We start from the raw sequence: 140,822 nt of genomic DNA on the forward strand, positions 1-140,822 counted from the left end.
TGGCTCAGGAGAGCAGCTGGAGCTGTGTCTGCCCACAGGAAGCGCCTCAGGTCAGTACGTGCGCCCACGTGTGTTTAATATTTAATAAGCTTTTTCTGTTCTTTTTAGTACTGGGAACAGAACCAGGGGCATTCCACCTCTGATCTACATCCCAGCCCTATTTTTATTTTGAAACAAGGTCTCACTAGGTTGATGAAAGTCTCATTCTTACTGACACTGTCCTCGAACCTGTGACCCTCCTGTCTCAGCCTCCAGAGTACTGGGATTACAAGTGTGTGCCACCATGTTCAGCTCTAGAAGTCTTTTGGTTAAGTTGTTTTTTCCCTAAGTATAGGATCATGTTATCTGCAGATAGAGATCATTTCAGTTTTCTCTTCCTATTTATATTCCTTTGACTATCTTCTCTTCTCACTCTGGCTAGTTTCAGATACTACATTGAAGAAGAGTGGCGTAGGGGCATCCTTATCCCTTCCCAGTTATAAGGGAATGCTTGCAGCGCCCCCTTCCATTTGCTGTTGGCTTTGGGTTTATTGCTTATTGCCTTATGACTTTGAGGTGCATTCCTTCCATTCCTGTTTAGCTATTGTATTAAAGACCCACCGGGAGCCGGGCGTGGTGGTGCCCGTTTGTAATCCCAGCACTTGGGAGGCTGAGACAGGAGAATCGCGGTTTGCAGACAGCCTCGCTACTTAGTTAGGCCCTCTGCAACTTAGTGAGACCCTGTTTCAAAATAAAGAATACAAAATAGGGTTGGGGAGTAGTAGCTCGGAGGTCAAATGCCCCTGGGTTCCATCCCCAGACCCACGCGCACAAAAAAGACTCAAAAAGACTCAGCGGCTGTCGGTGGGGCTGATGGGGTGGTGGGAGACCTCTGCAGGCTAGCCCGAGCCCCACTCCGCAGCCTTGGGTCACCAGGCTGCCTACATGTCTTTCCAGAAATTAAGTCCAGTCAAATTGAAATCCTAATGCCTCTTTGTTCCCTTCCATTCTGATAAGCATCTTAACTCTCCTCTTTAATTAACTTCACTTTCCACTCCCCATGTTTGATGATTTGTTGAGCGCCTGGACTCTGAGCTGGATGTTCAGGAGACAGAATGTCAGCCCGGCGGCAGACCTGAGGAGCAACAGTGACCGAGCAGAGGGTAGTGCCGCGCTGGGTACCAGCAAGCAGGGCGAGCAGGCTCCCAGGACGGAGCTGCCCTCGGAGGCCAGCAGCAGAGCCCAGCCAGGCGCCCTGCTACCCAGTAGCCACAGCTGGACTTCTTCTTTCTCTTTCTAAAAATGCTCTTTGGCAGCTTTCGCTTTTTGTGTAGGCAAGTCCCGAGCTAATATTTATCCTGCACAAAGTATCTTAAAAATTCTGGAGTGCCAAGCATTTGCAGAGAACTTCATTAATCTTTGAAAGAGAGTATTGTTACAGTGATAAACTGAGGCACTGTCTACAATAGCCAGATTGTGTTTGAACGTGCAGCCTTTGATTCAGCAGTTAGTTCTTGTTAACAGACGGGATTGTTTTGGCCGTTCTTGTACAGGCTTATTTATCCATGTGGGTTTTGTTTGTTGGGGCAGGCTTTGGGCGTGTGTTGGGTGGGGGGATCTGGCACACCCAGCACGCTTTGTGGTGCTTCCAGGTGTTGGTGTTTTATGAGCCTCGGGCTTTTCAGGAACTTGGACTTGGTACTGGGAGCCCTCCACCTTCACTTTATTTATATATTTTGTGGTGTTGGGGATTGAACCTACGGGCATTCTACCTCCACGCTACACCCCTAGCCCTGTTTCATTTTTGATTTGGAAACAGGGTCTCACTAAGTTGCTGAGGGTCATGCTGGGTTGCTGAGGCTGGCTTGAAACCTGTAATCCTCCTGTCTCAGCCTCCCAAGTACTGGGATCACAGGTGCACAGCACCTCGCCCGGCTGAACTGTCACTTTCAAGCTGGTGGTTCCTGCTGCTGAGGGAAGACTGGCCCTCCTGGTCCAAGACCACATGTGTGAGCAGTGCAGGAAGGTGGGAGAGGTGGCACTGTCTCTCCATCGTTCAGTACCAGGTCTCAAGAAAGATTTTTTTGTGTTGTTTGTAGTACTGGGGATTAAACCCAGGGGTACTCCAGCACTGAGATGTATCCCAGCCCCCCTTTTTTCCCGTGCTACTGGAGGTTGAACCTAGGTCCATTCTACTTCTGATGTACACCCCAGCCTTATTTTTCTAATTTACATATATATATATTTATATATATATAAACATATATATTATATATATGTATATTGTGTGTATGTGTGTAAATGATACTGGGGGTGGAACCCAGAGGCTTTCTACCTCCGGGCTATACTCCCAGACCTGTGTTTTCCATTTTATTTGGAAACAGGGTCTCACTAAGTTGCTGAGAGCCTCACTAAGTAGCTGAGGCTGGCTTCGAACCTGTGCGATCCTCCTGTTTGTTTCAGCCTCCCAAGCGCTGGGATTACAAGCATGCCCCACCATGCCCGGATAAATTTTTATTTTGAAACAGGGTCTCACTAAGTTGTGGAGGGCCTTCCTAGGTTGCTGAGGCTGACCGCAAACCTGCCTTTCTCAGCATATCGAGTGCTGGGCTTACAGACGTGTGCTACGACACCCATTTTCCCCAGCCCTTTTTATGCTTTTTCCAAGAAGAGTCATAAAGTTGCCTAGTTTGGCCTTGAACTTGGGATCCTCTAGCCTTAGCCTCCTGAGTCACTGGGATTAAAGGCATGTGCCAGGCTATAGATTTATTTCTTAAAAAAGAAAAGAAAGCCGGACGTGGTGGCGCATGCTTGTAATCCCCACGCTTGGGAGGTGGAGACAAGAGGATCACGCAGGTTCGAAGCCAGCCTTGCTGGCTTAAGAGACCCTGTTTCCAAATAAAAGTATAAAATAGGTTTGGGAGTGTAGCTCGGAGACCTATTTTATATTTTATTTGGAAACAGGGTCTCACTAAGTTGCTGAGAGCCTCACTAAGTAGCTGAGGCTGGCTTTGAACCTGTGCGATCCTCCTGTCTCAGCCTCCCAAGGGCAGGGATTACAAGCGTGCGCCACCACGCCCGGCTTATTCTTTATTTTGAAACAGAGTCTCACTGAGTTGCAAAGGGCCTCACTAAGTAGCTGAGGCTATCTGAGAACCACGATCCTGTCTCAGCATCCTGAATGCTGGGATCACAAATGTGCGCACCACGCCCAGCTTTAATTTTTGTTTTTGAAACAAGGTCTTGCTAGGTTGCAGAGAGTCTCACTATTTGGCAAGGCTGTCTTCAAACCTGTGATCCTCCTGTCTCAGCCTCCTTAGTACTGGAATTACGGGCTGTCACCACCACACTACTAGTAGGGCTAGGGAAGTCCTCCGTGGTGTTCCTTGGTAGTCCTCTGTGAGTCTACACCCATGAAATGGGCTGGCCGGAATCACAGCTCACAGGAGGCTGTTCAGTGCCCCAGCCCACGCACCTAGGTTGCTGCTGGTGTCCTGAGTCTCTGCTGGACCATCTAGCTAGCCAAGGGGCACGTGTGACCTTGAGCTGGGCCTCGGTGCCATATCCACTGGGTCTAGGGGGCTGTCTGGGATGGGCAACTAGAAAATCTGCTTTAAGATAACTTACCAATTTTATTTTATTTTTTTCAACACTGGGATGAAACCCAGGGACATTCTACCTCCGAGCTATAACCCCAGCCCTATTTTTTATTATTTATTTTGAAACAGGGTCTCACTAAGTTGTACAGGGCCTAAGTAGCTGAGGCTGGCCACGAGTCTGTGGTATTCCTGTCTCAGCGTCTCAAGTACTCGAATTACAAGCCTGCGCCACCACACCTGGCTACCAATTTGCTTTTAATAAAAATTTCTGTCATAAAGAAGCCAAGTGCAGTGGGGCAGGCTTGTAATTCCAGGGTTTAGAAGGCTGAGACAGGAGGATCGCAGTTAGCTGCCAGCCTCAGCTACTTATCGAGGGTCTCTTTAACTTAGTAGAACCCTGTTCAAAATTAGGAATAAAAAATCAGGGTGGTGGTGAGCTCAGAGGTAAAATGCCCTGGGTTCAATCCACAGCACCACCAAAAAAAAAAAAAAAAAAAAAGTAGTAGCTGCAGAAAGAACGAACATTCCTGCAATCCTAGTACTTGGGAGGGTGAGACTGGAAGATCACAGGTTCTAGGCCAGTCTCAGCAACTTAGCAAGGCCCTTTACAACATGGTAAGGCCTGTTTCAAAATAAAAATAAGTAGACTCAGCCGGGCGTGGTGGCGCACGCTTATAATCCCCCTCCTTGGGAGGCTGAGACAGGAGGATCGCACAGGTTCAAAGCCAGCCTCAGCTACTTAGTGAGGCTCTCAGCAACTTAGTGAGACCCTGTTTCTAAATAAAATATAAAAATAGGTCTGGGAGTAAAGTGCGGTGGTAGAAAGCCCCTGTGTTCCACCTCCAGTGCCACACACAAAAAAAGAACAACAACAACTCCACCAGAACCATGTGGAAATAACACCTTTTGCTCCGCACTCACACGCACTTAAAACACGCGGCAGGATGGGTGAAGTCAGTGTCGGGGCCAACGAGGCCAGGTTCAGAGCCTGCTGTGAGGCAAGGCCACTACGGAGGCCTCTGAGACAGGGATTGGCGCCAGCCAAGGGGTTAGGCTAGTGCTGGGGCCAGCAAGGTCGGGATTGGAGCCTGCCGTGAGGCAAGACCAGTGCTGGCTGCGAGGCTGGGATTGGACTCTGCTGAGGGGTAAGGCCGGTGCCAGGGCCAGTGAGGCCAGGATCGGAGCCTGTCGTGAGGCTAGGCCGGTGCTGGGGCCTCTGAGGCCGGGAGAGGAGCCAGTCGAGGGGTTAGTTCTGTGCAGGGACAGCGAGGCCAGGATCGGGGCCTCCCATGAGGCAAGGCCGGTGCTGGAGCCAGCGAGGTCAGGATCAGAGTCCTCCGGGTGGCCAGGCCACTACTGGGGCCATCAAGAGTGGGATCAGAACTTGCAATGCGGCATGCACAGATAAATAGCACAGAAGATAAAATCCAGATGCTTCCCCTAATTAGCAAGAACTAGGAGGAAAGGGGTAACAGGAGGAGGTCAAGTAGTAGAAAGGGCCCTATTGAGAAGCAATTAAGGTGACCAATCAGAGGGGAGGGGATGGGGGAGGATGGAATCTCTTTAAAACTCATGAGGTGCGGAAACAGTTATATCAAAGATAATCACCAATTAAGCATGGGATCGAGGGGGGGAGGGAATGGGATGGGAATTGGATGAGGGCATATTGGATGATATGTGCTTGTATATCCTCTCAAGTCTTGTATTCCAAAGTGATGTATGATTAAAAAAAATAATAAATATATATATAAAATTAAAAAAAAACCCACAAGAAAACCTTATGGTATTCTATTGTTTCCTTATCACTCTGCCAACAACTATTACCTCACTATTTAGCTGGTAAAATGCAATTATTTACTGAGAAGATTTTGAAAAATAGTATACATCTCTTTTTAGTTGTAAACAATGGAGTCTTTGAAAATGTAATTATGGCAGAAAGACACTTTATACTAAGTAAATAATGTATATTTTTGTTAAAAAAAAAAAAACGTGCGGCAGGACTGTGTGTGCCCTGACCTACAGCCTGCATCCTACACTTGGCCTCAAGCACCACTCCCTGTTAATAACTCATCCCGTGCCTGGGCGCAGGGTGTAGGCCTGGAATCCCAGTACTTAGGTCTTTGAGCCATGAGGATCACAGGTTTGCAGCTAGCCTCAGCAGCTTAGTGAGATATGCTTTCAAAATAAAAAATCAAACAGGACCAGGGAGTAGTAGCCCAGAGGTGAGATGCCCCGGTCCCATCCCCAGCCTGATTCTGGTTGTGGATATGCCACTCTCCCCAGCTTCCTCAGACTCTCAGGTTCTCCTCTTGCTTACTGAGGGTGAACCTGGGAGGCCTCACTGAGCCACGGCCCATGGCAGATGGGCAGCTGCGGTTGGCCCTGGCCCTGGTGATGTCCAGGGCGTCTAGCAGTGCTTGGTTGAGGAGCTGGGTCCCCCGAGCACCAGGCTGCAGCTCCTTGTCACCCACGCGGGCCACTCCCCCCGCCCTGCCCGAGGTGCCTCCCGGGGAGGGGAAGGTGGCGCCGGGCTCTACAGGCCCGCGGGGAGGCCGGCGCTGGCTGCGGAGGGTCACCTTCGGAGCTCACTCTGGGCAGCAGCACGGTGCCTTGTAAGCAGCACAGGCTCACCGGCACTGCGGTTTCAGGTGAAGTCCCTCCTGGGGCAGGAAGGCCAGTGTGGTTTTTGTTGTTTGTTTCTTTGGTGTAGAAAGGAACAAATGTTACCCCAGGCTAGAGCCATAGGTAAATTTTCCCCCTTCACCCAAACTTGCATTTTTTTAAAAAGTAGTTTTGACTTCACTGTTGTCAGGGACCGTGGTACCTCTGTCCACTGACTCGCCCCCACGGTTGTCTGCCATCAACATAAGAGAGAATTCCAGAAAGGAACAGTTCCTAAGTTTCAGGTTGTGTGGCTGCCTGCTGCCCCTACCTGCCGCCGCACCTGAGTCACCCCGCCCTCCTGGCCGTGGTCGTGGCCGCCTGCCTCAGCATCCGTGGAGCCTGTGATCAGGGGACCTGCATCTCAGGCCCCAGGCGTGTGTGCGAGGAGCAACGCCCAGTCCAGATGCCCAGAGAGAAGTCGTGAGGCTGCCTCTGGGTGAAAGGCCACAAGTAACCAGCCATTTAACGAGGAAAAACCCACGTACTGAGAGTTGTTAGACTGCAGTGAGAACGGACCTTTCATCCATTGCATCGTGAAGGGGAAATCACCTCGAATGCAGAAGTCCTGGCAGGCAGCAGTGCTCCTTGAGGGCACAGCCATGCTGGAAAGGCGCCCGGGGACTCAGGACCCATCCCCCTTTAAAAGCCTTGGTGTGCCGTGGGGCCAGTGGCTCCACGTTGTTGGACAGCCAGCCGCGCCTACCTGCCCTTCCTCAGCCCTGCACCCGTCCCGCTTTGCCCTCGCGTGCAAAGTTGCCTGGATGTGCTGTGTGGTTCGACTTTACGTGTGAGCTGTCAGAGCCCCTCCTGCCTGGCAGCCTCCTGGGGTCTTTATTATGCCCTCGGCTTTGAGGAATTTTCATCTCCAGCCCATTTGGTCGCTCCGGTAGCTCTCGGCAGCCTGCCCCTGCCCCTGCAGTCTGCGTGCCGCGTGGCGGTGAGCAGCTGCTGCCTGCCTCCCCCGGGCCTCTGCTCCTGGGGAAGCGGCGAGTGAGTCAGAACACTCCCTGGCCTTCAGCTCGGCCAACGCGGCCCGCCTGGCACCTTGGAGCTGTGCTCTGACTTGGTCCTCCCGTGCCAGCCGAGGCGCCAGGAGCTGCGCAGTTGAAGAGCTTGCTGTTTCCATGGCAGCCAAAGCTTCCTTCTGACTCTAGTGGCTCAAACTAGCAAATCAGTGCTAGGGCCGTTTAGAAAGGAGGAGAGAAAAACCCCGAGCTCGCACCTTTTAATTAAAAAAAAGAAAGCTCCCGCTCAGCTGGTTGTGCCGACCAGGGGCATATAAGAAGCAGAGGTAAGGGGCCGAGCCTTTTCCCTGGGGTTGTCTGTTCTCGCCTCCATGATTCCCTAGTGCTGGTGCTGTCTTGTGTCCTTGATGTGTGGGTATCGGTTTGTTTTGGTAGAACCTGAAGAGGATTCTGTTTAAAAAGGTGTTTCATTGCAGATCCCAGTCCCTCGTCCCCTCATTTTATTGAGTGCATAGGTTTTTTTTGTGGGTCTGGGGGTGGAACCCAGGGGCATTCGACCTCCAAGCTACACCCTCTGACCTATTTTTTATTCTTTATTTTGAAGCCGGGTCTCACTGAGTTGCAGAGGGCCTCACTTAGTAGACGAGGTTGTCTGCGAACCGCGATCCTCTGGGTCTCAGCCTCCCAAATGCTGGGATTAAAAGGGTGCGCCACCACGCCTGGCTTGAGTGCATAGTTTTTTGATGTTGTCTTAGGAGTCTCAGTTTGCTGCCCAGGCTGGTCTGTAACTGTGGGCTTGAGAGATCCTCCCAGTTGGCCTGGGACTCCAGGGTGTCGCTACTTCTGGCTGGCCCGAGACTCGAGAAAGTGAAGCACTAAGAACTTTGATTTGGCCTCGCATTAATTGCTTGCTGTCCTGTGAGCCGTCTGTGGAGCGTGCTCATCTCACTGGACATACACCACTGTGGGCGTGGTGGCGCACACTTGTAATCCCCGCGCTTGGGAGGCTGAGACGGGAGGATCGTGCAGGTTCAAAGCCAGCCTCAGCTACTGGACATACACCACTGGGTTTACTCTTGATCTGGGGGCTGGGACCAGGTTGTCTGCAACATCTACTGAGAAAGGGCTGGAGAGGCAGCAGGAGGGCCCTCGGCAGCTGTGGGCCGGCCCTAGGTGGCCCGTGGGTGGCTCGCGCAGAGCCTGCAGGGGAGGGGTGGCAGGATGGACGGGCCAGGGGTGGTGTGATCTGACTTGAGGATCGCCCTGGTGATGGTGTTGAGGACAGACCCTGAGCGTTAGGGAAGGCTCAGGCCGTCAGACCTGCTGTGGTGGAGGGGTGGTGATGGTGCAGGAGGCCAGAGGCAGATGAGCAAGTGAGCTGATGGCCAAAGCTTGTTCTGTTTAACCAAGGTGCCGGGACTGCCTGATGGCGCCACAGCCTCACGGCCACCACCCTGATGGCAATAAGGGAGACTGTGTCTCTGCCTTCATATGACTCAGACCAGGGAGACCCACGAAGAGCTGGGTTCTTTGAGCTCGGTGTGTGTACGTGCACGCGCATGAGAGGACTATTGGGGCGCTGCGGACACACACGCACAGCCCGTCCTGTGGCGGAGGCCCGGCTGCTTGGGGCTCCTGCCTATTGCTTCTTTAAGCTGTGCCTACAGCTGCTCCCTCTCCACCCGTGGCCTCCAGGTGCTGCCCCGCACGCCACTTGCACACCATTTTGCAGAGAGACACTGTTTCCCGTTGTCTGAGCCCATCTGGGCCTGTCTGCTCCACAAGCCCGAGGGGCTCCTGGTAGCACCCTGCAGCTCTGGTGGCAACCCTGATGTTTTCCTTTGCAGATGGGAAAGTGGCTTTCAGAAAGGCTTCCAGAAATGGGTGCGCCAGTGACAGAACACAGGGTGTGATTAGTTAATAGCTTTGATTGTCTGCATAGCAGGCTGCCTCAGACTGACTCCTGGGGTTTGGTCCAGAGTCTTGGCCAAGAGTCCTTGCGGGAAGTCACAGTGCCGGTCCACCGCTCAGTGTGCTGGGCTCCGAGGGGCTGGGGTGTCCGTGGATCAGTGACCTCAGGACAGCACCGCACCATGTTGTTGGGACCTCCTTCCCCTGTTTTCAGGTGGTGGAGCCATTTGGCACCACTGGTCAGATCTTGCAGTGGGTGGGAGACACCATGGTGTAGACAGCTGTCAGGCAGGTGGAGCCCGGGTGCAGCCACAGACCTTGACTCCTTGCTTCCCAAGAGCTGCTGCGCTCCTGCCATGGATCACCGAGGACCACAGTTGCTGAGAGGGCATGGGGCCGTGGGGCTCTTTCTAGAGGACCGAGTCGCTCTCTTGTTTGTCTTGAAACTTATTAATTTGGGGAGTTACTGAGGATTGAACCCAGGGGCATTCCACCGCTGAACTGCACACTAGCCCTTTTACTATTCTGAAACAGGTCTCAGTGAGCGAGGGTGCCTGGGTCTCGCAGGTACTGGGATTGCAGGCGTGTGCCCACCGTGCCCGCCTTGTCGCGAAGTTTTACTTCCATTGCAGCAGGCCCATTTCTGAGCATAAAGTAAAACGCAGCTCTGCTACTCAGTGGAGTGGATGCGCCGCCCTGTGCTTCCTGCCCACAGAAGGAATGGGTCTGCTTCCAGCTCTGTGACTGTCTTCTCCTCACTAAAAGGAGGAATTTCTGGAAAATTTTTTTAATGAAGTAACAGCAGCTTAGCCCAGCCATCTGCATTCAGGGCCGTGACGTTTAAAAGCCCTCTGGTGCCTGCCCTGGGTGGTGATGGCACCCAGGGGTGATCCACGTGATTGCTCCTTGCCGTGGGGTCAGCAGGGTAATTGCTGTTTGGGACCAGCCTCCCTCCGAGAGCCGTGGAGACCACCTAGGAGGGCACAAGGCCCCCGAAGTCTTGAGACCTGGGCCAAGTCCTTGTCCCGCAGTGGGCGCCGGGTTTCCAGCCCTCGCTGAGTGGCAGTCTGGCCTCACCTGGCCCGGGCAGGTGGCGGGGCGCGGGCAGGAGCCCCCGGGCACTATCCGGTACTGAAGGGGCTGGGCCAGACAGGCACTTGTGGTCAGCGAGGAGAGGCGCGCTGGAGGTCTGGGCTGGGCCATTTCTCTATTGCCGGGGTACTAATTTACTGGGAAGCGCTCATGAGGCTGAGTGTACAGGGCAACGTTTTGGCCCACTGCTGCTGGGCCCCTTTCCCGATTCCCTCGATTCAGTCTTTTTGTGTTTGTGTGGTACTGGGGATGGAACCCAGGGGCATTCTACCTCTGAGCTACACCCCTACCCTGTTTTTTATTCTTTATTTTGAAACAAGGCCTCACTGAATCAAAAAGGGCCTCACTAAGGAAGATCCTCCTGAATGCTGGGATCTTAATGCTAGGAGTATTTCACCCACACAGACACACACACACAAACACTCAGACGGGCAAGCAGGCAGACTCAGGGCACCAGGACCCGCACACAAGGGATCTGGCCCTCGACCTCTCCAGTACACTCCCGTGGCCGCCCAGGGCGCCCGCTCAGGCTGCAGGGCTGACCCAGCTGGCCTGACCGGGTCTGGGGTAAACCTGGACCTGTGGTGCAGAGAGGCCCTTTCTGTCCTAGCAGCAGCGGCTAATCTGCACTTAGGTTAATTTAGGTGTGCCTTGGACTAGAGGCCCGTTGCACCGTCCTGGGACACTGGCCCTGGGTTTCTGCAGGTGAGACACCTAACTCCCGGGGTGAGTAAGCCCGGGTACATCATCACATCACATCATCACAGATGTGAGCCAGTCCTGCGGAAAGCTTTCCCAGGTATGTGGCACCAAGTGACTGCCCCTAGTCCTTCTTGTCTTGGGTTTTGTTATTTATTTAAATATAAGGACAGAACACTGATGTTTTTAAGCAAAATTTTCATAAACTTTTCAGAGTAGTTTGAGACTTTTGTAGCAAGATTCAGAGGAAGATGCAGAAAGTTTCTGTGGGTATCCCCTCAAATGCACACAGCCCCTCACCCAGAGGGGTGCACGGCCCTCTGCTGGCACCTTGGCATCACCAGGGCCCACGGCACGGCTCGCTCAGCACTGTGCACGTGTGGCTTTGGACATAGATGTGCCGCGACACGTGCCCGCCCTGAAGGTCCCTGTGCTCTGCCTCCTCCAGAAAGGTGCGGGCTGACTTCCCTTTCCCTTAGCAGTGTGTGTTTAAGGGGCCGGCGTGTCTTTCCTCGGTGGGTAGTGCCTGAGGACTGTCCCACTGTCTGGATGGACCACAGTTCACAGTTCAATTGCTGAGGCATCCTGCCTGCCTCTAGGTTTGGGCAATTCCGAGGGGTTGCTGCGCATCTGAGTGCAGGCTTTTGTGTTGGCTTTTGTTACAGCTTTCAGCTCCTTTGGGTAAGTTGCAAGGACCGCATTTCTAGATTGCATGTTTCACTTGTTTTAAAAAGCCAGTCACGCTGGGCGTGGTGGCGCACGCTTGTAATCCCCACATTTGGGAGGCGGAGACAGGAGGATTGCGCAGGTTTGAAGCCAGCTGTGCTGGCGTAAGAGACCCTGTTTCAAAAATATACTAAAAAAAAATAGGTCTGGGAGAGCCTGGAGGTAGAAGGGCTTCCAGGAACCCCGGTACCACACACACACAAAAATAAATAAATTAAATAAATAGCCATTCACACTGTGTTGTAAAGTAAGTGGCTGCGCCACTGGCCGTCCCATCAGCCAGGTGTGAGCTGCTGTCCCTCCTCGTCCCCGCACACCCAGTGCTGCCCGCCCGGTTTGGCCACCCTGGGAGCTGTGTAGTGGCCCCTTGCCTTCTGGCTTACGTTCGCTGATTACGAGTGACAGGGGGCATCTTTTGATGTGCTTCTTTACACATATCTCTGTCTCTTATGAGATGCCTGATAAGGGCGTCAACCTAGCTTTATTTTATTATTATTATTTTTGTGTGTGTGTGGGTCTGAGGATGGAACCCAGGGGGCATTCTACCTTTGAGCTACACCCCCTGCCCTATTTTTTATTCCTTATTCCTAAGTTGCAGAGGGCCTCACTAAGTAGCTGAGGCTGTCCACGAACCATGATCCTCCATTCTCAGCCTCCCGAGTGCTGGGATTATAAGTGTGCACCACCAGGCCTGGCTTCAGCCTAGTTTTAAATCAAATCACTTTTATTTATTTTTTAAGATTTAAAGAAGTTTATTCGAAAGATAGAAATACAGAAAATAGAAATACAGCTCCATACCAGCCTGGCACGGAGGGGTGACTCGAGTGACTACACCCGTCAAATCACTTTTAAATGAGTTTGAAGAGCGTTGCATATCTTAGGTAATACTCCTAGATCAAATAGTCTTTCTCAACCATTTTCTTCAGGTGTATGGCTTGTTCTCTATTCTCTTGATAGGCCGTTGATTTGCTGTTGAAAACCAGCAGGATTTGTAAAATGCTTTTCAGAAAGTAACCTTATAAGCATCATTTCCCCGTGCCGCCCTCCATGCTCACCAGGGCACTGTGAAGCTGCTTGATCCGGCCTTAGCTCTTTACGCTAAGCTGATCTTCTGTTTTACGTGCCGCCGCCTCTTGCCTGACTTGGCTGGTTCCTGTGTGGTCCGTCACCGACAGTCATCCTGAGAGAAGCACCACAGGGCCCTGGGAGGACTGACTGCATTCACGCATGATAAGCAGGGTCAGCAGCCGGGCGGGGGGGGGGGGGGCACGCCTTACAATCCCAGTACTTGGGAGGCTGAGACAGGGGGATCCGGTTTGCGGCCAGCCTCAGTACTTAGTGAGGCCTTCCGAAACTTAGTGAGACCTGTTTCAAAATAAAGAATAAAAAGTAGTCCTGGGAGTGTAGCTCAGAGGTAGAAGAGTGCCCGAGTTCAATTCCCAGTACCCCCCTACCCGTGCGCGCGCACACACACACACACACACACACAGGTCGTCTCCCAGGCACAATGGCGCGCGCCTGTAATTCCAGTACTTGGGAGGCTGGGAGGATTACAAATTCAAGGCTGGCCGGCCTCAACAACAGGGTCATCTGAGGTCCCGACTAATGATGCTTCCATCTAACGATCTCTTGACTCTGAGGGCGTGAAAGGGTAGGCATGTGGTGGGACCGTACTTGGAAGTTGGTGTGTTGCTCTTTCCAAATTGGCGACGTGGTGGGTGCTATTCTGACACTGAGCGGGGCAGCCTGTGGTCACTGGGAAATGGCAGCCAGGACATGCCGCAGGGCGGGTAAGTTTGACGGGTTCGCAGCCCCATCAAATGCAAGTCGGGGCACGTGTGTCAGCAGTGGTCTCTGAAGGTGTGCGCCCTGGATCCCCATGTTTAGATGTGAGGAACCACTGCGGCACCAGAGCAGGGAGCCAGCCACCTGAGAGCGCGTGCCCCACTGTCAGCGTGCTCCTGTGCACACGCAGCGCGTGTTCTGGCTGTGGGAGCAGTGGGCCTGCGAGGTCGCAGCGGTACGTGTCCTGTCAGGTGTGGGATACCAGATGTCATGTTACTGTCGAATATTGTGACGACTGTGTCCACCTCGAACTTTAGCCAGGCTTGGTGCTGTCCAGGAGCCGTCTGGCTACGTGTTTGGTGAGATGCAGCTGACAGCCAGCGTCTCCACCCAGCACACTGTGGGAAGTCACGTGTTTGGCGCCAGCCACCCTTAAATTAGAAACAGGACAATAGAGGAAGTTGTTGATCGGAGCACCGGCGGCTCACTTGTCTGAGTGCATCTGCAGCTCGGAGCACAGTTGCTGTCGCCGCACGCAGGAGGATCACCGGAAGAAGTTCCCTGGAAAGTGCCTCTTCTGCACTGGGAAGCCTGTCTTAGAGGCGCCTCTTGACCAGGGCTCCAGAAGAGGCCACAGCTTTCCCGCAAACTTCCCGGCCTCCAACACCTGGCCAGCCCTCGGGAAGGCAGAGCAGCCAGCGGCGGCTGGGCTGTAATGCCATGCCCTCGCTCCCGCTTCAGTCTCCCTGCTTCAGCCTGGCCGTCTTCTGTGTCCTTTGCAGGGAGCATCTCTGTGTTTTCAGAGGCCATTGGTAGCACTCCTTGACGGACCGCTTATGTAAAGCGACGGCCTGGCTGAGGACAGTGTGCATGCACCAAGTGGCGATTCCATGCTCCAGGCCCTTTTCTTGGCATCTGAGTCCTGTGGGCAGTAGGCCTGGTTTCATGGCATCTAAGTCCTGTGGGCAGTAGGCCTGGTTTCATGGTATCTGAGTTCTCTCCCAGTTATGCCGACCCAGCAGCACTTGGCCTGCAGTCACAGGAGCACTGGCCGGCCGGCCTGCTCCTCCCTTCACTGCCTGGCCTTTCCTTCCCGTGGGGCCTAGAGACAGAGCAGGCAAGGAGGCCACCACACTGGACTTGCTCGGGGCCCGGGGCAGGCGCGTGTGTTGAATTCAGGTCCAGAAGGATGCGGCCAGGCGGTGTCCTCCGTGCTGCCCCTGGGGAAATGGGAGACGTGGCCCTGTGAGCTTTGGAAGGGTAGACCCCAGCAAGTTAAGTGAGGACACTCCGTGTTTTGGGAATCAGAAGGTTTGTCGTTAAGCCAGGCGTGGTGATGCACACTTGTAACCCCAGTGCTTAGAGGCTGAGACAGGAGGATCGCAGGTTCAAAGCCAGCCTGAGCAATTTTAACAAGACGCTCAGCAATCTAGTGAGACCCTATATCCAAATAAATCAGACTTGCCTGGGGGTGTGACTTGGAGGCGATGGGCCTCTGGCTTCAATCCCCAGAACCAAAAAGATTTGTTAATGTGGTTTTCTTCTTGCCTATTCTCAGATAAGATTATAAAATTAAAGTATAAACGTCAGTTGCCTTGCTAGTCTGGGGAGGGACACGGGGATCCAGAGTTAGTAAGCATGCTTTCTGGTCTTGTGTGTCTTGTGTGTCTAACCTAACTAATGTAAGGGAGAAGGGCTGTGCACGGCGTCACTGCCACGGAACCACATCAGGATGTGAAACTAACGCGCAAATAAATGTACAACGGTAGAGAAGGACAAGGAAGTCTCGCTCACGGTGGTGCGATAGGAGTAAACTTAAGAAATGTGTAAAACCCGTAGGTGACTCTGAGTTTCCTGAAAAGTTCGGGGGGACTCGTGGAGGATGGAAGAGGGGGTACAGGACGCGGAGGCGCCGGCTCTCCCCCAGCCGATCTGTGAAGTTGCTGGAATCCCAGTAAAAACGACAACACGTCTTTTCCCCTGAGCTAGCCAAGCCACTCTTAAAGTTGATACACCCATAAAGCTCTGGGAAGTAAACATGGAGGCGCAATTAGGAAAGTGCTGGGAAGAGCAGTGGGCGGCGCCGCCTCTGGGAGAAGGAAGCGGGCTGGGCGCAGGGCTGGGCGTCTTCCCGTCCCGCTCAGAGCCACGGCAGGCAGACCTGGTGCACCCCAGGGCTTAGTGTGTGATAAGAGCAGCTCGTGCTGGGAGCGGGTTCAGGAAAATCACATCGAGACCCCTCCGTGGCTGTTGGGACAAGACTAAAGTGGGTCCTTCCCTCACACCGTCCCCAGGAACACAGAAGTCTGAGCTGTGTAGCTTTCTGCCAGGAGCTAATGGCTGCCTGGGACCTGGTATGTAGCCTAAGTGTGCGCCCCACCTAGCCTTGGCGGAGCACACTTGATGCTCTTCTCCGATGCAGCAGAATCCGCAGGTGTGCGCCACGTGCTGTGGTCCGGGCACCACGTCTGGCCACGTCCTCACTCTCTGGTTCTCATCCGCTTCAGCCCACTCTCCTTTGGGGATGGCAGCACCTCAGCCAGGTCCCGGAGGCGGGCCTCCCTCTCTCCCTCTGCAGCGCCACCCGGTAGATCTTTAAGTACCCATGTTTAGTGCTTCAAGAAGTTGTCTGATCCTTTTTCCTTTTCAAGTAAGGTGCCCGAGCTTTATGTTATTTTGTGGGGCCTTCCCAGGACTGAGCCGGTGCGCCTTCACAGCCGGCGTAATCGCGGCTGCACTTGTCTAGGAAGTTCGTTGCCCCCCAGCATGGTTGGTTTTGTTCCAGTAGTTAACTGAGCCTTATTTAAGACCCACTGGGGAAGTTGACTGGTCACCTGTGCTGCAGTGCGAGGGCGGCAAGGCCCTGGAGGTGGGTGTGGGAGGCTTTGTGCTTGTGAACTGCTCCTTCAAAGGTGCAGGCGGGCCGTCCTTGGTCAGCGCAGATGCAAGGCCGCGTGAGGCCTGTTCACTGAGAGTTCACTGCGTGGCGTGTTTGAGCCGGAGTGGGTGAGCCCAGAGGCCGAGTGAGGTGGGGGCGGGGCGGGGTGATCGGGGTGGGAGTGGGAACCTGCAGGTGCACTGAGGCCCCCACAGACGCTGCATGGTCCCAGGGGGCACCCGAGCCCTGGCAGGCCGCCCTTTCTCAGAAGACCACGTGGGGCCGCGTGGGTGTCCGAGCACCACTGTCCCACCCCGTCGACTGGCCGACAGTTCTGTGAGATGTGCCGTGGGAGGGCCGGCCAGCGTTGTGCCAGTTCTCGGCCTCGGGCCCCAGGGACTGTGGTGCAGTGGCTGCTCTCTTCTGGCAGGCGTCCTCCTGCTCCCTGGTACTTTGCCTGTGCGCCTGAGTTCTGGGAACTTAGGGCTTTCCCAGAGTAAAATGCAGCTACCTGGAGCCGTCCCGCAGCCTGGTGCAGCCGGAAGAGGCCGCATGTGCAGCGGGAGCAGGGTGCTGGGTGCCAGGGTTATGACCACTTAGTTCTCCCTCCCCAGCAGACCCTAGGAAGGGCCACCCCTGGGAGAGGTGGTGTTGGCCAGGGAGGTGTGACTGTCAGAGGTCAGCCTTTCAGCCAGCATGGGACCAGATCACACCAGTCCCAGTCTTGCTTGAACCCCGAGACAACTCACAGGGACAGCAAGTGAAGCCATCTGGGCGCTGGAAGGCCAGCAGCTCCTCTCCACCCCACTCCTGAAATCACAGTGTAGGGACACCCTTCCCTGGTGAGATCCCCGGCCCCCGCCGGCCCTCATCCTGGTCAGAGGTGAGCAGACAGACTGTGACCAGGTGGCCGGATCCAGCTTGGAGACCTGAATTTGTTGGGACTGCCCAGCAGGCTGAGAATGGTTTTTGCTTTTTTAAAATAACAACAACAAAAACCAAAAAACCCAGGTGTGGTGGCGCATACTTAGTAATCCCAGCATTTGGGAGGCTGAGACAGGAGGATTGCGGTTTGCAGACAGCCTCAGCAACTACTTACTGACGCCCTTTGCAACTCAGTGAGACCCTGTTTCAAAATAAAATATAGAGCTGGGAGTATAGCTTAGAGGTAGAATTGCCCCTGGGTTCCATCCACAGTACTGCAAAAAAAAAATGTGGACTGTATGTGGCCCATTATTATTATTATTTGTGTGTGTGTACTGGGTATTATTTTGCCTTCTATCTCTGGGCAACACTCACAGACTTATTTTATATTTTATTTGGAAACAGGGTCTCACTAAGTTGCTGAGAAGCCTCACTAAGTAGCTGAGGCTGGCTTCAAACCTGTGCGATCCTCCTGTCTCAGCCTCCCCAGTGCGGGGATTACAAGCGTGCGCCACCACGCCCGGCCCTAAGATATTTTTCACCTAGCCAACATCTGCTCTAGTTAATGGGTTCAAATTCTAATAATTGATAGTTGAAGCACTTGTGAAGAAATTGTTTTCCTCTTTAATCCCCTTAGAGCAGGCTTTCTCTGCCCTGGGGCTGCTGCAGTTGGCTGGGTGTTCTCAGCCATGGGCCGCCTGGGAGGATCTGGTGCATGTCTGCCCGGTGGCACCCTTCCTCCGGGGTGACAGCGGGAATCTACCCCAGATGAGAGCCACTGCCTTAGAACAGTTCACGCTGTCATCACAGAGCTCTGTGCCTGGCTCTCAGATGTCCCTGAAGTGACTGTGGCAGGCCAATGACCACGTGGAGCCTGTGGGGGCCGTCCCAGCAGTGGGGCAGGCCAGTTGGGCAGGTGACAGCCTCAGCGTTTGAGATTAAGCCTTCAGGACTCCCCGGGGGCCGCCCTGCTTTCTGCCCAGAGCCCACTGCGGGCGTGCTTCCTCCTGAGAGCCAGCCTCTGACCGAGTGGACGGAGGCAGCTCCACCCTTGACTCTGTTCAGTGTAAGGCTCGCAGGGTGACACCGGAGCAACTTAGGGCAGGCTGATTCAGAAAAGGTAGAGATGGTCAAGAATAGCAGAACGTTGGTGCCAGAGCCGGGGTGGAGCGTCCGCCTCTGTTTACTCTGCACCTGCTGGAAGGAGTTCCACGGGGAAGTCTTGGAAAAGAAGATTGTAGGCGGGCAGCAGTTTGGAACCCGCTTTAATTGGGAGGTTTTTGTGGCGGAGGACAGTTGGTGTATTTGAGTGAGTTTTTAGATGAGGGCTGCAGCGTGGAATCTTGGTCCGTTCTGGGAAACGTAGCACAAGTGCACTGCTAGGCCTGCTCCGACTTCTGATTCCTGAGGAATTCACTAGGATTCAGGTTTCAGCCGCACTGAGGAAGAGAAAGGTGGAGGCCAAGTGCCCTATGGGGTCTCCAGGAAGAGCGCGGCCCTGCCTACAGTGCGGGCGGGAGGGTCCAAGAGAAAGGGGGGAAGGGCTGATTAAGGTTTGTCTTCAGTTAAGCGATATTACTAGAGATATTTCTATCATAAGCAGCTGAAATCTTTGTAAGGTTATCAGTCCACAAAGCCTCCTTACTGTAAAGTGTGAGCACTGTTGTCTGTGATTCCAGGGGCCCTGGATCTGGAGGCCCACCCACCTCAGGCGCAGTGTCGCAAGCCTGGCCTCCCTGTGGGGACAGCTGCCCCTCCCTGGAGTCCCCGGGGCCGTGTGTAGGCGCTTATTTCTGTCAGTTGATGCTGGCCCTCCAGGTACAGGCCATGTCACAAGCCGGTCACGGGCCAGGGTGGAGGAGACTTTGGGACTGGAGTTTGCAGTTGGCTCTGAACCCGTAGCAGGTGCGGGCAGAGTTTGGTGCGTATGTCCATCCTCCTTCCAGAGGGCCTGTGACTCGGGGAGCACACTTCCCAGAGTGTGCTTCCCAGCCTCTCCCAGCGCAGCTGGCTGGAGCATCCGGCCCAGTGTAGACTGAGCTCCCCCTGGGCGGCAGGGTCCGGGCCTTGCTTTGCCCAGTTACCCACTCTCCATCTTTCTGCCACCTTTCCGGGCGGTGTCGAAAGAGACTGCTAGTCCTACTACTTGAGAACCTGGGACAGAAGGATCACAGGTGCAAGGGCAGCCTCAGCAACTTCGCAAGACCCTGTTTCAAAACAAAAAGGGCTGGGGGTGTGGCTCAGAGGTAGAAGGTCCCTGGGTTCAATCCTTAGTACCAAAAATCAAAAAAATAAAGAGAATCTTTGGGCCTCTTCAGCACCGTTCCCAGCCTCCACCGTACACCCTCTCCATCATAATGGCGGCGGGCGCTGAAGGACCCCGCAGCGCCTTCGCACAGGAATGCTTAAGTACCGCAGGACGTGGGGTGATGGCATCATTGTCCAGGAGCGGGCACTCTGGCCTCGTCCCTGTTTGCCTGCCTTCTCCGACCCCGCGGCCTCTGCCCCCACCTTGTCCCCCACAGGGCACATGGCCCCGCAGTCGGCCGGCTTTGCACAGCGGCCCCAAAGCGGTGGGGCTGAGAGCAGCTGAGGAGGGTCTCTGGCGCAGCCGGGCCCGGGATGTGCGTCCTGTGGGGCCAGTGGCCTGCGCCGAGGCCGCCCTGACCCCGCCGCCGTCCTTCCTCTCTTGCAGGCCCCAGTCACTCGATGGGGATTCACCGAGCATCTCCTCCGTGTCTCGCCTTCCCACGGCCCTGCAGCAGGAGGAGTGTCGGCAGTGCCTCTGCGGAAATGATGATGAAACTGGTATTAACTGAGTGGCACTTATGGATTTTTAACTCTAACTTGCAGTGAGCAGCAAGCCCTATGTCTACAGTCCACCAGACAGCCTGTGTGGCCGCGTGTCCCATGCGGTCGTGAGAGCTGAGACACCTGCTTGTACAAAGAGGAATACAAGTGCTACTTGCCTGAGGATCACAGCTGAAGCAGAATAAGACGACGTCTTCATTTATCATTAAAGAGATGATAGTATTATTTATATAGATAGAATAAATAAATATATATATTTTTTGGTGGGAATGAAAATGGCTCCGCAGAATGCCGACTCAGGGTCTCTGCAAGTTCAGGAGTTACCTGTGCCGCTGCCGGGCCCACAGAAAGCTGGAGGCCCGGAGGCCGAGCCCCGCGAGGAGACGGCCAGCGAGGGCTCCATCGACAGGATCCCCACACGGCTGTGGGTGATGCACGGCGCCATCATGTTCGGCAGGGAGTTCTGCTACGCCATGGAGACGGCGCTGGTCACGCCCATCCTGCTGCAGATCGGTGAGTGAGGCCAGCCTCGTGGGCAGCCCTGGGGGTCCTCGCCCCGCCTCCGCCTGCTCCAGCTTCTCTCTCCCGGGTGGGACCCTGCTGACCCTGAGCCGCAGGCATGGGCAGAGTGGCAGGTCAGTGTTAGGGCCTGCGGGGCCCCTCCCCACCCGAGGACCTGCAGCCCTGGCCGCTCCTTGCAGGCTCTACTCCGGCTGCCTGTGTCCCCACACCCTCGACCTCGGGGCTGAGTGACAGCGATTCCAACCTCCTGCAGTCAGGCTGCTCGGGGTGTCCGCCCGGGCTGTGATTGGCCCTGCGTCGCTTTCATGAGAGACCAGACTCCCCGACTTGGTGGGACCCTGCTTCAAAATAAAACATGAACTAGGGTGGCAGTGTTGCTCAGAGGTAGAGCACCCCTGGGTTCAGTCCCCCCCAAAAAAAAGAGAGAGCGAACGTACAGGCAGGTGCGAGGGTCTGAGCAGACCACTGTGCAGCCTTGGGAGGGCCCTTTTGGAGAGGGCTTGGCTCTGAGCCACACAGCCCCGTCGGGGTGCCCTCCTGCAAGGTTCCCATGTAACCTTTCCCTTGGGAAGCAGTCCAGTCTCCCCCTCCGGTTTATTGTTTCCTTCTTGGCTCAGGAAGTATGCTCAAGGGAAAGGGAAAATCAGATAACAGAGAAGAAGGGCGTCTTCGCCGCGTCTCTGGGTTTGCCTCATGAACAAGCTGGGCGAGCGTGGGACCCACCTGCCCCTTAGCTGCATTCTGGACAGGAACCGGCAGGCCGTGCCTGCAGGTCGGCTCCTGGGGCAGGTTGATTGACTCTGCTGCGGGCGTCTAGACGGGGGTAGGACGACCAGGGCTAGACCTGCCCACTCTGTGGGAAGAGTGTGCCCTGTAAAAGCCGCCCTGCAGTAGCCCCGCGGGTCCAGACTGCCCCCGGCACCAGCCGCGTCCCCTCTGCCAGGTTTTGTGAGGCTTGGTTGGAGGAGGCTTGGTGGGAGCAGGAGCTGGCAGGTCAACCCCAAATCTCTCCCACGCTCTGCACGGCACCACCATCTCCTGGAAACGCACAGAGATGCCGAGCCTCAGGCCAGGCTTGAGAACTCCACGTTCCTGCCGTGTTCCAGTGGGAACCCGTCTCATTGTGATGAGTGTGTGGTGCTTGTGCGGAGGCCTGCGAGGCTGCCATGGTGGTGGAATCTTGCCGGCGCCTCTGGCCTGCAGGGCTGGCATGCTACTTTAACAGTGGCTTCTGCAGCGCGGATGCGCTGGACGCCTCTCCAGGAGCTCCACGTCCACATGGTGCTTGAGAAAGCGTCACCTTGCCCACAGGCACCGCTGGCCCAGAGCTGCTGCAGTTAGCACGCCCTTGGCTTTTCTCTTTGGAAAATGAGGTCCAGGGGTAGAGTGCATGCTCAGGATGTATGAGTACTGAGGTTCCATCCCTAGCAACACACACGCACACAACACACACACACACACACACACACACACACACACACACACGCCTTTCAACCAAGTGCACTTACCTATAGTGCCAGCACTCAGGAGGCGGAGGCAGGAGGATTGCTAGAGCCCAGGAGTTTGAGGCCAGCCTGAGCAACACAATGAGACCCCTTCTCAAAGAGAAAAGCTCCAGGCCTGGCAGGTAGCTCCCCACACAGCTCCCTTGGCCAGGAGTACCCCTGAGGGCGACTCCGTGGCTTTGAGGCGGGGAGGCACGGGATCTGAGCAGCCTAGCCCAGGGGTGCCCGGCATTCACTCCAGCAGGACCTGCTCCTTGGGCTTCTTAGCTGGCAGCGCCTCAGCTCTGGCTGGAGGAGCAGGGAGCCTGTCAGGAGAGCGCCTGGTGGTGGCTTTCCCAGGTGCTCTTGGCGGCCCCTGGCCTGTAGCGTAGCGTGATTGCTGGCCTAACTTCCTGTCTGGTGTGGGGAGGGTGCCAGGGACTCTTTTGGCTAAATGAGAAGACAGGCTGGGCTGGGGCAGGGTGAATGGCCATAGCTGGACAGTCCTTGAGAACATCTTCTCAGTGAAAAAAGCCAGCCAACTAAGTGCAGATGACCCCACGGTCCCCATGCAAGGCTGCCAGAGGAGTCGGGGTCCACAGATAGGATGCGGCGTGGGCTGAGCTGAGGCCTCCTGGGGCCAGGGAGGAGGAAGGGGCTGTGCAGGTGGACAGCGGTGATGCTCGTAGGACGTGAAGCACTTAGTGCCTCCAGTCTTACACTTTAAAATGGTCCATTTCATGCCGGGCGTGGTGGCGCACGCTTGTAATCCCTGCGCTTGGGAGGCGGAGACAGGAGGATTGCACAGGTTCAAAACCAGCTGCGCTGGCTTAAGAGACCCTGTTTCCAAATTTAAAAAAATATAAAAAATAGGTCTGGGAGTGTAGCCCAAGGGTAGAAGGGCTTCCAGGAACCCCAGTACCACCAAAAATAAAATGGTCCATTTTATGCTATTTTATCATAGTAAGAAAATGGGGAAACTTGATGCCTCTAACAGCACTTTAGCTAGACATTGGATCTCCCTCTGACAGGAGACTTTGGAGGGACCTGAGGACGCAGGTCTGCCTGCCTGGGAGCCCCTGGTAAACCACGGCCTCCAGACTGCGTCCAGACCCACCAGAAGGACCTCTGTGTGTGGGTGGCACAGGGCTCAGAAATTTCTTACGCAAAGATACTTTGTTTGGGTCGGGAAATTTGAATTTCCTCGCGTTTAGGTCATTGTGTTTTACAGACAATGACTCGTAGTTGCAGACGCCTTTCCCAAGGAGTTAATACACTCATCTAGCACCTGCCCGCTCACGCTGGGCACTGCGCCCGGCTCTCGGGGACCTGCCACCACAGCCTGTGGCTCACTCGACCCCGGCGCGTTGCTGGACAGTTGGGGTTTGGAGAGGGAGGGCACAAGGGTGCCTTGGCCCGTGGCTGGGGGTACCTTGAGTGAGCGCCTCAGGAGCAGTGCTGAGGGGCCGCCACAGGCTGGGGGCCCTGCCTGTTCTGGGGTGAAGGTGTGGTCTTTAGCCTGGGCCTCCTGGTCTGGAGAGTTTAGGAGGGCTTCCCCTGCTCTGTAAAGGAGAGCCTGGATATAGCAGGTGCAGGATGCACTCTTTCTCAAAGGAATTCTGTTCTAAATGTTTAATATCTAAAAAATTATATAAAAAAGCTAGAGTCGTGGAGAGAACTAGGCTTTATGTAGTAATTTTTTAAACAAATGCTGTCTTTACTCTTAAAGCCAGCAGTAGTCCAGCATGGTGGGGCACGCCTGCAATCTCAGTACTTGGGAGGCTGAGACGGAATCAAAAGTTTGAGATCAGCCTCAGAAACTTAGACTCTCAGCAACCTAACATGACGAAATAAAAAGGGCTGGGGGTGCAGCTTGGAGGCAGAATGCCCCTGGGTTCAATCCCCAGCACAGAAAGAAAGAAAGAAAGAAAGAAAGAAAGAAAGAAAGAAAGGAAGGAAGAAAGAAAGGAAGAAAGAACAGACAGACATGGTGGCGGTGCACACCTGTAATACTGGTACTTGGTAGGCTAAGTCAGGAAGATTGCGGGTTCAAGACCAGCCTCAGCAACTCAGCGAGACTGTCAGCAACCTAGTGAGACCTTGTTTCAAAACACAAATAATAAAAGGGCTGGAGTTAAGCTCAGAGGTAGAATGCCTCTGAGGCTCATTCCTCTATCTCACACACACACACACACACACACGATAGGCCAGGGTTGTAGCTGCATGGTAAACACTTGCACACTTGCCTAGCTGGCCTGGTTTGAGCCCCAGCACCACAAAACAGACACATGTGGATAGTATCTATTTAAAAAGGATTGGTCTTTGATGCAGAATGGGCTGTTTGCTCTCTTTTTTTCCTTAAAATTATTTTTTATATCTTTTGCAGAGCTGGGGCTCAAACCCAGGGCATTGCATACAGACTCTTTAACATGAAGCCACACCCCAACTGTCCTCCTGGCAGGGTGGTGAACACCTGTAATCCCAGTACTTGGGAGGCTGAGACAGGAGGATCTGGGTTCGCAGCCAGCTCAGCTACTTAGTGAGGCTCTCCACAACTTAGTGAGATCCAGAGAGAGAGAGAGAGAGAGAGAGAGAGAGAGAGAGAGAGAGAGAGAGAGAGAGAGAGACATGAGTTTATTTCATAGCTTGTAAACTATTTTGTTTGATTGTTTTGTGGTACTGGGATGGAACCTAGGGGCTTTCTAACCTTGGGCTACACTCCCAGACCTGTTTTATATTTTATTCGGCAACGTCTCACTGAGTTGCTGAGGCTTCCTTTAACCCTGCAGTCCTCCTATCTCAGCCTCCCAACTAACTGGGATCACAAGCTCGTGCCACCACGCCCAGCTTGTAAACCATTTTGGAAAGATCACAGAAAAGAAACGTGAGGAGCTTGGACCTGCAGCATTGGGGTCACTCCCAGAAGTCCTTGACGCCCACAGGTGTCTGTGCAGGCGTGGCAGGGTGGAGACCCTCCGGGAATTGGGGGCTGGAGGAGAGGGACACCAGGCACCTCCCTGGACGCCGGCCAGCGTTTACAGCCCAGGGCTCTTGTCTCCTGGGGCTGGAGGGAAAGCAGGTACCAACTGCGGGCTCGGGAGAGGTTACAAGGCTCTGCGTTTCGGTCGCTCAGTAGTAGTGAAGCCCGTTCTTTCTTTCTTTTTTTTTTTTTGGTGGTACTGGGATTCCTGGAAGCCCTTCTACCTCTGGGCTATACTCCCAGACCTATTTTTACATTTTTATTTGGAAACAGGGTCTCCTAAGCCAGCGCGCACGGCTGGCTTTGAACCTGCACGATCCTCCTGTCTCTGCCTCCCAAGCGCGGGGATTACAAGCGTGCGCCACCACGCCCAGCGTAGCCCGTTCTTTCTCACCTTAGCTACCTCCTCGCCGTGTGTGCGCCCGCACTTTCTGTCCTTTGAACAGAGGACTAAGGAGGCACGCACCTCTTCAGAGGGCAGTGGTCCAAGGCAGAACCCTGGGCTTGAGCCCTGGGCCTCCCCCTCCCCACCAGACCCGCACCGCACTGTGCTGGGTGGCATCCTCGGCCTCATGGTGCCTCCCGTCCTCAGCCTGTGTCGCTGAGGTGACAGCTGTGCGGTGACAGCTGAGCGGGAGCTGGCCCTGGCTGGGAAGTGCTCTGAGCAGAGGCTCACCTCGGCCGCCTGCGTTCCCACCACCTGCATCTCCAGGCCGGGCGCTTGACCTTCACCCTCACTGAGATGAGGCAGCAGCCACCAGCGGGCCTGGAGTTGGTTTCATTTTGCAGATTGCACTGTGAGAGCCTATTGGAGCAGCCAGGGAGGCGCCAGACATGCCGTCCCTGGGAGGGAGGCACCCTGCCCGGAGCCACACGCACAGCAGGGCAGCCAGGCCAGGGCCGGAGCTAGAGCCCGGGCGGTGTGCTCTGGAGGAGGCCTGTCGCCCTCCAGCCTGGTTCTTACACCACCCGGGCAGCGCCAAGGCTGCTGAGGGGTAGGCGGTATGTGGCTCTGTCCCTGCGGTGGGGCCCGGTCCCAGCCTGGGCTGCTGCCCTGGATACTTCCCAGCCTGGTAGCCAGCTCGGGGTAGCGAGGCGGGCCCCTCCTGGCCTGCTGTGTTCTGTGACCTTGAGGTCCAGGCGGCCTGGCCACTCGGCCTGCTTAGCAGCCTGTGCCTCCCCGCAGTGTCCGCCTGACCAGAAGCCTCGAGGTGCCCGGGGCCTGCCCCGGTGGCCCTCCTTGGCCCAGCTGGCCCTGCTCACTCCCCACGCAGTGACCAGGCCCTTTGTCTTGCCCACCATTCCCAGTCCTTGACTGTCTTAAGCCCTTTGTCTGTGGGGACCCTCAGCCCTGGACACGTAAAAGGAAAGGCTAGCCTTCAGGAAGACCTGGAAGTATGTAGATATTATAGACAGAACAGCGAGAAAACTTGGCCCAGATTTTAAGTAGAAGTACGAGTGACCCCGCCCCCGGGCCAATTCCTTTGGTCTTCTGGGCTCCTGGGAGGAAGACACCACTCCCTGGAGCCTCTGAGGCAGGGGGATCTTGCGCGTCGCGCCCACTCAGAAGCCAGCCTGGCAGCCAGCCAGGTGCCACCCGCACTCACTCCCCGCCCCGGGCTGGCACCTCCCCTGCGCGGGTTGTACTCTTGACGCCATTCCTCCCTCTAGATGCCTGTCCTGGCCCTCGCCAGACACCCGATTCCTGCTCCCCATTTGCGTTTGGCCAAGGACTCCTTCCTGCTCTCTCGTGAGCCCTGGGTCCTTCATCTCTGTCCCCAGCACCGGGTGTGACAGAGGAAGTACCTGAGGGCTGTCTCACGCCCGGGCAGCGTAGTGGGCCTGCGTGTCAGGCCGTGGGGCTGCTGGGTCCTTTGGGGTGTGGGCGCCTGCCTACTTTTAGCACCCATGCCCGGATCCCCAACTGGGACGGGCCTGGCTCCTCCTTGTGCTCCTGGTTGGGAAAACGTGGTTGCGTGTATGACTGTGTCCTGTCACGTGGCTGCAGAAAGTGGGTGTCAGTACCACGCTCTGAGCATACACGAGGCTCTCGGGTGGCTGCAGTTATGGGGAAGGTACGCGGCGCTGGGGGCCGTGCGCAGGCCTGCGCTGTGCTCCTGGCGGCTCCTCGGTGTTGGCTGGGAGCCTTCCTTCGCTCAGCGTGGACTGGGCCCTGCTGTCTGGAAGCTGTGCCGACAGTGCGAGGCAGAGATGAACAAGATGAGGGATGGCACTTGGTGCTGGGGCAGCGCACCTGGGCCCTGGTGCACCGACACGTGGGTGGCTGAGTCCATGTTCCAGGACGGAGGTGGGCAGGACCGTGCAGGCCTTGGGCTGGGGTGGGCCTCAGTCCTGGATTGGCGTTTTGGCAGGTGGGGACAGTAGAGACGTGTCATGTGTAGGTTTCTAGCCCGGTGGCCGTGAATAGTGGTTCCAGGCTCTGGGGGAGACGAGGGAGGAAGTGAGGGGTCGGTTAGAAGCTAGCCATGCTCAAATAAAACTCAGGATGTGTGGCTCTTCTAAGGGCACAGAGGAGGCTCCTGGCAGCAGGGACGGCAGTGTGCACTGGGCCAGGTGGCATTGGGAGCCATGGCATTCGGCACCCTATGGGCCGCGGCAGGGGTATTGGGTGAGCAACAATTGCTGGGTGGCCCTCCCGGCACGAGTGGGCAGAGGATGGGGTCTTGTCTGACCGAAGGGGTCTCAGAGGTCTAGAATTAGAACATCAGTTTGAGAGATGAGTTTTACACGTGCCGAGTTTGAAGAACTCTGCCTCCTTTGCCCAGGCCGGGTCTCAGCATCCTTACTGCCTGGTGGCCCTTGGCCGGGAATGTGTGTGTCCGCGAGAGGCACAGAGGCGGTGGCCAGCGCTGACCGTGAGCTTGGGCGGCGGCACATGCTGCACATTTTAGCTCTCTGGAGTCCCAAACCAAGAGCCGTGTAACTGCTCACACAAATACAAAGCGCGTATTTTATTTACTGATGGCTACAGTGCTGTGGATTGAGCCCACATGCCAGGCAAGAGCTTTGCCACTGTGCCACACGCCCAGCCCCAAAACCTATCTTAAAGAGCTGTGAAGAGCCTGGTGTGGTGGCGCACGCTTGTAATCCCTGCGCTTGGGAGGCTGACACAGGAGGGTCGCACTGGTTCGAAGCCAGCCTCAGCTACTTAATGAGGCTCTCAGAAACTTAGTGAGACCCTGTTTCCAAATTAAGTATGAAAATGGGTCTGGGAGTAGAAAAAGCCCCTGGAAAAAAAAGAGCTGTGCAGATGGGCATGTTAGTAGCACAGAGCGGCCATGTCCAGCTCTCCCCCGAGGCCTGGCTGGATCCCTGGGAAGTGGCTTGGTGGGCCACAGGGCGGGCCAGAGGTGACCCGCAGGACAGCAGTGGCAGCCCGCCTCCTCTCCTCCCTGCAGGGATGCACTGGTCCCCGTGGAGCTGAGGAAAGCTACCTGAGCGGCCCCCGCTTCACCTCTCTGCCTGGCTCTCCTGCAGCTCTGATGACTCCAGAACATTCCTTGAGCCCCATCCCCCTCAGAGGAGGTGCCCTTCCCTGTGCAGACCCTGCCAGAGAGCTCCCTGAGCCGGGCCCTGGCGCGGCTGCTGACAAATTCCTCAGAGGTCACTCAAGGATGTGGAGCGTTTCTCACGAAGAACGCGTTCTCACGAGTTTAATGTTATCGTGAATTTTTGTCCAGGAATACAAACGTATCAGGACACAGCAGGCTTTGTGTATTGAAAGAAAGAATGTGAGTTCCTATTCCCATCCCAGGTCTTTTGTTAAACGTGTACAGTCCACTTTCCCAGCCGCCTGCCTCCTCAGAGCACCAGCTTATCAAAACGGCCCTGTGAATAGAGACGCACAGGGACATGAGCGTCGCCGTGACCTCACACAGCCGCGGACGCAGTGACACCGCGAGCGTTTCCTGTGAGCGGGGAGCCTTCCGGGTCTCACCATTGTTGTCCAACTTCTGCCTGGAAAAAACAAAAATTATTTACTAGGGACCGGGTTGTGTTTGTGTAGCACTCTGCTGGGAATCGCCTGCGTGCTCCGTCCCAGGGCGTCCGGCAGCCTGGGCCACGCTGGGCGGTGGGGGGGCGCCCCACCCTCGGGGCTGCTCCCAGGCCTGTGGGAAGTGTTCGTTTCCTTGCCAACATACTGAAACAAAGAGCCGCCGCCCGCCACAGCTGGCGGCCTCTGTGGCCTCCGTCCCGTTGCTCCGGCCCGTAGCCCAGCAGCAGGTAACTGTGGAGTCCACGGCCCCGCTGGCACCTCTGCAGCCTGGGATGAACTCAGGCCGAGTGGGAGGGGCACAGCCACCTGTGCTGCCCGGCTGCCCCTACCCTGACCTTGGAGGCACCCGGCCACAGCAGGTGCTAGTGACCCTTTGTGGGGAAGAATGTGGATGGGCTCTGACGGCTGGATCGGCATCGCCAGTGTCGGTGGGCTGTTGGAGAAGTGGGGTCACCTCCAGGTGGAGGCTGCACATGGTCAGGGTGCAGCGCCCGGAGCCAGGCCACGTGCTTGATGGCAGTGTGGTCCGTGCCTGAGAGGGCCGCTGGGGAGGTGAAGGGCTGCCGGCAGCCAGGCTTGTTTGCATTTGCTGAGGGGGTTGTTTGTGTTGTGGGTGTCACACGCGCTAGGCAAGCTCTCTACCGCTGAGCTACATCCCCAGCCATCTATATTTTTATTTTAATTTGAGATGGGATCTTGCTGACTTGCCCAGGCAGGCCTCAAACTTTTGATGCTCCTGCCTCAGCCTCCTTAGCTCTGGATTATGACGCATAACAGTGCACCGGCCAGCCTGGTCACAAGCAGCGCACAAGAAGTCTTGTTTACCGGCAGGGCCCCTGGAGCTCACGCCTCAGCGGTCTGGACCCTGGGCACGCCCGGGTGCTCTCACAGCAGCGGAGCGGAGTGAGAGGTGCCTAGGGCCTGTCACCCAGAGTTTCCATGTGCTGTCCAGGGTGGGCTGGTGCCAAGGGCAGGGCAGAGTGGACAGACTCCAGGCGATATGTCCAACTCATGCCTTAGAGTTATAACAGCAGGCACAAGAAGCCTCAGAGCCTCAGCCTCTGCAGCTAGGCTTCCCGGTGCCCTGGGCAGGGGTCGGGAGCTGCATGGGCAGGCAAAGCACCAAGCAGAACGTGGACCTCTGCCGAGCGGGGCCGAGGCCCACGGCTGCCACCCAGGAGTGCAGCAGGTCTCCTTCCTGCACACGCACCAGCCGTGCCCGGGTTGGCTCTGACCACTTCTGCCCGGAGGGCATGTGCTGGTGACAAGGTGGCACCCTGGGGGCCTGTGTCCACCTGTGCCTTACCTTGGAGAGCTGATTGGAGGGAACAGCTGCCTCAGAGGGGTCGGCCGGCACAGGGCACACTGCGGGGCCCGCGGTCCAGAGCCCCGAGGACTTAGAACTAGCCAGGGCTGGGTGGCGGGCGGCCTGGAGGCAGTACCAAAGGCAGGGCAGGTCAGGGGTGTTGGTGATGGCGGTGGAGCGGCTGGAAAGCGGAGACTGGACAGATGGGCTGGACTGGCATGCCCAGGCTGTGGGGAGGGATGTGGTGAGCTGCTACCGCCGCTGAGGAGCCGCGGCCCACCCTCGGTGGCCACATGGTGTGGACTGCTGTGCCCAGGCTGGAGCAGTGCAGGCATGCCAGGGACAGGTGTGGGGCCTCTGGACACCAGGCCTGGCCCTCCCGGAGTTCAGATAGTGGCAGCAGCAGGGGGAGAACCAACAAGGTGCTCCAGGGGACCCCGCACCTCGAAGGCCCTCTCCAAGACTGGACCCATGCAGAGAAGTGGGCGTTGATTGAGCAGGGCAGCCGTGTGGTCTCCATATACCTGTTTTCCCAAGCTCCCGGCCTCACTGATAGCTTAGCTCTTTAGATGAGTGTTTCTGAGAACCAGGATAGCTGCCGTGCGCATCACCAGGCGGCCAGGGGTGGCCCGTGCTTCCCCTTTGCGGGCGCCTCCCTCACGAGCCCTGGCCCAGCGGAACTCACTCAGCAAACCTCCCATTTCCTGCAACTCAGTAGGTTCTGCTGGCTTCAGACAGGAACAGCCTTCCTGGAGTTGTGCGCGGCTCAAAGGTCAAAGCAGACACCTCACCCGGCCAGGGCTCCCCTGTTGTAAGGGCGTGGCAGCAGCCGTCCTGAAGGTGCGCCCTCCTCCTGCGCAAGCCATTTCCTCCTCCCACTCAGGCTTGTTTTTCTTGCCAGCTCATCAAGAGCTTTCCTTTCTCAGCGCCCTCGGCAGCATAGAGTGCTAGCCAGGCAGTGGCCTGCCGGGACACCTGCGTTCTAAGTAGCCATGTGTTGACTTAACACATGGAGGTGTGCCAGCTCAGGTCTGGCTGAAGTTAGAGTCGCCATGTGGCCAGACTCTCAGGACCACTGTGCAGACTTAGGACGGGCCTGGCCACCCCTCCAGTCGCCACTCCTCCCCGGCCCGGCTCCTGGCTCCTGACAGCAGCCCTCCGTGAGCCTCGGCATCGCGTGCTAGGTTGGTCACCGCTGTCGTGTTCAGCTGTGGCTTGCTCGATCCTGCCGTCTGTGGTGCTGCGGCCTGTGACTGGGCCATGATCCTGAGTGCGCAGTGCTGTCAGTGGCACCTAGGCTTGGGTAATAGCGAGGCACGTGCAGAGTGAGGACTCTGCAGACACACCGGCCTGGGTTAAACACCACAGCCACCACGGTCCACCCGCGCCACTGTGGGCGGGTTGCCTGACCTCCCTGGGCAGTCAGGAAAGGGTAGAAACATGAGCTGGCTGCAGTACCTGGGCTCTTGCTGGACACACAAACTACTTCCCCCATAGCGGCTGCTCAGGATACCCCCCGCCAGGCCAGCTGAACACCCGAACGCCTGCCGGGACATCCTTCTGATACTTTCAACCGGCGAGGCCCAGAAGCTGTGGCACTGCTCCCTCTGTGGACAGGCGGGTGTCAGAGATGGTGGCCTGGCCTTGGTACCCGCAAGCACCTCCAGCGGCCCTCGCCACCAGCAGCGGGGCCCGGCCCAGGCGCGCGCTGCGCGTGCTTGCAGACACTGTCCTCCACTCCAAGGCCAGGTGCCAACTCTGGCCTGGTGGTTTCCATCAGGGCTGGGTTGATCTCGCACCGCCCAGCATCCCAGGACAAACCTCTACACTGGGGAGGCACACGTGTGTAATGGCTGGTGTCCCGCAGGCCTCCCGGAGCAGTACTACAGCCTCACCTGGTTCCTGAGCCCCGTGCTCGGCCTCATCTTCACGCCGCTCATCGGCTCTGCGAGCGACCGCTGCACCCTGAGCTGGGGCCGCCGGCGGCCCTTCATCCTGGCGCTGTGCGTGGGCGTCCTCTTTGGCGTGGCGCTCTTCCTCAATGGCTCCGCCATAGGTGAGTGTTGGCTGGCCGTGCACACGGGACCCCGCGGGACCCCGCGGGCCCACCATGCCGCATGGGAAAGCAGGAGGGGCCTGCCGCAGGGGAGCGCTTCCTGCTGGGCATTTTTAACAGGTATCTGACACCACGTCCTGTTTCCAGCGTCATTTCAGAAATTATCTTTTCTCTTTTTTTCTCATTTTCTTAAACTTGATACTGAAATTGTCCAGAACCTAGACTGTATTTATTTTTCTGTTTCACATGCTCATGTGTTGTTTTGCCTTTTTCTGTCGTCTTGTTTTTGATTAAAGCAACTATGCGTGGGAAAAGTTTTGCTTTGCGGGCACCCATCAAGACCAGGAGCAGCAGGACTTACTCGCTGGCCCCGGTGTTGCTTAGCGCCGAGGAGGGGCTTGCCCAGGCTGCGGGTGCAGGTCGGGGAGGAGGCCCTGAGCACTTGTGCAGGAGAGCTGTGGCTTCACACGGGCCTGGCTGGGTGGGGTGGCCCGAGCACCACCTCCCAGGGGCCCCGTGTACGGAGGGCCTGCCCAGGGGTCATGGGTCTGTTCCCCTCACACCTGCTGCTGGCCGGCCCATCAGCACCCCTCAGGGAGCAGCTTTCCCAGGCCCCACACCCAGTTGGCCTGGAAGCTTAGGCCCAGGTCTGAGGCCACGGGGTGCTCACAGGCAGCAGCCCCTTCCCCTGTGCCTCCTGAGGTCGAGCTTGTCCAGAATCGGCCAGCACAGTGCTCTGGCCGCCCAGGGCCCAGGCCTCACCCCGGGCTGGAGCTGGATCCCTGTGGAGAGTGAGTTGAGCCTCTCATGGTGTGTGGCAGATCTTGGGTTCAGGGCAGACCCCCAAGGGGACAGGCAGGACTTGGTGTGGGCGGGCAGCACCTCTAGTCCCCCGCCTGGGACCGCCGGGTCACCGGCCACCTGCGCCTTTCTCAGAGACTGCCAGAGGCGGGAGCGAGCAGGCCTGCTTGGTCTGCGGCCGTCCTGCCCCTCGGCCGTGGCACACAGTGCCACAGACGCATGGGCGCTAACCCTCACAGCCGCCCTGAAGGAGGGAGGAGGGCTCTTCACGGAAGCGGAGGCAGCCTCCCTTTCTGTGTCCCTTGGCTGATGCCGACTGGCACTCCCGGCTCATGGCCCCTCGGCAAGGAGCCTCGGGAGGTCCAGCAAGAGGTGAAAGAAGGCATCCACAGCCCACAGAACGTGAAGGAAAAGCCCCTCCTCCTTCCAAGCATCTGTGCTGAGGAGGTCGGGCGTCCAGCCTGGCTGGCACCGGCGACTGACCCCTGCCCCCTGCTCTCTGTGCAGGTCTGGCCCTTGGCGACGTCCCCGGCCGGCAGCCCATCGGCATCATCCTCACGGTCCTGGGCGTGGTGGTCCTGGACTTCAGCGCCGATGCCACCGAAGGGCCCATCCGCGCGTACCTGCTGGACGTTGTGGACAGTGAGGAGCAGGACATGGCCCTCAACATCCATGCCTTCTCTGCTGGTAAACTGCCCGCGCCTGGTCAGGGTGTGGGAAGGAGGAGCCTGTGCTCCCAAGTCCTGTGCGGTTGCTGTGCACACAGCTGCATCGCTAGCGGGCCGAGGCAGGGGCCAGGGGCTCAGGAGGCAGCTGAGGCCCGCTCTAAGCCTGGCAGGCTGAGGGGTCGAGGGAGGGGAGTCAGGCCAGACACGACCCATACAGCCGCTGCCTGGAGCCAGGCGGTTCCTATGGTCCGAGGGAGTGGCGTCCGCCTGGAGTGGGCCACGGGCGGCTCATGCCTGATCTCAGGATTGCTTTCTTTCGCTGGAGTTGTAGGAATGCCAGAGGGCTCAGGCCCAGGCCCCTGGGTTCCTTGTTTCTCCCCAGCGTCTTGGTCTGCACCCCAGCTGGCACCCAGGGTGAAGCCTCCCTCTGGGGCTGGGCTGGGCTGGGCGGCTGCCCCTGGCCCACACGGCTGCGTAGCTCACCCGCCGCTTCTCCCTCGCCCAGGCCTCGGCGGCGCCATCGGCTATGTGCTGGGCGGGCTGGACTGGACGCAGACCTTCCTGGGCAGCTGGTTCCGGACGCAGAACCAGGTGCTCTTCTTCTTTGCTGCCGTTATCTTCACGGTGTCCGTGGCCCTGCACGTGTTCAGCATCGAGGAGGAGCAGTACAGCCCGCAGCACGACCGCAGCACCGAGGCGGCCGCCCTGCCCGGCGCCAAGCCCGGCGGCGCCCTGGCCCTCGGCGGGGGCGCCCCGGACCACAGCCCCCTCTTCCCAGACGAGGTGCAGTCGGAGCACGAGCTCGCCCTGGACTACCTGGGCGCGGACATGGTGCGCAGCAAGAGCGACTCCGTGCTGCACGCGCCCGACTCTGCGCTGGACATGGAGCCGGAGCTGCTGTTCCTGCACGGCATCGAGCCCTCCATCTTCCACGACTCCTCCTACCCCAGCACGCCCCGTAGCACCAGCCAGGAGCTCCTGAAGGCCAGGCTGCCCCCCCTGCCCGCGCTGCTCAGGGACTCCGCCCAGGAGGACGACACCTTGCTCGAGAATCACTTGAACGAAGCTAAGGTCCCCAACGGAAGCGGCTCACCCCCGAGAGACGGCTTCAGCAGCCACACCAGGGTGGACATGAAGCCCTCGGCCGCGTCCAGCTCCATAAGGCGGCGCAGGCACATGTTCCGCCGGCAGGCTTCCAGCACCTTCTCCTACTACGGCAAGATCGGCTCCCACTGCTACCGCTACCGGCGGGCCAACGCCGTGGTGCTCATCAAGCCGTCCCGCAGCATGAGCGACCTGTACGACCTGCAGCAGCGGCAGCGGCAGCGCTGCCGGCACCGGAACCAGAGCGGGGCCACCACGTCCAGCGGGGACACAGAGAGCGAGGAGGGCGAGGGCGAGACCACCGTGCGCCTGCTGTGGCTGTCCATGCTGAAGATGCCCAAGGAGCTGCGGCGCCTCTGCCTCTGCCACCTGCTCACCTGGTTCTCCGTCATCGCCGAGGCCGTCTTCTACACCGACTTCATGGGCCAGGTCATCTTCAAAGGGAACCCCAAGGTGAGCGCCCTGCAGGCCAGAGAGCTGGCTCCTCTCAACAGCAGCAGTGGGCCCCTGGCGAGCAGCCCAAGCGCCAGGCCCCTCCACGGGCGGAATCACTGGAGCCTGAGCGGGTCTTGCTCTAGGCCTGCCCTGCGCTGAGCTGGCCCCGGCCCACACTGAGTCTCGGCCTGGCTCTGGTGCCCATGGCTTGAGAGGGGCTCGCCACGGCCTCTTCCTCCTCTTTTCCAGGGTGGGTGGGTCCGACCCATCCGGCGTGTGTGTGCTGGAGGCCTTAGCGGGGCAGAGTCAGGTGTGGGCAGGGAGAGACCTGACCTGAACTGGGGTCAGCTCGGCCTGCGTGGCCATGTGCCGCCTACAGTCGCAGTGTGGCATGACCTCCTAACCCAGCCTCTCCCCGGAGCAGGACCACTCCAACTCCACCGCCTGGCACGCCTACAACGCCGGCGTGAAGATGGGCTGCTGGGGCCTGGTCATCTATGCTGCTACTGGTGCTATTTGCTCAGGTAAGGGTGCCTGAGTGCGCAGCAGTCAGATACGGTCCCTACTCCTGCCCAGAGGGGGACCTGAGAGTGCTGGGCTGGGCTGGGCCGGGGCGCGGGCCCAGGAGCTCTTCAGGGGCGGGCCCAGCGCTGTCCTGGCCCTGCTTTACCTGAGGGTGCCAGAAGAATGCCCACCTTGCTTCTGGGACTGCATGTGGTCACGGGGAGGAGGCCAGCCAGGTGCCGTACAGCAGCTGCCACTGCTCTTGGGGGCTTCTCCAGTGTGGGGCCTCCCAGAAGCGCGATACGAGCTGCTGAGGTCAGGACAGGCGAGGCGCTCTGAGGGGTGTTCAGGATGGCAGCGGCCGCAGGGCGGTTGCTGAGGCAGATCTGCTGGGGCCGCCCTGGGGTCAGGCCCAAGGGGTGCCAGAGCCCCCGGACGTCTGGTTGCTCCCGCCACAGTGGGTTCCAGAGGGCCATGTGCGTTATGTCTGCATGCCCGCCTCCAACTGAGGGAGGCAATGTCGGGGTGAGAGGGGAGGGCAGGGCCCCTGGGAGCAAGCAGCTGGTGACTGTCCCCATGGCCTCCCCACAGCCCTGCTGCAGAAGTACCTGGACAGCTACGACCTGAGCATCAGGGTGGTCTACGTGCTGGGCACGTTGGGCTTCTCAGTGGGCACGGCCGTGATGGCCATGTTCCCCAACGTCTATGTGGCCATGGTCACCATCAGCACCATGGGCATCGTCTCCATGAGCATCTCCTACTGCCCCTACGCCCTGCTGGGACACTACCACGACATGAAGGAGGTGCGTCACGTGGCAGCTGCGCCCTGGCCCTGGCTGCTCATCGGCCCCGCTCCCCCTCCACACGAGCTGACTCCCTCCGCCTGGTGGTCATGCCAAACACGGGCGCTCCCTCCCTGTCCATCCCAGTGAGGTTGACGGCTGCCACCTGCCCTGGTCAGCCCCGGCCACAGGGTGCTCCAGCCCTTCAGAGATAGGGAAGAGGGCGCTCAGCGGCTGGGCTGGGCGGGAGGCTGCCCTGCCCACGTCCCCGCCCGGGGGTGAGAGCACCCTGACCAGCATGGTGCCCTGGACCGAGGCTGCTTTCCCCGCTGGTCGCTGTTGTTACACGGGACACACCCCAGCACAGCTTCATGCACGAGACGAGAGGCTTGGCATTTAGATCTTCAGTGTGTAGCGCTGTTGCACGCCTTTGGTGGACCCAGATCAGAAGCACCTCTACGCAGGTGTAGACGGGGCCCCCGAGTCACACCAGCCCTTTGGTTTCTCCTTCCTAACCCTGATCCATGTTTCCCTTCTGCCTCCCGTGTGTCCCAGCAGGGTGGATTTACTAGTAGCCCAAGTACAGTGGTAATAGCATTCCTTTTTAAATGAGCTTTTTAATTGAAGTGTAGCGTGACCACTGAATTGTAGAGAGTTGTTTAGTGGCTTCTGGAAGGGAGAACACAATTCTAGAACCAACCCAGCCTGAGAAAGGCTATTCCCGGAGCCCAGAAGCCCTCGGCACCCCCGTCTCCCTAAAGGTGACCTCACCATGCGGTACTGGGCTTCCCGTGTCATCCTGTGCCACTCGCGCCTGGCAGGCAGTCCTGCCTGTCCTTGCAGCTCCTCTGCACCCACAGGCTTCGACCCCGCGAGCTGCCCCCGTGGTGTCGCGGGTCTTTGCACTTCACTTGACCTGCCTAGAGTGACCCTGTGTGTGGCTCGAGGTAGCACCTAAGACCATCGCACCCTGCCCACGTGCCATCCCTGCCCTGTACTGTGTGCACGCGACCAGCTTGTGCTCCTGATTCCTGGGTCTCCCCAGGCCTGGGCAGGTGCTCCTGGTCTCGCGTAGAGTCGTTCTGAAGTGGGTGCTCACACCAGCAAGTCTGCCCCTAGCTCTGCTCTTCCAGATCGTCTTGGCGTTGCCAGCCGTGTTCTCATCTCTGTGAGATTCTGCCTCTGGGCTGCTGTTGAGGGAGTTGGTAACTAGTGCTGAGCGCTCCGTAGAGCCTCTCCGCCCTTGGCTGCAGCCGCGGCGCCTGTGCACACCGAGGCGCCTGTGCACACCGAGCTCGGCTCTTTTTATTCAGCTCTCCTCCTCGCAGTACTAGACCTCCAACCTGGCATCCGGGAGAGGCTGTCGGCGGGTTTCATCTTTTTAACTCCAGTGGGCAGCAATTAGCTGGGTTTTGTGGGAGATGGTCCATCTCATCTGAACCTTCCAGATTGTTACATTAAATTGTGCTTATTTCCTTATGCTTTAATAGACCCTGCAGTGATAGTGACCCTTTTCGTTCTGAACACGAATTTGCTGATGTGTTGTTTCAGAAAGCGTTCGGAACACTCAGTCCCGTCGTGAGCTTGGGCCACGTTGCCGCAGTTGCTGCTCCTGACTGACTCTTAACGAGCTGTTTTCTAGTGTCTTATTTTGATCTTCAACCTAATATTTGCATTAATTTGCTACTAATTTTCCTCTCTACATACCTTTAGCTGCACTCTGAAGGTTTTAATATGTTACGTTTCTTTCCAATCACTTCAGAGATTTTTCTGACTTTTCTTGATGACTTGCTTTGATCCATGAATGACTCACAAATACATTGGTGGATTTCCGACATTGGAGGGACTTCCCAGTGGTAGTGCTGACTTCCGGTGGGCCGGAGCGCATATTCCTGCATGGTTCAGCCCTGAGGTAGTCGGGACCCTTACAGCGCCGTGTGGAGCGCGTGCGTGCCAGTCTCTCTGCACTTGGAGGTGTCTTCTGCACTGGGCCCCTTTGCGCCTGTCAGGTCAGGTGCTACTTGCTTAACTCTCCGGTTCTCCCGCTGTTTTCTGGCTGTGTGTTTTATGAAGCGTTGGCTCGGGCTCCCCGCCCCTGCTGGATGCCACCCGCTGAGGGAGTCGCCAGGTCAGGCCACGGAGCTCAGGTCCTCACAGGGTTGGCAGAGTTGCTTCCGTCTCCTCCCCTCCCGGGAGCAGGAACCTCTGCGGCTCCTGCCTGCATGCGGCAGGAGCTGGGGCCCCTGCTGGGAAGCTTGGGGAGGCAGGCCCTGCTCCTGCTGCCGAGCCGAATGCCCGCCGTGAAGTGGCGGCCACGCTGACGCCCTCCCTGCCTCCTCTTCTCTCGTAGTACGTCCACCACAGCCCCGGAAACTCCAAGCGTGGATTCGGCATCGACTGCGCCATCCTCTCCTGCCAGGTCTACATCTCCCAGATCCTGGTGGCGTCCGCCCTGGGGAGCGTGGTGGATGCCGTGGGGAAGGTGAACGTCATCCCCATGGTGGCCTCCGTGGGCTCTTTCCTGGGCTTTCTGACGGCCACGTTCCTGGTGATCTATCCTGAGGTGTCGGAGGAATCCAAGGAAGAGCAGAAAGGACTGTCCGCCCAGCCTGCCGGGGCAGGCGAAGGCGGCGGGGGCGGCAGCGAGAAGCCCACCGTCCTGAAGCTGTCCCGGAAGGAGAGCCCGCAGGGGACGGTGGAGGTCGAGTCCATGGTCTGAGCACCCGGTCGAATGCGTGCGTGCCGGGGGAGGGTGCGCTGCCGTGGGCCGGGCCTGCGGCTGCTCCCAGAGCAGTGCGAGCCAGAGTCCTTCACAAACAGCTACAGTTCAGTAGTTGTAGGGTAGGTGGGAGCTATTAGGCAAAAATATCACACTAATTACTTTTTCTGCAATTAAAAGAATCATTTGAAATCTTTTTTTTAACTGAAAAATCTTTTAATTTCAACTCTTTTATTCGGCAGGTATATTATTCTGCATGTTTTAAAATTGCAAAACATTTACAGTTTAATCATTAAGCAAGTCAGAAAAAAGTTTGCATTTCTAAAATTATCACTGAAAATGCAGAAACTCTGACGCCCTTGGCATATCCTGTCGGAACACGGCAGGTCCCAGCAGCACCGCTGCAGACTGGAGCACTCGGCCCGGCGTCCCGCGCGGCACCTGCCGTCGGGCCGTTGCCCTCTGTGGGTGCTGCAGCTGTTGGGGAGTATTTTTCTTTATGATTATTTTAGAAAAGTTTTCCTTTTTCACAACTGTGGTTTTCTCAGAACAGCGTCTCTTCCTAGTGTGTGACAGCTCGTGCCCGCGGTGACCCTGTGCCACCGGCCACGCGCGGGCCGGGCAGGAGGCTGCCGTGTACAGGGGTGGCCTCTGGATACCTGCCCAAGTGTGGGACGGGGACTCGGGTTGGCACTGCGTGTGCACCTGTGTGATGCCCCCAGCCGGGAGGCAGGCCTTGACTTCACCACACCTTTATCCACCTCGACACCATGTGCTGGACACTGAACGCCACGCTGGGGAGGGCGCTGGCTGTAGCCTGCTGCCAGACTACCTCGAGTGTGTGTGGGCAGCGGCCGGAGCAGGCCCCTCCGCCCCCGGACTCCGCACTGCCCCCGCCGCTCCCCCGCCCCCGCTGATGTGGAAGCCGCGCGGCGCAGGGAGGAGCAAGTGCCCGGCCAGGAGGCCTTGACCCCAGGCCAGCGCGCTATTCCTGGATTCAGCAAATAAGTAAAACTCAGGCTTTGGGGAAGAACAACCGTCAGATGCTGCAGCTGTTTGGAAATGTTTTTCAAACCACAGTCTCTTTGTTAAAAACGAAGCAGTTCCTGCTCTTTTTTGAAACGGTCGGTCTAAGCTCACGTCGTCAGGAGAGCGGGAGGCCCATGTGTTACAGAGATGAAGTCAGACCTGGTAATACTTCTGCCTCAAGTTGTTTTTTTTTTTTTAAATAAAGTACTTTAAAATGCATGAAAATCATGCTGCAATATGATGACTTTAAAGCATATACATACATATATACGTATATATTTCAAGATGAAAATAAGCAGTTTTTAATAAATACTTGAATTTTCTGTGTACTTAAGGAATGCTGTGTTCAGTGTCCTCGGCGGGCCTCTGGCCGGGCCTTGTCTCCTGCTTCTGGTTGCACGTTGGCTTGTATTTTGTCCAGGGAGTAGGCGTGTGCTCAGGAAGGGCAGCAGGGGTGCGTCCAGCCAGCCCGCGTCCTCCCTCAGAAGCCCAGGCTTGTGGAGCTCTGGTTCAGCCCTGTGCCCAGACCACTGGAACTGCCTGCCCATGAGCGCCACCTGCTGGGCACTCTGTTCCAGCTGGGGTCTGGAGGCTCCGACATGGTGGCTTCTCCTCTTCCTTCCTGAGCCGTCTCCCTCAGGTGTCAAGGCCGACCAGAATGTGTGACGTGACTCAGGAGGAGAGGGGCTCGGGATCACGCCCCACGTGAAATGTGCTGTTGACCAGGCCTCGGAGTGATGGCCGGCCGGGGAGCGGCCGCCACGTGTGCCTGGCAGGTGGCCATGCACTACAGTGTCTGGTGAAGCTCCGCACCCTTGATGTGTGCAGCCAGAGTCGGCCTGAGGGCCAGTGGTGGTCAGTTTCTGGGCTGCCCTCCTGGGAGGCAGATGAGGACCCTGGAGCCCCGAGCTCTAGGCTTGGGCACAGAGGACCCAGGAGCCAGCTCCTTCTCGCCCTCCCTGGGGCTGAGGTTATCCCAAGGCAGGCCACCTCCGTCTCCTTACATCTTAGGAGAGGCCAGGAGGCAGGATGTGCATGTTCCAAACTCTGAGCCTCTGTGTGTAGCCACCCTGCATCCTGGGCCGGGAGGTGCTGGGAGTGCAGCAGGGTGTGGGTCCAGGCCCTGGGCAAGGACTCGCCTGGTCCCCTGTGCACATCCCCGTGTCTCCTCCACTCGTCGTGAGCTGCAGGAAGGGCAGGGGCTGCACTGGCTGCCCCAGCCAGCCTCCAATGGCTCCCTGGGCAGAGTCCTCGCACTCTGGCAGCCGGCCTGGCATGCGGGTCTGAGCTGCACGCTCTCCGCTGCGCTGTCTGCTGCCCTCGGACGCCCGACTCAGAGCCCTGCGTCCAGCTGTGCCCTTGGGGAATGCAGGACAGCTGAGCCCCTCCCATGGCCGGTGACCTCCAGCAGTGTTGTAGGTGGTCTGAAAGGCTCTGCAGGGCAGGTGGGTCAGTGACTGCTCAGGAGCTGAGCAGGCCCCCGTGCTGACAGGCAGGGTGGTCAGGCTTGTACTGGGGGCAGCCCTGGGCTCTGGCGTCTCCCCCTGTGGGACCTCCTGTGGTGGTTCCTTCTGCCAGAGCAGCAGCAGGGAGACCCAGCCCGCCTCAGCAAGGCGGCTCCAAAGCGCGCCCCAGCTCTTCCGCCTCTCCCTGACCTGACCGAACCACGCCATCAAGACCACGAGCGTGCAGGTTAAGTTGCCATGGGGCCTGCTCCAACAGATGCTGCCAAAGACACCGCCCTGCCCGCTTCCCGCCACCCAGAGGGGCCTGCGTCCGAGCTCCTGGGGACCGCAGCTGCCTGGGACGTCACCTGGAAGAGTCCAGTCAGTTCCGGGCTGCACGCCCTCCACTCGCAGCGTGGGGAACCCAGCCTCAGTAGCTCAGGGTGCCTCCTGTCAGGAGCCTCCGCCTCAGGCACCCCGCCACCCTTGGGCCTTGGGGGAGCTGAGTGCCTGGGCGTGGACTGAGACCAGCCGTCTCAGGTGTAACCAATGCCAGGGGAACCCCCAGGCCCCTCGGAACCCGACTCTTCAGTGCCACTGTGAACTGGCCACAGGGCAACTCTATCAGCTTACTAAGTTGGAACGCTGGAAATGACAGCTCTTGCTGATTTTGGCAGTGACCTAAGCGTGTGTTGAACACGTGGCGTTCTGTTTTATGAGGAAAGGGAATCGTAAGGGTACTATCGCACATGACTCTTTCTGTCAGATGGCAAAACGCAGCCTCCCATTCGTGTCTCCCCGGAGCCCCAGCTTCTGTTCTCGTACGGGGGCCACGCCGCGCCGTCCATCCTGCTGCCTGCACGCAGTGCCTCTGGCCGTCCCGCAGGAAAGCTGTGCTCAGCCGCCCCTGCGCCCCGCTGCTCTGTGGTTGACTGAATAAACTTCCCCTCCGAGCTGGCCACCTGACCACATGGGTGTCTGTCTCTTTCCCTGCGCCTGGCCTCTGGCCTCCTGGGGCCTGGCAGGGTGGGTGCGTGCAAGGAGAGGCTCACTGTTCCCCGAGGCACCCCTGCTACAAGCCTGGGGCCCCACCCTCCAGTGCTGCCATCCAGCAAGTGAGGGCTCAGCTCTGCCGCAGGGCTGCGGCCTCCAGACCTGTTCTGGTGGGCAGGTGCTGGGGTCTGGGGTCTTCCCTTGCTGACTTCCCCCTAGGGGGACTGCGGTCTGGCAGCCTGGCCGCATGTGCACAGGTGGCCAGGGTGAGCTGGAGACCGTGGGTGGCCCTTAGCGGCCCCTGCAAGGCAGGCTTCTGGGCAGAAAGCATCCTCTGTGGTCTGCGGGAGGGCTGTCACTGCCGCAGCCAGGTGGGATTTGAACCAGGAAAGGGAAGATTTGTTTATAAGTCCCTCTGACCCTGAATGCTAAGGCACAGGTTCGAGGTGGAGCAAGGGGGCGTGGGGGTGGGTGACCACTGCAGCTTGGCCAGGTGGGGTGGGGTCGTCCAGGGCTCTGAGTACTGGCGCCATCCCTGTGACCCGCATGTGAGTCTGGGCAGCTTCCAGGGACCTGCGCGCTGTCCTGGCGAGGGCGCGAGGGGTCCAAGTGGGCGACCTGCGCACATCCCACACGCCCCTCCCCTGCTCACCCAGGCCACGTGCCCGGCATAAGGCGGGCGGGGCCACCGGGAAGGGCTTCCTAGGGCCGCAGGCCGGCCGCCCCAGAGCCTGGGTGGGCCACGTCCCTGCACCATCGAGCAGAAAGTCGGCCCCAACCCCTAGCTGCCCCTCACAGCCTTAGCTCCACGTAGACTGCTTAAAAATGTTTTTCCCCAAAACTGGACCACTCTGTAACATTTTATGATGTACAACTTTTTTCACTTTAGTAAAATATCTTGACCATCTTTCCCCACCAGTGCCTGTGAGGGTTCTGCTGCTGTCCGTGGCTGCCCAATACTCAGCGTTTTTGCTATTTAATTTTTTTTTATTTTATGGTGCTGGGGAGCCTTTTTATTTTTTACTTTGGAACAGGATCTCACTAAGTTGCCCATGCTGGCCACGAAATTGTGATCCACCTACCTCAGCCCTTGAGTCCTGGGATTGCATGCTGTTTCTCTTAATTGAGGTAAGTTTACACTGTTAAATGAACAGGTACTGAGTGTGCAAGCCCGGGACCAGCACCCACTGGTAGAGAACATTTCCTTGGCCCCAGCAGTCTCTCCCTTGACGCTTTGTGGTCCATGCCCACACAGACGGCCAGCTACGGTTTCCAACACTAGAAGTTGGTTCTGTCTGTGCTTAATGCCTTAAGAGTGGAAACGCAGTTTGCAGCTTCTATACTGCTTTTACTCTGAGCACAGTGCTTTTGAGAGCCCTGTCAGTAACTCTATCACTTTTCACTACTGTATACTATTTCCCATGTGAGAATATAGCCAGCGCATCCATTTCCTGGTTGGAAGGTGTCAGGTGCTTCCAGTTTTAGGCTACTACAGAAAACAGATGCTATGAACAGTTTTTGTAAGTCTCTTTGTAGACTGACAAGTGTTTACATTCTCAGCGCAAGTGGAATTGAGGAGCTGTAGGGTAGGTGTGTATCTAAAACCGCCAGGCAGTTCCCCAAGGTCGCTAGGCCACTTCGTCCAGAATGGACGAGAGCGTCACTTGCGTCCTCGGCCGCCTCGGCTGTTCTAAGTGCACCACCGTCAGAGTGGGATCCGTTGTTACATGCGTGTATGTATCTAGCACTTACTGGGAGCCTAATATTCTGGTAAGCATCATTTCAAAATATTTTTATATTTTATTTATTTATATAAACCAAATGTGGTTTAACACGTTTTCCTGAAGATAAATGTTAAATTAAGCATCGTTTCAGACTGTTCAGCCATATAGCTTTATTGGTGAGGTGTCTTTGGCATGTTTTTGTTGTTGGTTTGTTTGGGGCACTGGGGATTGAACCTAGGTGCATTCTACCTCCCAGGTATACCCCGAGTCCCATTTTATTTTTTATTTTGGAACAGTTCTTGCTAAGCTGCGGAAGCTGGCCTCAGACCTGTGATCCTACTGTGTCCACCCCCACCGACCGCCACCGCAGGTAGGCGTGAGCCCCCGGGCCTGGCGTAATTACACATTTTGTTGAAGTCCAATTGATCAGTATTTTTCTTTTGTGTCTGGCATATTTTGTATGTTCTCTTAAAAAAAAATCTTTGCACCAAGGCTGCAGAGACTCTCCTGTGCTTGTTCCTGGCTTTCCAGTAGGGTCAGCAGGCCACCCTCGGCCACTGTGCCCACGCCCTCCTCCTCCTCTTCCTCCTCGTATTATTATGCAGTCGTGGCAGCGCTGTGTGTTCAACAGATTCCCTCCCTTGGAGTCTTGCGTTTCTGCGCAGTCAGCTGACTCTGCAGCCAGACCCTACATTTGTCTTCTGGGCTCCCTGTCTGTACTCGGCCACATCCTACACTGTCTTAATTACTGTAGGTTTTAGTGAAGCTCAAAATCATATAACACAAGTTCTCCTTGACTGTGTCTGTGTGTGTGACACTCGCACACGCGCACACACACACACACACACACACACACACACACAACCAGGGATTAAACCCAAGGGCATCCTACCTCTGAGCTATACCCCCTGCCCTATTTTGTTTTTTTATTTTAAAACAAGTTCTAAGTTGCCGAGAGTCTCAGAGTTGCCAGGGCTGGCTTTGTTGAAGTCCAACGGACCAACTTTTTTGTGTCTAGCGTATTTTGTGTGTTTTCCTGTGCGATCATCCTGTCTCAGCCTCCCTAGTGTGGAATCACAGGAGTGCACCACTGCACCCAGCTCTTACATGCTTCTTGTAGGTGCTTTTTATCTTAGAAAGTTGCCTTTTTTATTTTGCAAGATTTTTCATTATAAATGTTTTCACATGTTACATTGATTGATTTTTCTATGTCAATCTTGTGTTTTCCAATCCCACTTGGTCTTGATACTTTTTTTTTTTAATTTTTGGTGGTACTGGGGTTCCTGGAAGCCCTTCTACCTCCAGGCTACACTCCCAGACCTATTTTATTTTTGGAAACAGGGTCTCTTAAGCCAGCGCGGCTGGCTTCGAACCTGCGCGATCCTCCTGTCTCCGCCAAGCGTGCCCACCACGCCCAGCGGTCTTGACACTTTAAAGTATTGCTGGAGTCAGCTGGGCGTGGTGGGCACGCTTGTCATCCCCGCGCTTGGGAGGCGGAGACAGGAGGATCGCGCAGGTTCGAAGCCAGCCGCGCTGGCTTAAGAGACCCTGTTTCCAAATAAAATATAAAATAGGTCTGGGAGTGTAGCCCAGAGGTAGAAGGGTTTCCAGGAACCCCAGTACCACAAATAAATAAATAAACAAACAAACAAACAAGAACAAACTTTGCATCTACACTCCTGAGGGGAGCATGACTCCGCTCTCCTGTAAGTCTTTCTCGGTTTTACAAGGCTGTGCTGGTGTAAGATGAGCTGCCAAGTATCCTTTCTTGTCTAGTCCTCTAAACGTCCCATGGGATTCTCCTAGTCCATACCTCAGACTGTCAGCATCACTGACGAAGCCTGCGGTGCCCAGCATCCCTCACGGGGAGGTTTGACCTGGCGTGGAGTTCGCTTCTGGACGCGCCTCGGGCTTCCCGGGGCTCCCTGGGTCGCCTCGCGGCGTCGAGCGCGTTCACCGCGCCGGCCGGCCTCACGCCCGGGGAGCTTCGCCGCTTCCTTCTCGGCCCAGCGACGGCGGCTGCGCTCCCGGGCAGCCTGCGGTCCCCTTACGGGACGGCCTCCTGGCTCGTCTCCTCTGTCGTCCCTGGATGTCTTTCTCTGTCTCTATTCTTCGCCTGGGTTAAATATGCTTTCATCTTTTTCTGTGTTCTTATGGAAACTTAGAGACTGATTCTAAATCTTTCTTCTAAGAGACATTTCAAGCTGCAGTTTTCCTTCTAACGCTTCTTTAGCCGCGTCCCACAAATCTGACACATGCGCCCTCAGTCTAAAATATTTTCTGCTGTGTGCAGTGGCGCACGCTTGTCATCCCAGCAATTAGGAGGCTGAGACAGGAGGATCGCAGTTTGAGGACAGCCTCAGCTACTTAGTGAAGCCCTCTGCAACTCAGTGAGGCCCTGTTTCAAAATAAAGAGTAAAAAAAAAAAAGGGGCTGGATATTTTTTAGTCTTTATTTTGAAACAGGGTCTCACTGAGTTGCAGAGGGCTTCACTAAGTAGCTGAGGCTGTCCTCAAACCGCGATCCTCCAGTCTCAGCCTCCCGAATGCTGGGATTACAAGCACGCACCACCACACTAGGCTGTCTGCTTATTTTTGAAACAGGGTCTCACTGAGTTGCAGAGGGCCTCACTAAGTAGCTGAAGCTGTCTGCGAACCGCCATCCTCTGATCTCCGCCTCCCAAATGCTGGGATTAGGAGCGTGCACCACCACGCCCGGCTTTTAGGTGTATTTTTTTTGTTGACTTCTAGTCAGATTTGGACTTACCGTGTTGTCCATGACATGGTCTGGCCTGGCGAGTAGGCCACTGCACTGGGAAAGCGCAGGACCGCGCTGTGGCTGGGCCCGTGCCCCGGCCAGTGGCTGAGGGTGCTGTGAGCCGCTGCCCTCCTGCCACCTGCGTCCTTACCCTATCAGCTACACGAGGATGGTGTTCAAAAGCCTCCAGCTAGCCGGATGTGGCGGCGCACCTTGGTACTTGGGAGGCTGAGGCAGGAGGATCGCAGGTTCTAGGACAGCCTCAGCAACCTAGTGAGACCCTGTTTCAAAGTAAAAATGGCTGGGTGTATCTCTGAGGTAGAATGCCCTTGGGTTTAAAACCCTAATACTGGGTGGGGGAGTGACTTAGAATGAACATGGCCAGAGGAAATTCAAGATGGCCCTGGGGGGCAGTCAAGGCCTCTCCTGCCAGCGGTGGTGCCAAGATGAACTGGATACTCATGTTTATTAAACAGCTCGCTACTCATTAAAAATACCAGGTTACATGTAGATGGACATTAAATAATTTATAAATGTATTCCGACAGGGTTTTGCGGGAGTTTCTGCATCTTTACAAAAGCAAGCTCCAACCTCTGTCCTCGCTGCCGGCGAGGCCGCCTCCTAGAAGCCGGCCACCCTGCAAGCGCGGGTTCTGCGGGCGCTGGGCTCCTCTCCACGCCAGCTCCAGGGCGCCGGAGAAGCTGGTGTCGACACAAGCCGTACTTCAGGGTAACGCGCATCAGTGACGTGGAGTTTCCAAGATCAGAGGTGCCCAGGCCCAAGCCCGCGCAGCCACGGAGCCGCGGAGCGCTGCTGAGGCCGGCCTGGCTCCGCAGGCCGACCACCAGCTGCCCTGTGGTGGGCAGTGTCCGGCACGCAGCCTGCCAAGTCCTGAAAACCTGGGCAGCGGGCCCAGGGGCCCCTGGCTGAGCTCAGGGGAGTCCACGGGGACAGGCCACGTGCCTTTGTGATGTGCCCCCCAGTCCAGCAACAGGCCCAACCCGTGCTCCCTAGGACACTTCAGGGATGAAACTTAGTCACATCATACGAATGTGCAAAGACTTACTTACAGCTTTTTCATTAAATAAAGCACCACGTATGTACACACAGCGCACACCCGAGGCACGGCGTGCCCTGGAGGTAAGACCCCGCGCGCTGTGGGACGGATCTTCCATCTGTGATCTGTGGCTCTAGGTTTATTCATCACGGACACTTCGCGTGAATGAGAAAGAGACGAGACAGCCTGCCCGCTGCCCAGCCCCGGCGGGACCATGTGATGACAGCGCCGCACCTTATGGGGACGGCCTGGGCAGCGCAAACCTGCCCCACCACGGAGCGGTTATCTCCAAGTACCCGCGGCCTCCCTGAAGACCAGGTGGACGGAGGCTCAGCACCGCACCCCACCCTCAGGTCTGCCAAGCACCGGAGAAGCAGCAGAGAAGCTGGGCAGACCCGGGCCACGGCACCTGTGGTCTAGCTGAAGCGCTCGGGACCAACACCGCCCCTGGCCGCAGACGCCGCAACTTCCTAGGCCACGCGTGTGCGCGGCCCTGGGCCTGTCATGGCGGGCCCACGTGGGGATACCTCCACTCCGGCAGCTCACTCGACCTTCCAGATGGCGACCTTGCCCTCCTCCTCACCCGCCCCGCTCAGCACGTATCTGTCCTCGGCGGAGCACAGGGTCCTCACGGTGTCTGCGTGCGCCACCAGCTCCTTCTCCACCGTCCTCCTCTCCACGTCGATCACGTAGATCTTCCCTTTCATCTTCCCCTGCGACAGGCCCCTGCCGCCCACCCAGATCTGCCAGGAGAGACAGGAGAGTGTCAGGCAGCGGGGAGGAGCCTCCAGCCACGCGGCGCTTCACCAGGACCCTGGGCTGACTGTGCACCCCAGAGCCCAGGTCCGTCTGGACAGGGCGTCCGCTGCTGTAGGGCGGTGGGCTGGAGGACGGGCCAGCCACGGAGAGCGGTGAGACCACAGCTCACAACGCTGTCCCGAGATTTGCTAAGGGGTATATCTTGGGCGTTCTCACCACAGAACAAGGACACACACAGATCACTGGGGCGCTAAGCGCTGCAGCCAAGCTACCTGACAATCACAACTGCGAGGAAGAAAGGTTCCTGTGAGTATCAAAGCGCGCCGTTCTGTGTATCAAACAGACACCAACTTTTATTTACCATTGTGCCCCAGTGAGGCGAGGCGGGCGGCCAGGACTGGCCCTGCTGTTTCAGACCTGAATGACACCTGGGCCTCCCTCCTTCCTTGCAATCTCTCCCCTTTGGGATGGGACTGTCCCACCTCTGCTGCCCTGCTTTTGTGTTCTGGGAAGAGAGAACTTGCTCTGGGCTTCCCGGCTGGAAGGTTCTGCCCTGATGGACCACACCCAGAGCCCCCTGCTGCGGTATGGACAAGCATCCCCAAAGGCCACCTGTTGGGGCTTTATCCCCACCGTGTGTGTGTGTGGGGGGGGGTAGGACCTTTGGGAGGCGGGCCATGGGAGGCTCTGGGAGGGCAGGGCCTGCCCAGGGCCACCTGCCCGCGGGGGGCAACCTGCAGGACCACAAGCCCAAGCAGACTCTCCCCCTCCTAAGTCGCCCTCAGGTGCTGCCTCAGCGGGAGCTGAGCAGCGCCCACCCCGAGTCAGCTGGTTCTGCTTGGCTGACAACTTAGACTCAACGTTAATGGTGGGAGAGGGCGGCCTTGGGGATGTTGAGATGGAGTGAATGTATTTTGCACGTGGGACAGGTATGGACGTGGGGGCCGGAGGAAGACTGGCAGTTGAACAGCGTCCTGCAAGTCCTTGTCCTTTCCGGAGGTTCGGGAGGTGAGGAAGCTGTTTGCAAGTGGCCTCTGCAGGTGAACTTAGCTAAAATGTGGCCACACCGGGGAGACGGGCCTCACACAGTGTGCAGGGGGTGCTGCGTGGAGGAGGGGGTGCCGAATGGAGGAGAGGGCTGCACCTGCCAGCCCAGGGCCACCAGCAGCGCCACAGCCACAGGAAGGAACCAGCCCTGCTGACACCCTGCATTCAGGTTGTGGTGGCCACAGGAGCACCCGGGCTCAGCGTGGTGGTCACACTGGGAAACCGAGGCCCCCAGCAACCCAGGGACACAGCCGGCCTCTTGTGCCGTGGCCGCACGGGAGGCGTGTGGGTGAGAGGGGCGGCCCAGCTTACCTGCTGCTTCACCAGGATCATGCAGCTGACCTCGGAGCAGTCCTGCAGACAAATCCTCTGCGGGGCCTGGGCCAGGTCCTTCAGGCTCCAGATGTACACCTCACCGCGCCCCGCGCAGGCCGCCCACAGCTGCTCCTGCTGGGACAGAAAACGCCGTGGGACCCGGACCCAGGCCATGGCTACCCGCACCCACCGGGGCCCGCACCGCGCGTACCTGGGGAAGGAGCTGGAAGCCCAGGATGGTGGTGCGCGCCTCCTCAGGGCTGTCGTCCATCCTCAGCTCCCGGCGCAGGAAGCCGTGTGTCGTGGTGACCGTGATGCTGTTACCTGTGCCTGCACAGGGAGCGCAGGGTGAGGGCAGCCTCGCGGGCCACGCTCTCAGCTTCCTTTGTTGTTGTTTATGGTCGTGGGGCTTGAACCGGGGCTGTTCTACCTCTGAGCTACACTCCCAACCCTGTTTTGTTGTTTTGAAGCAGGGCCTTGCTAAGTTGCTGAGGCTGCCCTGGAACCTACAATCCTCCTCTCCAGTCTCCCAAATCCTGGGATTACAGGTGTGCGCACTCATGCCCGTCCTCAGTCCACTTCTCTAAACCCTTGCCAAATGCCTTTAAGCAAATCAGTTATTTCCGCATCTCTGCAAGCTATAAGCCATCAAAACCATCAGAAGAAAGGATGTAAAACCAGGTTTGCAGGGAGACCAGACATTGTCTCGGTGCTGCTCCCCACCCCAGTGCTAAGGCCAGGGGCACGTGCCTGGTGCTCAGGGTTTTCCAGTACAAAAGCAAGGAGCCCCAGCAACTCCAGTGCTGGCACACAGATGGCCGAACAGGGGCTCTGCCGGAGCTGCAGGGATGGTGGGCGCAGTGCCCAGCGCCACCCAGCCTCACCTGACGGCCCGAGGCTCACCTGGGTGCCTGTCTGCCCTGCCACTCCTCAGCCCGGCTGCAGGCAGCTGCTCCTGATGCCCCGAAAGCTAACAAACAGCCCCCACCTGCCCCAAAACACCTCCCACCCAGATGTGCGAGCCCCACCTACCCAAGAACCCGGCCCTCCCAGGGCTGCTGCTTGTGGGACAGTCTGGCCAGAAAGCCACCGGGGAAGCCTGTACGGAAGGGACCTCTGCCTGCCCAGGGCTCAGGAGGCACCTGCGGGTAAGCACTGGCTCTCAAGCTGCTCTGGGGGCATCACCCACACCTGTCACGGATGTACACCTCTGTGTTGTACATCTGTGCTGAAGGCTTAGTCCTCAGCCCGAGTCACTACTGACAGGAGGTGGGCCTAGAGGAGGAGGTTAGGCCCTGGGGGGGACCATGGCCCCTCCCCTCCCCCATCGCCCGCCCCGTAACCGCCATACATGCTGCCCAGGACGGAGGCCAGAGCCCAAAGCAGCAGGGCCAAGTGCCCTGCACGGGAGCCTCCGAAGCTGTGAGCCAAAATGACCCTTCCCTCCTGCGAGCTGCTGAGCTCCGGTCCTCACACGCGGTGGAAACGGAGCAACACACGGTCTCATCCAAACCACGGAGAGAAAAGACGGTGAAAATCGGAAAGTAGAAACTGGGACCGCGGGGCCAGCGGGCTCACGCTGTACCATGAGGCCCCAAGAGGCACGGAGAAAATGGGACGGGGGGTACTTGAAAAGACGATCGTATAAAACTCCCCGGATCCAGCACAGACACCCACACGGGTAAGCACGGAGGCCCTGCCCAGGAGCCCGATGTGGTGGCGCACACCTGCAATCCCAGGACTTGGAGGCTGAGACAGGAGGACTGCAGGTAGAGGCCAGCCTCAGCAACTTAATGAGACCCTCAGAAGCTTAGCAAGAACCTGTTTCAAAACAAAATATAAGCCGGGCGTGGTGGGCACGCTTGTCATCCCAGCACTCGGAGGCTGAGACCGGAGGATCGTGGTTCGCAGACAGCCTCAGCTACTCAGTGAGGCCCTTTGCAACTCAGTGAGACCCTGTTTCAAAATAAAGAATAAAGAATAGGGCTGGGGGTGTAGCTCGGAGGTCGAATGCCCCTGGGTTCCATCCCCAGACCCGCAAAAAAAGGGGGGGGGTGGAGTTTTAGCTTGAAGGTAGGAAGCACCTGGATTCAATCCCTAGTACCACACACACAAAGTGCACATACCATAGGGTTACAGAAAGTTCTAGAAAAAAACTTAGTGACAGAACTAAGAAGAGTGGTGACCCTTTGTGTGCCGCGTGGCCTGGAGGGCACAGAGGGACTGAGCTGATCCTCAGATGGCTGTGTGGTGTAGACAGTCGGCCTTCCGTATCTGCAGGTTCCATGCCCACGGATTTATCCAGCGGCAGACTGAAGTTATTCCTCAGAATTACATCTGAGCCGGGCACTTGCCTAGAATCCCAGTACTTGAGGACCGCAGGTTCAAGGACAGCCTCGGCAGTTAGCTAGACCCTCAGCAACCTAGCAAGACCCTGCTTCAAAACTAAATATAAAAAGGGACGGAGTGCAGCTCAGAGGTAGAACCCCCTGATTCAATCAGTACCAAAAGTAAAGTTGCACCTGTGTGAACACGCACACGCTCCATGTTATTTTCGCAACAGCGCAGTGTGACAGGATTTCCGTGGCCACTGCATTAGGCCCGGAGTGCTGCAGAGAGGCCCTGGCACTGACGGGAGGACGTGCACGGGTCACACGCAGGTACCAGGCCACTCCACTCTGTCCTGAGCAGCCAAGGCGTCAGACACCCTGCGGTCCTGAGACCAGAGCCCCGCAGACACGGAGAGACGGTTCCTCGTCGCGACAAACCACGCCTCTGGCACGTCGCTACATACAAATGTGCTTCAATTATGAACGCTCAGCTGAGTCCCTCCCGGTAGCCAGCGCCCGGGTAACCTTTGTGCCCTGGGCTAATCCCAAGCAAAGGTAAGCCACACCTCCCATCGCCCCGGCAAAGCGCCTGGAGTCATGTGGGGGTACACAGGGAATAGGCCCTGGAGGCGCACGGGGAACAGGGAGGGCTGGCACAGCCCAGGTGGACAGCAGGCGTCCGTCAGCCCTAAAGGGAGTGGAGGGGCCCTGGGGAGGAGAAGGTGCCGGAGCACCAAGAAAGAGCCAGTTTAAAATAAAAACTGGCAAGTCAGGCGTGGTGGGGCACACTTGTAATCCCAGTACTTGGGAGGCTGAGACAGGAGGATCACAGGTTGACGGCCAGCCTCAGCTACTTAGTGAGGCCCTCCGCAACTTAGTGAGACCCGGTTTCAAAATAAAGAATAAGCTGGGCGTGGTGGTGCACGCTTGTAATCCCAGCATTCGGGAGGCTAAGACTGGAGAATTGCAGTTCACGGACAGTTTCAGCTACTATGTGAGGCCCTCTACAACTCAGTGAGACCTGGTTTCAAAATAAAGAATAAAAAATAGGGCAGGGGGTGTAGCTCAGAGGTCGAATTCCCCTGGGTTCCATCCCCAAACCCGCAAAATAAAAAAATAAAAATAAAGAATAAAAAATAAGGCTGAGGAGCCGGGTGTGGTGGTATATGCTAGTAATCCCAGCATTTAGGAGGCTGAGACTAGAGGATCATGGTTCACAGCCAGCCTCAGCTACTTAGTGAGCCCCTGCACAGCTTAGTGACCCTGTTTCAATATAAGGAATAAAAAAATAGGGCAAAGGGTGTAGGTTGGAGGTCAAATGCCCCTGGGTTCCATCCCCAAACCCAAAAAACGGGGGGGGGGGGGCGCTGAGGGCATAACTTGGAGGTAGAATGCCCCTGGGTTCTATCCCTAGCACCAGAAAAATAAACAAATAAATAAAATAAAAGTTGGCAGGCGGGCGAGGACTTACAGCACCAGAGGAGGCCGCCGTGCAGGCTGATGGATGTGAGGCCGCCGTGCGGCAGCTGGAACCGGCTGGTCACCTGCAGTGTGCCGACGCTCCAGGCCAGGACTGTCCCGTCCAGGCTGCAGGAGTAGACCTCGCTGGAGGGAGGGGAGCACATGCACGGTTAGTTGTGTATCTGGCCCTGGGAGGCACCAGTCGCCATCACAGCTCCCACAGAGGGAAGACGTCCCTGCCCTGCCGGGCCCTTGCAGGAGTGAGCCAAGAGTCAAGGCGGCCGGAGTCTGCAGGAAAAGGCGCTCCCCAGCCGGCCATCCCGGGGAGACCGGGTGGGTGGAGCCCCAGCATGGCCAGCTCAGAGGCACCAGGAGGGTCACACTGCAGCGCCCAGGCTAATAATCTGCAGCTGCAGGGGAGCACTGAGCCGGACCTGTGCCTGGGAGACAGAGGAGAGCTGGAGCTAAGAGTGAGGGGCTGGCGGACGGCCCCTCCCAGCCAGAGGGGCCGGTCCTCCCTGAGCAGAGCAGGCCGCTCTGGGGACATTAGGGGTCGGGTGTGTCCTGAGAAAAGGCACGTGGCCGTCCTAACCCCCAGCACCTGGGAACAGGGCCTGAAGTGAATGCAGGCCTCTGGGCAGGGCGCCATCATAAGATGGAGGGCTGGAGGGAGGGAGGAGCTGGAGGCAGCTGAGCCTTCCCTCCAGGGGACATGGCTCTGCCAACCCCCACTAGCCTCCGGCTACAGAACTGTGGATTTTTGCTCTGTGTCAAATAGTTTGTGTATTGGGCTAGGAAACCAACCCAGAAGTAAAAGAGCTGGCTAAAAGGTGGTAAGCATGCTGGGCGTGGTGGTATATGTTTATAATTCCAGAACTTGGGAGGCTGAGACCAGAGGATCACGGTTCGCAGACAGTCTCAGCTACTTAGTGAGGCCCTTTGCAACTCAGTGAGACCCTGTTTCAAAATAATGAATAAAACATAGGGCTGGGCATGTCGCTCAGAGGTAGAATACCCTTGGGTTCCATCCCCAGTACCACAAAAATTAAAAAAAATATTTTTTTAAAAAGAAGGTGGTAAACTTGAGGCAGGAAGCCAGACAGGAGCGAGCTGTTGGTGGTGACTTGGGGTGGGCCCGAGAGGCCCCTTCACGGTTCTCCCAGACCCGCCTCTGGACACTGGCTGCCTGGACACAGTGAGCAGGCATGGAGGCCCGGCCTGCAGGCCCCGCCCCGCCTCCCACTGTGGCCCTCTCTGGGGTCCCCCGCTGGCTCAGACTTCTTGTGTTCCAGGAGGACTTGGTTCCCGGTGGGATGGGGCTGGAGCAGGAGCGCAGAGGTTGGTGGATAGGAGGGGGCCACCCAACAGAGGCCATTTCTGCCTCTGGTGGGTCCAGTCACCACCCTGCAATCCCGGCTTTCAGAAAGGAAACCGGACTGGATGGATTTTGTGTGTGTGTGTGTGTGTGTGTGTGTGGTACTGCCAGTGGAACCCAGGGGCTTTCTACCTCCGGGCTATACTCCCAGACCTATTTTATATTTATTTGGAAACCGTCTCACTAAGTTGCTGAGAGCCTCACTCAGTAGCTGAGGCTGGCTTCGAACCTGTGTGATCCTCCTGTCTCAACCTCCCAAGCGCGGGGATTACAAGCGTGCGCCACCACGCCCGGCCTGACCGGATGGATTTTAAAGTGCAGGTGGTTGGGCTGAGGCCCACCACAGGATGGTCTGAAGAAAGGCCCTGCAGCCCTGCGGCTTGGTAGGGGCGAGGCCCCGGGTCCTGTCAGCCCTGCGACTGCAGGTGGCTTTGGGGGTTGGGGGCCTTACAATGACATTTTTAAATGAAGCCAACGCTGAAGTCTGAGGCGATTTCACCAATCCAGATTTCCAGTGTCCTCAGAGAAGTGAAGAGACCAGTCAGAACCAGCGCGGCTCCCGAGGGGTGCCAGGCTGCTGGCAGGAGCATCACCCGCCCATCCCGCCCTGGGGGCGCCGCCCTGGGGGCCCTCCCCAGCACCCCGCACACACCCGGGCTTCTTCCCAGCCTGCACCGCCAGGCCCGTCACGCTGCAGCGGTGGTCCGTGAGCTGCTTGTTGCAGGCCATGCTGTGGGTGTTGATGATATAGATGACCGAGTCCTCCGAGCCGATCCACACTTGGCTCTGCTCCGCCATCACCATGCAGCTCTGCCGGGCGGGGGACGAGGTCAGACGTGCAGGCCACACGCACCCACTGGTGGCCACAGTTGCGTGCCCCAGGTTTGCAGCAAGCAGCGATTACCGCTTGAATACTGACCGCGGTGCAGGGGGGCCATGCGGGGTCCAGCCCACGGCCACTACGCTCTTCCCATCTGGGCAAGGCAGGACCTCAGTTTATTAGTGTGTGCTTCTGCTTAAAAACTCCGTGTTGAGAACAAGCTGGGGCCAGGGATCGCCCAGGCCAGAACGAGGCTCCCGGCACGGTGCTATGAGGTGGTCCTGCATGCCACGGCCCCAATGGTGCCACAGTGCCAGGCATGGCTGCTTTATTATTATTAATTACTATTATTATTATTATTTTGTGGTACTGAAGATTGAACTCAGGTGTTCTATCTCCAAGCAGTACCTCCAGCCCTATTTTATTTATTTTATTTATTTATTTTGCAGTACTGGTAATGGAACCAGGGACATTCTACCCCTGAGCTACACCTCCAGCCCTATTTTTTATTCTTTATTTTGAAATAGAGTCTCACTGAGTTGCAAAGGACCTAGTTAGCTGAGGCTGTCTGCAAACCGCGATCCTCCTGTCTCAGCCTCCCAAATGCTGGGATTACAAGCGTGCACCGCCATGCCCGGCTCCTATTTTATTTTTATTTTCAAACAGGGTCTGTCTCACTAAGTTGCAGAGAGCCTCACAAATGTCTGAGGCTGTCCTCATCCTGCGATCCCTCCAGTCTCAGCCTCCCAATTACTGGGATTACAAGGTGCTTGGCCATTTTAAACAGAGCAGTCACCACCAAACCCACAGCAAAGTGGGAAGGGCGCCCCTACACCTGAGCTGGAGACCACGAGCCCAGCGCCTCAGCGGGGAGGGCACGTCAGCCCCGTGTGACCGCCCCAGCACGGGTCTCGATCATCAAGGTGAGGATGCACCCGGGTTACAGGTAAGCTTTGGCAGGTGGCTGGATTCTCCAACACAGACGGGCAAAGCGACAGCACAGGCCCAGCCCGGGACCAGGATGCTCCTGGCCGCAGCGTGAGCACACCGCGGCTCCTCACAGTCAAGACGTTTGACTTTCAGACTTTGTGAGATCAGGAATTAGGGACTGAAGCGCTGTGGCACTAAAGTCCCCGCGCTGTAGCGTACAGCCTGGTCTGCCTGCGCCTCCTGCTCAGTCCAATCAGAACAGAGAGTGGCCCCTTACGGCTGCCGGGACAGGCACACATCTTCTCTAAGCAGCGCCCCGGACTTTCAAATAGATTTCAGAGTGAAAGCCCCATCGTGTTGGAGGGTTGTTAAGGACCAGGAACAAGAGTAGGCATGGGCAGGACCAGCCAGGATAGTACTCATCTCTAAGTTAGGAGAGAGCTCTTCTAAAAGCTTATAATTTAAAACATAGCCGCAGCCGGGCGAGGTGGCGCACGCTTGTAATCCCCGCGCTTGGGAGGCGGAGACAGGAGGATCGCGCAGGTTTGAAGCCAGCTGCGCTGGCTTAAGAGACACTGTTTCTAAAAATAAAAAAGTATAAAATAGGTCTGGGAGTGTAGCCCGGAGGTAGAAGGGCTTCCAGGAACCCCAGTACCACCAAAATAAATAAATAAATAAATAAAACATAGCTACAGCCAGGCAAGGTAGCGCACACCTGTAATCCCAGCATTTGGGAGGCTGGACAGGAGGATGCGGGTTCGTGGACAGCCTCAGCTACTACTTACTGAGACCCTTTGTAACTCAGTGAGACCCTGTTTCAAAATAAAGGATAAAAAATAGGGCTGGGGGTGTACTTCAGAGGCAGAATGCTTCTGGGTTCCATCCCCGTTACCGCAAAAATAAAATAAAACCACAAGTCGGGTGTGGTGGCCAAGCTTATGATTCCAGCATTTGGGAGGCTGAGACAGGAGGATCATGGTTCGAGGACAGCCTCAGCTACTTAGTGAGGCCCTCTGCAACACAGTGAGACCCTGTTTCAAAAATAAGAAGACTAAAAAATAGGGCTGGGGGTGTAGCTCAGAGGTCCAATGCCCCTGGGTTCCATCCCCAGTACAGTAAAACAGATAGATAGATAGATAGATAGGTAGATAGATAGATAGATAGGTAGATAGATAGATAGTTAGGTAGATAGGTAGCCACAAATATCCCCAGAAGTTAGAAAAGGATGCCAACTCGCCAATTTCAGAATCATTCCTTCAAGAGCTTTTGTTTCTGGCATCCACCCCAAGGGGGTATAATTTCAGTAAAACATCTCTTTTATGTGGCTGTGGCCCCAAGAGACGATGTCTTAGACAAACGGCTTTGAACATCGCACTTGAGGGAGCCAGCACTTTCTTAATACTGGGTTTCTTTCTTATGGGATGGTACAAAATAGCTGAGAAACTTTGGGAAGGTATTTTCACATAATTGGAAAACTTGTCTCTGTAAAAGCCACCGGGCCTAATTGGAGGGCAGTCATAACTAAGAACCAATAGGAAAATAAATAAATACACTTAGAACAGGAGTGACTTCCTTGACCTCTCTCCTGTCCTGCGTGATGTAAAGCACTGCTAAACTTCGTGCTTATCTTGACTCTGTCTCATGGACCCCGTTACTGTACCATCTGAGACTCACCTGCACACGGGGAGATGACCCGCTCTTTCCTACCGCCTCGCTCAACGTGAAGGCCGCCGCTGGGCAGGCAGGACGGACAGCCCCTGCTCCCTGCAATGTGTCTGCACGAGCAATACTTCTTTCCGTGGTTTTTTGTTGTTGTTTTGGCACTAGGGATTGAACCCAGAGGCATCCTACCTTCGAGCTACACCCCCAGCCCAATTTTATTTCTTATTTGGAAACAGTCTCGCTAGGTTGATGAGAGTCTCACTGCATGCTGAGGCTGTCCTCAAACCTGCGATCCTCCCGTCTCAGCCTCCCAAGTACTGGGATTACAAGTGTGCGCCAGCACAGCTGGCTCTTTCTTTCCGTGTTTTGAAGGCATTCACTGTGCGTTGACAGTCCTATCATGTTTAGATGCTAGAACAGAGCCACCAGAGTTGGCCCTATGCAGTCCTACCACCTGGCCAGGCCGTGCTTTTCACATTGAGCGCGAACTCATGGCCTCTACCAGGTTGGAGCGGGGCACGAGGGCTTCCCGGAAGGGTCCCTGGTCCTCAGTGTCCTCATAGGATGAAGCCCGCGCGACTGTGGATGTGTCGGTGTGCAAGCGTAATTTAAGCTCGGGAGAGAAAGAATACCTGCAGATCAGCAAGGAGAGAGAGGACAGCGGGAAAGCAGCCGGAGGACGCGCGGCCCGCGTAGGGGCCACGGCGCCCAAGCAGAGGGTCACTCAAGAGCCGGGCGCGACGGGCCACCAGCTACTCAGGGTGCCACGGGCAGGAGGGTCACCTGACCCAGGAGTTCCAGACCAGCCTGGGCAACAGAGAAACCCTGTCTCAAAGAAAAAGGAAGGAAAAATGAAGGCGCTCGGTTTCACGAGTGACCAGGGGACTGCATGGACGGGCGGGAGCAATGCCCCTCATCTGCCAGACCAGCCAGCACACAGCCCTCCACACCGACGACCGCGAGGGCCGCCCAGGGCCGCGAGAGCAGGCAGTGGGCATCCGGGTACTCAAATGCCACAGAGACGCCAGAGCAAAGGGCTCGGACACCACAGGCGGGGCTTGTCAAGAGGCACCGGAGCTTGCTCTGACCCAGGAGTGACGGGCCGGGCGGACACAGAGCTCGCTGCCCGGCTCTGCTGCCGGGCACCGGGGGCCGCCAAGCCGCTGGGCAGCACTGTCTCCGGGTTCCTAGACCCACGCGCATCCTCTCAGGGCGGCGGGAAGCAAGACGCTGCCGCCCAGCTCACACAGCACACGCAGGAAGAGGGTCCGAGCTGCGATCAGAACTCCATTGGCAAGCCGACCACATCGCTACAGACCAGCCCCAGGCTACCCGCTCACCACTTTGGAGGTGCCCACTTTGAAGCAGTGCTGGTGGATGGTCCAGGAAGACGCGTCGAACACGATCACCTTGCCCTCACCCAGGGCACACCACAGCTTGGGGTGGGCATCTTCCACTCGCTCTGCTGGGTCGAGGTGCCCTGGAGGAAGACCAGCCCTCAGAGGCTTGCAGGGAACCTTCCCGGGCAGCTCCAGGGCCCCCGACCATTACCCGGGTATTTACTAAGCACCTGGAGGTGCTGGGGTGGGGACAGGCAGGGCCGACGCCGCCCTGGCCCCTGGAGCCCGCTGCCCTGCTCTGACCTCTGCAGGCGCAGGCAGACCGGGGCGGGGAGGCCTGCAGGGTGTGTGGGATGCCTGGAGAGCAGGAGCTGGTGGGCACTAGGTGCAGAAAGGCGGGCCAGCTGGAGAAACTGAGGCAGGGGCACCGAGGTGCTTCTACCAATTTCCATGACCACCAAGCGTGCCACGGGGCCCTGGCTCTACGATCACCAGCACTCAGTGGTGCCAACCTCCGAGGTTTGGTCACTCTTAGGGCTTCGTGAGGGTTTCTGTTTGTTTTTGAGATGGGCCTTGAACTCCAGGGTTCACACCAACCTCTCGCCTCAGCGTCCTGTGTGCAGGGGCTGAAGGCGCTGCTCCACCCACCTGGTTTCAGGAATTTTGTGTGTGTGTGCATGCGGGTCTGGGGATGGAACCCAGGGGCGTTCAACCACCAAGCTATACCTCCTGCCCTATTTTTTATTTTGAAACAGGGTCTCACTAAGTTATGGAGGGCCTCACTAAGTAGCTAAGGCTGCCGGTGAACCACGATCCTCTGGTCTCAGCCTCCTGAATGCTGGGATTACAATTGTGCTCCACCACGCCCAGCTGAGCCAGGCTTCTTATCCCAGCGACAACAAGAGCAGATAACTCCCAAAGGAATGGATTCCATCCCAGAACCAGAAAAAATAAAATAAAACAGAATAAATAAGAGCGCAGCAGTGAGCCAGCAAGAGGTCCTCACCGGGAGTGTACAGCAGGACGTCCACAGCCTGGGGGCCCGTCTCGCCCACTGACGGGTTGATCTTGTGCTTCAGGGTCTCCGAGGTCGTCATGGGGAACGCCGTGGGCACTGAAACGCAGACGCTTCGTGTTAGACAGGTGTCCGCCGGCGGCACACCACGCTCTGGCCAGCTGAGTGTGGGGCGTCTCAGGATTTGTGAAGAGGCTCTGAACTCGGCTGCCTTCACTGAAGGGTAAAGCCACGCCTCCCACCGGTCCTGGCTCTTCTCCCCTCCGCCTTGGCTGGATCCCTTCCCTTCTCAGCTTGGAGGGATGAGAGCTCTGCTACACCCAGCCAGTATAGACTGGCCTCAGAAAACATAACATCTCGCCGGGCGTGGTGGCGCACGCTTGTAATCCCCGTGCTTGGGAGGCAGAGACAGGACGATTGCGCAGGTTCAAAGCCGGCCACGTGCGCTGGCTTAGGAGACCCTGTTTCCAAATAAAAATGTAAAAATAGGTCTGGGAGTGTAGCCCGAAGGTAGAAGGGCTTCCAGGAACCTCAGTACTACCAAAAAAATAATAATAATAAATAAAGAAAAGAAAAGAAAACATAACATTTCAGTACCAAAATAGTCCCAAGATGAAATGAACCAAAGAAACTAACTTGGGTGGCTTCCCTGCCTCAGGGGGATGGACACAGGCCACAGGGCTCTGCTGCGGGGCTGCCCTGTCTCCTGATGTCGGCAGCGTCCCTGACACCAGCACGTACGTACATACACACACACACACGCCACGGATATCTCTCCTGGCATCACCAAGCCTCTCCCCAGGGCGGGGTGCCAATTGCCCCAGTTTTAGACCACTGTCTGCCAGGTACAGTGGTGCACGCCTTTAATCCCAGCGCCTGGGGAGGCCGAGGCAGGAGGTGGCAAATTCAAGACAAGCCTGGGACACGCAGCAAGACCTTGTTTCAAAGTAAAAAAAAAAAAGGGTTAAGGGACACAGCTCAGAAGAACGCCTCAGAGGTCCATCCCCAGTGCCACACTCAAAATAATAAAAGGGCCGGGATGTCGCTCAGTAGTGCCCAGCGTTCAATCCCCAGTAACAAAAGAGCGAAACTAAAAGTCCCGGGCTCCTCGGGACGGCCTCAGGCTTCTGAGCTGCAACCTCATGTGGAGCGCAGGGCCTCCAGCTGAGCCGCACGCGCCCTGATGAGTGTGGTGCCACTGCCCGCAAACAAATGAAGAACGCAGGTGCTCCGAGGCCTGGTGCTCGCCGGCAGCCCGGGACCCCCGGGATCTGCCGAGCTACTGTTTAACTGTGCGTCTTCAGTCCGGGACTGTCATGCATCGGCTCCCGTTCTAGCTGGGCCACGTTTCTCGATTTGCTAGCAAGGGATCAGGAATGCGGGCGTGCTTAGGGACCTGGGCTTGGGCTGCCTCCTCCATTGTGTGGGAACAGGTGGGAAATAATGTAGTAGCCGGCGGGCCAGGGTTGCCAAGGAGACCGCAAATGGCTTGCAGAGCAGAGAGGAGGCCGTTCTGTACACTTCTGGCAGAGACAAAGGCTGGTATATAAACACCTCTGGATCGGTGTTAATTTGATTCTGTTCCTATCGAAAGGTAGTTAATCTCTGGCTCCAGCACTGTCAGACAAAGGTCCTTCGGGTGGCTCGAGGGCCGTGCAACCCCACAAGCCCCCAAGCACGCTGGCCACTCCTGGCTCAGCATCACCTGGCCACGTGAAGGGGGCTCCAAGACCAGAAGCTTAGGGTCCCCAGCGAGTGACAGATGCCACGGGGCAAGCACGCGGCAATGAAGAAGCTCGCAACAGAGGCGTGGTTTCTCACACCTGGGCCTGCATTTAAAATCAGTCTCCCGGCTGTCTATCAAGAGAAAGGAAAAAACATCCTCACAAAGCTGGCGACAAGCGCTCACGGCGGCACTGCTCCTAGTACCAGGAAGCAGAAACAGCCCATGTGTTCACTAATGGACGAAGGGATGAAGACAGGTACCACACCGAACAAAGGAATGCTACTCAGCCAGGAAAAGTAATGAAGTGCTGACGCACGCTACCACAGGGACGGACTGTGAAGACATCACACGAACTGAAGAAACCGGTCGCCACAGGACGAGTGTGTGGGCTCCACGTGTGCCCGGGACAGGCAGCTCCAGAGAGAGCTGTCGGCGGCTGCTCGGGGACTGAGGGATGCTAAATGGGACAGAATTCCCTCGGGTGAGGGACTGCTCCTTGTGGCGGTGGGTGCGCAACGATATTCTAAAAGCCGCTGCGCTGTGCACTTCTGCATGAGTGGAGTATAAGAATTATATCTTTTTTTTTTTTGCAGTACTAGGGGTGGAACCCAGGGGCATTCTACCTCCAAGCTACACCCCCAGCCCTATTATTTAATCTTTTTATTTTTTATTTATTTTTGGTGGTACTGGGGTTCCTGGAAGCCCTTCTACGTCCGGGCTACACTCCCAGACCTATTTTATACTTTATTTTTATTGGAAACAGGGTCTCTTAAGCCAGCACGGCTGGCTTCGAACCTGCACGATCCTCCTGTCTCCGCCTCCCGAATTCTGGGATTACAAGTGTGCGCCACCACGCCCGGCCTAATCTTTTTATTTTTGAAACAGAGTCTCACTGAGTTGCAAGGAGCCTCACAAAGTGGCTGAGGCTGTCTGCGAACTGCGGCCCTCTGGTCTCCACCTCCCGAATGCTGGGATCACAAGCGCAGGCCACCACGCCGGACACATGCATTTTATCTTAATAAGGCAGTTGCCACACAAATCCAGCGGAGCACAGGCCAGCAAAGCTCCGTGTCATCATAAAACATCCCTCCTCGGCTAATCTGTGTTTCAGAAGTTAATTCCATGTTGCAGGCTTAATTCAACATAAATTAATTGTGGCGATGCTATTATGTTAGCGGGAACTAGCAGTCCTCAGCATATATTCCACTCTGAGGCAGATCTAAGATCGTTGGTTCTCTGGGATCATTTTAAATGCAGAGTAGAAATAACCAAAATAATGCACAAAGTCATCCCTAACCCTTTACTCCTGGACTTGAAAGCCATCTTCCAAAAGAGATGCTGAAGCCCCCACCGGCCTGTGTGGCTTCAAGAACACGGGAGCGGGATGGAATCACAGGAAGCAGACCAGAGAATTCCTGTCTGGAAGACTGACCACATTTTTAAAGACTGACATCTGGGTGTGGTGGCACAACCTCTACTCCTAGTACCTGAGAGGCTGAGACAGGAGAAGGTTCAAAGCCAGCCTCAGCAGGTTAGCAAGACTCTCAACAACTCAGCAAGGCCGTTTTAAAACTAAGCTGAGCCGGGCGTGGTGGGCGCACGTGTAATCCCAGCACTTGGGAGGCTGAGACAGGAGGATCGTGGTTCGTGGTCGGCCTCAGCTACTTAGTGAGGCCCTCTGCAACTTAGTGAGACCCTGTTTCAAAATAAGGAATAAAAAATAGGGCAGGGACTATAGCTCAGAGGTAGAATGCCCCTGGGTTCCATCCCCAGACCCGCAAAAGAAAATTAAAAAATAAATAAATAATAAAAACTAAGCTGAGCCGGGCGTGGTGGTGCACACTTGTAATCCCAGCATTCAGGAGGCTAAGACAGGAGGATCGTGGCTCACGGACAGCCTCAGCTACTTAGTGAGGCCCTTTGCAACTCAGTGAGACCCTGTTTCAAAATAAAAGAATAAAAAATAGGGCATGGGGTGTAGGTCAGAGGTCGAATGCCCCTGGGTTCCATCCCCCCCGAAAACAAACAAACCAAGCTGGATGTGGTGGCCCACCAGTAACTCCCATACTCCGCTGAGACGGGATCGCAGGTGCAAGACCAGCCTCAGCAATCTGTTTCAAAGTAAAAGAGGTTCAAAAGGGCTGGGAGGTTATAGCCCAGTGCCACAAAAATATAAAACAAAATGCAATTAATGAAAAGAGAGGGAGCCACATGGAGGCAGAACGCCTCTAGGTTCAATCCCAGGTACAAAAAAAAAAAAAAAAAAAACCAAAGAAAGTCAAATGACGTTCAGCGCTCCCCTCCCTCGCACGATGGCGAAGGCCCGCCGATCCTCAGGTCCACACGCACAAGGATCCAGAGTCCTCCAGCGTGTTTTCCCTGACTGCAGGCCCCGGAGACCACCTGGAGGTTCCGGGACCGCTCAGCCGCCGCCCACAGACTTCTAGTCTGCGACTAAGAATCCTCAGAGAACTGCAGAACATGAAATAGTGCACGACCCAGAAGACGCGCCGCCGCCTCCACGTGTCCTGACAGCCGCAAGGTCCCCTGGGAAAGCGCGGAGGCACAGCCACCTGTGGGCCTCAAAAGAACGAGGCGAGGGGCGCGGGCCGCACTGGCACGGGGCGAGGCGGAGCCGGCTTACCTTCACTCTTCATCTTATCAAAGTAGGATAACTTGGAGGCTGCGTGAATGGCGATGGGGGGCTGCAGCGTGCCCACGACGGCGTCCATCAGCAGGACGTTGGTCAGCGCTTGCTGGATGTACTGAGGGTCCTAGAGGAGGCAGGCCCTTCAGCACGAGAAGAATCACAAAAACCCTCCCTGGGTCAACACCACGCTGCACGCCGCCTGCGACCCGGTCACAGGAGGGGAGCAGCGCTCTAAAGGAGCAGGTTTTCCTTTATTTTTCATTTTTATTTTTTTTAATGGTCCTAGGGATTGAATCCCAGGGCATTCTACCACTGAACTACACCCCTAGCCCTATTCTATTTTTATTTTGAAACAAGGTCTTCTTAAGTTGCTGAGGCTGGCCTCGAACTTGTGATCCTGCTGTCTCCGCCTCCCAAGTACCGGGATTACAAGCGTATGCCACCATGCCTGGCTAAGGAGCATTTTTTTCCCGAAGCTTACATGAAGCTTTACCTGAATGATAAATCTGGAGTTCCTGTCGAGTCATTTCTTCCTCCCAGTTACTGACCATTCAGGGCAGGGGCTGGCACATCCCTCTCTATGGGGCCAGGGGGCCAGTGCTAGCCAGGGCCATGCCCAGCACAACTTCAACACAAACGCTCCACCGGCCCATGGAGTGGTTTAACAGCACTGGTTTACGCTAAGTAACCCGGCGTGCGTAAGATCAACCGGTTAGTCCAAAAGCCCAAGCCGGCTGGACTCCAGCCAGGGCCTGCCCCCACTGCGGGGGCTGGGAGCGGCCTCGGCACGCGCTTGTTATCCTAACCCTGGCCATGGTGGTGGCGCCACCGCCCCTGCTTTCTCTGGAGAAGAGCAGGGCTACGCGTCTCTTACCAACGTCCCCTCTGTGTGAGTTCCCCGTTCCCGTCTTCAGGTTTCCTGATTCATCCTGCCGTTCAGACGGCACCACCTTCCCCATGACTCCTGGCCCGCAGCCTCTGCCCATGGAGCCTCCTGCATTATGAACTCGCATGGGGCAATCGAAGCTACCAATCTGGCCCAGAATGAATTAAGGCCCCAAAATCCCTAGGATAAGCCAGGCGTGGTGGCACACGGCTATTAACCTCAGTATTTGAGAGGCTGAGACAGGAGGACTGCAAGTTCAGGGCCAGCCTCAACAGCACAGTAAGACTCTTAGCAACCTTACAAGACCCTGTTTCAAAACTATCTATCTATCTATCTATCTCTATATATCTATATCTATATCTATCAGGCAGGGGTGTAGTTTGGTGGTAGAATGCCTGGGTTCAACCCCAAGAAAACAAAAATTAAAAAATCTCTAAGATGTAACTTAACCCTGCAGAAAGAACCCAGTGCCACCCCTGCCCAAGTGCTGACCCCGTGATGCCGGCGGGCAGAGTGGCTCGGAGCAGCCTGTGCCCAAAATACCCAACTCGGACCTGGTCCCTCTACTCGTGGGTGTCATTAGAACCGGGGCGGGGTGGTGGGGACCTGAGGAGGCACAGGGCGCTTGGGGCCTCTGCAGCATGTCCACACGCCGAGAGGCCTCCAGCAGGGCCGCGGGGAGTCACACATGTCCCCGTTGTGCCTGGAGGACCGGGCGCCCGAGCTGTGGGGGCCCCCATGCATGGCCCCGCGCCCCGGCACCCCGGTGCCCCGCACCTTGTGCTCATCCGCCAGCTTCTTCCCGGCCCACATCTCCTTGACCATCAGGTGCCAGAGGTCGCACTCCGACTTCAGGTTAGCCTCGAAGACGTCCTTCTTGGCCGCCGTCTTAATTTTTAAAGTGGGTATTCTCCGAAGGAAAAAAGTGACCGTGGTGCTTTGGACTTCCTGCGGAGGCAGAGAAAGCAGAGAGAGGCGTTACGCCAGCGCCTCGGGAGACGTCAGGGCCAACGGAGGAAGGCAGAGCAGGCTCAGAGACCAGGCCGCGTCCGCTGGAAGCCACAGCGCTCCCCGTCAGCGCCCAGGCAGAGGCCAGCCCTGCTGGGGCCTGGTGGGATTCCTCAGCGGTCCCTGCCAACAGGCCCAGCCACAGCGACCGGGGCCTGCAGGGCAGTCGAGGGAGGGGCAAAGCGGTGAGGAGCTGAGCTGTGGAGGGGATGGCCACTCGTCCGCACGACCCCGGCGGCCTCTCCCGAGGATTGCTGGACTCACCCCTGCCTCCTCTGGCCTCCACTGAGGAGGCCGCCTGCCCACTTCTCTCCGCAGAGCCTTGCTCACGTAACACCTCCTGCCCCGTCCTCCCACGGCCCTGCTGGGAGGCTCCACGTGAGCCCACAGACAGAGAGCCGAGGCACAGTGGCCCAGCGGCAGCAGGCTGCGCGGCCCTGGCCTCCCACCATGCTGGCCTCCCGCCACGCTGGCCTCCCGCCAAGCTCTCCCCCACACAGCTGGGTTCCACAGCCGGCCGCCAGCTCGCACCTCGATGCTCCGGAAGGCGGCGATCTCCACGTAGCCCGGCCGCCCCTCGGTCAGCAGGAACAGGCGCTTCTGGGTCATGGCGATCTTCCCGACGCCGCGGCTGGTCTTGACGGAGCTGGACAGCTTGTAGACACACTCGTGCCTATCCAGGCGGTCCATCACCGGCGGCGGCAGGCTGACCTCCTGGGCCTCGGCCTCTGTCTCCTTCCAGCAGTTGTAGAAGTCCTTGAACGTCTCTGGGTCGATCTGTTTCTGCTGGCCTGAGTTTTATAAGAGGAAAAGAGAGTGCCGCAGCTAAACGCACAGGGAACAAACGCACTTGGAGAAACGGCGCGCTGCCCAGACCAGACAGCAGATGGCGCCAGTACGCAGTGCTCCCAGGGGCCGGCACACCTGCCCAGCCCACCTGCTCTGCACAGCCAAGGGAGGCCACGGGGCAGCAGGCAGCCACAGCGACTCTTAGGACTTCAGGTGGGAACGCTGGGGCTAGGACACTCTACTTTTTTGTGGGGAACGTACTAGAGACTGAACTCGGGGTCATTCTACCTCTGAACTCTACCCTCCGCCTTTTTTATTTATTCTTTTTTATTTTGAAACAGGGTCTCAATAGACCTCAAAATTTTAATCCTCCTGACTCAGCCTCCCAAGTACTGGGACTACAGGTGTGCACCACCATAGTCGTGCTGAGATTCGAGGCATGCTGGTGAAGGTTCCCAGAACAGCCCTTCTAAAGTACGGAGAAGCAAGCCGGGCGTGGTGGTGCACGCTTGTAATCCCCGTACTCAGGAGGCAGAGACTGGAGGATCACGGCCAGCCTCAGCTACTTAGGAGGCCTGCTGCAACTTAGTGAGACCTGGTTTCAAAATAAAATACAAAATAGGGCAGGGGTGTAGCTCAGAGGTATAATGCCCCTGGGTTCCATCCCCAGACCCACAAAAATATAAATTAAAATAAAGTGCAGAGAAGCAGCGCCCGCCTTCTGGTTCAAACATTTCAGGGCTGTTGATCTCCAAGGGGCCAGACATTCCTCCAGGGTCCAGCCCCTGCCTCCCCCATTCCAGCCGCACCAAGCCTGTCCCCAAACAGGCGCTGCTGTTCTGTACCTCCGCTCACGCTCATTCTGATGTTCAGACCAGAAAACTCCTACTCATCCCTCCCTGCCCAGGCAAACACCCGCCCGCAGCCCTCCCTGACAGGACCGATCACCCTGCCGGGCCACCACCCAGCTGTGCGCCCACCTCCCTCATGGTGTAAGCACAGTCAGCAGGCTCCTGCACAAGCTAGAAACTGAGGCACGGAGAGAAAGGTCCTCACTGCAGAGCCGGGCCCCGAGGCTGCAGAGGGCCTGTCTGGCTGGTGCCGCCTGCGTGCACAAGTCCATCTTTCTCTGCTGGACCCTGCGCGGGACCTCCCGCCCCAGCCAGGCCAGAGGATGTGGCTGGCTAATCGTCCCCACGCCGACTCCGTAGCAAGGCGTCAGCAGGGACAGCTGTCCAGGCCAAAGGGGTTGGGGCAACCAAGTCCTCACCAGAGCAGCTCAGAGCGGACAGCCATGTGCAGCGGGCGGTGCCACGACGGGCTCAGGAGGTGACTTCCTGACCTGTACATCTTACTTCCAAATGCCCAGGCCAGCTGCCAGTGCAGGGAGAGGCCCAGGAGGACCAGGCCCCTGCGCAGGCGCAGCATTTGCGGGGAACCTCCACCAGGGGGCCCCATTACACGTTCATTCCTTCTTGCTTCCCTGTGTTTAAAATGATTATTATTTATCTTTTTACAAGTTTTTAGGCCACTGGATCCTGCCAGGCGTGATGATGCATGCTTGTAACCCCAGTACAAGGGAGGCAGAGACAAGAGGATCATAGGTTTGAGTCCTGTCTCAGCAACTCGTGAGGCTCTCGGCAACCTAGAAAGACCTTGTTTCCGAATGAGAAATAAAATAGGGCTAGGGGCAGAGCTTGGAGGTAGAATGCCTCTGGGTTCAATACCCAGTACTTAAAAAAAAAAGTCACTGGATCCAAAAAATAATAATAAAGACAGTAAGGGTATCTGTACATGTGTGATGTGTTAAAAAGAAATTACTAAATAAAACCAGACACGAGGGAGCCAGGGCGCCCATGACAGCCTGCTGACAGTGACTGCCCCCAGCTGAGCCCTGCAGCCCAGGGAAGGGCTGGCTGTGGTTTCCTCAGAGGTCAGGCAGGCAAGCTTGGGCTAAGAGTGAGCAGCAAAGGCCCGGGGCACAGGACAGGAGGGGAAGGAGGGCCGAGGCCCAAGCCTGCTCACAGCCAGGGTGCAGGAGCACAGACATGCAAGGGCCAGGCAGGACCGGCGCCCAGCTGAGGACACGCGCTCTCCGCTCCAGAGGCTGAGGAGGGCACCACAACCCGGCAGTGTCCTCTTGCGGACACGCGCCAGCCTGGCCTCGGGTGTGAGGGGCTGGTGTGCTCTGGGCACTGAAATGTGCCCCACCCAGGCACCCCGCAGGTGGGAAGCGGCCCTCGCTGCCGAGGCGCCACCTGGGCTCCCAGTGTCTGCAACGTCACACTGCTAGCGCTGCTGCAGATGGAGGCTGTGTGCCCACCCGCCTGCCCGCCTGCCCGTGGCCGCAGGGTCCGCCAGGTGCTCGGCACACCCGCAGCCACCGTGAACGCGCAGATACCACGCACAACCATACCTACTCAATGTGCGTACAGTCAATGCCACGTGCGTCCATGCGACCAAACAATTCACAGCCGCTGCCCCAGGAGGCTATCCAGGGAGACTGCTGCCTCTCCTCCCATCATGCCCCTCCCTCCCACCCCAGGAGCCCTGCCCGGGCGGGAGGAACGCTGCCCGAGGGCGAAGCCAGCACCCTTGCCCCACGGTGTGTGCCCAGTGACGGTCCTCTGCCTCACCTGTCACCTCAGCACCTGACCTGTTACCATGACTGCTGGTCATCCCTTGGCATTTGTGGGGGGACCCCGGCACTACCAACAGCCACAGATGCTCAAATCTCTCCTGCAGAATGACGTAGCGTTTGGGGCTAACCTTGCACACCTACCGTGAGCCTTAAATTCCCTCTAGACTTCTTGTCACAACTAACACGATGCCTGTGAACTGTGGTCACACTGTATTGTTTAGAAAACTAATGACAAGAAAAAAGAATGATGCGTGTTGAGTACAGTGCAATTTTGTGTGTGTGTGTGTGTGTGTGTGTGTGGTGCTGGGGGCGGAACCCAGGGGCTTTTCTACCTCCGGGCCACATTCCCAGACCTATTTTGTTTTATTTGGAAACAGGGTCTCACTAAGTTGCTGAGAGCCTCACTCAGTAACTGAGGCTGGCTTCGAACCTGTGCGGTCCTCCCGTCTCAGCCTCCCAAGCGCGGGGATGACAAGCGTGCGTCACCACGCCCGGCTTACAATGCAATTCTTTAAAAATATTTTTGAGCTGGGTGAAGTATAATTCCCGTACTTATAAAGCTGAGACAGGAGGATCACAGGTTTGAGACCAGCCTCAACATCTTTGTAAGACTCTCAGAAATCTAGGGAGATCCTGTTTCAAAACGAGAAATGTTTTCAAAATGGGGGTTGGGGGTCTAGCTCAGCCTCAGAATGTTCACTCCCCAGTAACGCTACGTAACGTCATTATGGAAGTGTTTTGCTCTGCGCTGGGACGGGCCGGGGCAGACCCCGCAGCTGTGGAGGGCGTCTGTACCTGAGGGCCGCAGGCGGGGTGCCCTCTCACCTGCAGTCAGTGCGTCGAACAGCCGGTGGATGGTGTGCGCGTCCTTCACGATGCCCGACTCCTGCACCCTCTTCACGAACTCGTCCGGCCACATGTGCTTCCTGGGCAGCTCGAAGTGCTTTACGGGGTCGTCGGCCCTGGGGGCCTTGCCCGGCGTGTCCAGGACCTTGCTGATGAGCTGCCTCAGCTCGGGCGTCCGCTCGGCCAGCGCGCGCTCGGGGGCCGGCATGGACACCACCATCCCCTTCACCAGGTCGTCCGGGAAAATGTGGACGTCCGTTTTATAGAGCTTCTGGAAGTCCAAGAGGGCGCTGAGCAGCTGCCCCTGCATCAGGTGGACCAGGCCGCGCAGGTAGCAGTACCTGGCCAGGAGCACAGAGTTGTCGGGCGCCACGAGCCCCATGGCCTTGCTCAGCTGGGCCACGAAGTCGGAGTAGTACACCTGCACACACTGGCCCAGCAGGGGGAAGTGGATTTCTGGAATCTTGAACGTGTACGTGGACTTGGGGGTCACGTTCAGAGCTAAAAAAAGAAAAAAGAAAGAAAGAAAAGGATGAAGGACAATAAGCCAATAATTAACACAGGCCTTAAGAAGAAACACAAGTCCCCGTCATAGGAACCGTGGGCCCCGAAACAGCGAGAGCCGTGCTCTTCCCTTAGACGCTCGTGTGCCCCAGGGTGAGTAAGAGGCTCGCTTCACTCCCACGGCACCCAGAGTAACCGCTGCCAGCAGCAGATGCAACACCTTTTTTTTTTTAATTTTTTGGTGGTACTGGGGTTCTTGGAAGCCCTTCTACCTCCGGGCTACACTCCCAGACCTATTTTTACATTTTTATTTGGAAACAGGGTCTCCTAAGCCAGCGCGTGCGGCTGGCTTCAAACCTGCGCGATCCTCCTGTCTCCGCCTCCCAAGCGCGGGGATTACAAGCATGTGCCACCATGCCCGGCTGCATCAACACCTTCTATGCCAGAAACTATTTCACTGAGCGGGACACTGGTCCTGGGGCCTTGAGCATCAAGCCGGTAACAGAAGCCAAGGTGCTCCCCTTGGTGGCGTTATAAAGCAGTGCTCTGGCCGGGCGTGGTGCGCGCGCTTGTAATCCCAGCACTCGGGAGGCTGAGACAGGAGGATCGCAGTTCACTGACAGCCTCAGCGACTTAGTGAGGCCCTGTGCAACTCAGTGAGACCCTGTTTCAAAATAAAGAATAAAAAATAGGGCTGAGGGTCGAGCTTGGAGGTAGAATGCCGCTGGGTTGCATCCCTAGTACTGAAAAAAAAATTAAAGTAGTGGTTTTGGTACCTGCCCAGCAGCTGGGGTGGGGCAGGCCTTACTAGCATTCCCACTTCACAGTGTGGACACTGAGGTCTCCGCAGCCCAGGTCACCCACCTCAGGTGCCTCAGCCACACAGGGGTGTGCCTCCCCCCAGTTCCTTCCTGGGAATGGTAACCATGACCTGGGCCTCCAGGAGCTGGCCGCCAACCAGGCACCCAGGAAGCTGGAGGAGGCCCGAGCCAGCCCCACAGGAGGGCTCGGCCTAGAGGAAGGCAGGGAGCCCCAGTGCAGACCAAGACAGCAGTGTGTGCGAGCCTGTGAGCACAGCACATGCTCAGAAGGGGAACCACGGGCCCAGAAAGGTGAGGCAGCCTGCCCGGGGTCACAGAGCTAGGAAGAGGCTGTGCCAGGGCCTCGCCCTCCAGCTTCCCTGGAGCTTGCTTTATGCACGCTGCCCCTCCCTGACCAACACCCTCCGGGTAATCACGGGCATCACAGGGCACCACTCAGCACCTGCCCGAGCAGCGGCCACAGGGCTCCCACAGGAGGCCATGGTGCCCAGCCACTGTGGACAGAGCAAGGCCTATCCTGGGAGCATGTAGAGAGGGGACCTGAGGGTGGAGGATGGCGTCTCGCAGACACGTTGGCTTGCCCGTGTCCCGGCGTGCCTCTGCAGGTCACACACGGGGAAACGCCAGGCTGATGTTCAGACTGCACACAGACCTCTTGAGAGATGCAGGGCTCCTTCCCTGCCGAGGCAGGCTCCCGCTGCCCTGTGCTAGAGAGCGCTTCCTCAGAGATGTCAAGGCGCTGCTCCCCACTCCCCCGCATCTGCGGGGTGCCCCGCCACCCTACCTGGAAGAGCCCATGGCAACTGCCACTCCAACCGGAGGCCCGTGCATCCGTCCCCTGCCCTGGTTACCAGCCACGGGAGGCTCCCTGTATCCCAGCCTCAAGGACGCAGCTGGCACTCACCAGGGCCTAACAGCTGTATCCCATCAAAAACACACATATGTAAATACGTACTTTATACGTATACATGCGTATGTGCACACAGACGCACAGATGTGCCTAACGCGTAGCAAGAAAGAGCTCAGACTGCACAGCTGTTGCCTTTAGCAGGATGGGAAATAGACAAGTGATACCTTCCACAGTGTACATCCCTTGCAAAAAGAGCATCCCAAAGATGTTTCAAGTGATGAGACTAAATTTAGCAACTTAAAATTCTAAAAGCCGTTCCCTTCCTCTGGACGAGCTGGGGCCCTTCAACGGCATCAGCGAAGGGCGGAGTCATCACCTGGGCTGCTGTTCTTGCAAGCCGCAGCCGTGTCCATTATCCGGAGCGACAGGTTCCTGGGCGGCAGCTCGGGCACGCTGATGTCCTGCAGGTTGGGCATGCTGACCACCATGCGCCTGTTGGCGATCCGCAGGGGCGAGGGCTTCCGCGAGGCCATCTTCTCCACCGTTGGTCTTCTGGGACTGATAAGCATCCCGTTTATTCTGGGGTGGAGAAAAGCAAGGCTTTTCTGCATGCACACAATGACCCCTGGTGGGCAGGCGTAAGGACCAGTGGGGGCAGCCCTGCACCCGGGCAGACGGTGCCAGGTGTGGCATCCCTTCAAGGGGAAGGTGGACGGCCCCAGGAGAGCCCGCAGTCTGCGAGGCAAACAGCAGCGTCTACATCTGATGTGTGTTCAAGGATCTCAGGGGAAACGGGCTTTGAGGAGGTGGTGGGGGAGACAGGATTGAATGCAGTATGGACAGCACAGGGAGCTCCCCCAAGAAGCAGGGGCCCCAGGGAGGAGCCTGGCCGCTCCCAACTCAGCGAGAGCTTCTCCACATCAGGCTTTCCCCGCTGTCCAACGCAGCTCCGCCCCTCACGCGTCCCCGCCTGAGCGCGCAGACGAGGCACCTGTCCTCCTTGGACTGGGTGTCCAGGTCCATCTGCGCAAAGGCGTCCATCCTTTCGTTGAGCCGGGCTTTCAGAAAAGAGTGGAACATGTAGGTGTCCAGAACCTGCAGCAGGCGAGCAGAGGGCGGGTGTGAGGGCGGCAGGGAGGGTCCGCAAGTGACCTGTCACCCGAGAACAAGGCCCACCTGCGGCCTTCTGTAACCGGCATTCACAGACCAGCAGGACAGGCATGCGCCGCACCCCACGCGGGCTCATGGCAGAGGGAGCGGGGCCCAGAGCGCAGACAGGAACCGAGCTGCACAGGAGCCTCCAGTGGCCTCTCCAGGGACAGCAGGAGGGGCGCCGGATGCTCCGGATGATGGAAATGCCCCAGGCCCAGGCTGAGGACGTGCCCGCCCTGGTGCACACGTCACAGCCCAACCAATATCCACCAAAAATGGCTGTGTTTGATTACATGTAACTTATACTGCAAAAGTGGATTTAAAAAATCAGAGCTGGTAGCTGGGCAGGGTGGCATATGCCTGTAATCCCAATACTAGGAGGCTGAGACAGGAGAATCACAGGTGTGAGGCCGGCCTCAGCCACAGAGTGAAACTCCCAGCAACCCAGTGAAACTCTGTTTCCAAACAAAAAATAAAAAGGGCTTGGGGTATAGCTTGGAGGTAGAATGTTCCTGGGTTCAAACCTCAGTATAGATAGAGAGATAGACAGCTGGATGGATAGACAGATGAAGGGCTGGGGTGTAGCTCAGAGGTAGACCATCCCTGAGCTCAATTGTAGTACCACAAAGATAAAATAACTAGGCAGCCCAAGGATCAAAGGAAACCATGCAGAGCCGGGCGTGGTCGCGCACACCTGTGGTCCCAGTACTCGGGAGGCCAAGACAGGAGGGTCGCAGGTTCTCAACCAGCCTCAGCTCCTGAGTGAGGCCCTCTGCAATTCCATGAGAACTTGTTTCAAAATAAATAATTAATAATAATAATAATAATAATAATAATAAAATAAGGCTGGGGGTGTAGCTCGGAGGTAGAATGCCCCTGGGTTCCATCCCTAGTACTCGAAAGAAAGAAAAGAAAAGAAAGCATGAAAAAACACTTTCTAGAAAAGCTCATACACTTACTAAAATATTAACAGATCTTAAAAACACTTAAGTTGAAAAATGTTTAAATACAGCAGAGTAAGGCAGGCTGGACACCGCAGCCAGCCCGTCCCCGCAGCTCGCACCTGCCCATAGAAGCGCTGGTCCCCGCGGCTCGCACCTGCCTATAGAAGCGCTGGTCCTCAGCAGCCCTGGTCTTGAGGAACTCTTCACTGTTAAACACTCGGTGCTCGTAGTTCAGGTGATTCTTTACTTCCCTAACAACGACAAGGACAGCCTCAGTGCCGGGACTTTCTATGCTCGTGGAAGACACTGCATCAGTGGGAGGAGACAAGAAGCAGTCGTGGAAAGCCTGACCTGCAGAGATGGCCGGAACCCGAGGGCCTGGCTCTGGGGACTGTGTGGCCAGGTGCGACCTTTCGCAGGCGGAAAGAAGCCTGGGGACAGTGTCACTGCCATCTCCCTCCAGAGCACAGCACTTTGTGTAAATTAAGACTCAATATTATCAACAGTGTCTGGGCAACATGGCTCATGCCTGTAATCTCAGTACTTGGGAGGGGGAGAGAGAGAGGGAGAGGAGAGAGACAGAGGGGGAGAGGGGGAGAAAAGAGAAGAGAGGGGGAGACAGAAAGGGAGAGAGAGAAGAGAAGGGAAAGGAAGGGAAAGAGGAAAAGGGAGAGAGAAGGAGAGGGAGAGGGGAAGGGAGGGGCAGGCCTAGAAATGTCCAGCTGCCCAGGCTACTCCTGAAGTGACTGATCAAAAGCCCAGAAATAGAGAAATAAATAGCAAGTGGCTTCCTGAATCACGACGGCAGGCACACACCCACTAAGGGCTCCCCGCAGGCCCCACCCACATGGCCGTGGCCAGGGACGACGAATGGACAGCCATGGGCACCAAGGAGGGTCAGAGCAAAGCACGAAGCTCGGCGGGGCGGCCCTGGGCCGTCAGTGGCACCCCAGGCCTCCTCCCAGGCGCGGGGCCCCTGGTACCTGAAGATGCTGACCAGCAGCTGCAGGGCGGCGTGCTGGACTTGGCAGTTGAGCCTGCGCTGCCAGGCCCGCCTGCGGGCGCGGCCCTCATTCAGGTCGGTGCTGGAGCTCAGGTGGGCGAGGTGCAGCTCGGCGTGCAGCGGGAGGGCCTGCACCCTGGAAGGAAGCAGAGGGGCCGGGGCCGAGGGCTGGAGCGGGCCCTGCGCAGCTGCTCGCCTGAGCTGGCTCCTGGCTGCTGCCGCCAGGTGGGGGGGGGCACGGATGCTCTGAAGGCCTGTGGGCCGCCCCAGGGCGGAGGCCATTAAAATGCACACCTGGAAATGTGTGGTCACCTCCGAAGCGCGCCACACCGAGGCCTTCGCTTCAAACCACAGGATCCCTCTCCCGGAATTGCGCCTATCCCTGCCCCAGCTGAAACCTTGGTTTTTGTGTGTGGTGGGGCACTGGGGATGGAACTCAGGGACCTCTACCTCCGAGCTACACTTCCAGACCTATTTTGTATTTTATTTGGAAACAGGGTCTCACTAAGCTCCTGAGGCTGGTTTTGAACTTGGGATCCTCCTGTCTCAGCCTCCCGAGTACTGGGATTACAAGCGTGCGCCACCACACCTGGCTTCTAACTGAAACCTTCCGATACCAAGAAATGCCTGTCATGGCCCCTCCAGAACACCAATGGACTTCCCTCTCTGGCCTCCCAGCAGAGCTGCTAGGAGGGACAGTCTCAGCTCCCAGCGGCTTCCTCTCGGCACCCCTGCCTAGGCAGGGTCAACTACACCTTTGTGCCCCACACCAAACGTCCTGGTGTGGCTGCCATCAGCCCACCAGGGAACAGCCACCGGCTCTCCTGCAGGCCCTCACTGAGGGTCATCAAGTCTGAATACTAGGCCCTGCTTCCCACACCACTCACGGCTACCTTGACAAGGACTCTGGACATCAGTGAGCAAAATAAGCAAGCGGGGCCTGGTAGCTCCTGCTTGTAGTCTCAGATACTTGGGAGGCCAGGGAGGCTGAGGCAGGAGGATCACAAGTTCAAGGCCATCCTGGGCAATTTAGCAAGACCCTGTCTCAAAAGAAAATTTTATGCCAGGCATGGTGGCACATGCCTATAATCCCAGTACTTGGGAGGCTGAGACAGGAGGATCACGGGTTTGCAGCCACCCCTCGGGAGTTAGTGAGATACTGTTTAAAAATAAAAAATAAGGCTGGGCGTGGTGGCGCACGCTTGTAATCCCCGCGTTTGGGAGGCTGAGACAGGAGGATCGCATAGGTTCGAAGCCAGCCTCAGCTACTTAGTGAGGCTCTCAGCAACTTAGTGAGACCCTGTTTCCAAATAAAATATAAAATAGGTCTGGGAGTGCAGATACCAGCTACAGCCACGCCCTCTCGGCATCTGCATTATTCATGCAGTCCATAGGCAGAATCTCAAAGTGAGAAATAGCCCCGAGAGAAGGTGTGATTGCTGGCTGAAAGTACTCTCCACTTTTAGATATTCTTTCATAACTATTATTCTTTTAGTAATGATTCTTTTAACTCTCCACATGAATTGCTCCGGTGGTGTAAGATCAGGACTGTGAGAGAAACTGAGTCCGTGGAAAATAAAATTTCTGGTAATTTGTCCAAACCTCTAAATGTCCTTGGCTTTGTTCAGATGGAAAAAGAACTTAGTTAGAGATTAGATGCAGTGGTAGCGTTCCAGTCAGTACTTACAAACGCAGATTTCCTCTCAATCTCTGACCTTCAACCTAATCAATAACTAACCTAGAGGGGGAGGGGACCCGATGCCTCTATTTACCTCTCTTTGTGATCCTGCCCAGATACGGGAAGACAAACGTTGGGTGTAGCATCAAAGCAACCCAGTTTATGAGCAACTGATACTGCCCGATACAATGGAGCTGAAGGCTAGGAAGATTCTTGACCTTTACACCCAGTATGAGCCCTGCCCGAGATGGGAGGGGCGCCACGTGGCCCAGGAAAGGATATTGCAAAGGGTCTGGGACAGGAATATGGATTATTTATAAGATGAATAGGTTTCTAATAAGCCTATCGTTTGGGGAAAAGTGTTTCACAGCTAAGGAAGTATATCTGACAACTAAATCTAAAAACTACATGGTATTTCTGGTGTTTGTCTGCCAAACTGTGTTGTGAGTTTGCTTAAGCTTTCAGATTTAGAAGGTAAGACAGCAACACCTGAGAAAACTCTATCACATCCACCTGAATCACCACATCTCCCCATGCCTGCCATACGGACTGAGCCCAAAAGATGGAAAGTTCCAAGAAAGTTAAAGAAGATTCCCCGAGAGGCCTCCAAGCCTTTGGGTGTGCCCGTTTCTTCTGGAAGATTGCCCTTTGGAACTGCCTATCTGTAAAAATCGGGAGAAGATCCGGAGCTAATCTCTTGAAAGCAGAAAGCCAGCCGAAAGCCGAAAGCCAGACTAGTTTTTTTACCTTTGTTTACATGTTATTCACTATTGTTTTACAGTGATTGCATTCCCCTCCTTTTCTCTTATTATTAACTTTACTGGTGAAGGGTATAAATTTTTCGGGGTTCTTGTAATAAAGTGTCATTAGCTCAAGAAGCTCTTGTCCATATCAGATTCTTTCCAGAAAGCGCCGCCAGTAGGAACTTAAGGAAATTTAGTTCCTAGAAGGGAAAGAATCGCTGCAGATAAGAGGCTGCAGTACGTCACCCTATCCTTCCCCATCTTTTCTGAGATTCTCGACCGCGAGTGGACTCAACGCCCCATTTGGACTGAGTTGGTTTACAGAATGGGAGTATAGCCCGGAGGTAGAAAAAAGCCCCTGGGTTCCACCCCCAGTACCACAAAAAAAAAAAAACCTATAAAATATAAAATAGGTCTGGGAGTATAGCCCGGAGGTAGAAAGCCTCTGGGTTCCACTCCTAGTACCACCTACCACCAAAAAATAAATAAATAAAAAATAATAAAATAAAATAGGGTTGGGGGTATAGTTCAGAGGCTCCTGGGTTCAATCTGTAGTACCACAAAAAATAAAATTAAATAAAAATAGGGTTAGGGAGGCAGGGCGTGGTGACACACACTTGTAATCCCACCACTCGGGAGGCAGAGACTGGAGGATCACAGTTCGCAGACAGCCTCAGCTACTTAGCAAGACCCTTCACAACTCAATGAGACCCTGTTTCAAAAATAAAGAGACTAAAAATTAGGACTGGGAGTGTAGCTCAGAGGTACAATGCCCCTGGGTACCATTCCCAGGACCACAAAAAAAATAGGGCTAGGGGTGTAGCTCATTGACAGAATGCCCCTGGGTTCAAGCCCCAGTACCACACACCCAAAAATAAAGTACTTAATTTAAAAGACAAGCAGAGCCAACAGGTATGCACCTGCCAGTATTCCCTGAGAACCTGGGGTACGCGGGGTGTAGCGCTGAGCACTGACCAGGGCCAAGCGCCTGCCCGCACAGGGCTTCTATTAAAGTGGGGGAAATAGAAAAATCAAATACAAGACAAGAAACGACAGATGAGAGACTCCAAACTGGGATGGGACGGACACGGAGAAGGCTAGACTGGCAGGGGGCAGAGAGAATCTCCCAGGAGAGGCCTTGAACCCACCTGAGGGGCCCTGGGCTGGCCGGGTGGCACGGCTCCGCCAGGGCAGGGCGAGAGGTGCGCCTGGTCAGCAGGAGATGGCGCAGGCCTGGCTGGGCTCCGGATTCCCTCCTCAAGTGCTGAGAAGCGGCCGCCAACCCTGGCAGGCCATGCAGACTTCAGGGAGCCACCCCGGCCTGGCAGGGTCACAGCGGCAACGTTGTCTGTCGGCACCAAACCCGCCTTGAGCCCACACAACACACGGAAGAGCCGAGAAGGAATGGCAGCAAGGCCCCTGCGTAGAACACGCCAGGTCCCTGCACGGGCCATGCATCTGCCTGGACTTCCCGGGCCCGGGACAGCGGGGTCTGGAGGAGAAGGCTGTGCCTCCCCATCCCCACAGAGCCGGCCCACTCCGGGAGGGCTATAGCAGAGCACACTCCTCAGATCAAGGATTAGAAGACAGAGTGGAGCGTGAGCAAGCAGGAGCCCAGCTGGGGGTTTCTGGGGATGCTGGGGAGAAAGGCCCCTGCCCTGTTCCTGGCCAAGGGCCCTGGTGTGCACTGGACTGCGGGCCCATCGAGGCCCTAGGGCAGCTGGCCCACGAGCCGGGAGGCTTGGAACAGACGGCCACCGTGCACGCGGGGGCGGGGATGGGGGCAAGCTCCCAACAAAGCCCCAGCACCTGCCACCCACTGCCAACCCGGGCTCTGTGGTGGGGTGTCCTGCATTTGTGTTCTGGAATCCTGACCGTGCAGACACAGCAAAGCTGCGCCCAGAGCAAGCCAGCAAAGGCTAGCTCCAGGCAGCTCTGAGGTCATCAGAAGGTCGGCAGTTCAGATGGGGGACTCCACTGCCCGCCTTGCTCACAAGCCACCAGCGGCTACAGGGGAGCCCGCACCTCTGCTCCCAGGCAGCAGGGCGAGCCGCCCGAGAGCCACACAGCCCAACTCCGCAGCCTTTTAAAGTTTTAGAATGGAAAGAATGATGGTGATATTTGTTTTCCTATATACCAGCCAAGAGCCCCTCACCCGAAACGCTGGGGGCTGAGGGTTAGCTCAGGGGTACCACGCCTGCCTGGCACACACAAGGCCCTAGGTTTGAGCCCCAGCGCGCTCCACAAAAAAATGCTTGGGACCAGGTATGTTTCAGTCTTCAAGTTTTGAAATATTTGCATGTAGAGAGAAAAATAAAAAATATTCACAAAGAACCTCCCAACTTCAAATGCATAAAACCTCTATCAACAACATACAACTAGAAAAGCTATGCCAAAGGGCAATTGAGGATTTTGAACAGAGACCTTCTTTTGGGGGGGCACTGAGGGTGGAACCCGGTGGCTTTTCTACCTCCGGACTACACTCTCAGATCTATTTTATACTTTATTTGGAAACAGAGCCTCACTAAGTAGCTGAGGCTCGCTTCAGACCTGCGCGATCCTCCTGTCTCAGCCTCCCAAGCGCAGGGACTACAAGCATGCGCCACCACACCCAGCTCCAAAGACATTCTTTTTTTTGTTTGTTTTTGTTTTTGTTTTTGTTTTTCTTTGCAGTATTAGAGATGAAATCCAGGGACATTCTACTTCTGAGCTACACCCCAGCCCTATTTTTTAATCTTTATTTTGAAACAGGGTCTTACTAAGTTACAGAGGGCCTCACTAAGTTGCTGAGGCTGGCCGCAAACCTGCAATCCTCCCGACTCAGCCTCCCAAGTACTGGGATTACAAGCGTGCGCCCCCCTGCCTGGCTCAAAGACTTTCTTCAACACATACTATCTCCTGTTACCTCTGAATGAACGCCTGCGCCGCCAGGAGAGGGACGTCAGGAATGTCCATGTCACTGTCGGAGGACCTCGAGCAGGTGATGCTCCCGTGATCAATATCTATCAGAACTAAGCCATCAGCTTCCTAAAAGAAATGAAAGAATCAGAATCTGTCTGAACCTTTAAAAACACACAAATGTAGCTTCCATTTGCTAAGAGAGTATCATCATTGAACCACCCTACTTAAGACAAGCGCGGGGGAGCACACTTATAATCCCAGTACTTGGGAAGCAGAGACAGGAGGATCGCAGGTTTGCGTTCAGCCTTAGCAACTTAAGGAGACCCTCTACAACTCAGTGAGACCTGTTTTAAAAAAAAAATAGTGCTGGGAGTGTAACTGAGAAGTAGCTCTGATAGATATTCAATCCCCACTACCACACACACACACACACACACACACACACACACCAAAAAAACTACCCTATTTAATATATATGTATGTGTGTACACACACACACACACACACACACACACACACACACACACACATATGCTTGTTATCCCTACAAAAAACACAGTATAGCCGGGCGTGGTGGCGCACACTTGTAATCCCCGCACTTGGGAGGCAGAGACAGGAGGATCGCGCAGGTTCGAAGCCAGCCGCGCGCTGGCTTAGGAGACCCTATTTCCAGATATAAATGTAAAAATAGGTCTGGGAGTGTAGCCTGGAGGTAGAAGGGCTTCCAGGAACCCCAGTACCACCAAAAAAAAAAAAAAAACAAAAAAAAAAACCACAGTATACATCGTGAGTTACTTTGGTCAGATGTGTTTAAATGTGCCTTTCTCTTATTTTTCATAGTTGTAGTAAAATACACATCACGTACAATCTACTACCTTCACCATTTTCAAGCACACACCCCAGGAAAGGTTATATCTCCATCTCCAGAATGTTCCCTGGCTCCCAGTGACCGCTCCTGTCCCTGGCCCCAGCCCAGCAGCCGCCGCCCCACCTCCCGCCGCCTGGGGTTTGCCCACTCCAAGACCCCACGTGGGCGGGATCGCCGCTTAGCAGGCTCTCTGTCGGCACAGGTGAGAACCCCTCCCTTCGGGAAGGCGGCTACCCCACCACACGCCTTCCTCCAGGTCAAGATTCCCCTGCACAGCGCCACGTTTTCATGGATCCCAGTACAACACTGCATGGGCTGCGCCGTGGAACCCTGGAGGAACAGCCTAGGATTCCACCGAGCGCACCACCGACACAGCACCCACGGCGGGCTCCGCTGCCCGGCCAGCTCAAGCAGAGCCAGGCCGGGTCCTGGGCCGAGTGACCACACACCTGTGGAATTTTTAAATGCACACTTTGGTGTATTTCACAAGGCATGTAGGTGCCTTGTAAAGCCTTATCTGTGACAGAATACACAGAGGTCTGGATTCCCGTCTTGGCACAGGACACGGAACCTCTCGGAGGCGCAGGCTCCTGCCGCGGCCCTGGGCCCACCTCCTCTCAGGTGGCAGAGGAAATATGCGCAAACACTGCTTCCTCTTGGCCTTGCAGTCTCACGCCACAACCTCAAAAGCCACCAACACCATCTCTGGCTTCCCGCCGTTCCTAGTCCTGCCGGACTTCAGGCGGCATCGGCTGCCCCAGCAAAGGAGGATGAAGGGCCAAGAATGTTCACCGTAGCCCAGACTCAGGCTGAAATATGGCAGAGGAGAAAAGAAACTCTGCGTACCCGCGTTAAACCCTCAAGGAGGCCCAGCCCCTCATGAGCACCGATGCCTGACCCTGCTCCGGAGACAGCTGAGCTACAGGAGCGCTCCAGCTCCCCCGCAGATGCCAGCAGCAGCCCCAGACTGCTTTCAGTGAGAGCTTGCTGTGGCTACTGGAATATTCCAGAACAGGTAAATCACGAAATGAACTTCCTGCCTGACAGATGACTATTGATGTAAACATGCCAAAAAAGTTTCCCTCCTGAAAAGTCTGAAACAAGATGGCTAAAAAAGAGAAACACCGCTTTAAACCTCAGAGCAGGGCCCATCACTCCTCGTCCACAAGGGGAGCGGGGTGACGATTTTCCCCCCACAGAGGCCCGAATGCCCTTTCCCTCCCGCACGATTTCCCCTGGTGATTCACCAGCTTTGGCAAGAACACACGAACACGCCCGGCCCTCCCCTCGCAGGAGGACCAGGCCGGCCCAGCGCCTCCGGCTGCTAGACACCCGGGAACGTGGCGAGTGACATGCCTCGTGGCCAAACTCGCTTTAAACCTCCAGGGATAGGAGCCCGGGGGGCACGAGCGGTCTGGCCACAGGCTGCTGGCAGGCTGCCCACGACCACCAAGTGCGCTTGGCATTCTCTGGGTGCTACTCTGCTTTGTGTACACAACGTTTTCAAAATACAAAGTTATGTGGGGCGTGGTGGCACAGGCTTGTAATCCCAGAACTTGGAAGGCTGGGACAAGAGGATCGCAAGTTGAAGGCCAGCCTCTGCTATTTAGTAAGGCCCTCCACAACTTAGTAATACTCTGTTTTAAAATAAAGAATAAAAAATGGGGCTGGGAGCCAGGCGTGGTGGCCCATGCTGTAATCCCAGCATGTGGGAGGCTGAGACCAGAGGATCACAGTTCGAGACCCTGTTTCCAAATAAAGAATAAAAATTAGGGCTGAGGTGTAGCTTGGAGATAGAATGCCCCCAGGTTCCATCCCCAGTACTACAAATAATTAATAATAATAATAATAATAATAATAATAATAATAATAATAATATTTTAAAAAATAAAAAGTTAACTGTAGTTGGGTGTGATGGTGCATTCTTACAATCCCAGCGCTTGGGAGGCTGAGACAGGAGGGTCACACAGGTTCAAAGCCAGCCTCAGCTATTTCATGAGGCTCTCAGCAACTTAGTGAGACCCTGTTTCCAAATAAAATATAAAATAGGCCTGGAAATGTAGCCTGGAGGTAGAAAGCCCCTGGGTTCCATCCAAGTACCACACACCAAAACAAGTTAACTGTAAACCTATACTATCGGTCGAGCGGGCACACCTGACCCCGGGAAGGTTCAGGCTGGGAGGCAGGGCCCTGGGCCCCAGGGCAGGGGTTAAGCGGGGCATGCCTGCCCCCTGGAAGGACGGGGCCGGAACGCAGGACCCTGAGCCTCTGGGCGGGGGTCAAGCGGGGCAGGCCTAGCTCCCGGAAGGACTGGGCCAGGCCTCAGGACCCTGGGCCCCCGGGTGGGGGTCGAGCGGGGCACGCCTGCCCCCCCACCCCTGAAGGACCAGGCCGGGCCGCAGGGCCCTGGGCCCCCAGGGCAGGGGTCAAGCGGGGCACACCTGGCCCCTGGAAGGACCGGGCTGAGCTGCAGGGCCCTGGGCCCCCGAGCGGGGGTCGAACGGGCACGCCTGAGCCCGGGAAGGTTTGGGCAGAGCCTCAGGGCACTGGGCCCCCAGGTGGGGGTCGAGTGGGGCACGCCTGCCCCCCGGAAGGTCCTGAGGTCCAGGATGCATGGCCCTGAGCCCCGGGCGGGGGGCAGGCGGCCCAGCCTACCCCCTGGAAGGCATGGTGTCGGGCAGGAGGCCGAGCCCAAGTTCCAGGAGGCCTGGTACCAAACAGGAGACCTAACAGCAGGTACAGAGGAGCCCAGCTCTGCTGTGCTACATCAGGCTGTGGTGCGCTTAGAACGGCAGAATCTGCTCTGCACGGTGAGACTGTTGAACTCCGCTTTTGGAAGCGAGGAAAGAAAAAACATTCATTGCTACAGAGTGCCTGATAGCCACAACTTCCTCAAACCAAACATACTGTCTTCTCTTATTTAAAAAAAAAAAAAAAGGAAAAGGAAAAGAAAAAAGAAAATAAAAATATTGGAGAGGGGTTAAGATGGCCGTGGTGGCAGCCAGGATACTGGAGATGCAGACAAAACATATCCAACTGACCTGGAACTTTTGAAAAAAATCCCCACAAAAGAGGACTGCTTCTCTTCTACATTCTTAAGAATCCTGGACATCACCTGTAAGGAGTTTAGCGGAGACCTAGGAGGAAGGCGGTGTGGGTAGCGGTGGCCGCGATGGCGGTCGAGGCTTGTATTTGGGAGAGACAGAGATCGGATCCAACCCACCCTGATTTTCTGAAGAAATTACCCCAAAGGTGGAATGCTACCGTCGCGCATGCTTAGGAACACTGGACAACATGCAGTGGGGGAAAATAGCTTGGGAAAGATTTGAAGTGGTGGAGGCAGCACCAATGGCAGCGGCCAGTACTCAGGGGAGGCAGAGATCTGATACATTACACCTGGAACTTTTGAAGAAATAACCCTAGAGGCAGAATGCTACCACTACGCACCCTTGGGAAAGTGGGACAACCTGCTGGGTGAAGAGGGTGCTCGGATCGGAGCCTGCTGAGGGGTGAGGCTGGTGACAAGGACAGCAAAGCCAGGATTGGAGCCTGCCGTGAGGCAAGGCAGGTGCTGGGGCCTCCGAGGCGGGAATCAGAGCCTGTCGAGGGGTTAGGCCAGTGCTGGGGCCAACGAGGCCTGGATTGGAGCCTGCTGAGGGGTTAGGCTGGTGCCGGGGTCAGCGAGGCCTGGATTGGAGCCTGCTGAGGGGTTAGGCCGGTGCCGGGGTCAGCGAGGCCAGGATCAGAGCCAGCCGTGAGGCAAGGCTGGTACTGGGGCCTCCGAGGCCGGTGCCGGAGCCAGCGAGGCTGGGATCGGAGCCTGCCATGAGGCAAGGCTGGTGCTGGGGGCCTGGAATGGAGCCTGCCGAGGGGGTAAGGCTGGTGCTGGGGCCAGCAAGGCTGGGATCGGAGCCACCACAAGAAAGGTCATTGTTGAGGCCTCCGAGGCCGGGATCAGAGCCTGCCGAGGGGTTAGGCCGGTGCCGGGGCCAGCAAGGCCAGGATCGGAGCCTCCCGTGAGGCAAGGCCAGTGCTGGGGCCTCTGAGGCCTGAATCAGAGCCTGCTGAGGGGTTAGGCTGGTGCCAGAGCCAGCGAGGCCCGGATCTGAGCCAGCCATGAGGCAAGGCCGGTGCTGGGGGCCTGGAATGGAGCCTGCCAAGGGGTAAGGCTGGTGCCGGGGCCAGCAAGGCTGGGATCAGAGCCTGCCATGAGGCAAGGCCACTACTGAGGCCTCTGAGGCCAGGATCAGAGCCTGCTGTGAGGCAAGGCCAGTGCTGGGGCCCTCAAGGTCTGGATTGGAGCCTGTCGATGGGTTAGGCTGGTGCCGGGGCCAGCGAGGCCGGGATCGGTGCCTGCCGTGAGTCAAGACCAGTGCTGGGGCCTTCGAGGTCTGGATTGGAACCTGTCGATGGGTTAGACTGGTGCTGGGGCCAGTGAGGCCGGGATCAGAGCCTGCCGTGAGGCAAGACCACTACTGAAGCCTCTGAGGCCGGGATCAGAGCCTGCCAAGGGGTTAGGCTGGTGCCAGGGCCAACAAGGCCAGGACTGGAGCCTGCCGTGAGGCAAGGCCAGTGCTGGGGCCTTCAAGATCTGGATCGGAGCCTGCCGATGGGTTAGGCTGGTGCCAGGGCCAGCAAGGCCAGGATCAAAGCCTGCCACGAGGCAAGGCCAGTGCTGGAGCTCTGAGGCCGGGATCAGAGCCTGCCGAGGGGTAAGGCTGGTGCCGGGGCTAGCAAGGCCAAGATCAGAGCCTGCCACAAGGCAAGGCCACTGCTGAGGCTTCCGAGGCCGGGATCGGAGCCTGCCGAGGGGTTAGGCCAGTGCCGGGGCCAGCGAGGCTGGGATCAGAGCCTGCGTGAGGCAAGGCCGGTGCTGGGGCCTCCGAGGCCTGGATTGGAGCATGCCGAGGGGTTAGGCCAGTGCTGGGGTCAGCGAGGCCGGGACCGGAGCCAGCCGTGAAGCAAGGCCGGTGTGGGGGCCCCCGAGGTTGGGATTGGAGCCTGCCGAGGTGTAAGGCCAATGCCGTGGCCAGCAAGGCTGGGATCGGAGCCTGCCGTGAGGCAAGGCCGATGCTGGGGCCTCCGAGGCCAGGATAGGAGCCTGCCGAGGGGTTAGGCTGGTGCCAGGATCAGCAAGGCCGGGATCAGAGCCTGCCATGAGGCAAGGCCAGTGCTGGGGCCTCCGAGGCCAGGAATGGAGCCAGCCGAGGGGTTAAGCTGGTGGGGGAGCCAGCGAGGCCAGGATCAGGGCCTCCCATGAGGCAAGGCCAATGCTGGAGCCAGCGAGGTCAGGATTAGAGTCCTCTGGGTGGCCAGGCCTCTACTGGGGATGTCAAGAGTGGAATCGGAACTTGCAATGTGGCATGCACAGAGAAATGTCACAGAAAGTAAAAACCAGATGCTTCCCCTAACTAGCAAAATCTAGGAGGAAAGGGGTAACAGGAGGAGGTGGAGTTGTAGAAAGGGCCCTATAAAGAAGCAATTAAGGTGACCAAGCAGAGGGGATGGGATGGAGGAGGATGGAACCTCTTTAAAACTCATGAGGTACGTAAACGAATGTATCAAAGATAATCACCAATCAAGCATGGGATTGAGGGACAGGGGAGGGAATTGGACGGGGACTGGATGAGGGCTAATTGGATGATGTGTGCTTGTATATCCTCTCAAATCTTGTATTCCAATGTCATGTATGATTACAATGCACCAATAAAAAATATATATATAGTTAAAAAAAACCCTACACTATCGACCTGCTAATACACATGAGAAGACATTGGCCACTGGGAATAAAACATACGCTAAAAGCACAGTGAGCTCCAGCTCATAACCAGTAGGAGACCCCCAGGCAGAAAACAGACAACACCGTGTGCTGCTGAGGACGCGGAGGAATGGGGCCCTCGGCACTGCCATGCGTGCAACAGAGCGGCTGCTGGGTGAACGGCTGGCCACCCTCGCTTGGCCTAAGGCAGCCACCTGGCTCAGCAATTCCGCTCCTAGGTCTCACCCAAGAGACGTGAAAGCCTGTGTTCACCCAAAACCCCATGCCTGGACATCCACGGCAACACTGTTCAAACTGGGCAGAAGGCGAAAGCATCCCATTGTCCACTGCTCCTCAAGTGGACCACCAACTCCACCAAAAGACGGTACAGTCAGACAAGAGACTCTTGTCAAAAAAATAAAGTCCTGACATGCTAGAACATGGATGAACCTCAAAAAATCATGCTGAGCAAGGAAGCCAGACACAAGGGCCAGGTGACAAGCGGTCACACTCGTTCAAAATGCCCAGGACGGGCACATCTGTGAGCAGCGGACAGGGCAGTGGAGGTAGGACCAGCGGGCTGGTCGCTGGCAAGGTGAAAATGTCTCGATTAGGTCACGACAGCTGCACACTAGTAAATACGAAACCACTGGGCTGGACATTTTAACCGGGCAGCGCCGCCGCACACCAATCGTATCTCAGTGAAGGTGTTTTCAGCATCAGTGCGTAGGGCAGACCAAGCACGTGAGTGCAGCACGGGGCTGGACACATCGGGGGACAGAGGGGCCGGTGATCTGCCCACAGCACGGAGCACTCGCTCCACGGAGAGCACAGAGGTGTGTGTGTGTGTGTGTGTGTGTGTGTGCGTGCGCGTGACTGGGGCTCCACTGAGAGCACAGAGGTGTGTGTGTGTGTGTGCGTGCGTGTGTGTGTGTGTGACTGGGGATCACACCCAGGCTCCACTGAGAGCACAGAGGTGTGTGTGTGTGTGTGTGTGCGCGCGTGCGCGTTCGTGACTGGGGCTCACGCCCAGGCCCCGCGCGTGCTAAGCACGAGGCACGTTCCAGTGCAGCCAGTCGCCGCGGTGGACCCCGAGATGCGGGACCGCCCAGCGCTCTCTCCTCACCTTGCTGACTTCTTCGAAGTGGTCGAGGTGGCAGCCCATGAGGAAGGACGTGGGCGCCATGACGAAGTCCAGCATCTGGGCCGACAGGATGGGCACGAAGGTGTGCTGCCACTGCAGCGGGTGGAGGTAGACCATGAAGCACTCCGCCACCAGCGTCAGCAGAGCCCAGTCGGAGGAGAAGAGCACGATGCGCCGCTCCGTCAGGAGGCAGGTCAGGATCTGCGGGGAGTCGGCTTCCTCGCACCCCAGCCCCACCGGAGCAGCGGGCTCACCCTGCTCCCCTCCAGCTGCCAACACAGAGGCCGCCCAGGCCGCTGCACCTGGCGCTGGAGGCCGGCTCTCAGCAAAGAAAATAACCGTCCCAGCGCCTTAACTTCTCACGGCGCGCGGCTACCACGGGGGCCGCGGCGGGGTGGCCCCGGGCTGGCGGCTGCCTACCTGCAGCACCTTCTCAGGGCGGAAACACAGCAAGGGCAGGTGAAGGTCCAGATCGATGATGGGGCCCTCGGGGTCCGCCCGAGCAGGGAACACGACCTGCAGGGGCTTCATGTTGAAGATCTGCGAGGACCAAGAGCCACAGTTAGCGGAGCTGCTCGCGGAGGCGGCTGCGACACCCCAAACTCACCACCGTGCCACGGACACACCCGAGCTAGCAGCCACTCTGGAAGACACGCGCAGGCGGGCGCACCTGTGCAGAGGCCCGCTGCGGAGCTCACGCATGCCCCGGCACTCAGGGCCTCCCCAGGGCCTCCAGCCAGCAGGCCGGTCGCCGGCAAGAACAAATGAGGTGCAGCCCACACCTCCGGCCAGCTGGCACCGACTCTAAGTCAGCACCTGCAAAGCAGTGCTGGGCATCATGCACGTTCTTAGTGTACAGCAGGTGTTCTCAGGATCGTCCCTTCATCGTCAACACTCCCTGGTGCCCCCAAATAAGAAGGGGAACTGTCTACTGGGGATTAAACCCAGGGGCACTCTACTTTAGGGCTAAACCCTCAGCCCTTTTTTTTTTCTTTTTGTGGTACTGAGGATGGAACCCAGAGGCATTCTGCCTCTGAGCTATTCTCCCAGCCCTATTTTTTATTCTTTATTTTGAAGCAGGGTCTCGCTGAGTTGTAAAGGGCCTCACTAAGTAGCGTAGGCTGGCCTCGAACCGCAATCCTCCAGTCTCAGCCTCCCAAATGCTGGGATCACAAGCGTGTGCCACCATGCCCCACTTTATTGTTTTGAAACAGGTTCTTGCTAACTTAATGTGTGCTAGCCTCAAACCCATGATCCTCCTGTCTCAGCCTCCCAAGTACTATGTTTACAGGTACATGCCACACACCGGGCTCAGCAAGTGTTTCTTAATAATACGCAGGGCCTCTCTGCTTTCCTGTTACCAACCTGTCTACAGAAGTGAGAGTCGTCATAAATAAGGCAGATTGGGCTGGGCCAGCTCAGCGGTGGAGCGCTAGTCTAGGACGCACAAGGCCCTTCCAGCATGAGCGCCACAATATAAAAATACCCAAGAAGCCAGGCGCGGTGGCGCATACCTGCAAGGCCGGTACTTGGGAGCCTACGACAAGAGTACCACAGCTTCTGGGCCAGCCTCAGCCACTTATGGGAGGCCCTGCTAAAAAAAAAAAAAAAAAAAAATCTAATGGGACCAGAAGTGTACTCAGCATTAAAAAACCACTGAGTTCAATCCCCAGTACTACATTCACACACACACATTCATGTGACCAATAAAGTCCTTTTTATATGAAACAAAATACAGTTAAATTCTCCAGGTTTTGACAAAGTATTAATAACTGTACAGCCGGGCGTGGTGGCGCACGCTTGTAATCCCCGCGCTTGGGAGGCTGAGACAGGAGGATCGCGCAGGTTCGAAGCCAGCCCCAGCTACTTAGTGAGGCTCTCAGCAACTTAGTGAGACCCTGTTTCCAAATAAAATATAAAAGAGGTCTGGGAGTATATCCCAGAGGTAGAAAGCCTCTGGGTTCCACCCCCAGTACCACAAAAAAAAAAAATAAAACTGTACAGTTTATGTGAAAAAGGCCTGAGATTTCAAAAAATGTTAACCCGCTACCCAACTAAAGAGAAAAGACGAAAGTGAGTGTGATCCTCTACACCTGCGCTGCCGCCCCGGGTCCTCGGGGTGCACCAGGGATCTTACGGTGCCCGGGCCCCCGGGTCCTCGGGGTGCACCAGGGATCTTACGGTGCCCGGGCCCCCGGGCTGGCCGCTGCTCTCCCTGTGACACATGAGGAAACCAAGGAGATGGCTGTTAGCACCATACTCTCCACTTGAGCCTAGAAAAAGAGCAGGATTAACCCGGAGCAGCACAAGAGCCGACTGAGGAAGGGTGAAGGGGCGCACACCTGTGATCCTGCGCGACCAAGGGAACCCAAGGTGTGGGGAGCAAGTCGCACGGCGCCAGCTCAGCGCAGGCCCTGGTGAGGTGGTCCCCTCGGGTGGGAGTCCATGCACAGTCAGAGAGAACAGCGCCGAACGGGGATGAGGTGAGGCTCAGCCTGGCCTCCGTCCTCCCTTCGCTGGGGCCTCCTGCATTAGCACCGAGACGGCCCCACCCAGAGGTCACGGGAACCCAGGGCACACTGCACGCTTACAACATTCACAACACAGGACCTCTAGGCCGGCATCGGCTGCCAGCGTGTTCTAGAAGGCACTGCCGAGGCGGCTCCTGCACAGATGAGAAGCCAGGCCTGAGCCCATCTCTTGATTTCTCCAGAACAGCCACCGAGCACGGCCGCGCACTATTCCGTCCACTGGATGAAGAGCATTACACTCCCTTAGCCCAGAGCCAACCAGACCCACGGGGGCCACGCACACTGGCCAGGGGCTGAGGTCCGGGTGCTGAGCTCCCGGGAGCAGCGTGCTGCGCGTGCCCACACACGTGCACTGCGCTGGTGTCCGGGTACGCGGTGCTCAGCACACTCTCCTCAGGCAATGGAGATGCACATTAAACTCACACAGCCCTAACCGCGAGCCGTGCTCTGTCTGCAGGAAGAGCAGGGTGCTGCGAGGCAGGAGAGCGCCCCGAGGCCGTCGGGAAGAACCAGCAGCTGAGGAGGTGAGCAGGAGCTGGCCCCAGAACACAGAGGCCCGACATTCAAATCCACGGAGTACAGGTGCTCCCCAGAGCCCCTGGGGTGGAAGAGAGGAGACCTCTCTGCATCCACGCCAAAATGCACGGGAGAGGTTCTCCACCTAGCTGACTGCTGGGTTTGAAGTAATATTAAAAATACACATTTTAAATTCAGGATCAGCCAGGCGTGGTGGCGCTCGCTTATAATCCCAGCATTTGGGAGACTAAGACAGGATCATGCAGGTTCGAAGCCAGCCTCGCTGGCTTAAGAGACCCTGTTTCCAAATTTAAAAAATATAAAATAGGTCTGGGAGTGTAGCCCAGAGGTAGAAAGATTCCATCCCCAGTACCACCAAAAAAAAAAAAAAAAAAAAATCTGCCTCCAGGCTATACCCTCAGCCCTATTTTTTATTCTTTATTTTGAAACAGGGTCTCCCTAAGTAGTTGAGGCTAGCTGTGAACCTGTGATCATCCTGTCTCAGCCTCCCAAGTACAGGTATGATAAGCGTGTACCACTACACCTGGCTATGATCCTGATTTAATTAATTAATTAGCTATCCAGTACTGGGGGTGGAACCCAGGATCATTCTGCCTCCCAGCTATATCCCCCCCAAGCGTGGGGCTTACAAGCGTGCGCCACCACACCCGGCTGTTTTTCAACAGTCGTAATATCAAGTGTAGAGGACCGGCCAGGAGTGGTGGCACAATCTTGTAATCCCAGCACTTGGGAGGCTGAGACAGGAGGATTGCAGTTCGTGGCCAGCCTCAGCTACTTAGTGAGGGCCTCTGCAACTCAGTGGGACCCTGTTTCAAAATAAAGAATAAAAAATAGGGCAGGGGGTGTCGCTCAGAGGCAGAATGCCCCTGGGTTCCATCCCCAGTACCACATACAACAAAAGGAAGCGTGGGGCTGGGGACAGGGCTGGGGACGGGGCTCGGTGGGAGCACACTTGCCCAGCAACACACACTCACACACACTCACACTCACACACACTCACACACTCACTCACACTCACACACTCACACTCACACACACTCATACTCACACACACTCTCACACTCACTCACACACACTCACACTCACACACACACACTCTCACACACACACACTCTCACACACTCACACTCACACAGCCCGAAGCATCTTCTATTGGTCAGCTAGGAGATGCTGAGTTGTGGGCTGTGCACAGGGCCCGCCTGGCCTATCGCTCCACAGAAGGGGACCACGGCGCCACTTCTCCCGCCTCACCTCGGCCCGCAGCCCTGCGCCGCGCAGTAGCTAATAACAGTTCTCAGAATAAACCCAGTTTGGGAAATGTCTGCCTATTACTTAAATAACCCAGTGGTACTTCTAAGAGAAACAAACACATAAAAGCAGCTACTTTTCACTAGTCATAGCATACATTAACAAATTAAGTTGCACTACTCATTACTAAAGACAAAGAGAATTTCTAATGTGTGTAAATTTTTAGAAGGAAGGATTGCAGTGTCTATGTACTTTGTGCATAGCAAGAAATGGACTCATATGGTCAGCGTAAGCATCTCATCAGGTATTACCAGCTCTGTCAACCAACAGCCGCTCAGCCCAACTCCAGCCTAAGCATTTAACTTTTCCCCTTTAGACATAAGCAGTACATGAGCAGGTGGTGCGCACTTGAAATCCCAGCACTTGGGAGGCTGACAGGAGGATTGCAGGTTCGCAGCCAGCCTCAGCCACTTAGCGAGGCTCTCGGCAACTTACTGAGGCTCTGTTTCCAAAAATAAAGACTAAAAACTAGGGCTGGGGGTGGAGCTTGAAGGTAGAATGCCCCTGGGTTCCATCCCCAGTACCGCAAAAAATAAAGAAAGAAAAAAAGAAATAATACATGAAATGCAGGGGGTTTTTTTGTGTGTGGTACTGGGGTTCCTGGAAGCCCTTCTACCTCCGGGCTACACTCCCAGACCTATTTTTACATTTTTATTTGGAAACAGGGTCTCCTAAGCCAACGCGCGGCTGGCTTCGAACCTGCGCGATCCTCCTGTCTCCGCCTCCCAAGCGCGGGGATGACAAGCGTGCGCCACCACACCCGGCTTGAAATGCAGATTTTTAAGGACCCCTAGGAACGCAAACACATTATTTTTTGTTTGTTTTTTGTGGTACTGGGAACGGAACCCAGGGGTATTGTACCTCCGAGTTACATCCCCAGTTCTACTCTTTAGTTTTGTTTTGTTTTGTTTTGTTTTGTTTTGAAACGGGCTCACTGAGTTGCAGAGGCTCTCACTAAGTAGCTGAGGCTGGCCACGAACAGCGATCCTCCGGTCTCAGCCTCCCGAATTCCAAGTGTGCCACCACGCCGGCTCATAAACACATTATGTTTTCATGAAGCGTGAGAAGTTGTTTAAAACGATTTACAATTACGCTTACGATTTGCAAAGAAAACAACATACCATTTTAACTCACCAAATGGAGAGGCCCTGGCGGCGGGCTCGGTATTAAGGACAGTCTCGCAGCAAAATCTTTTATGTGGTTGTCAACTTCAAAGTCTTTACAGACCTTCAGATGAGCCAATAAACTAAAATTTAAAGAACAAAACTCAAGTCACAAAAGAAAACTGAGGAGCCCACCACGGTACTCAGTACTGGGAGGCTGGCACGGGGATCACGGGTTCGAGGCTGGCCTCGCAACACAGTGAGACTCTCAACAACCGATTGAGGCCGTTTCAGCCGGGCGTGGTGACGCACACTTGTAATCCTAGTACTGAGGAGGCTGAGACAGGAGGACCACAGGGTTGAGGACAGCCTCAGCAAGTATTGAGACTCTCAGCAACCTAGCAAGACCTTGTTTCCAGATAAAAATAAAATAGGGCTGGGGATGCAGCTCAGAGGTAGACTGCCCTGGGTTCCATCCCCAGTGCCACCTCAAAGAGAGAGGGGAAGGGCTGGGGAGGGGAGAGGGAGAAAGAGAGAGCACGGAAATGTCATCCTGAGGCTTTCTAAACAACTAAAATCTCTGGAAGGCTCTGTGACAAACTCTGGGTTTTTTTGTTTTTGGTGGTACTGGGGTTCCTGGAAGCCCTTCTACCTCCGGCTACACTCCCAGACCTATTTTTATATATTTTTTTTTATTTGGAAACAGGGTCTCTTAAGCCAGCACGGCTGGCTTCGAACCTGCACGATCCTCCTGTCTCCGCCTCCCAAGCGCGGGGATGACAAGCGTGCCCACCAGCCCGGCTCTGTGAGCAACTCTGGAGGGGCAGGGGAGGGCACCTGGGAGGGGCGAGCGAGGAGGCCGTCCTGGGGAGGCCAGTCGTGCTCAGGTTCTTGTCTGGGTGCTGGTTACATGAATGGGCACGTTTGATTTGTAAAACATCAGTGGGCTTTGCATATTTTTCTCTTTGTGTATTATTCTTTCTTTTTTTTAGTACTAGGAATGGAACCCAGGGGCATTTTGCCTCGGAGCTACATCCCCAGCCCTATTTCTTTTTCTTTATTTTGAAACAGGGTTTCATCTCACTGAGTTGCAAAGGGCCGCACTAAGTAGCTAAGGCTGTCCACGAACCGCGATCCTCCGGTCTCAGCCTCCCAGGGCCTGGGATTCCAGGCGTGCGCCGCCATGCCCAGCTTAAGACGACTTCCTTGACGAGGAACCAGGGGCCAGTTGAGCGATCGGCCACGGCCTGCTCCTCGGTATCACACAGGGGAAGCCCTGGTAACTGCCTTCTCAGTGCCTAAACAACTGCAACTCTTTTGTGTGTGGTACCGGGGATTGAACCCAGAGGCATTCTACCTCCAAGCTACATCCCCAGCCCTATTTTTTTTATTCTCTATTTTGAAACGGGATTCCACTAAGTTGTTAAGGCTGGCCTCGAACCTGCAATCCTCCTGTCTCGGACTCCCAAGTACTGGGATCACAAGCGTGTGCCACCACACAGGGCAGAATCTGGATTTTCAAAAGAGCTCCTGCTGCCAAAGCCAACTGCCACCCACCGACCCCGGCTTCGGATGGCGGCCACATAGCCCCGCTCACCAGGAGAGGCAGTCCTTGAGGGAGTTGTAGTACGGGAGCCTGGAGATCACACACACCGCAAACGGCAGGAAGCAGCCGGCGCTCGACGCGGGGCCCGACTCCCAGTGCGTCTTCCCGTTGTAGAAACAGGAGTCGTCCTGGATGGAGAGTAACCAGGACACCGTCACCGGCCACGCTGGGGCTCCGGGACTTGCCTCAGGACCCGGCTGCAGCGCAGGGCGGGCCTGCCCCCACACCGGCCACCACCGGCTGGCCGCGCACCTACGAGTCTGCACCGCGGGTACGGAGGCCACGGTGACGCGCTACGACCTGCCCTGGGGAGGCCGCGGCCTCGGGATGAGCAGGGACACGGCTGGACACAGGAGGACGCCAGCAGAGGCGGGCTCTGCTTCAGAAGCCGCCTGCCTGGGAGGTGCGGGGAGCAGGATAGCCGAGGATGGGCACCCCGGGCTCTCGGAGGCACGGCTGGCCCAGCTGACCAGGGCTGAGATACAGCTCGGCATCTGGGCCCTGGTGGGTGGCTTGTTTGCATTTGTTTGGGGTGTTTTCCTTTTGTGTTTTGCAGGGTGGGTGGAAATGGTGACAGCTTTGGTTTAGGTGCTTCGGGGATTTGAGGGACTTATAGGTGGGCTAAGGGGAGCCCAGGAGACAGCGCGTCGGCTGCTTGTTCACCCGCATTTAATGGCCGTCCACCGCTTTCAATGAGGCTGCCCAGGTTCAAGCCTCGGTTGCTGTGTGACCTTGGGAGCAGCTTGGCCTCTCTGTGCTACATTTCCTCATCTCTAAGACCTTCTCACTCTCGCTCACTGGGGTATAGACTAATTGCACTGCTCTACGCAAGGTGCTTGGGGCCATGCCTGGGGCTCAGCTGCTCAAACATGTGGGCTGCTGCTACTGCAAAGGTCAGAGAGGGGCTGGAGTTACCCTAAGCCCCCACAGCTTCTGCCCTGTCTGCTCTGCCCCTTTAGGGGTCTGTCAGATTGTATCTTATGCCTCCGGACACTTGGATAAGGTCCTGACAGAGGCACAGTTCTCCCGAGGTGTGGGCCTTCCCGGCCTCTGGGGCGGCAGGGAGAGCAGGGTCCACACGGCCTCTGCCCACACGGCTTCTGTGGCACGCGGACTCACTGGCGCCCTCACCAAGCCCCAGGCGTCTTGACTTGGGCAGCTGTGCGTTGCTCCAGAGAACTCTCTGGAAAGAAGCAGCTGACGGCGTTGCAGGTAGGCTGCTTCCCCTACAAACACTTGGACGGCCAGCCGATTCACACACCGCGGCCGGCGGACAACCCTGATGAATGGGGTGCGCCTGGCTGATCTAAGCCCGAGCATGGGCTGGATGCCCGTGGACAAACAGATAAACAGAGCGCGCTCCGTCCATGGTGGAGCAGTATTCACGTGGCTGAGCCCGGAAACACCACGCTGAGCGACAGAAGCCAGACCCTGAGGTCCCGCGCTGTCCACCCCACTGCCGTGAACTATCCAGAGACAGAAAGCGGACTAGCAGCTGCGGGGCGGGAGGTGGGCGATGCGGCCCCGCGAGCCGGGCCTAGTTCACGTCTATGTTTTGAAAGCAGGTGGCGCGGTGGTGGTTGCACAACATGGTGAACATGGTCAACGGCACTGGGTTGCACACTTTAAATGGTGAAAACGCTGACTGCTGTGTATATTTCACCACCTCCACTGACTGACACCTCAGCCCAAGCGGGCACGGGGGAAATACTGGGAGCCACCTACGTGCAGCGCTCGGTAGTACTGGGCCACCACGCCGTAGGTTCTGTTCCCGCAGACATCGGTCAGCACCAGGAAATGCACGTAGTCCTCCTTAGGCTCCAAGGCCACGCACAAGCCCCCTGCAGGCAGACAAAAGTCAAGGAGGCCTCAGTGCGGCCAAAGCCCCAGGGTTAATGTCAGCCAACTCTCTCAAGGGGAAGCAGAGCTGCCAGGACCATCGAGACGTGTCCTTCTCCGGTCCAGCTCGCAGCCCACCTCGAGCCCCCTCTGGCTCAGGCCGCAGGGTCCGCCCCCTCCCCCCGGGCCTGCCTGGGCGCAGAGATACAAGCTCGCTGGGTAGCTGGGACCGAGGAGCTGGGAACTAGCGCAGACCTACGCTTCCTGTTCTAATACAACAGAACACGGACTGACAGGATGGCTCTGTCTGGCAAGCGCTTTAGGAATTCCTTCTAACTGAGAGAGGAGAAGCCTCAGAGAGCCCAGGGCCCAGGCCATCTGCACAGCCTCTCTTCCAGGGCTCCGCTCCCTAAATCCTGGGGACCACACTAAATGATTTAAACTTCCACTTAGCTTTAGCCTCCCAGGCTGAGAAAACGGAATCCCAAGACCTGGGGAGAAGCCCTGGCCACTGGCCCAGCACTCACCCCGCTGTGCGTGTCTGGGAGAGCCCAGTGTGCGGCGGGCTGCCACTTGGACAGTACCTGGGAAGCAGAGCTGGGGCAGGGCCAGGAGGTCCACGCCGCCCGGGACGCTGACGTCCTCAGGGTCGGGCCCCCTGGGGTCCTCCGGGAGGCCCCGCCAGTGCTCCACCATGGGCTTCTCCCTCTTCCTCCTGAAGGAGCGCCTTCGGGTCTTCCCCAGCGAGGCACAGCCTGCACCAGCTGCCGGCCTGTCCTCTTTAGTGACAAAAGGAGGCACGAAAATGGACAGAACCTCTGGGTCGAGCGAAGAAAGATTTTTGACTCCTTTTTTCTGGGCGACCTAAATAAAGGAAAAAGTGACAGTCACTGCGTGCGCCTGCTGCTGCTCTGGGACGGCTCCCTCACGGAGCACCCTCTGCCTCGCTCCCTGAACTGTCCCTTAAAAGGGCCGGCACGAGTGAGGCTCACTTCACGCCCTGGGCTTCCCTCTCCAGGGGTGCAGGGAGCCAGCAGGCCACCGCTCAACCCTAACCCCAACCCTTCCAAGGCCTGTGATCTGGGCAGCTGGACAGAGGGGCGGGGAGGGCTCTGATGGAGACACGTCCTCCTCCTGGGGACCCACACAAGGGGAAGCTTACATTTTGTCAGATTTTTTTAGCCTTTTATCTTTCCACTGTTCTGTCAAGTAATATAAAGAACCCAGGTGGAATTCCATCTTCTCTCTCACGCCAGTGCCTACCGCTGAGCAGGCAGTGTGGCCAGGCTAGTTTCAGAGCTTTCAAAGAACACGGACAGAGACAAGGAAGTGGCTCAGGTGCTGAGCCAGCTAAAAACAGAAGTCTCGCCCAGGATTTTCTGGATTAATAGGGAAGACAGGAGGTGGTCAGGGGGTGAAAGGGGGCACTTGAGAGCCTCTGGGGCCCTAGGAAGGATGGCACTGCCCCAGGAGCCCGGCACCACAGCAGGAGGAAGAGTCAAGGTCACATCCAGTAAGACCTAGAGGCTCCAGGGGCGTGCTGACCTGGGAGGGGTCTCATGATGACAGTGTTCTCAGAAGCAGTCACTCCAAACGCAGTCGAGTATTTGTATGCCATCCCATCCAAATTCTGCCCCCTTTTTTTTTTTGTGTGTGTGGTACTGGGGGTGGAACCCAGAGGCTTTCTACCTCCGGGCTGTACTCCCAGACCTATTTTATATTTTTATTTGGAAACGGGGTCTCACTCAGTTGCTGAGAGCCTCACTAAGTAGCTGACGCTGGCTTCGAAACTGTGCGATCCTCCTGTCTCAGCCTCCCAAGCGCGGGGATTATAAGCGTGCGCCACCACGCCCGGCCTCACAACTTCTTTATGTTTGGTGAAAAGAGGAATGAAAGCCAAGCATGGGGAATCCATACTATTCTATCACTTAAAAACCTTCGAGTTCCACGCATAGAAGGAAGCCATCCCTCCAGTCACACGCAGCCTCCTCTAAAACTTCCTCACCACAGCCTCACAGTTTTGACCCAATCACCTGGAGACATGCTTGTCTGTGTCTTCCTCTGGCAGAGTTAGCGCCATAGAGACACAGAAGGGCCCCCACATGGTGAAACAATCGCTTGATATGATTTATAGTCACTGAGGCCAATGACAACACCAGAGACGGCTGACCAGGCCCTCATCCTGAGACTTCCCTGCCCGCCTCCCTCTGGCCCCTGCTTCTCCTTCCCAGGGGGAGTGCTCGGCCCCAGTCTCTGGTGTCCAGGTGGCCCTGCTCCACCCCTAGCTCCAAGAGCAGCCCGCAGGGCCCTGGTCCCAGCTCAGACCCCTCCACTCCCAGACGCCCAGCAGCTCACAGAACACTGCAGCACGCAGGGGTCCCTCATGGTTCCAAGGCTAAGCTCCTGCTAAGTCCAAAGCCCTGATCTTGCACAACACACATAGCACAGTTGGGTCCTCTAGAGCTGGGACTCCAGTCGGGGGGCCCGCTCCCCCTTGCCCCGCCTGCAACCCACCTCAGGGCCACCGCCTGGGAAAGATCGGCGTGTGGTCCCAGGCGTGTGCGGCAACCCAGCGCCTCGATGGCCAGGGCCACGAGCAGGTAGATGAACCAGGAGCAAAGCCTCCGGGGAGAACAGACCTCACCCCACAGGGCCCAGGCTCCCTGTCTCCCCGCCATCACTGTTACTCTTCCTGTGTGTGGACCACAGGACGGGGTGCTCGGGCAGCAGGCCAGCCAGGGCGCCCCAGAACCACACACAACCACCAGCTCAGGGGTCTTGGGTGCACCTCTGCAGCGCCCCTGTTTTTCTCTGGTCCTCACCCCGCCTGAGCCCTCCCACCCCTGCCAGCTCCACAGGCAACCTCAGCAGCTCTCTGTGGCCTGCACCTGGGCTCTTCCAGCCCCCCCACGCGCCACTCGTTCACCTTCTGATGGGTGGGTGAGGCGGGACTGGGCTGCACCCCCTGCCGCACGGAGAAGCTGCTCCTCTACCTTACCCCTGGCCCTGGGCGACCTCGGGGGGGGCTCCGCTGGCACTGAAAGCTGGTCACCAAGTAAGGCCAACGCACTCCTGCTCTGTCCCCTGTTATGGTCAATCACTCGAAAGATGTGCTCAGAGCCAACCAACTTCCCGCGACACACGCACACACGCACACGCACACGCACGCACACACACACAGAGTTCATCACATGTGAGTTTTTTCTCCAAATAGAATTCCCTGTTGCCTTTCCTGACGGGATAAGCAAAATGGTGTCATTTTTCGCAAATAACAACAAGATGGAATAATAACGGAAACATCAGGACGGGAAGCCCTCCCCAGGTCCCACCGCCCAGGCGACACCCTCTGCACAGCGGGCACTTCCTTCCATTTGTTATGCAAATGTAAACCTGCAGCATTTTTTCATAGTGCAGTCATCTGATTTAAAGTGGACGGGCTGGGCCGTTAACCCTGTGCGCCTGACTTCCCCCTCACCGCTGCATGGTAGCATGCAAGCACTCACTGGTCCCCTTCCCAGGGACGTCCGAGTGGCCCTCCAGTCCCGGCGTGCTGACAACACAGAATGCAGAGTCTCGCTGACAAGCTTTGAGAATAAGTTCCTATCCAGAGCATGGCACGGTCCCCACCCGGCTGAGAAGACAGACCCAGGCCCACAGACCAGGCCAACACCGGAGTGTCACCTCTACCAGCCCGAGCCCTGAGCTGACAGTTACTGCCTGCTCCTCTAGCCCACCACTGCCTATCAACCCCCTACCCAGTAAACACCATTTTAGTTTGTTTGGGGGTTTTTTGTTTTGTTTTTGTGGCACTGGGGATGGAACCTAGGAGCATTCTATCTCTGAGCCATATCCTCAGCCATTTTTACTTTTGGTTTTGAAACTGGGTCTCACTGAACCTGTAATCCTCCTGTCTCAGCTTCCCAAGTACTGAGATTATAAGCAAGTGCCACTATGCCCACACATTTTTTGTTTAAGCTAATTAAAAGCCGGGCATGGTGGCGCACCCTTATAATCCCAGCATTTGTGAGGCTGAGACAAGAGGATCGCGGTTCGCTGCCAGCCTCAGCCTCAGCTACGTAGTGAGGCCTCTGCAACTCAGTGAGTCCCTGTTTCAAAGTAAAGAATAAAAAATAGGGCTGGGGGTGGAGCTCGAAGGTAGAATGCGCCTGGGTTCAATGCCCAGCACCATAAAAAAAAAAAAAAAGCTAATTAAAAAGTAAAAGGGGCAAGCCGGGCCTGGTGCACACTTGTAACTACTTAATAAGACCCTCTTCAACTTAGTACGACCCTGTTTCAAAATAAAAAATAAAAATAAGAAACTAGGGCTAGGGGTATATCTCAGAGGTAGAATGCCCCTGGGTTCAATCCCCAGCACAACAAAAAAAACTGCAACACCCTAACTCATTTGAGTTGCAGATTTATTTCTAAATTAGATTACATAGCGGCATTAACTCTTCACTATAGGATGGGCTATTAGTGAAATAAAATAGAAAAAAGGATAGGTCTGTTTTGGGGGCTTTATTTTTTGTTACGGGTTTTGTCGTTGGTTGGTTGGTTTTGTTTGGGGCTTTATTTTTTTGCAATGGCTCTTTTTTTGTTTGTTTGGTTGGTTGGTTTTGTTTTGCAGTACTAGGGGCTGAACCAGGGGTGTTCTACCACTGAGCTACATCCCAGCCTGGCCTTGAACTCACAATCCTCCTCCCTTAGCCTTCTAAGTCGCTGGGATCACAGGCATGTGCCACCACACCTGGCTTGTTTGTTGTTTTTTAATGCTCTGAAACGACGCTGACCAACACAGCCATAGCCGTGGCTATTGAAATTTACATTAGTTAGAACTAAAAGAAGTGCAGACTCCAGCTCCTGGTCAGCACGGGTCACACCTGGAGCACTCAGAGCCCCCAAGGGTGGCTCCCTGGGGCTGCGGAGAGGGCTGTGCAGGGCACCGAGTGCCTCTACCTAGAAAGTCCCGCAGGACTGTGCCCTGGCAGGCGCTGAAAGCCACGCTGCCCCCACTAAACCAGAGACAGCTCCACGCAGAAGTGTGCTCCTAGCCAGGCGTGGTGGGCACGCTTGTAACCCCAGCATTTGGGAGGCTGAGACAGGAGGATTGCAGTTCACGGACAGCCTCAGCAACTTAGTAAGGCCCTCCGCAACTAGTGAGACCCTGTTTCAAAATAAAGATTAAAAAATAGGGTTAGGGGTGTACCTTGGAGGTAGAATGACCTTGGGTTCCATCCCCAATTCTGAAAAAAAAAAAAAAAAAAAGTGTGCTCCTGACAATGTACCAGAGGGCACTGGGGCACATCCTGCCACTATGGGATGGATGGATGTGTGTATGTGTGTGGTACTGGGGATGAAACGCAGAGGCATTCTACCTCTGAGCTACACCCATCCTTTTTTATTATTTATTTTATTTGTTTGTTTATTTATTTTGGTGTACTGGGAGTAGAACCCAGAGGCTTTCTACCTCCGGGCTATACTCCCAGACCTATTTTATATTTGGAAACAGGGTCTCACTAAGTTGCTGAGAGCCTCACTAAGTAGCTGAGGCTGGCTTCGAACCTGTGCGATCCTCCTGTCTCAGCCTCCCAAGCGCAGGGATTACAAGCGTGCGCCACCACGCTCGGCTTTATTTTTTATTTTGAAACAGGGTCTCCCTAAATTGTGAAGGGCCTTGCTAAATTGCAGAGGCTGGCTGCCAACCGGTGATCTTCCTGTCTCAGCCTCCTGGGATAAAAAGTGTGTGCCACCACGCCCAGACGGATGGATGCTTTATGGAACTGCTCACACCACGGCAATGAACACAGGAGAATCCCTCCACGCTTACGGGTGAGGGAGGGCATGACCAGCCGCTAACTCGCAGAGACTGGCTCATCCTAGAATCCTTGGTCACCATTCCCAGAAAACCAACACCCACACCCCAAATCTAAGAAACAAATCAAAGAAGAAACCATGCAGCTCTGATTTCTTTCCCTCCGCAGTCCCGGGGATCCGACACAGGGCCCCACACATGCCTGGAAAGCCCTCTGCCACTGAGCTGTATCCTGGCCCCACCTTAATCTTGAATTGGATACTTCTCACACCTCTCTGGCCTTCTGTTCTCATGAGTCACCAAATAAGAATTCCTGAGCCACAGAGAAATGGTCATTTTTTTAATTTTTTTTTTTTTTTCGGTACCAAAGATGGAATCCAGGGGCATTCTACCTTTGAGCTACATCCCCAGCCCTATTTTTTCTTCTTCTTTTTTTTTTTTTTTTTTTTTGTGGTACTGGGGTGGAACCCAGGGCCTTTTCTAACTCGGGGCTACACTCCCAGACCTATTTTATACTTTATTTGGAAACAGGGTCTCACTAAGTTGCTGAGAGCCTCACTCAGTAGCTGAGGCTGGCTTTGAACCTGTGCGACCCTCCTGTCTCAGCCTTCCAAGTGCTGGGATTACAAGCGCCCGGCAAGAAATAAAACTTTTTTTTCAAAAGCCTTGGGCATTCAAAAGAGAACTGCTACACAAGTGAAACTAAATAAAAATCATGGTTAGCCGTAACAGTGATGCTGACTGAGAACTAGGATTCTCCAGACCTCACTCCGACTCCTACCTCTCCTCTGCCCCTCCTACCTCTTTCCATTCCTCTCCCCACTCTTTGTCAAATCCACAGCCCCATCAGAACAGAATACAGAGGACTAAGGCTGACACTGAATAGATCACCCCCTCTCGCTCGCTCTGGGGAGCACCGCAGCTGTTTAATTCAGGAAAGCACCTCCTGAATATTCCAGCTGATTCATCCCGGGAAAGACACGTCTCACTCAGCAGCAGAGACATGCTGTAAAGACCCAGGAAGATGAAGCCCTGCCCAGGACCACAAGCAAAACCAGCTTATTTCCTGTTCTAAAAAACAGAGGCAGTGCCATGCGGCCAGTCAGAGGCAGACACCCCAAGCAACAGGGGCCAACGGGGACAGATGACGACGTCACTGCGCTCACGGCAAGCGAGGTGGGGAGGCCCACCGGGAAGTCACTGCGTATACAGCCATACTGGCTTCGGTGCAAAGCTTCAAAAATGGACTGAGAGATTGCTGAGGGTTGAAATAAAGTAGAAGAGATTCTACTCAGCAGCGGTAGACGCCACTGAGCCACTAACAGACATCCACTGGGCTAACGTTAGTAACAGTTAAACTTTCTGGGTGACATCCATTTTCCTTGGGTGGTCAGCCATCACTTAAACCCCTTCTGATGGTGCCACCTAGAAAGAGTTGGGAGGGAAAGCTCAGGTGACTTGACTGGGCAGGAGGCTGGGGAAATCTCTGGGGGAAATGTCAGAGGCACTGAGTCACAGACATGCAGCCAGGAGAAAGAGCGCCACAGACAAAAGCAAGATGAAATGGGAGGTGGGCACGGCAGCACACCGGCCTATAATCCCAGTACTTGGAGACTGAGGCCGGAGGACCAGAAACTCAAAGCTAGGCTCGGTAACTTAGGGAGACTGTCAGCAACCTACTGAGACCCTGTTGCAAAATAAAAATAGCCCAGCACCTAGGAGGCGAAGACAGGAGGATTGCAAGTTCAAGGCCAGCCTTGGTAACTTATCGAGACCCTTAACAACCTAGTGAGATCCTGTTTCAAAATAAAAAAATTATCCAGTACTTGGAAGGCAGAGACAGGATTGTCAGTTGGAGGCTAGCCACAGTAACTTAGTGAGACCCTGTTTCAAATTAAAAGTAAAAAAAAAAAAGTAAGGGCTTTGGGGTGGAGCTCATTGGTAGAATACCCCTGGGTTCCATCCTCAGCACAACGATAAATAAATAAATAAATAAGCAAAGAAAAGAAAGAAAGAAATAGGCTTGGGGGGGGTGGTGGTAGAATGCCTCTGGGTTCAATCCCTAGAACCACACGAAAAAGCAAAATCATGGGAAAGAAGGTCAAGGAGGACTTCCAAAACTGCTATTTTCTCACAGAAGGGGATATAAATTGTCGCTGTGGGTGCTAGGGAGCAGAGATGAGAGGACGAGGTTTAGCGCAAGTAAGAAAAGCAGTGAGGCTTCATCGCGCCACCACCGTGGCGGGCAGAGTATTTAAAGCCGATGGTTAAATATAAGCCGTGAAATCTCATTATTCGGTGCCTAACACGGAACCCACTACTTGGAGACAATGAACCCTTGTGCCATGAAGGAAATCGCTTCATCGGCTAAGCAGCGAGGACTTGGTCCCCCAGGGGGGAACGCCAGGTGGGGCACCGGGGCGGAGGGGCCCGGGGAGGTAGCGGGCCGGGAGACCCGCCCAGCGGACGCCCCCCTCCATCGCCACAATCGCCAGCGCTAACCCAGCGCCGCGGGGACGCCCCGAGGACGGGAGGGCGGGAAGGAGCCGCGCCCAAGGGTCCCGGCCGGCCTGGGTCAGGGCCCGGGAGCTGTGGGGGGCGCGGCGCGCTGGCCCCAGCCCGGCCTCCGTTTCCCCGCCGGCCCCTACCTGCTCCAGGCCGCGGAGGCTGTCCGGAGGGGCGCCCAGCAGCGCGCACAGCTCCAGCAGCCCCGAGGGCAGAGACAGGTGCTGGGGCTTGGCCTCCGCCATGGCCGTCCCGCTGCGCGCCTCGGGCAGGCTGGGGCCGGTCCGCCCGAGCCCGCGAGCAGTGCGCCCCGGCGGCTCCGGGCCAGCGACCGCCCGCCGCGGGAGGAGGGGGCGGGGCCCGGGGGCGGGGCCTGCGCGGGGGCGGGGCCGAGGGCGGGGACGCGGCGGCGGGTGGGCGTGTCCTGGGCGGGGCCGGGCGGGGCCGGGCGGGCGGGCTCCGGCGGGATCCAGCGGCCGTCATTTCCGAGCCGCCTAGGTGTGCCCGGCGCGTGCGCGGCGGGGTCGGCCCGCCCCGCCCCTCCGGGGGCCCAGGTGCCGGGCCACGTCACCCCGCCCCGGGCTCTGCCCTGGCCGTCTCCCGGCCCGCGCACGCTCGAGCGCGGGGGATGGAGGCTGCGCGCCTCCCGCCGCCACCGCTGGACGCCGTCCTCTTCAAGGACCACCCTAGGGCTGGCCTGCCCTAGCAAGAGGTGGAGAACGTTCTGCAGGAAACAGAGCCAGCCTCGGAGCTTGGGGACTGAAGACGGCAGGGCCGTTCCCTGGTCAGCTGCAGCCTGGCCTGAGCCCTGGTGGACGGGGGCCTCCTCCAGCCCCAGACTAAGTCCAGAGAAGGGGGCCAGTGACCTCCATAAAACCGAAGAGAGAGAAGTCTAAGGAACTTTTATGTTTTTCTTTTTCTTTTTCAGTACTGGGGATAGAAACCAGCTTCATTCTACTTCTGAGTGACACCCCATCCCTATTTTTTTATTTTTTATTTTGAAACAGGGTCTCACTGAGTCGCAAAGGGCCTCACTGAATACCTGAGGCTGCCTGGGAACCACAACTCTCCTGTCTCAGCCTCCAAATGCTGGGATTACAAGCATGCGCCACCACGCCCGGTTTGGGACTTCTCTAGTTCTAATAATCTAGGATTCTGCTTTTAAAAAGCTGATCCTGGTTGGTCGTGGTGGCGCACGCTTGTAATCCCAGTACTTGAGAGGCTGAGACAGGAGGATCACAGGTCCATGGCCAGCCCCAACAACTTAGCGAGGCCCTCTGCAACTTAGACCCTGTTTCCAAATAAAGAATAAAAAGCAGGGCTGGGGGTGTAGCTCAAAGGTAGAATGCCCCTGGGTTCCACCAATCCCAGCCACTTGGGAAGCCGAGGCAGGAGGATCACAAGTTTGAGGCCAGCCTGAGAAACTTTAGCTAGACCTTGTCTCAAAGCAAAAAAGGGGGGACAGGGATGTAGTCCAGTGGCGGAGCAGCCCTTGGTTCGGTCCTCAGTACCACACATACACAAAGACCGCAGTTGACAGTAATGCTGCATCTGTCATCATCCTAGGAGGCAGGAGACCAGTAACTACAAGCATGACAAGATCAAAGCTGCTGACGAGCGGAGTCTGGGTAAGGGGTGTTTCGTCGCCCTGAACAGAGCTAACGGGGTCAGTCTCAGCCTGGCTGTGAGCATCTCAGCCAGCATGCGTCGCGGCTGGCTGTACAGGCCTCGGAGCTGCTTGGCTTCAGTAGCTCTTATCTGTGATTAAAGCCACAGGTTTCAAAGGAAGGACGAGGTTTGCTCCTACCTGCCTGGCTCTTCCACTATACTCTCACTTTGGGAGGCTCTGCAGAAGGCAGGGTCTGGGTTCTCTCCTGAGACTCCCCAGCGCGCAGGACAGAGGCTCCCAGGGACCAGGCAGAGGCATGAGCCACTATGTATATACTGGAGATTGTACCCAGATGCATTCTACTTCTGAGCTACATTCCAGCCCTATTTTATCGCTTTGGGTTTTTTTTTTTTTTTTTTCTTTTTTTCAGTACTGAGGATGGAACCCAGGGGCATTCTACTCTGAGCTACACCCTCAACGCTATTTTTGATTCTTTATTTTGAAACAGGGACTCATTGAGTTGCAAAGGGCCTCTCTAAGTAGCTGAGGCTATCCGTGAACCGCGATCCTCCTGTCTCAGCCTCCCAAAGGCTGGGATTACAAGCGTGTGCCACCACGCCTGCTTCCTATTTTATTCTTTATTTTGAAACAGGGTTTCACTACGTTGTGAAGGCCTCACTAAGTGGCTGAGGCTGGCTGTCAATCTTTGATCCTCCTGTCTCAGCCTCCCAAATACTAGGATTACAGGTGTGTGGCACCACGCCCAGCTATTGATGGGGACTGAGCCTGTATTGATTGATTCCTAATAAGGGCAGTATTAATTGCTAATAAGAACAAGCTTTCACACTTAGGCAAAACAATAAAAATCTTTTTCTTTGTCTCTAAGCTGTGAGCCAAGAGCTGCAGCCAAGGTTGACCTTGGTCAGCCAAAAGTTGGCTATTAGCCCAGCTAAACACTGAATGTTAAAATACAAGCACCTACACTTAGAAAAAGAATCATATAGACTCTCACAACAGTTTAGACTAAAGTTAAAAGATAAAAAGCAAGCTATATTAACCCAGTATTAATTACTAATATTAATATTAACTACAAAACAGTTATAGCTCCCCAACCCCCATACTTGAAAAGTCTATATTCCCATTTCTTTCTTTTCTTTATTATAAAATAAGTTTTCAACATAGTAAGTAGCTTCTAGCAGACAGAGATAAGGAAAAGCTGAGAACTCACCAAGGACGCAGGTGGACAATACACGCTTTAAATTAAGAGTGAAAATAAAACCAAAGACAAAGCTACCATGCTGCCCCGACCTTGCTAAGCAAGTAACACATTTTGATCATTCATATCAGACTCGTCCGTCCCCGTGAGGATGATCAGGAAAGGCTAGCGGAAGAGGCCTACACGCCAGAGATAGCTAATGGCAGGCCTGCACCTTGTACCTGCTTTTGGTGGGAAAGAGAATTATTGGCCAGACAGTAGAGGGAAAGAGAGATCGTGGATTCAGAGACCTCAGCGTCTTACTCCCAGGCACTCCACTGCAGCCCTCTGACGCAGGCTGTGATTGTTCTGTCCCTTCTTTCTACCACTGTAATAATAAAACTTGGCTTAAGCTTGCAGCAGTGTCGTTCTGGCTATTTTTTCTAAACTAGCTAAGAACAAGGACCCAGGGCAACATCCCAGACTGTGGCAGCCATGAGCCACTTTCTGAAAGGCGTCAAGGCCTTGGGCCTGCACGGTGGGGGCTGGAGTCTGCTCCAGCCTGTGGGCTGTGTGACAGGCACCTCAGTGCCCCACGCTCTGCTTCCTGATGGTTGAAACCCTGCAGGCAGTGCTCAGTACGGCTCGGAGAAGACCAGGTCTCTGCTGCCTGTCCCTTTTCCTCCACGGGGTGGGATGACATGCTGAGGAGAGCCCCAGGTTGGAGCGGAAAGTCCGGGGCCAGGCTGGGCTGCGTGCGAGGTTCTGCAGTTTCTCTTCCCTAGACCTTCCTTTCCTCAGCCCAACACCAGAGAATGGGGCCCATCGCTGTCACAGGGCTCCTGGCTCCGCTCTGTATTGGTCCCAGTGCCATGTTGCAGGAACTTGCCAAGTGCCCACAGGAACTGCCCCATCCTTGAGAAACTGTGAGTGGGAGACGAGATACTGGGAGGGGCTAACGAGTAATCAGAGTTGGAGGAGGAAGAGCTGGGTGGAGGCGATAATGTGAGAGGCCACCAGGGCCTAACCCACAGAACAGTACCAAAAATAAAGCCAGGTGTGCTGGTGCACACCTGTAATCCCAGTACTTGGGAGGCTGAGACAGGAGGATCCAGATTCAAAGCCTCAGAAACTTAGCAAAACCCTATTTCAAAATAAAAAATAGAAGCCGGGCGTGGTGGCGCACACTTGTAGTCCCGGCATTTGGGAGGCTGAGACCAGAGAATCGCAGTTCGCAGACAACCTCACCTACTAAGTGAGGCCCTCTGCAACTTAATGAGACCCTGTTTCAAAATAAAGAATAATAAAGCCGGGCATGGTGGCGCTTGCTGGTAATCCCCGCGCTTGGGAGGCTGAGACAGGAGGATGGCACAGGTTCGAAGCCAGCCTCTGCTGGCTTACGAGAAACCTGTTTCCAAATAAAAAATATAAAATAGGTCTAGGAGCATAGCCCGAGGTAGAAGGCCCCTGGGTTCCATCCCCAGTACCATAAAAAAAAAAAAAAGAAAAGAAAAAATTAGGGCAGGGGATGTAGCTTGGAGGTCAAATGCCCCTGGGTTCCATCCCCAGACCCACAAAATACATACATACATACATACATACATACATACATACATACATAAAATAGAGCAGGGCGTGGTGGCACAGGCAGCGTGCTGGGCGCAGAGGCCCCTGTGTGAGCTCAGGGCTGCACGTGCACGCGGGAGCTGCAAGGGCTGGCGTGTCCTGGGCATGGCTGCAAGAACCTGGACCAGGCTGGGGTTTGAGGACGTGGACTTGGCCGTCGGGCAAGGGGAGGGTCTGAATGGGCTGCAGGAGTCTGGAGGCGGGACACAGCAGTTCTGGGGCACAGGCGGGAGGGCAAGGCTGGCCCAGGCGTCTTCTCCCTGACCCACACACAGGCTCCCACACCACCCAGGGCTGGCGGCTCGCTGGCGTGCCCCAGCCCTCCATGACTCTCGGCTTGTCCCCAGAGCCACCCTGAGCCGCCCTCACTCCAGCAGGGAGATCCAGGCGCTCCAGGGAGGCCAGAGAGGGGCAGAGGGGCCTGACCTTGACAGGACTATGGACATCTAGGTGGGACAGCAGAGCTGCCCTGTACACATGTGTGTGTGTATGTGTGTAGCAGCTTGCATGCTGGGCCCTAAAGCCATGGTCCCAACACTCCCCAGGGGCTGTGAGGAGTAGCCAGGCTTCCCACCGCCAGCTGACACTGTAGAAAGCAGAGGTCTTGGCACATTCCGGTAAGCCCAGTACTGTGAGGCTGAGACAGGAGGATCAGAGGTTTGCAGCCAGCCTCAGCAACTTAGTGAGACCCCTTTCAAAATAATGTAGCTTGAAGGCAGAATGTCCCTGGGCTCGATCCCCAGGACAAAAAAAAAAAATCGAAAGTCTTATCTCTTCCTCCTACAGAAGAACTCTCAGCTCTGTCCCATAGGTGTGTGTGTGTGTGTGTGTGTGTGTGTGTGTGTGTGTGTGTGTGTATTTTCTGGTAATTGGGATTGAACCCAGGAACATTCTACTTCCAAGCTATACCACCAGACCGATTTTATTTTTATTATTTATTTATTTTTAGGTACTTGGGATGGAACCCAGGGGCAGGCTACCTCTGAGCGACACCCCCAGCCTGATGTTTTCTTCTTTATTTTGAAACAGGGTCTCACTGAGTTGCAGAGGGCCTCACTAAGCAGCTGAGGCTGTCTTGCAAACCCGGATCCTCCTGTCTCAGCCTCCCGAATGCTGGGATTACAAGCATGCACCACCACGCCTGGCCACCCCACTTTTCTTTTTTGGTGATACTGGGGGTAGAACCCAGATGCTTTCTACCTCCAGGCTATACTCCCAGACCTATTTTATGATTTTATTTGAAAACAGGGCCTAAGTTGCTGAAAGCCTCACTAAGTAGCTGAGGTTGGCTTCAAACCTGTGTGATCCTCCTGTCTCCGCCTCCCAAGCCCGGGGATTACAAGCGTGTGCCACCACGCCCGGCTAACCCCACATTTTTCGTGTTCCTTTGTGTGGTCTCTGCTGAGTGTGGCAGTTGCAGTGTGCTGCGGGGCTGAGCACGTGGGGGAGTCAGAATTGGCACTGAGGTGGGCCCTGTGCTGTGCCCCCAGGCTGGGTGGCCCCGGCCCCGGCTTGAGCTGTGTGGACCTGAGTGCCCTGCACAGTCACGGAGGAACAGGTGCACCATGAGACTGCGGGAGGGAGAACCGAGGCGAAATCCCACCTCTAGATTAGACTGCGCCTGCACAGCTGTGCCGGTCAGCAGCCTTCAACAACCCCACCCTGAGCCAAGCGTCTAGTCTCAAAGTTCGAGAGGATAAAGCACTCTAAAGTAAAAGAAGGAAAGAAGCCGGGCATGGTGGCACATGCCTGTCATCTCAGAACGTGGGAGGCTGAGACCAGAGGATCACAGGTTCAAGGACAGCCTCAGCAATTCAGTGAGGCCCTCAGCAACCTAGTGAGACCCTGTTTCAAAACAAAACAAAAAACCCCAGCATTCGGGAGACTGAGACAGGAGGATCACGGTTCACAGACGGCATCAGCTAACTAACTAGTAAGGCCCTCTACAACTCAGTGAGAGCCTGTTTCAAAATAAAGAATAAAAAATAGAGCTGGGGGTGTAGCTTGGAGGTAGAATGCCCCTGGGTTCCATTCTCAGTACCGCAAAATAAAATAAATGAGTGAAAGGTTGGGGTATAGATCAGAGGAAGAATCCACCTGGGTTCAGTTCCTAATACTCCCCAAAAGAGGGAGGAGGATGAGAAGCCCCAGCTCCGTGTCAGAGCCCTGGGCACATCCCTGACCAGTTGGGAAGTTCTCTGTCCTTCAGCAGCCGGACCAGGGATATAGTGTTAGACGTGTTCTTTGCACATATGAAATCTATTATCAGAAGAAAGTCGAGCCAGTGCTCAGGTCTATTTCTGAAACGCTATTGTGTTTAATAACAATGCGGCTGCCCCAGCCAAGCAACTGTCCCACACCCTGGTCCCTGAGAAAGTGGACTGATCCAGCCAAGAAACGGCCGAGGAAGAATGGCCACTCTGACCCCACCCCGCGGCTGTCGGGCCTGACCCAGGCTCAGTCCTCCTGCCCGTGCCTGCTCTGAAATGTGTGCCCCCCCCCCCGCGCTGTATCTCTTGAAGAAAATTCTAGACACGGCATGGTGGCACGCACACCTGTAATTCCAGTACCTAGGAAGCCGACTGGTAGTTCAAGGCCAATCTCAGCGATTTAGGGAGGCCCTCGGCAACTTAGCAAGACCTTGTTTCAAAATTTAAAAAAATATATGGGGCTAGAGGTATAGCTGAGAGGTAGAATGCTTCTGGGTTCCATCCCCATACATATCAAAAAACAGCGCTAAGAAGAGGTGAGGCTACCCCCGCTACAAGGGTCGCAGCCGCGCTAGGCAGACGCTGGGCTCCGGGACAGGCCTGCAGGGTCCGGCAGCCACGCTCGCGCGGATGTTCTCATCCTCCGTGTGGAGTAAGACAGGAAGCTGTGGTCTGGCCGTGCTCAGTCGGGGAGGAAGGGGACAGATGTGAAACTATCTTAGCCCATCCGGCCTGGGAATCAAGGCCAATAAAAATAGACAACTAACAGTAACCGGGCAGGAAGGGGTCAGATGCCAACCCTGCTCTTGGGGAACCAAGAGGGAAGCTCAGACTCCCCAAGGTTAATCAAGGTCACCGTCTGCACCTGTTGTTGCTTGCCCTGGGACGCCCTGTCCCCACATCCACACAAGACTCCGACGCCCATTGGCTGAGATGCTGCCTCCTCCAGGAGCCCTCTCACCGGCCTCCCTGCTTGGCCGCCCAGGCGGGGCGCCCTCTCGGTCCCTCAGCCTGTCACATTGGACCACCGCCACCTGGTGACCGGGCCCTTAGACTTCCAACCCAATAACTGGCCTGGCCCTGTGTTCCTGCCCCGGGCCCCAGCAGACACCTCCCTCGTGGGCACGTCTACTGAGGTGCCCGGTGGGAAGGGCACTGCCCTGCAGGTAGAAAGACCTGGCCACGAGGTTTGGCCATGCCCATCACTAGCTAGACTGTGGGAGGCCTCATGGGGAGGAACAATGACAGCCACTGCTGACCGCTCCTCTAACCTGTGCGGGGCTTTACCTCGAGGCAACAGCTGCGTCTTAAGGGTTGTTTCAGCAGCCCTCTGAGAAGGCCCCCTGTTTCCCAGGCGTAGGCCCGGAGGCTCAGCCAGTCGGCTGAGCACACAGTAGAAGTCACGGGAGCAGAGACACCAGGGCCCAGTGGCTACCCTGAGGTCTGCTCCCGGTATGGCCAGCGCTGCCCCTTGATGGACCCCACACACACCCTCCCCACTGCCCCACATGGCCTCATGCAGCCCGCCACCTCCTCTGCAGGGGCTTCTAAGACTCGCCAGTGGTAACAGTCCTTTCCATGATGGATTTTGTGGTTTATTTTTTGCACTAGGATTGAACCCAGCGGTGTTTGTTTTACCTTCGAGGTACAACCCTAGCCTCCCCCTTTCTTTGCGGTACTGGGACCCAGGGCATTCCATCTCTGAGCTACACCCCCAGCCCTCTTTTTTATTCTTTATTTTGAAACAAGATCTCATTGACTTGAAAAGGGCCTCACTGGGTAGCTGAGGCTGGCCGGGAACCACAATCTTCCTGTCTCTGCCTCCCAAATACTGGGATTACAAGCGTGTGCCACCATGCCCGGCTTACCCCCAGCCATTTTAATTTTTTTATTTTGAAACAGGGCCTCACTAAATTGCCGAGGGCCTTGCATCAAACCCAGGATCCTCCTGTCTCAGCCCTCCAAGTACCGGGATTACAGGTGTGCACCACTGTGCCAGGCCTGGCTCTGGGACAGAACATTCAGAATAGATGGGTTGTCAGACCGTCTGGCCAAATTCAGGAGACCCCAAAACTCCCGGAGGTGAAAGTTCAAAGTGTTCCTTCGGTTCCGTCGCCTGGCCAGCCTCTCCACTCAGGGTGGACACTGGCAGGGACGCAAGCGGTGCCACCTGCAGGGGTCTCTCTGTCTCCATACCCCTTGGGACAGGGGCTCCATCTTGGTCCTGAAAACTGAATACAGCTCTGGGTAAGAAGGAGCAGAGACCAGCGCCTGGGAACTCAGGAGGGATTTATAAGGCGAGGCTGGAAAGCCCGCCCTCCCGGCAGCTGGAGCAGAAAAACGCGTTCCAGGGACGGCAGTGCTGGGCAGGGCACACTGTCCCAACAGTGCTGGAGGGAGCTCCCACCGCACCCCACAGAGGACATGGCCTCCCCTGGTCCTAGCAGGCAAGTGTTGAATCGGGGAGGCTGAGGCTCGACCACAAGCACCTCCCCGGCCCTCAGCCTGCCAAGGTCAGGATGTCCCCTAAGCTCTGTCCCCAGTCTGTCCTCGAGGTAGCCAAGGCCGAAGCCAGGTCGACCCCCGGGGGAGGAGCGAAGCCTGACCCCATGGGGTGGGATCTGAGGCAGGTCCTGGGCAAGGACGTGCCCTGGGCCCAGCTAGCCCCAGATCCCAGTCATCCTGTCCCCCACGAAGACATCCTTTTCCAGCACCGGGAGCCCTTCCAAGAACCACGGGCAGCAGGTTTCCAGGGAGCCTTGGGGAAAAGGAAGGGGCCGCGCCTACTTCCTGGTGCATCTAGGAACTTTCCTGCTGGGGAGGGAGGAGGCTCAGGCCAGGGAGCAGGGACTGGGGAGGGACATTCTCCAGGGGTGGGACAGTGACATCAGCCTGAGATGAATTCGATCAAATGATCAGGAAAGGTCTGGTGGGGAGAGTTGACTAAGGGTGGATTTGTTTCAAACAAACCAAGGCTTCAAGCCCTAGTTAATTTTACTACCTGAAACCCAGCCCCTGCCCTGCCCTGCCCTGCCCTGCCCTGCCCTGCCCTGCCAGGGGCTCCAGGCCCCAGCCTCTGCTTCAGGAGCTCTTTCATTCCCTCTGGGGACTCAGACCCGAGGCCTGGGGCGCCTGCACTCTCTGCAGCCTGGGCTGGGTCCTCCTAATGCCCCTCTTGTCAGGTCACAGGGCCTTGAGAGCCTCTCCTCCCCACCCCTCCAGCTCGGCTCTGCACCTGCTTCCCCATTCCAATGCCAGGCCAGTGAACCACACCTCTGTACCGGCCTTGTGGGGCCAGGTCCCACACGATTCCTGAGCCCAGCCACCTCCTGTAGTCCCCATGCACTCCTGGGCTCAGCACCCAAGGCCGAGGCACACCCCACCCCCAAACTGCTTTCTCCCAGGCCCCGCTGAAGTGACTTGGGTTGGCCTAGCCACCTCCTGTGTTCTGGCCAGTGTAGTCAGCCAGGCTCCGCCCTGCGGGCATTACCACTGGCCACGGGCCACCCACCTGGTCTTCCTGTTCCCCAGGACCAGCCGCAGCCTCAGGCCTGACACCTCTGGGATCCGGGTTGGCCCAGCGTCTTAGGGAAGCTTACATGAGATAAGATTGACCCGCCTAGACTTGCACCGGGGGATGCCCGTGAGATCCTATGGGGAAGCAGATGGGGAGGCAGGAGATCCCTCGGAGCCCCCAGAGCTCAGGAGGTGGCCCCGTTTGCCAAGGCAGGTCTCTGCCGATGTGATGAGCTGAGGGAGGCCATCCTGGACCAAGGTGGTCCTCAGCCGCGGACTCCCTGTAGAAGAGGGGAGGACGTGGCTTCTTACGCCACGCGAAGAGGAAGGTGGGGTCAGGGCCATGCAGCCCTGAGCCCAGCAACCAGCTCTGGAGGCTAAGGGGACAGAACGCAGAAAAGGGAGGACACGGCCTATGTGGGCTCAGCCCCGAAAGCATCACTCCCGTTAGCGAGGCGGTGAGAGAATGAAGGCGCTTACTAGTGTATACATCCAGAGCCGTTATTCACTCGGCAGCTGCTGGGCTCTCGGTCAGCGGCTGTGCCAGGCTCCGGACGAGACGTCAGCAGTGAGGCCTGAGCGGTCCAGGGGTCGATCCAGGTGGGGGCCCCACCCAGCCAGAGGCAGGGTGCAGGCCCCAGGTGGCTCCCCTCCCCTCCCCAGCGTGGAATTCCTCTCCCACCCCCACCAGGCCTGCTCACACCCTTATCCCAGCTTGGAGAGCCCTGCACACTCCCCCGCAGGCTGCACAGACACTGCTGCACCCACCAGCACCTCTGGGTTTTGCTCATTCTAGTCTAGCATCCCCAGTATGGAAACCAGCCATACCTGATGGGTCCAAAGGGAGCCCTGCGGTAGGGGTAAGATGCCTGAGAGTCCATAGACGGCAAAAAAGACCATGAGCTAAGTGCCAGGGGTGGAGATAAGCCAGCCAGGGCCCTGCCTGCTAGACCTCCTAAGTGACCTGAGAGCACCCTCTCTGGGGCCACTCCAAGATCCAGGGAGACAGAGGACAAACAGGTCTTGGAGCTGCCCCAGGGCTCGCTCCCAGCTTGCCAGGGGCTTGCTAAGTGTGGGTGCTGGTCTTTCCTCCCACTGTGATTGACAGGACACAGGGCTTGGACTGGACCCCACCCTGGGCTCAATGCTGGCCCCCTACTCCATTCCACCTGCCCCCGACATGCTATCAAAACAGCTCTGTGGTTTGGTATTTACTATGGGTCTTTCTTACCATCATTTTGAATCCATTGTCACGAAACCCTTCTTAAGGAAATGTAAATGATGTACCCTTACCTTTCTTTAGACTAAGGTCCATTTATGTAAAGTAAGCTTTTCTTCTTTGGGCCCCATCTCATTTTTTCAAACTTGGGGTTTGAACCGAGGGGCTTTCCACTTCTGAGCTACAACCCCAGACATTTTTTTTTTTTTTTTGAAACAGGGTCTCATTAGGCTAATAATAGCCTCCCTACTTGCTGGGCTCTCCTTCCTTGAGCTTTTAATCCTCCTGTCTCAGCCTCCTAAGTACTAGGATTACAGGCATGCACCACCATACCTGGCTTCTTTGAATTTTTTTGTTTGGGGATAGAATCTCACTGGGTTGCCTGGGCTGGCCTCAAACTTGCCAACCTCCTGACTCAGCCGGGATTATGGGGTGTGGCAGCATGCCAAGCCTCAAGTCTTTGTCTTGCCCACGCTCACCAGAAAGGCTCTCCTTGTCACTCCACCACACAGGCAGCAATTTGGTGAGAGATACCAAATTTGGTATTTGGGGTGATTTTTCCCCAAAGCTTTTCATTCTCACTCTGATTTTTTTTTTCCTATCTTATCTCAGGAGCTGAACACCTGCTCTGAGTGTTGAATTCCATTGTAAACTTTAAAGCTTATCAAACTTGAAAGATTTGGCAAAGGCTGACTGGAGGATTCTTTTTTTTTTCTTTTTTCTTTTTTTTTTTTTTTGGTGGTACTGGGGGTGGAACCCAGAGGCTTTCTACCTTCGGGCTATTCTCCCAGACCTATTTTATACTTTATTTGGAAACAGGGTCTCACTAAGTTGCTGAGAGCCTCACTAAGTAGCTGAGGCTGGCTTCGATCCTCCTGTCTCAGCCTCCCAAGCTCGGGGATTACAAACGTGAGCCACCACGCCCGGCTGACTCGAGGATTCTAATTGGAAAGACCCACCCAGAAAGACAGAAAGCGATGTCTGGTGGGGTGTGTGCTGGTATAGAAAACTCTCTGATATTGACTTAAAAAAATGTAAAACTGACCGTCAGAGTCTGGGTGCTGCCCAGGCACTCAGGCTGGAAGGGGCAGCCGCTAGTACACTGTAGACCCCCCCCCCCCGCTGCCCTTTGTCCTAATGATTGCATATAAAGGCAATTAGAGCCTGTAGCCCTAAAAGCATGTAGAAACTTAGAAGCACCGTGGAGGCAATTAAAACCTTCATCCTTAAAAATACGTAGAGCAATCAGCGCCTGTTTACCTCCCCTTCTTTGTGACCCAGCCTTTAGTTCAAAGCATTCAGAGTTGAAGAGCAACGGATACAGCAGAGGTAGAAAAAGATAGATCATTGACCCCTGCACTAGGTAAGAAGGCACCACCCGCCTGAGGAATCATTACCAGTAGCCCATTGCCTTGTTAACACCAACAAGAACATATCACCAGCATTCGGGAGGCTGAGACCTGAGGATCGCGGTTCGCGGACAGCCTCAGCTACTTAGTGAGGCCCCCCCTGCAACTCAGTGAGACCTGGTTTCAAAAAATAAAGAATAAAAAATAGGGCAGGGGGTGTAGCTCGGAGGTCAAATGCCCCTGGGTTCCATCCCCAGACCCGCAAAAAAAAAAAAAAAAAAAAAAAAAAGAACATATCAATGAGAAAACTGTGTTTAAGGGCCGGGTGCGGAGAAGGGGGCCGAGTTTCATTTTCAGGCTCTCCAGCGTAGCTGCTTTTCTTCTCTTCTCTTTTTATTTCCTACTCACTTTGTAATAAAGATTGGTCAACGCTGCAACTGAGCTGCTCTGTTAGTTTTAATTTCCCAATTCAACAGATTTTAGTTGGATCGAGGAAAAGAGCCCTCATCATCATGACAGCCATAATGGTGCGCGTGGCTCCCTCGCGCTCTGCAGAGCCTAGCGGGGCTCCGTTGTTGACGGAGTGCACAGGGATGCTGATGTACCAGACGTGTCTTTGGCCGGGTCTTAGAATCAGGTTAGTGGCATGGTGCAGTGGTAGACCACTTGCCTGGTGTGTGCCAGGCCCTGGGTTCCAGTCCCAGCACTACACAAAAAAAGTGCCAAGAATCATCTGTGTGCTCTCGCTATTGCTGAGGCCCTAAATAGAGCACCCCAAGCATAGCACTTGGAACACAGCACTGAAACGGCCCTTCTGACCTCCCCCGCTCTTCAGCCTCCTGCCCCCCTTTTCCTCCAAGGCAGACCATAGAAACCGAAATGCCTTTCCCCAGGGCAGTCGTGGAAAGTCGAGGCCCGAGCCCCTCAAGCCATAAAACCTAGAAACATTGCTTGAAACTGCCCCTGCCTTTGGGTTTAGGAGTTGGCCATGAAGAAGTTCTCCAACTTGTGAGTGTGAGGGTAGATTCGTTTATGCCTAGGCCCTTTTGCTCCAGAGGGGTCTGCCCCATGCCCTGGAGGAAGACTCCTGCAGAGTGAACCAGAGGAAGGGGAACAGCAGACCCTGCTGGCCTCCCTCTGGGAAACTGCTCTCAGAGACTACTGCTGGTCCCAGTCCATAAAAGTGAGGCTCGGAGGCAATCCATGGGGGGGAGTGTTGGGACCAGGAGTCCATCCCCCCCATGTTAGCACACAGAAGGCACTCAAGGACCCCGCAGTATTCAACACCATGTGGTGTCAGTGGTCTGCGTCTGAAGCCTTATCCCCACTGCTTATCCCTGCCCTGGCTCGGGGCAGCTTTGTCACCCCTCTGCCTCCTGTCCATGGCTCTGGATGACCCCTTAGGTCACAGAGAGGGGCCTGAGGTTGAGCTGAGCACCGGCAGTCAGTGACCCAACCAGTCTCCAATAGGACAGGGCTTGGAGCTGCTGGATGGCTGAGCGCATGGAGGTGCCTGGAAGATGGTACGCCCCTCCCCACGCCCCCGGTGTCCCTGCATCCTATGTGACAGCTCTTATTAAAAAAAAAAAAAAAAAAAGGGCGTGCACGCTAGTAATCCCCGCGCTTGGGAGACGGAGACAGGTGGATCTTGCAGGTTCAAAGCCAGCTGCGCTAGCTTAAGAGACCCTATTTCCAAATTTTAAAAAGTATAAAAATAGGTCTGGGAGTGTAGCCCAGAGGTAGAAGGGTTTCCAGGAACCCTAGTACCACCAAAAAAAAAAAAAAAAAGCATAAGCTGGGCAGTGCATGCTTGTAATCCCAGTATTTGGGAGGCTGCGATGGGAGGATTGCAGTTTCAGATAGCCTCAGCCACTTAGTGAAACTATTTTCAACTTAGTGAGACCCTCTTTCTAAATAGAGTAAAATAGGGCTGGGGGCGTAGCTTGGAGGTAGATGCCCCTGGGTTCCATTCCTAGTGCCAAAAAGAAAAAGCCATAAATTAAGACTTATGCTAGCAAACTAATGAAGCCTGAGGAGGAGGCAGTGGGGACCCCAACGCAGAGCCTCAGGGCTGGAAACACAGGTGATACCTACTCCTCGCAGCTGGCAGCTGGCAGGGCAGCCCTGAGTCTGGGGTAGATGGTGTCAGAGGCCAGCTCGATGGGGCAGCGAGATGCCTGGGGGAGAAGGGACTCCTTGCTGGGGAGCCCTGCGCACGGCTCGGTGCCAGAGGTGGGGATCCTGTGCTGGGTGGTGAGCAAGCAGTGTGTAAGGAGTGCGTCTTGTATGTGTGTGTGGTACTGGGGATTGAGCCCGGGGGCACTCTACCTCTGAGCTTCACCCCCAGCCCTTTTTATTTTTTGGTACTGGGGATTGAGCCCGGGGCATTCTACCTCTGAGCTACACTGGTTTCAAAGCTACGTTTTGAAACAGGGTCTCACTAAGTTGCTCAGGGTCTTGCTAAATTGCTGAGGCTGGCCTTGAACCTGCAATCCTCCCATCTCAGGCTGCCCAGTGCGGGATTGTAGCTGTGCACCGCCAAGCCCAGCTCAGGGGTGGCCTCTCCAGTTCCCCGGCCACCCCAGAGCTGCAGTGTGAGGCCGCTGCTATGTAAAGGGGGTGCGCGGGGGCAGGCGGGTGTCAACCACATCTGGGGTTCCAGCCCGCTTTGCTTGCTTGCTTTTAACCCTTTCTTACTCACAACAGGGGTTCCCCCAGAGCAGCCACCTGAGCCCCTGTCACGTTGAAGGCAGGACACGATTCTACAGCTTTGAGAACCTTCTGGATCCAGCAGCAGCGAGCAAAAGAGGAAGTGCTTTGACTTTACCTCCCCGGCTGACATCACACTTCCTGGCTTTCTGCAGAGCCTGTGGCCAGCGGCCCACCCGTCCCCAGGGAGCGCCCCGCTGGCCCAGCCCGACTGCACCAGCACAGGAGAAGCAAGCAGGACAGGCGCTTTCAAAGGGGTTCCTTCCCTTGACAGCAGGCTGGCTGCCTTTAGCAGGGCTCCTAAAGGATCTGCCCCAACCCCGTTGACACCTTCACGCCAGGCTTGGCCCTCGGTGCAGAAAAAGGGGCAGGGCTGCAGGCCACAGATGATCTGGAAGTCCTCCAGAGGCTGGGGCTCCAACCCCAGCTCCTGCTTTGAGGATGCCGTGTGTGTGTGTGTGTGTGTGTGTGTGTGTGTGTGTGTGTGTGTGTGTTACTGAGGATTGAACCCAGAGACATTCTACCTTTGCACTACATCCCAGCCCAATTTTATTTATTTGGAAATTGGGTATAGATAGATGTGAATCTCGCTACTTGCTGAGGCTGTCCTGGAACCTGCTTCTCCCATCTCAGCCTCCCAAGAACTGACATTACAGGCATGCACTGCCACGCCTGGCTGAAGGTGTGCTCTTGAACAACAGACCTCTTAGTTTCAAATGAAATCTTGGACAAATCCAGATACGGCTGGTATTCAAGTGGGGGGGCAGATGCTCCACTTCCCCTGCTGCCCCCTTGCACTGCACGCCCTAAGATCCACAGAAGAATACGGGCCCCAGGACACGTGTTCCCGGGTCTAGACTAGAGGGTCCTCTCTCTTCCCCCGTACTAGCAGATGACCAGGGTCACAATAGCAGTAGCTGGCTCCTGGCCTTGTGGTGCCACAGACACTGGCCTGTCCTCTGTCCTGGGTGCCCTAGGATACTGGCCACACCGCCTGCCCTGCAGGCTCTGCCCCTGGAGCCCACCAGGGGTTTTTATAAATTCAACAAGAGGGCAAGACAGTTCACGGGGGCTCAGAAATGTCAAATGAAGGAATGTTCTCAGAACACAGTAGGAGCTTAATAATGGCTCTTCCCAACAACAGACCCGTCTCCCTTGGGAGTCTGATGTCTGAGTTCTGGTCTGGCTCTGTCTGTAACTAGCCTGGACTCTCCCCAGGCCTCAGTTTCCCCACCAGTGACAACGGGAGGCCTGAGTCAGACACACAGGGGGCCCATGTGTCTGAATGCTGAGACTGCCTGCAGCCAGATGCAGGGCTGACCGGGCCGCGGGTCAGGGGATGTGGCTTCTGCCACCGTGTGACTCCAGGCAGGGCACTTCCCTCCCCGGCCCCAGGTTCCTCCTCCGTCTGGCCAGGGTGGGGGTCACGGGTTCTATGAGCAGATGGTCTGTGACCACCCTGTGTCCTGACTCCCGCCGCAGCTGGGGGCTTGGTCTGGAGAGGATGCACCCCAGCGGTGGACCGCGGGTCTGCTGGAAGGCTGGAGGGCAGGGGATGATGGCGGAGGGCAGGCTGAGCAGGAAGTGGGCTCCCATGAGGACCTGAGGAAGTGGCCACATCCCTCACAGCCTGAAACCTAAATAAAGGAGAGGGTCCCTCGTAAGCAGAGACCCTCCAAGGGCGGCCAGGCTTTTCCTCCTTTCAGGGCTCTCTGCTGGGAGAAATTTTGTCCCCAGGGACATTTTGCAATTTCCAGAAACATCTTTCATGATCTCAGCCTGGGGGAGAAGGGGGCTCCTGCATCTAGTGGGTAGGGACCAAGGCCGGGCATGCTACTTGACACCCTACAGCACACAGAAGAGCCCCCACAAGAAGAACAACCCAGTACCCAATGTCTAGTGTCAGCGCTGAGAAACCCGGGTCCCAAACCCCACCTGCACTGCAACGTCTTCTTCAGCCCAGCCTCGGGAGCCGCCCGGCCACCCGCCTCTCTGTGGGGCTTCCTGGTGTGCTCCATCCTCATCAGGGCCTGTGTCTAAACCTGGCAGCTAACAGACAGCCCCCTGTTAGCAAACTGCATGTTTCTCTACATTTACTGGTGGAAGGGGGAACGGTGCCTGTGGGTCTGAGTAAGACTGGAACATGGACGGTGTGGCTTCCGATGAGCCCCCAGCACGACCTGGAGAGCTGACTGTAAAGGGACCTGAATCCTTGCTCCAGGAGAATCCAGGCTTGTTCCCAGACGCATACGTTGACTGGTTTCTGCGATTTCCTAGCTAATCAACAAATTTCTTTTTCCTTCTTCCCGAAGCCTGGTCCCAATTATTTGATTTGGCAAATTGGGGCAGGTACCAGGATTTGGTAACAAGTTACAGCAACAACAACCCTCTCCCAGCAGGGAACCACATCTAGTGACCTAGTGTACAAACATTCCTGTGTCTGTTCATCTTTGGATCATAAAACACAGCCCCAGACAAACAAATTACACCCATGTACAACAGCTTAGGGAATCATCATAGCGTGAACCTTCCAGCCACCCTCCGGTCCAACCAGAGACCCCAGAACCCAGCAGCGTGGCCCATCAGTCGGCCCTGCCTGCCCTCTATGATTTGTTCTTTAGTTTTGTCAGCCAATTATCCTCCAGACACTATAGGTTAGTCCCATCCTTCTAGAACATTCTGAATACATCCTGGGAGTCTATCTACAGAAGTCCCCGCCCCTTCCTTCTCACTGCTCACGTCCCTACAGCCTGTTCCGGGGCCTGCAGGCTCCTGGTTCTGTTGACTTGTTCCTCTGTTCCCTGAATTCTCTGTAGATGAGCGGCAGGCCCAGAAGCTCGGCCGGGCTCCTGCACAGTCCTATGGCTGACCCTCACAGCAGGACACAGGCCTTTCTACCAGGAGGCTTCCGCTGAGGCCACCAGCCATGATGTCCTCCGCAACTCAGTGAGACCCTGTTTCAAAATAAAGAAAAAAAAATAGGGCTGGGGGTGTAGCCCAGAAGCAGCATGCCTCTGATTTCCATCCCCAGAACAGAAAAAAAAAGGGGGAGAAGGTGTTGTTGCTGGTTATTTAGTTTGTTCTTTTAGCCAGAAATGGTTGCACAGGTCTGTATTCCCACTACTTGGGAGGCTGAGACAGGAAGATCACAAGTTTGAGGCCAGCCCCAGCAACTTAGGGAGACCCTGTTTCAGGGATGTAGCTCAGTGGTAGAGTACCCCACTCTACTTTCTTTTCTTTATTTTGAAACAAGTTCTCACTGAGTTGCAAAGGGCCTCGCTAAGTAGCTAAGGCTGTCTGAGAACCGGGATCCTGTCTCAGCCTCCCAAGTGCTGGAATTACAAGCATGCGCCACCACGCCCGGCTCAAAAAACTTTCTTGAAACAAACAAACAAAAAAAGACTGTTTGAGAGCATTGATCTTGAATGACCAACAATAAAATATGTTCTAGTAAAAGTAGCAGTCTTAAAAACAAACAGTTCAATCCCCAGTACACACACACACACACTTTTTTATACTCCCTTACTGTGGTCATCTAGTAGAAACACATGAGTCTTTCAAATTCTGTTACTGGCTGACTTGCAGTCACGTGTTTTTCTAGTGTCCCCTCCCAGCCGGGCTGGGTGGCCCACTCCTACAATGCCAGCCACTCAGGAGGCTGAGGAAGAGGATCATAAGTTCAAGGCCCGCCTGGGCAACTTATTGAGCCCTGTCTCAAATTCTTAGAGAGGACGAGGGATAGTGATAGAACACCCCTGGGTTCAATCCCCAGGGCCCCAAAATACAGTCGCCCCTGCTGCCCTGGTTCCATCGCCCAGGCAGACCCAGGCTGCTGCTGCTGCTGCTGCGGCCACACACCTCGTTGCTCGGACAATGCCCACGTCCAGAAGTATGCCACCCAGCGTGCACACAGCCCCCGGAGCCCTGCCGGCCCCACCATCAAGGAGCACAGCACAGCGGCGCCCAGGCCCAGCACCGCACCTGTGTCTCCTTCACTGTCGTCCTGTCTCTGACATTCTCAGGAAATGACCAGCACAGTTTCCCAACACCCTGCTGCCCATGGCCTTCCGGCTCTGGCCACAGCTGAGAGAGGGTTCAAAGCTTCTGGCCCTGAGCCGGGCATGGGGGGGCGCACGCTTGTAATCCCAGCATTCGGGAGGCTGAGACAAGAGGATTGCAGTTAGAGGATGGCCCCAGCTATTTAGTGAGGCCCTCTGCAACTCAGTGAGACCCTGCTTCAAAATAAAGAATAAAAAACAGGGCTGGGGGTGTAGCTCAGAGGTAGATGCTCCTGGGTTCCATCCCTGGTACTGAAAAAAAAGCAGCTTCTTGCCCAGGGAAAGGGACAGAGCGGGCCACAGAGAGTGGAGAGCTGGGTCTGGGCTGCTTCAGAAATGTGGTACCACCCAAGCCCACATCACCTCTGTGCTAGGACAGAGGGCTCCTTGGGATGCCGAGCAGCCTGTGGGTGGCCTCGGGCAAGGCCCCTGGGGAGATAGGGACAGTGGGACCCAGAAAAGCATGGGAGACTGAGCGCAGAGGGGCTGTAGACATCTGAGGCAGAGCACATGCCCCATGGCCCAAGTGTGCCTCCGCAGTGGCCGACCCCAGGGGCCTTACAGCTGGGCACAGAGGACCCAGCCCTGCTGATGTCAACGTGGACAGACGACAAAGCAGAGTCAGAGTCCCTGCAGCCTGGACCTAGGACAGAGCCAGCCCGGGACCCAGGGGGTGCAATGAGCCGGGTGGATGGGAGTGAGCAGCCAGGACCACGCGGGGCACTCCGCTCTGAGGCTGTGTGCAGCGTCTGGCACCTCCAGGAGCTGATAAGACATTTGCAGAACTGGAAACCCCAGCTAGCAGAAGCAGAAGCAGAAGCAGGCTTCCTCTATCGCACAGGTCAAAAGACCAGGACCTGCCCAGTCACCCAGCAAGAGCGGGAGCACCTGGGTCTCGGCCAGGGCTTCTCTGAGCCTGGAGCCCAGCACACCGTCCTCTTCCTCATGAGCCTTGCCACGTGGCCCCCACCCTGGCTCCTGGATGGTCTGGATGTAGTTAGCACTGAATCCAAGAGGACGCGCTGGCTAACCCCCAGGGACGCACCTACCCCAGGGGGCTGGCCCCTCGCTGGAGCCAGGGGGTGTGATCAAGGCCTCGGCGGGGCTGTGGGACTCAGCTTCCTGGCGTACTGAAGCAAATGCCTGCCTCTCAGGGGCCTCCCTGCCCACCCCTGCCCTAGGCCTGTTCCCCAGGGTCTGGCCCCGCCTGCGCCCCGTCCATTCCCCTGGCCTGAGCCAGGCTGGGTTTCCTGCTGCTTCAAAGGAAGCCACCTACATCGAGCCCTGCACGTCACCGGGCTGCACTGCGTGTGTCCTTGGCGCTGTTCTGGGTGCAGAGAGTGACAGAGATCTGAGAGGCCCTGCCTCCAGGAGCCAGCCGTCTAGCAGGAAGCCAGACACCTAGTGAGACGCGGCGCCGTGAGTCAAGCTGAACGGATGTGCCGCCAGGCGCTGTTCTAAGAACTGTGATCAGAATAAGTCATATCTGTCACCGCAGCCATGACATGGGGATAATATGGTCCTTACTCTGCAGAAGGGGAGACAGAGGCAGAGAAGTATGAGCTGCCCGGGGCCACACAGCCAGGAGGCCTGAACTCAGAGTCGGGGATAAGTATAGACAAGTGCCTGGCAGACACCGACAAAGGCGCACGGAACAGAACCCGCAGCAGTGGGAGCGCAAAGCGTGTGCTCCATGCAGCACGTGTTGTGTGCGTGAGAACCTGCGCTAGGTGTGCCACGTGAGTTCTGTGTGCTTGTGCTTGTGTGTATATGGGATGAGTGTGCATGTGTGTGCGCATGTGGGCACACATGTCTATCTTGTTTCTTCGTCTGTGTGCATGCAGTAGTATTTGTGCGTGTGGGTGCGTGTGGGTGCGTGTGGGTGCGTGTGGGTGCGTGTGGGTGCGTGTGGGTGTGTGCATGTGTACCTGTGTAAGTGCGGCTGTGTGTGTGTTGGGGGAGTTGGTTGCCAGTTTCTGGAACTCAAGCCTGCTGGGGGGGACACTTCCCCCAGTGCAGAGGCTCCTTCGGGGAACAAGCCCGGGCCCGGGCCCTGTGGCAGCTGGGCAGATCTGTGTCTCCTGAACCGTCTCACCCAGCAGCCCCAGCACCTGGCTGGGGCTGGCCCACTTGGCTCCAGTGCTCGAGCGTGCCCTATCTGAGCCCACTCCACCCATGCCCTGGGGCTGAGTCTCACTGGCTCCCAGACCCAGGGCAGGGGCGGCTCACCTGGGTCCCTGCACTGTTGGCAGTGGGGGCTCTTGATTTCTTTCCTTTTTGTTTACTTTTAAAAATTGTTTGAAGCCGGGCGTAGTGGTGCACGCTTGTAATCCCAGTGCTTGGGAGGCTGAGACAGGAGGATCGCACAAGTTCAAAGCCAGCCTCAGGTATTGAGAGAGGCTCTCAGCAACTTAGTGAGACCCTGTGTCCAAATAAAGTATAAAATAGGTCTGGGAGTATAAACTGGAGATAGAAAAGCTCCTGGGTTTCACCCCTAGTACCACAAAAGAAAAAAAAATTGACAAGCCGGGCTTGGTGGCGCATGCTTGGTACCCCAGCATTTGGGAGGCTGAGACAGGAGGATCACGGTTCGCAGACTCACCTACTTAGTGAGGCCCTTTGCAACACAGTGAGACCCTGTTTCAAAATAAAGAATAAAAAATAGGGCTGGGGGTGTAGCTCGGAGGCAGAATGTCCCTGGGTTTTATCCCTGCAAAAAAAAAAAAAAAAATATTTGACAGTACCCATATACAACTTAAAACGGGATCTCTGCCGGGCGTGGTGGCGCACGCTTGTAATCCCCGCGCTTGGGAGGTGGAGACAGGAGGATCGCGCTGGTTCGGAGCCAGCCGCGCTGGCTTAAGAGACCCTGTTTCCACATAAAAAAGTTAAAAAATAGGTCTGGGAGTGTAGCCCGTGGGAGTGTATCCCAGAGGTAGAAGGGCTTCCAGGGACCCCAGTACCACCAAAAAAAAAAAAAAAAAAAAAAACAACAAAAAAAAAACCGGGATCTCAACACTTATTTCAAACCCTGTTCATCTCATGGGGCCTCTGCCATGTCACCTCAGGGCGACGGAGCTCACATGTGTGTACGCGTGGCCAGGACAAGGATGCAGCCTGGGGAAGCCGCCCAGTGGACGCCCGCTTGGGACTTTTCTCCCATTTCCTCCCTAGCGGTCACATGCGAGGCCATCAATTCTACTGAGGAAGGAAGGTGGGGCGGGGCATGGGGACCGCCGCGAGGCTGTGGCGAGGGGCAGGCCGGCCTGGCGGCTTGCTCTACTTCCTAGGGCCTTGGTGCCCCACCTGCTGGTGGGGCACCGGGCAGACGTCCACTGTCGTGAGAAGTGACTTGCCAGCGGGCTCAGCACCCGCCGCAGGACCGCGAGGCCTCACTTCCTTCTCTTTCTCCCTGCCCTTCTGCTACGGGGTTAAGCAAGACTCTGCTGATGCCTGTTAACGTCCTCAAGGTCAGCTTGGGCCCTGAGAAGGGCTGCCAAAGCTGCAGGAGCAGGGCAGAGCGGCAGAGGACAGAGGGGGGCTCCTGCCAAGGGCGGCTTCCTCCCTGGCCCAGTACTCAAGCCCAGCGCCTGCCCCTCTGTGAAATGGGCTGGGAGGGCTCCTGAGAGGGCTTGTTGTCCTGACTGGCCGGGAGGCTGGGCCCAGAGGACCCTCTGGCCCCGCCTACATCTGCGCCTCCAGTCCTGGCCCCTCCCAGCCTCCGCCCTGCTCTTCTTGCCCCTCTCTGGCCCACCTGAGCTGGCCTTGAGCAAAACCAGCCCTCTGCCCTTTATTCTCAAAGCCCAAAGCGAAGAGGTAAGTCACAGTGTGCCTGTGGTACTCCTGAGCAGTTTGGAGCAAAGGGTAAAGATGAGGTAGAGCATGTCAAGGCCCATCCCAGTGTCAAACTCCAGCAGCGTGCCTGTCCGGGCCAGATGACCTGCTCTTTCTAGAACATCTCTACGGTACGTTGCCCTCCTCTTCCTAAGGGACGCGGAACAGAGGCCCAGTTCACGTCGCGCCCAGCACAGTGAGGCTCCTAGTACACTTCCAAAAAGATTTGTTGGCTGGCTGGCTGGATAGACTGATGGATGGATAGACAGATGGACGGATGGTTAGAAGGTCAGGGAGATAGATGATGGATGGATGGATGGTTGGTTGGAAGGTCAGGGAGATGGATGGATGGATGGATGGATGGATGGATGGATGGACAGATGGATGGTTAGAAGGTCAGGGAGATGGATGGATGGATGGTCAGGGAGATGGATGGATGGAAGGATGGATGGATGGATGGATGGATGGATGGATAGTCGGAATAGGTGGGTGAATGAATGGTCAGTGTCAAGCTGGGTGGGTGGGTGGACAGGTAGAAGGGCAGACTGAGATGGGTGAGTTGGTGGGGGGGACAGGTGGCGGGTGAGAGTTGCAGCCCCCTACTCAGAGCTTGTTGGTGGCGGGCTGGCCAGGGCCCCGCTGGGTCCAGCCTCCTCCCAGCCTCCTCTGGAGGAGGCGGCGGGCTTTCTGCACTCCAGCACACTGCATTCACTGGGCCCCACGCTTCCAAACCCAGCTCCTATCTGGGCCAGGTCTACTTCTCCTCGACTCGGGCAAGGCCATTTCATGGACACCACTGTGTGCAGCCGCGCAGGCCCACTACGCTCGGAGGACCCCACGTTTGGTCAAAGCTTTGCTGTCACCGCCATGAGTTTAGCAGGGTCTCATCTAAGAACTTGTGTTTTGTGAGTGACATCGGATGGGACCCTGTGGAGTGAGCAAAGGGGAGGCCCTGCAACGTGCACACCCGTGGACCTTCACACACCTGCACACAAAGGGGCCAGGGTCAACGCAAAAGAAGCACACAAAGTGGGGACGTTCCACATGTGTGGCCTTCCCATGCTCTGGGGGATGGAAACACATGCACCTGCGGACCACGTGATACCCGCCGCGCCATCCTGGTGAGCTCGCATGCACCTGTGGACCGTGTGGAGCCCACCGCGCCATCCTGGTGAGCCCGCATGCAAAACAACTACTGTAGAACCAGGCCTGGTGGTGCACATTTGTAATCCCAGTCCCTGGGAGGCTGAGACAAGAGGATCGCAGGTTCACGGCCAGCCTCAGCTATTTAGTGAGGCCCTCCACAACTTAGTCAGATCCCTTTTTAAAATAAAGAATAAAAAAATAGGACTGGGGGTGTAGCTTGGAGGTAGAATGCCCCTGGGTTCAATCCCCAGTACTGCAAAAAATAAAAAATAAAAAACAAGTACTTTTCATATAAAACTGTCATCACACCGGACATGGTGGCATACCCTAGAATCCTAGTACCTGGGAGGTTAAGACCAAAGGACCACCTAAGCAGTTAAGCTATCGAGACTCAGCAACCTAGTGAGACCCTGTTTCAAAAAACAAAAACAAAAAGTTTGCAGGTATAGCTCAGAAGGAGTTCTCTTGGTACAATCCTCAGTATGACAAAAAGAAAAGAAGAAGAAACTGGCAGCATGCAATAGAGATGGACATTAAAATTTATACCAATGCGCCGGGCGTGGTGGCTCACGCTTGTAATCCCCGCGCTTGGGAGGCGGAGACAGGAGGATCGCGCAGGTTCGAAGCCAGCTATGCTGGCGTAAGAGACCCTGTTTCAAAAATATAAAATAGGTCTGGGAGTGTAGCCCGGAGGAAGGAGGGCTTCCAGGAACCCCAGTACCACCAAAAAAAAAAAAAAATTTATACCAATGGGCAGGCTGGCAGTGCTTGCCGTAATCCCAATATGTAAGAGGCTGAGACCAGAGGATCACAGGTTCAAGGCCAACTCGTGGTAACTTAGACCCTGTTTCAAAAAACAACAATAAAAGGGGCTAGGGGTAATCCCAGTGTAGTGGTGCACACTTGTAATCCCAGGGTTTGGGAGGCTGAGACAGGAGGATCGCACAGGTTCGAAGCCAGCTTCAGCTACTTAGTGAGACCCTGTTTCCAAATAAAGTATAAAATAGGTCTGGGGAGTGTAGCTCAGAGGCAGAAAGCCCCTGGATTCTACCCCCAGTACCAGAAAGATAGAAAGAAAGAAAGAAAGAAAGGAAGGAAAAAAGAAAAGAAAAAGGGCTAGGGGCATAGCTCAGAAGTAGAATGTCCCTGGGTTCAATCCCCAGTTCCACATGCACAAGCAAAAAAAAAAAAAAAAAAAAAAAAAAAAAAAAATTTACAGTATGATTTAACTGTTTTTCTTTACCTAGAATGACGTTAAACCGCAAATTAAGAACACCAAGACAGCCGGTGGTAGTGGCCCATGCTTGTAATCCCAGTACTTTGGAGGCTGATACCAGAGGATCGCAGTTCTAGGTTCTCGGCCAGCCTCAGCTACTTGGTGAGGCCCTCTGCAACTTAATGAGACCCTGTTTCAAAATAAAGAATAAAAAATAGGGCTGGGGGTGTAGAATGCCCCTGGGCTCCAATCACATTCACACACACACACACACACACACACACACACGATACCCCGGCCATCCATCGTGCATTCATTCACGCACTCTCTCTCTCCACCGTTCAGGTGTCCTGACCCGCGGGGCCAGATCTCAACAGGGCGGGCGACAGCAGCAGGTGCGGGGCAGAGCTTCGTGTCCCGGCATGGACAGCGCGAGGGCGAAGAGGACACGCAGAGTCCCTCTCCTCGCCGCCCCGGAACCTCGGTCTCCCCAGGAGAGAACAAGTGCGCCCCTGCGGCTCTCGGAACCCAGGCTCCGCTCCCCAGCCCCTCCGCAGAGCGCGTGCACCCCCTCGGGGCCTCCGGGGGGTCTGCAGCCGCAGCCGCAGTAACCTGGGGACCCCGCCCTACCCGAGGGACGCGGGCACAGGTGTGTGCGCACACGGGGAAGTGGAGTCCGCACCTGGAGGCTACCCGCACCTGGAGGCTATCCGATCAAGGCCGCGGAGGTCAGGGAAGGCTGTGCAGGGCAGGGCAAGTTCTTTAGGACCCGAAATGAACCGCACCAAGGTGCAGTCTTGGAGGAGCCCCCGCAGCCCCCAAGAGGATGCCCCTGTGAAGGGGGCTGATGGGGAGGACCTGGGCCAGTGCGCGCAGATCAAAGTTGCCCTATTTGGGTTTTAAAAAATTAAATTCTAAAAAAAAATTAAATTAAATTCTAGGCCAGGCATGGTGGAGCACGCTTGTAATCCCAGCATTTGGGAGGCTGAGACAGGAGGATCTCGGTTCGCGGACAGCCTCAGCTACTTAGTGAGGCCCTCTGCAACTCAGTGAGACCCGGTTTCAAAATAAAGAATAAAAAATAGGGCTGGGAGTGTAGTTCAAAGGTAGAATGCCCCTGGGTTCCATCCCCAGTACCACAAAAAATTAAATTTTATTTAAATGTGTAAATATATATTAAGTACTATATATATAGTACTGGAGACAGAACCTATGGGGATATTCTACCTCTGAGTTAGACTCTTTTTTTTTTTTTTTTTTGTGCCAGAGATTGAAAGCAGGGGCCTTCTACCTCTGACCTTCACCCTTTTGTTTTTGTTTTTGTTGTTTGGTTTGTTTGTTTGTTTGTTTGTTGCGGAACTGGGGATAGAACCCAGGGGCATTTACCACCACCATCCTCCTGTCTCAGCCTCCCCAGTGCTGGGATCTACAAGCGTGTACCGACACGCCTGGTCCTTTGTTTTGTTTGAAACAGGATCTCACTAAGTTGCAGTGAACCTAATTGTTTCTGAGGCTGGCCATGACCCTGGGATTCTCCTGTCTCAGCCTCCCAAGTACTGGGGTTATAAACATGAGCCACCACACCCAGATTATTATTATTATTTTTGAAACAGGGTCTCCCTGAGTTGCAAAGAACCTTACTAAGTAGCTGAGTCTGTCCACGAACCACGATCCTCCTGTCTCAGCCTCCTGAATTCTGGGATTACAAGTGTGCGGCACCACACCCAGCTAATTTTTTTTTTTTAAATAGGGTCTCACTGAGTTGCTGAGCATGTCACTAAACTGCTGCTACTGACCTCGATTTTGTAATTCTTCTGCCTTTGGAGGAGAATATTTGAGCCTCCCAAATATTGGGATTACAGGTATGTGTCACCATGCCCAGCATATATAATTTAATAAAATAAATTTTATTTTTTATTTTATATTTTAATAAAATGAACTTTATTTTATATTTTAATAAAATAAAACGGCAGTACTGCCCCGAGTTGGTCCATAGATTCTGTTCCATGCCCGTCACCTCTGCTGACATCCTTACTGACCACTTGAGACTAAAGTTCACACCGAAGTTCAAGGGAACCAAGATAGCCAGAACAATCCTGGAGAGAAAAACAGAAAGGAGAAAACGGGAAAATTCACACTTCCTCATTTCAAGACTGGCTACAAAATTTCAGTAATCGGGCTTGTGTTGGACTGGCAGGAGGGTAATAAATAGCTCAATAGACGAGAACTGAAAGTCCAGAAATAAGTGCTCACAGTGTCACTTAGTCAACTGAGTTTTGACAAGGGTGGGAAATCGTCTTTTCAACACACAGCCCTGGTTTAAAGATATATCGTGTGGATGAATGAACTCCTTCCTTAAACCCTGTCCAAAACGTAGCTCAGAATGGATCAGAGACACAGCCACAGTCCTCAGTCCTCAGGGACTGTATCTCCTCTTGCAGCGGAACTGAGGAGCCAGGCAGCAGAAGACGCGTACCTGCAAAGGAGGAAGGGTGGGTCCAATCTGCAACCACCCAGTGAGCTGGGGAGAACGGGCCCAGCCCGCTCACCGACTCAGGGAGGTTCTCAAGATGAGCCTGTGGAGGTGGAGGTGCTGGGGATTGAACCCAGGGGCATTCTACCTCCACACTACGCCTCCAGGCCCTTTTCATTTCTATTTTGAACAGGGTCTAGCCAAGTTACAGCACATTAGCCTCAAACCTGCGATTCTCCTGTTTCACGCTCCCAAGTACTGGGATTACTGGCCTGTGCCACTGTACCTGGCTTCAGATGAGTTTTGGAAGCCTAACAATCTCTTAAAGTTATTATGGGCCGGGCGTGGTGGCACACACTTTCGGGAGGCTGAGACCAGAGGATCGCGGTTCGCGGACAGCCTCAGCTAATTAGTGAGGCCCTCTGCAACTCAGTGAGACCCTGTTTCAAAATAAAGAATAACAAATAGGGCTGGGGTATAGCTCGGCAGTCAAATGCCCCTGAGTTCCATTCCCAGACCAGCAAAAAACTATCATGATAAAATATGCATAGCACAGTTACTATTTTGCACGTGTGTGTGCGCGCTACTGAGGATTGAACCCAGGGGACTTCTACCTCTGAGCTACACCCCCAGCCCTATTTATTATTTATTTTTGAAACAGGGTCTCACTAAGCTGCAGAGGGCCTCGCTAAGGAGCTGAGGCTGGCCGCGAGCCTTCTGTTCCAGCCTCCCAAGTACCAGCACTTCAGCATACACCAACTCCCTGATGTCTTTTGGAGTGTGACTCCCCTAGGGGCCTCAGACAGGTAGATCACATGGTATTTGTCCTTTGGGACTGGCTTATTTAATTGAGCGAGTCTCCAAGATTTGTTTTCATTATAGCATGTGTCGGAATGTCCCTCCTTTCAAGGCTGAATACTAACCCACTGAGTCTGTATGACCGGCTTATCCATTCCCCTGATGGTGAGCACCTAGCCCCACTGCCCTTGGTTACTCCCAATAATACTGCTACGAACACCGGTATACAATTAATTCTTCAAGACCCTGCTTTCAATTGTTTGGGGCATATGCCTAAAATGGAATTGCTGGATCATATGATAATTGTATGTTTATGTATTTATTTTTCTTTTTGGTCCTGGGGATTGAACCCAGGAGCATTCTACCTCCAAGCTATTGTTTTGTTTTATTTTGTTTTGAAATAGGGTCTCGCTAGGTTGCTGAAAAATCTCTCTGTGTTGCTGAGGCTATCCTCGAACCTGCGATCGTCCTGTCTCAGCCTTCCAAGAACTGGGATTACAGGCGTGCTCCATCACACCCATTATGTGTTTTGCAGTCTGGAGATTGAACTCAGACCCCCCAGCATGCTAAACTTCAACCCACATGGGGCATCTGAGAGTTAAAGTTCTGAGACATCACCTGCAGGCCCACAAACACAAAAAACAGCAAAGGGTGTGCGAGCACGCGGGTCCGCCGATTCATCGTGAAGGTATCGATTGTAAAGGCAGCCGCAGCGCACAGGCCGGCGGGCCTAGCGGCTGGACAGCGGCAAGTGCAGCCTGCCGGGCTGGATTCAAGTCGCGGCGCGCCCTTCGGCCTTTGTGAACCCAGTGTCTGCATCTGCGGCCTGGAGTGATGAGTTGTCTGCCTCAGAGGCTGTCATCGAGTTGAGGTGAGTCACTGCTTAACACAAAGACTAAGACTCCTCCCTGGGGCTGTGGAATCCTGTGCAGCCTCTCCAGCCGCCCAGCTGCCCCTGCACCCATCCCTGACCCCGGAGCCTGTACGGCCAGCGCTCCGCTGCCCTGCAGCATCCTCGGCCACGGCGCCTTCACAGGTTCCCCTGAAACACAACCCTCTATCCCCACTTCCCAAATGTGAGCAAATCACCCTAGCACCCAGGCCTTTGCTGGAGTGGATGCAATTGTGTCCCTCTCAAAAAACGTGCACTCAAGTCCTAGCCACCGGTGCCCATGACAGGGAGCCCACCTGGAATAGGGCCTCTGCAGCCGTGGAGCCAGTTAAACTGTGATCACACTGGAGCAGGCCAGGCACGGATCCGATGATGGCCGTCCCCACAAAAGAGCAATGTAGGACTGAGTGCGTAATCCCAGTACTTGCGAGGCTGAGACAGGAGGATTGCGGGTTCGAGGACAGCTTGAGCAATGTAGTGAGACTCTCAAGAACCTAGTGAGGCCCTGTCTCAAAAACAAAAAATAAGCCAGTTGTGGTGGCGCACACTTGTCATCCCAGCTCTTGGGAGGCAGGGACAGGAGGATCACAGGTTCGAAGCCAGCCTCAGCAGCTTAGTGAGGCTCTCAGCAACTTAGTGAGACTCTGTTTCCAAATAAAATATTATTTAAAAAAATAGGTCTGGAATGTAGCTTGGAGGTAGAAAACCCCTGGGTTCTAGCCCTAGTACCACCAAAAATAAGTAGGTTAATAAATAAGTTGGGGGTGTAGCTCAGATGTAGAATTCCCCTGGGTTCAATCCCCAGTACCCCCCTACACACGTGCACACACGCACACACACTCACACACACACAGGCACAGAGAGAGGAGGACGGCTGTGGAGACACCGACAAGGAGAAGGCAGAGCGGTGGTGGAGGCCGAGCTGCGCCCACAGCCAAGCGGCACGAGGATTGCCGAGGAGCACTGGAAACGTCCGAGGAGGCTGGATGCTCCCTGCCCTCGGGCTCCACGCTGGCCTCCTGGACTGCAGTTAAGTGCTGCCCCTGTTCCAGGCCTCAGGCCTGCAACACCTCGATACAGCCTGAACACCAGTGACCCCGTCTCCCTCCGCCACTCCCTTCCCTGCAACCTGCCCGTCCTGCTCATCCCAGAGGTGAGGTTCCAAGGTCTGGGCCTTGAGCGCCTCTCTGCAGGGCAGGTGGGAGCTGGGGGCGAGGTTGGCAGGTAAGAGGTGGGCAGAGGGACCCTGGCTTACTGCCAGTGGGGGCCGCACTGTGTTGGAAAGCACACGGCCTGGGATATGATGCCAGCCCCACCGCTTCCCAGCAGAGGAGCCAGGAAAGCCCCAGGCCTGATGATGCCCTGAGAGCCAAGGCCGGGACGCACACCTGCCGCAGTGACGGGCTCCGGCCAGCAGAGGGCGCGCGAGGCCGCCTCCAGGGACTACAAATAGGAGCGCTTGGCGTGCCCCGATTCCATCTCCCAGCTACAGGCAGAGCCAGCTCTGCCGCTGGCTGCCACAGAAGTGAGGCCCGGCCCTGCCCAAGCCACACGGTGTGGCTAAGGGAAAAGCACTTCACACTGGTGTGCCATTTCAAAATGTAATTAAAGTTCCGTGGAGTGCACCTTTGCCGTGTGCACATTTCATGTGCTAAGTATTTGCAAGTGGCTGCCATCCTGGGTATGCAGGACATGTCCAGAAAGTTCTGCAGGACGGCGCCCTCTGAGCCTGCCCTGTGTCTTACAGCAGAGGTGCGGAGGGTGTGGTGGGAGATGGACCAGGGACAACAGGCCCTGTTCTGGCCTCCTCCTCCTCTCCCATGGCTCTGCTCAGCCTGGTGGCCTCCTCCTCCTCCCCTGAGGATGGCCTTTCTCCACCTGCAATAAACATGACCTCTGCTGATTCCCAGCAAGAGCCCCAGGGAAGGAAACCACTGGCCAGCTGTGGCAGGTGCCCATCCTGTGGCCGGGAAGCCAGGCAGACCACATGGACGGAGCAGGGGAAGGAGCTCTGGAGTTGGCCCTGTCCTGGTCCCTGGCTTGTCTGAGTGTGTGAGAGGCCCGGGCATGTACTGACCTCTCGTGTCTTCCCCAAGGCCTCAGAATGTTGGGGTGAGCTCTTGGCTCAGGAACTTGGGGTCTGCAGGGTCCTTGGCTAACGTGATGGAAAAGAATTTGAGCATGCACCAGTTAGAGACATAGACAGAGGTTTATTGGGGAAAAGGGAAGAAATACACATTCAAGAGAGAATGCGGACCCCTCGAGATGAGGAAGGCGTTTTGGGGAGTTCAGGGTTCTCTTCTTATAGGGGACTTACTGAGGGGTGGGCTAGAGAAGGTATGTGAGGATGAGCTCAGTCCGGTGGTCCCAAGGCGGTTTATGGTGGGCAGGTGGTCTGGCAGCCTTAGGGTGGGTGAGCTCAGTCCAGTAGTCCCAGGCGCTTTCTGATGGTCTGTGGTCTGGTCGGCCTTAGGGTGGATGATCTTGGGTTGATTGGGGTCCTCATTAGTTGATTGATGGATAAGCTGGGATATCCTAAATTATAGGTTTTCTCTGAAATATTGTTAACTCTGGGATCTACAGGTTTCCCAGGAATTTCTGGGAGAGTCAGGCCTGGGAAAGAGAGCTGGTTTGTGGACTAGAGGCAGAGGCTCTTCAGCTCCAGGTTCTTATATCAAAGTTATATTTTTACTTTTCCTTCCTGTCTGTCTCCTTTCTACCTACTTATTCCTTCTATCCTACATCAAGAAGGCTCTAGCAGCGTCCAGTACCGGCTCTGCCCTTGCAGCCAATGAAAGATGGCCCCTTCTCTGGCACCTTTCCTGGGAGGCGGCCCTGGCTGCTTGACCATCAGGATGTGGTAGAGGCCCGCGTGGTATTTGTCTCTGGCCGGGCTGCTGCTTGGAGGCAGAGTCCACCAGAGCCCAAGGACTGCTCAGAGCAGGACTCTGCTTCTTCCACTGCCCACGTTGATGCCACTGGGCACAGGTGGGCCGTCCTCCCCCAGCCCTGCCCAGTCTGCAGATTTGGGAACAAGATAAAATGATTTGGAGTGATGGCACATGTGCCGGCATTGGAAAATTGCTCTGGTATTAATTTCAAAATGTAAAAAGTCAGGGCCTGGGTGCTGCGCAGGTGCTCAGGCAGGGAGGGGCGGCAGCTGTTACAATGCAGAGTTCCCCTCACCAAAAGTGATTACCAAGTACACAAAAGAGTTGTAGCCCAGGGCCTTCATATTTTAAAGATGAGTTAAGTTATCTAGCAGATAGAGATTAAAAAAAAAAAAAAAAAAGGCTAGAACTCCCCAGGATGTGGGAGGATGGTTATACCATGTGACCCCTGGCTTTG

General features: G+C 55.9%; 2 protein-coding genes across 2 annotated transcripts; one reads left to right on the forward strand and one right to left on the reverse strand.

The window, feature by feature from the left end:
• Window positions 1-20,299: 20,299 nt before the first annotated feature.
• SLC45A4 (solute carrier family 45 member 4) lies at window positions 20,300-39,412 on the forward strand (the record flags this gene model as incomplete). Its single annotated transcript, XM_080694221.1, has 7 exons — window positions 20,300-20,546; window positions 32,211-32,399; window positions 33,708-33,887; window positions 34,374-35,425; window positions 35,832-35,931; window positions 36,503-36,714; window positions 39,044-39,412. The coding sequence occupies exons 1-7, from the start codon at window positions 20,303-20,305 to the stop codon at window positions 39,410-39,412; spliced, it is 2,346 nt and encodes a 781-aa protein (XP_080550347.1). The 5' UTR covers window positions 20,300-20,302.
• A 9,547-nt stretch (window positions 39,413-48,959) lies between these two features.
• Window positions 48,960-107,869, reverse strand: DENND3 (DENN domain containing 3; the record flags this gene model as incomplete). The annotated part of the gene is made up of 23 exons (XM_080694708.1): window positions 48,960-49,160; window positions 50,536-50,670; window positions 50,729-50,868; window positions 54,340-54,473; window positions 56,357-56,514; window positions 60,457-60,596; window positions 61,463-61,570; window positions 65,842-65,971; window positions 67,511-67,681; window positions 68,273-68,532; window positions 71,997-72,518; window positions 74,569-74,771; window positions 75,184-75,287; window positions 76,443-76,539; window positions 77,272-77,427; window positions 82,618-82,739; window positions 90,366-90,584; window positions 90,804-90,923; window positions 95,894-96,005; window positions 97,460-97,596; window positions 99,194-99,309; window positions 99,892-100,171; window positions 107,768-107,869. 23 exons carry the CDS (start codon window positions 107,867-107,869, stop codon window positions 48,960-48,962), a joined length of 3,867 nt encoding a protein of 1,288 aa, XP_080550834.1.
• Window positions 107,870-140,822: the final 32,953 nt, after the last annotated feature.

Source organism: Muscardinus avellanarius (genome assembly GCF_963383645.1).
Source record: "Muscardinus avellanarius genome assembly, chromosome: 4".
NCBI classification, from domain to species: domain Eukaryota; kingdom Metazoa; phylum Chordata; class Mammalia; order Rodentia; family Gliridae; genus Muscardinus; species Muscardinus avellanarius.